The 131,719-nt window shown below is 48.7% G+C and overlaps 5 protein-coding genes across 5 annotated transcripts; 2 read left to right on the plus strand and 3 right to left on the minus strand.

Annotated features, from left to right (window-relative positions):
- Positions 1–30,356: 30,356 nt before the first annotated feature.
- Positions 30,357–32,839, plus strand: CDK5R2 (cyclin dependent kinase 5 regulatory subunit 2). The gene has a single exon (XM_036857054.1). The coding sequence runs from the start codon at positions 30,509–30,511 to the stop codon at positions 31,616–31,618; it is 1,110 nt and encodes a 369-aa protein (XP_036712949.1). The 5' UTR covers positions 30,357–30,508; the 3' UTR covers positions 31,619–32,839.
- A 3,917-nt stretch (positions 32,840–36,756) lies between these two features.
- Positions 36,757–37,654, plus strand: LOC118898315 (lecithin retinol acyltransferase-like). The gene has a single exon (XM_036858548.1). The coding sequence runs from the start codon at positions 36,757–36,759 to the stop codon at positions 37,435–37,437; it is 681 nt and encodes a 226-aa protein (XP_036714443.1). The 3' UTR covers positions 37,438–37,654.
- A 14,323-nt stretch (positions 37,655–51,977) lies between these two features.
- On the minus strand, positions 51,978–57,091 carry FEV (FEV transcription factor, ETS family member). The gene is given in 4 exon segments (XM_036857669.1): positions 51,978–52,570; positions 54,574–54,648; positions 55,390–55,627; positions 56,966–57,091. Coding segments are annotated over 4 exon segments (1,032 nt in total).
- A 3,103-nt stretch (positions 57,092–60,194) lies between these two features.
- CRYBA2 (crystallin beta A2) lies at positions 60,195–63,426 on the minus strand. The gene is made up of 5 exons (XM_036858859.1): positions 63,417–63,426; positions 63,077–63,241; positions 62,168–62,309; positions 60,886–61,028; positions 60,195–60,405 (listed from the first exon to the last, which is right to left on the minus strand). The coding sequence occupies exons 2-5, from the start codon at positions 63,235–63,237 to the stop codon at positions 60,258–60,260; spliced, it is 594 nt and encodes a 197-aa protein (XP_036714754.1). The 5' UTR covers positions 63,238–63,241; positions 63,417–63,426; the 3' UTR covers positions 60,195–60,257.
- Positions 63,427–73,161: 9,735 nt separating this feature from the next.
- Positions 73,162–112,552, minus strand: CFAP65 (cilia and flagella associated protein 65). The gene is made up of 32 exons (XM_036857670.1): positions 112,360–112,552; positions 110,267–110,451; positions 100,154–100,256; positions 99,507–99,673; positions 99,119–99,318; positions 98,677–98,822; positions 97,970–98,192; positions 97,352–97,617; positions 96,694–96,894; positions 96,105–96,464; positions 93,776–93,913; positions 92,087–92,332; positions 91,292–91,516; positions 90,257–90,415; positions 89,878–90,028; positions 89,293–89,421; positions 88,026–88,239; positions 87,586–87,714; positions 84,226–84,402; positions 83,868–83,934; positions 83,619–83,729; positions 80,586–80,777; positions 80,320–80,478; positions 78,989–79,132; positions 78,694–78,807; positions 78,394–78,501; positions 76,269–76,313; positions 75,829–76,031; positions 75,246–75,374; positions 74,231–74,713; positions 73,408–73,545; positions 73,162–73,294 (listed from the first exon to the last, which is right to left on the minus strand). Exons 1-32 carry the CDS (start codon positions 112,516–112,518, stop codon positions 73,162–73,164), a joined length of 5,604 nt encoding a protein of 1,867 aa, XP_036713565.1. The 5' UTR covers positions 112,519–112,552.
- Positions 112,553–131,719: the final 19,167 nt, after the last annotated feature.

The following is a 131,719-nucleotide window of genomic DNA, read 5'->3' on the forward strand; positions in this document are numbered from 1 at the left end:
AAATGTATATTACAAACTCTAGGGCAACCACTGAAAAAAAAGTTTTAGAAAAAGTATAGTTGATATACTAAGAAAGGAGAGAAAATGGAATCATAAAATGCTCAAAACCACAAAAGGCAGAAAAATAGTGGAAGACAAAAAGTAGAGACAAAGAATAAGGCTGACAAATAGAAAACAGTAACATATATCATAAATATTAACCCAACTATATCAATAGTAATCATTTTGGACATCAAAGCTCTAAATGCACCAATTAAAAAACAGATTGTCAGAGTGGATAAAAAAACAAGAGCCAACTATATGTTGTCTACAAGATACACACTTTAAATACAAAGACACATATAAATTAAAAGTAAATGGATGGAGAAAGATGTACCATGCTAACAATAACTGAAAGAAAGTAGGGGGACTTTCCTGGTGGCACAGTGGTTAAGAATCAGCTTGCCATTGCAGGGGACATGGGTTCGAGCCCTGGTCTGGGAAGATCCCAAATGCCACGGAGCAGCTAAGCCCGTCGTGTGCCACAACTACTGAGCCTGCGTTCTAGAGCCCGAGAGCCACAACTACTGAAGCCCCTGTGCCTAGAGCCCATGCTCCACAGCAAGAGAAGCAACCGCAATGAGAAGCCTGTGCACTGCAAGGAAGAGTAGCCCCTGCTCACCACAACTAGAGAAAGCCCGTGTGCAGCAACGAAGACCCAACACAGCCAAAAATAAATAAATAAATAAACAATAAATAAATTCATAAAAAAAAACCCAATACGAAACAGCTTGAGCACTAGTTGCTTAAAAAAAATAAACCCTAAAAAAAAAAAGAAAGAAAGAAAGTAGGAATAGCTACGTTAATTTCAGATAGAGCAGACTTCAGAGCAGAGAAGGTTATCAGGGATAAAGAGGGGTATTACATAATGATAAAGGAGTCAATTCTCTAAGAAGACATAATAATCCTTAACGTGTATGCATCTAACAACAGAGTGTCAAAATACATGAGGCAAAAACTGATAGAACTGCAAGGAAAAGAAGATGAATCCACTATTATGGTTAGAGTCTTCTACCCCTCTATTGGAAATGGATTGATCAAGCAGGCAGAAAAATCAGTAAGGATACAGTTGAACTCAACAACACCATCAAATAACTGGATATAATGGACATCTCATGGACTTCTTCATCCAACAACAGCACAAGGCACATTCTTAAGCTCACATGGAACATTCACTAAGATAGACCACATTCTGGGCCATAAAATACACCTTAACGAATTTAAAAGAATAGAAATCATACAATGGAATTAAACTAGAAATCAGTAACAGAAAGATAGTTGGAAAATCCCCAAATACTTGAAGATTAAACAACACACTTTTAAATAACACACGGGTCAAAAAAGAAATCTCAGAATAGCCAACACAATCTTGAAGAAGAGTGTGAAGTTGGAGGGCTGACACTACCCAGCTTCAAGACCTACTATAAAGCTACAGCAATCAAGACAGTGTGGTAGCAGTGATAGGACAAATAGATCAATGGAACAGAATGGACAGGGCTGATATAGACCCACATCAATGCAGTCAACTGATCTTTGACAAAAGAGCAAGAGCAATACGATGGAGAAAAGACAGTCTTTCAGCAAATGGTGCTGGAACAACTGGACAATCCATGTGCTAAAAAGAATGAGTCTAAACAAAGACCTTCCACCTTCACAAAAGTTAACTCAAAATGGGTCACAGACTATTTTTTTGTTTCTTTTTATCTTTTTCTTGCCTTCTTTTGTATTGATCAGTATTTTTTTATTATTCTGTTTCCTTCCTCTATAACTTGTTAGTTACACATTTACTATTATTATTATTATTTTGTTACCCTAGATATTACAGCATACATCCTTGACTTAACAAAGTCTCCTTTAAATTGTACTTTTACCTTTCTCTAGACAATTCAAGGACCTTACAACACTTTAATTCTGTTTAGCACCCTCCTGGCTTTCATACTATTGTTTATTGTAATATATTATAAACCTCACAATAGATGACATTTATTGTTCTGAACAGTCATTATTCAATGAAATTTACCTACAAATTTACCCTTTTTTCTGCTTTTCATTCTTTCTGCATTTCCCTTCTCTCTGGTAACTTGGTTCTCGAGGTCCTGGTTGCCTTGGTTGTTCTTTGATGTCATCAAACAGCTATGGTTTGTGTTTTATCTAGCTTTAATATTTGTTTTCAGCGAGAGGGTTATTCTGGCACTAGCTACTTCATCATAGCCTGAAACAGAGTTTCTTTCCTGGGTTCTTAATCTTTCCCTCAATTCTAGCTCTTTCTGCTTAGTGTAAAAAATGATGTATTCACAATTCCCTAAACACAACAAGCCATTTCAGATCTCTGTGCCTTTGTTTATGCTGTTTCTTCTGCCTATCCTCAACATCCTCCTTGTTTTTATGGCTAAGAGTCCCTTTAAATCTCAGCTCATATTGACAAGTTTTCTGGGACCCTACCTCCACCCTTGCATCTTGGGTGAACCTCTGTTGTATCAGTTATCACATTGTGCTATAACTGTTATCTATCCTCTATACCAGACTTACAGAGGATACTTTAGGGATTCCCACACCTAGTATAGTGCTTAGTACAGTACAAGACATTTTTTGATTGAGTGAATGACAAGCATATCCTTCAGATGATCCTTCTCAAATCTTGTGCTAGTTAGGCTCCTCTGATTGCAAGGGATGGAGACACCCTCCCCACTATAGATTTATTCTGATGATATCACTTTATTCTAATGTCATCATCTACATCATCTACATATGGCAAGAAGTTCAATAAATATTTTATAAGAAACCAAGAACAGTTAATCCTTATGTAGCCTGGGGCATAATTTGAGAACTAGAAGGTGATTTAGAACCTTAAGTAAACTTGTGACTGGGTCACAAGGGTTATCATGCCCACAACATCATAAGTGCTTCACTTCCCTGCCATCATGGGGACTCAGCTTGTTTCTTTCTTTGATTCTCCTACTCTTCCTGCTGGCGGCCAACCCCTCAACCTCTTCTCTGAATATCATTTGCTTGTTCATTGATTTTGCTTACTCATAGCTTCTGCTTCTTTGTGGCCTCAAAACCTCTGCACTTGCCCCCTCTTTTTGTGTTCACTCAGTTTCTCAACCTGTCATCAACTTCCGACTTCTGCATCTCAGTTTCAGCTCCACAAGAGAGTGATCTGATTAGTTCATTTAGACAGCGTCAATTCTCTTGGCAAAGCTCTTGTGCCAGGTCACATCATGGTCATCATTCTTTCATTTATTTGCCTATTTAACAAATAATGCACAGGCCACTGGCTCACTTCTAGATAATCTATCATAAGGTAGGTGCCCAATCCTGGGCTAACAGCTGTGGTTGGGGTAGAGTGGAGGACAAGGTCATAAAGTGGTAACAGTGTGGAGATCTATATTTAAGAAACTGTCTTAGGAAGGGGCTGTGGCCACACCATGCATTCTAAGCCTTGGCTAGTTCAGGAAACAAATTCCAGCAAGACTTTTGAAAATAATTCAAAATTGAGAACCCTGGTGCTGAGCGAGCGGTATCTTATGTTCTGGTGAGTAAGAGTGTCTTTTGTTTGAGTACTGAAGGTGACAGAGTTAGTTTGGGGGATGGGAAACAGAATTCATTTTAAGATGAAAACTAAAGAGTTGATTTGTATTCTGGCCTGGTGAGTGGTTGTCCTACCTTTGCTGCAGGAACACCTGTAAAGTCAAGATTCCCTAAGAAATTCTGTCCCCTAAAACCATGAGATACATCTTGGTCTGGAAGATGTTCTGAGGAAAGAAGCTTAGAATGTTTGATTTTGGATTAAATGCACAGTTCAAAAATTTTTAAAAACTGATCCACAGATTAATTGTTGAAATGATCCTCCTGGATGCTGAATAGTATCAGCCAAAAATGGGGATTTGATATTGACATGTTCTTTCCTATGAACAGATCCAGCTTACTTCCTCCCACCTTTCTTCCCTCCCTCCCTCCTTTCCTTCCTTCCTTCCTTCCTCTTTCAAAATGTTTTCCTTTTTTCAAAAACTCAAGAGATACATCACATACACTTAAGTGTATTACATGAATATGTGTCGTTTAAAGATTAATCATCCAATGAATATTCATGCACCCACTATTTAGGTTAAGAAACAGAACATTCTGAGGGTTCCATATGCTCCCTGTGGACCCTTCCACAGTTACATCCCCCTTCCTCCTCCACAGAGACAACCTCTGCCTGTCTTCTGTGTTAGTTCTATCTTCTAGTCTCTATAATTATCCTTGTAATTTCTAATACCTTGGTATTCCTCTACCATATATTGTTTTGTTTCATAAAACAGTAACATGCACAAAACTGGATTAGTAAGGACAGTGTATCGTTGCCTCTTTAGATGAAGGTCCTCAGGAGAAGGTGAAACGATGACCTCTGGGTCAGAGGTGACCTCATGTTCACTGAAAGTTTACAGGGCAAAGTCTCAAGTGAGTCTATGGGAAATAGGACTCATCAAAATTGGCTTACATGGCAGGGTGAAGTGTCAGACAAATACTGGACATCAGGCAGAATATGGTCAGGAAGAGTGGGTGGCTCTGTATTTTGTGATTTGACGTTCCTATGGCCTACTTGCAGCTCTCAGGAATGGGTCAGAGCAAAACATTTTTGTGAGAGTGAAATAAATATCTTCAAACAATGCAGGCAGGAGGGCATCAAGGGAAGAGCAGGGACTTCATCCACACATGGTCAAGACAAGCCTCCTGGTGATGCTCCAAACGCCAGAACCAACTAAAGGTTTATAGTCAACCAGAAGGGCTGTGGGAATGAGCCCCTCAAAAAGAAGAGATGGAAAGCCTTCAGCATCTGCGATGCTGCTGCTGCTGTTGATGGTGATGATGGTAGCTGAATGCTCACTCTGAGCCCTGCATGGTGCTAAGCAGTGTCCATTTTTGTCTCATTTAATCTTCATAACAATCCAGAGAGGTAGATATTAATATAATGCTTGTTGTCCAAATGAAGAGATTGAGCATCTGAGAGTTTCTTAATTAAGAAACTGGCCCAGCGTCACATAGCTGGTAAATTGCTTCAGATGTTTTCCAGGGATCAAGGCCACATTATCTGCTGGGAGAGAGATGAAGAGACTAGCACAGGTGGTGAACTGATGGGAGCACGCTTGAGTTAGTGGCAGTAATAATAAAAATAGAGGCATTCCCTGGTGGTCCAGTGGTTAGGACTCAGTGCTTTCACTGCCATGGGCCCAGGTTCAATCCCTGGTCGGGGAACTAAAATCCCACAAGCTGTGTGGCCAAAAAAAAAAAAAAAAGCATTTACTGGATGTGCACTAAGTACCTGACATAGTTCTAAGCACTTTTACATGCATTAATTTGAAGTGAAATAATACCCAAATACACAGAACTGGCACATGAGGCACCAAGCTTGAGGCTTTTGGAAAACTTAGAAATACCCTCTGGCCACATCAAACAGGCAAAAAAATCCTAGCTGTACTGTAGATGTTTCTTCTGCTCAGAGGTATCCATTTATTCAAAATTTATTTATGAAATGCCTCTTGTCTCCCAGGTACTGTTTTAGGCACTGAGGACATAGCAGAGAACAGAACAGGCTCAAGGAGAAGAGGAAAGTTCAGAAACATAAAAAGAAATAAAGAAATATTCAGAAGCATCTGAATTTTTGACCCTCTGATCAACACCACCAGAAAAGGAAAAAGAGAAGTACTATTACATTTGCTACTGGTACTACAAAACTGTGCCCTTACCTAATTTCATTTCAGCAAGCCTTTACTGTGAACTATTAATGTGCCAGGCACCATGTGCGGAGGCGCTGGCCCAAAGATGAAGATGAGGTTTCTCTCCTTGGGAAGCGCAGTGTGGGAGACAGACAGGTAAGCGGATAATTATATTACAGATGATTCGTGCTATGATTGAGGTGTGAACAAAATTCTGTAGGAGCAGAGAAGAGTGACTAATTCTGCCTGGAGTGTCAGATAATGTTTAATGGAGAAGAGGACATCTTAATTGGGTCTGAGGGAGGCTAGGAGATGGCCAGGTGGAGATGGAGAGAAAAGACATCTAGGGAGGAGTCATTTGTGGATAGAATGATGAAGTTACAGAGCTAAGTTCTGAAATGTGGACTGCACATGGACAGCCTGGACCCCTCAGACAATGGTGGGGAGGGGTAGTCCACAGGGTTAATGATTTATTGGAAAGGAGGATTGAGGCTTGTGTTGCTACCAGTTAAAATAACTGAGTTGATAAGCAACCCACTGACTGTTTCTCTATGCAGAAACCATTCAGGCGTCCACCATAGTTTTTCCACTCTATGTTTAAGCTAAAGTATCAAAAAGACTTAAAGCACTGCTGTACATATTTGGGGAGGGCAGTGTAAGTTGGTACAGCCCACATGAAAAGCAGATTGTCAGTATCTCTAAAATTACAAATGCTGCATATATCTTGTGACCAAGCAGTTTCACTTCTAGGAATTTATCTTCAGATGCACTCACTGGCACATGAAATAACTTATGCAGGAGTATCCATCGCATCTTGTTTGTTATAGCAAAAGACTGAATACATATTAAATGTTCATCAAGAGGGGACTGGTTAAATAAATTATGGTATCTCTTTAAAATGGGGTACTATTCAGTTTAAAAAGAAAACAAAGAATAAGGTAGCTCTTTATAGTCCTGTTTGGAATGATACATTGTCAAATGAAAAAAAGCAAGGGACAGACCATTTGTATAAAATGGGGATGGAGAGAATTCAGGTCTTCCATAGAGTGTTCCAGCAGTTGAATTAAAGAACCCTGGGCTGCCCTGCCTCCAGACTCCTTGTGATAGGTGACAAGAAATGTCAGCTGAGAAGGAGTCTTCTGTGACTTGTAGCCAAAAGCATACAGACACAAACCTGAGGTCTGCAGAGGTCTTTGTGTTTGGACCAGGAATAATGCAGAAGAGGGAGTTAAATCTTTGACTTGCAGAAATTCTCCAGTTGACTCCATTTTAACGCCAGTGGGCATCCCCAAGTGCTTCTTCCCTCTGGGTATCCTGAGCTCTGTATCTCAGAGCAGCCAGTCATTCACACGATGCAGCTGTGGGGATTTCTGTGCAGAGATGCAATCTGGCAGAATTCAACTTGCCATCTTTTAAAATACAACCTCATCAAAGTAAGAACACTAAAAGCCTGATAGAATCTATTTGTAGTCAGGGGCAAGAGGGCAATACACTGGATGCTAGAATCAAACCTAGCCATTCTCCACCCACAGGAGGACCCAGATAATCCTGACCTGCCATAGTGACTATAGAGCTGAGAAGTCTCTGGATCAAGCTTCATGTGGTCTGAGAACTTGTCCACACAGCTGAAACTGTCCTGTCAGTATCCTCCAGACAATTTTGAGGACTCACTGTCACTCACTTATCTATTCCTTCAAGAAAGTTATTTGTCCCTGGCACTCTGCTAGGTACTAGAGATACAACAGTGAGCAAAACTGAAATGGCCTTGCCTTTATTGACTTACAGTCTAGAGGAGGAGATGGCAATTAGTTGAATAATTATCAAATAGGTGTACAATTACAACTGAGCTAAGTATTGTAAAGGAAGTGTTCATGGTGGATAAGCGTGGTTAAGAAAGATACCTATATTAGAATGGGATCAGGGAAGGCCTACCTGAGGAAATGACACTTGAGCTGACATCTGAAGAATGAGTGAGAGTTAATTAGGTGATGTCAGAGAAAAGCATTCCAGCAGAAGCAATAGTTCCTGCAAAGGCTCTGGGGTTGGGGGTAGCATAGAACACTCAAGGAATTGGAAGAAGGCCAGTGCGGTTGGAGGGCAGAGAGTGAGGGGGTGTGCTGGGAGGTGAGGCTGAAGCCTGGAAAGGCAAAACCAAGAGACATGTAAAGTATTTTTGTAAGAGCGATGGAAAACCATTTGTAGTACAGAGTGTTAGTTGCTCCCCGATATCCATTTTCCCCTCTGTTCTTTTAGTATTCAAGTCCCAGAGTTTTGGCTCAGTACATTCAGATCCCAGAGTTTTGGTTACCCAGTTAAAGACTATTTTCCAGACTCCTTTGCATATAGATTTGGCCATGTGACCAAGTTCTGACCAGTGGGTTGTGAGCAGAAGGACAGGCTTCCATTTGCTCCTATTTTCTTCTCACTGGCTGGTGTACAGACATGATGGTCCGGGCTGGAGGAGTCATCCTAGACCGTGAGGTGGAAGCCATATGCTGAGGATGGCAAAGCAACAAGATAGAGGGAAACTGGCTCCACATCACCATGGAGCAGCCCTAGCAGCCCCAGACTGTTAAACTCAGACTATATGTGACAAGTTAATAAATTTCTAACCTGTGTAAACTACATATTTTGGTCTTTATCATAGAAGTTACGCCTATATTCTTAGTGACTGTTACAGACTGAATGTTTGTGTCCCCTCAAAGTTCATATGGTGAAATCCTAACCCCCAGTGGTATTAGGAGGTGGGACCTTTGGGAGGTGATTAGGTCATGAGGGTGGAGCGCTCATGAATGGGATTAGTGTCTTTATAAAAGAGGCTCCAGAGAGCTCTCTTGCCCCTTCTGCCATGTGAGGACACAGTGAGAAGACGGTCATCTGTGATCTAGGAAGGGGGCTTGCAGCAGACACCGAATCTGCCAGCACCTTGATTTTGGACTTCCCAGCCTCCAGAACTGTGAGAAATAAATGTTTGTTATTTAAGCCACCAGTCTATGGTATTTTTGTTATGGCAGCCTGAAAGGACTAAGACAGTGACACACCACTGAAGTGTTCTAGGTGACAGAATCAGATTTCTCTCTTGAAATGGTCGCTCTGGCTGCTGTGTGGAAGGTAAAAGCAGTGAGAACAGTCAGAAGCTATTGCAGCCGCCATCAAGGAGCCTGGTATCTTGGACGTGCAAAGTAGCTATGAAGATTGGACCGGACTCCATTAGAACACCTTTCGCCTGGTGTAGTGGAAAGAGCATGGACTCTGGCCTCAGGGAGAGCTAAGTTCTGCTCCTGGATCCACTACTCTGTAGCTGTGACCTTGGGCAAGTTACTTAGCATCTTTGAGTCTCATCTGTAAATTCAAATTGAGGTTCTTTTTAGGGGCTGTATGGTTAAGTTTAAGATGGCCTTCAGAATTGAACTGCAACATCAGCTCTTCTCTGGGTCTCCAGCCTGCCGACCTACCCTCAGAGACTTTGGACTTGCCAGTCTCCATAATCACTCTTTCCTTAAGATAAATGAGCCAATTCCTTAAGATAAATCCCCCCTCCCAGCTATCTATCTATCTATCTATCTATCTATCTATCTATCTATCTATCTATCTACACATCCTATTAGTTTTGTTTCTCTGGAGAACCCTAACACAGGAATAAACTTTCTATTGGTTTATAATATACATACAGCAGAGTGCACAAATATGAAGGACACAGCTCAATGAATTTATACAAAGTTAACACACTCAACCACTCTTCACAAGAAGATATAAAACACTGGAATTCTGTGAAGATAGCTGTGGCAGAGGCATAGTGTTTCACTCTAAATCCCTACATAAAAACAGACATAACAATTAGATAGCAAAACTAAAAACCCATGGATAATGTTTACAACAAAATTAGGTGGTAAGGTATCCCCACAAAGCCCAAAATACAAGTGGGTGAGGACAAGGCAGCAAGACGGAATTGGCAACTGTGCAGAAGAAAGCAGAGGGAAGTAGTGGGCTTCTTTTGAAACTGAGAACAGGAGGGACATAAAAATAACTGATAGGTGTTCATGCGTTAATTTGAGAAAGCAGAAACTGGGAGGAGTTCTACCTAATTCAATCATGGGTGAGTGCAAACAGCCTACAGGAAGGTCTGAAATAAATGGAGCTCTCTAGCCCTTCTGAACTCCTAAGACGGCCATCAGTCAGGGCTCTCTGCCAGGACAGGAGACCATGCTGAGAAGAAAGTACTTGGAGAAGAGTCAAAATTGGGCAGGATAGGTACAACAAAGATAAAGACAAGACAAGGCCCAGACAAGAGTGGGGAAGGGAGTAGAGCCAGGAAATCTGAGAAAGCATGCTGCCACATTTTTTATTACTACATGAAAATAGCAGAAAAAGGAACTCTGTGAAGTTAGAAGACTCACTCTGACCCACGTTTCCCTCTAAAGATTCAGGATAATTAATTTCATGTAAAAATAAACAACAGAAAAGTACTGAGTCCAAATCAATTACAAAGTTATAAGAAAATATGCAGAGCCTACAGGCAAAGAAAGCATGCGTGAAAAACATGCCCACAGGGCAGATAAAAACTGTGAGGTTAACTATTTAGAAAGAAGATAAAAGATGTTTAAAATAATACAAGACATAAAAGGACAAGATAAATCAAGTTAGAGATGGTCTGAAATGAGATGACAGAACTCAGAAAAGAATTAGAAATGAACGAAAAGTAATTTCAGAAGGAAAGGCTAAATTGTAAAAACACTAGAGTGAATTAACACAGCAGATAACGCCTTAAGAGAAATAGAAGGTGAAAAGGAAGAAGACATTAGAAATTGACATGAAATTTTGAAAGAGATGAAAAGGACTCAAAGAAAAAGAAAATTCCAAATATTGAAAATAGGTGAGTAAGACTTAACACACAGTAAATAGAAATCTCTGAGGAAGAAAATCTAGGCAAGGAAACAGAATGGATACCGTGGGAAGGCCAGCCCTCAGCAAGGAACCTGAGGCCTTCTGCCAACAGCCACTTGAATGAGCTTGGGTGTGGGTCTTCCAGCCCCAGTCAGTGACTGCAGTCCCCTCTTTGTAATCTTCATTATAACTTCATGAGAGACCCTGAACCAGAACGACCCAGCTAAGCCACTCCTAAATTCCTGGTCTCAGAAGCTGGGAGATAATGTGTCACTGCAAGCCACTACATTTCAGAGTGATTTTTTTTTTTTTTTTAATGCAGCAATGGATAACTAACGGAATGGGCATTAGGATAGCTTCCAGTTGGGGCTATTTCAATGTCCCGGCTAAGCACATCCTAGTATATGCCTTATGGTGAATATATATGCATTTCTGTAGGTTATAAACCTACAGTGAAAATGCTGGGTCACAGGATATACATATGTAAAGCTTTAGTAGGTACTGCAAAAGTGTTTTCTACAGTGCTCGTATCAACTTACACTCTCACCAGCAGTGTATAAGAGTCCCTGTTGCTCATATTCTTACCAACACTTGCTATTTTCTGTCTGTTTTCATTTTAGTCATTTTGATGGATTGTAGTGGAATCTCACTGTGGTTTTAATTTACATTTTTCCTAGTGTCTGATGAGGTTTAGCACCTTTTCAAAAGCTTAACGGCCATTTAGATTTTCCATTTATAAAACACCTGTTCAAGTCTTCTACCCATTTAAAAAATTGAGTTGTCTGTCTTTTCCTGATTGATTCTTTTTATAGTTCTGAGATTCATTTTATATTCTGTAACCAGTCCTTTGGCAGATGTATAATATTTCTTCTCCCACTCTCTGGGTTTCCTTTTCACTCTCTCAATGATGACTTTTTTTTTTTTTTCAATAAATTTATTTATTTATTTATTTTTGGCTGCGTTGGGTCTTTGTTGCTGCGCGCGGGCAATGTGCGGTCTTCTCATTGCGGTAGCTTCTCGTTGCGGAGCACAGGCTCTAGGCGCAGGGGCTTCAGTAGTTGCGGCACACAGGCTCAGTAGTTGTGGCACACGGGCTTAGTTGCTCCGTGGCATGTGGGATCTTCCCGGACCAGGGCTCGAACCTGTGTCCCCTGCATTGGCAGGCAGATTCTTAACCACAGCGCCACCAGGGAAGTCCCTCAATGATGACTTTTGATAAACAGAAGTTCTTTTTTTTAAAATTAATTAATTTATTTATTTATTTTTGGCTGCATTGGGTCTTCGTTGCTGCATGCAGGCTTTCTTTAGTTGCGGTGAGCGGTGGCTACTGTTTGTTGCGGTGTGCAGGCTTCTCATTGTGGTGGCTTCTCTTGTTGCAGAGCACAGGCTCTAGGCGCACGGGCTTCAGTAGTTGTGGCTTGCGGGCTCTAGAGCACAGGTCAGTAGTTGTGGCGCACGGGCTTAGTTGCTCCGTGGCATGTGGGATCTTCCCGGACCAGGACTCGAACCCATGTCCCCTGGCTCAAACCCCTGTCCCCTGCATTGGCAGGTGGATTCTTAACCACTGTGCCACCAGAGAAGCCCCTAAACAGAAGTTCTTAATTTTAGTGTAGTCCAGTTTATCAATCACTTTTCATATGGTTAGTTATTTTAAATTTTATGTCCTATTTACAAAATATTTGCCTACTCTAAGTCATGAAAACATTTTCTTAAGTTATCATCAAGAAGCTCTATTCAGTCTATGATCCATTTAGAATTGATTTTTTTGTATGGTGTGAGGTAAAGATTAAGATTTACAATTGCTCCAGCACCATTTATTGAAAAAAAAAAATCATTTCCCCAGGGTATTAGAACTTTATCACAAATCAAGTGACCGTACATTTAGGGATCTGTTCATGGAGTTTGCTCCATTTGTCTATCCTTGCCCCAATACCATGCTGTTTTAGTTATTATAGATTTATAATAAGTTTTGATATCTGGTTACCTGGTAGAAAAGCTTTCCAACTTCTTTTTCTTCAATATTGTCTTTGCTGTTTTGGCTATTTGATTTCCATATAAATTTTAGAATCAGCCTGTCAATTTCCACTGAAACATCTACTGGGATTTTGATTGGGATTGCATTCAATCTCTTGATAAATTTGGGGGAAATGGATACACTATTGAGTCTTACAATCCATTAGTATATTTTTTTCTCTGTTTATTTAGGTTTTCTTTAATTTTTCTCACTAATGTTTCCTAGTTTTGCATGTAGAATCTTGCATATTTTTCATTAGATTTATTCCTAGGTGTTTGATGCTTTTTTGATGCTGTGTTAAATGACATCATTTTAAAAATTTCAATTCTAATTGTTATTGCTTATATGTAGAAATACACTTGATTTTTAAATATTGACCCTTATATCTAGTGACCTTGATAAATTCTTTTGTTAGTTTTGTACATTCTTCTTTTTACTTTCTTCACACACAGTCTTGTAGTCTCTAAATAATAAAGTTTTCTATCCATCTTTATACGTTTTATTTCTTTTCAGCTCAAATCTCCAGTATAATGTTGAATAGAAGTAATGATAATGACATTCTTGTCTTGGTCTTAATATCAGGAGGAAATCTTACAATATTTCACTAGTAATTATAACACCTGATGTGGTGGTGGCCATGCACAGTGTCAGATCTGATCCTGTGAGAAGGGCATCTGCATAGGAGAGTGACCTGGCCTGGGACATAGGAGCCTGAATGGGGTGAGAAGGACATCCCAGCAGAAGGGTGATACAGTACAGGGGGTCAGAGCCCAGGAAGACTAAGGAGGGCATGTTAGGCAGCCTGGTGTGGTGTGTTGGTGCCCCAACAGGGGGAGGAAAACGTTCACGCACGGTAAAAGGTATCAGACCCCAGGAGGGGTAAGGAGAGCTTCTACATAAGGGATGGCCTGGCACAGGGTATCCAAACCCAAGTGGAGTTAGAAGGACATTTATGGAAGATTTGCAGAGGAGGGAAAGTGGAGGTGACAGGAGATTGGTAACATGCAAAGGGATGGATACAGTCGGGAAATATATTGAGGAAAATGGGAACCAGGTTTCTTACTGTTAGAGAAAGAGGTTATAAATATGAAGAGGTACAACTACAATGAATGCTGGAAGGTGAGATTAGAATTGGAGGTATTAGTGTGAATTTAAAGTTTTCAATGTACACAGATTGATATAGGTGTGTGTGTGTGTGTGTGTACACATGCATATATTTCTTAGCTCTGTCCATTAAGAAGATCTAGGAGTAGCCCCACCCCAATAGCAATGAGCATATCTAGCATCCAGATCTTGGTTTCTAAATGCCTTTCTTTGCTAAAAGGAACCAGAGCTCCTTGAAGAAATGGTTGATTCCAGTCCTGAGGCAGGAAAAGTACAAGATAAGCCTAGAATTTCTTGTTGTGCCAGAAAATAAAGAAGTGCTCAAATGATAATATCCATTCTGTCAAAGGAACATAGAAACTAGCTTGAAGGGGCTCCCACTGGCCAAATCTGGGACAATTTGGACATGGAAATAAATGACAGTTGTAACACACTGAATGAAATAAGAATCCATGAATCCATATGATATAAATAAATTAATTCAAAATTTCATGATGAATGGGATATTTACATAGTCTCAAAGTACCTTGCCAAGGGAAGAAGAGTAACTTCTGCCAGCAGAGATGCTGGTGGATACAATATCTTAATCAAAGGATCAAGATTAAAATAATAGTAAAGAGACATAACAATTAAAAGCAATGTGGGATCCTGGGTTAGTTTCTGAAACTGAGAAAGGACCTTAGTGGGTCAATTGGTTGAGATTTGAGTAAGATGTGTAGATTAGATTATTTGGTAGTAATCCATCCATCAGTGTTAATACTGATTTTGATGGTTGCATTGTGGCTAGGAAATGTACACTAAAATATTCATGGGTGATGAGGCATTGTATTACTCTCAAACAGGAGAAGAAAAAACATTCTTTGCACTGTATAAAGAAAAAAGGTTAACTACAGTTATTCTGGACTTGGGAGAGTGTTTATCTGGAGTCCTGATGCATGAAGTAGGGAGGGCAACACCACTTCCAGGAGGAGTAAAATCTTACCCAGAATGAGTGCTTTTATTGTAATTTGTGCAGGTTCCAACTGTGAATTCCTTGAGGGTGGGGCCTCTATCTTATTTAAAGGGGCAAGGGTAGATATTGTGGGGCCTGAAGGTTGTATAATCTCAGAGCCCTTCTTAAGAAAAAGATTATAAAATTATGAGTATAACATTAGGCAGGAAAGTGAATATTTATTTAGAATGAGAATATAAATCATAACAAATTATAAATTCTAAAAACTGACAAATACCACTGATATCACAAAATCCAGAAAAATATAATTTTTTTGTTAGTTAACTGCTTGATATATCCCGCTATAATACTTTTGTACCACATTTCTTGGCTGCATACTCTGTGATCACATCTTTATATGACAACAGTTTTATAATATCAGCGTCTAAGAGAGAATGGAAAGATAATTTAGTCTTTTCTCTAGCATGGGTGATCAAATAATTTTTGAAAATTATTCATAGCTTTAAAAAGATCATTTTGGCTTCAAAACTCATTGATAATGTCATGTCAGGTTTTTTTTTGTTTTTTAATTTAATTTTTATTTATTTATTTATTTATTTGGTTGCATTGGGTCTTCGTTCCTGCACGCAGGCTTTCTCTAGTTGCATTGAGCGGGGGCTACTCTTTGTTGCGGTGCGCAGGCTTCTCATTGCAGTGGTTTCTCTTGTTGCGAAGCTCGGGCTCTAGGCGCGTGGGTTTCAGTAGTTGTGGCACGTGGGCTCAGTAGTTGTGGCTCGTGGGCTCTAGAGCGCAGGCTCAGTAGTTGTGGTGCACGGGCTTAGTTGCTCCGCGGCATGTGGGATCTTCCTGGACCATTTAACCCATGTCCCCTGCATTGGCAGGCGGATTCTTAGCCACTGTGTCACCAGGGAAATCCCTGCATGTCAGTTTTTAAGATTGTTATCTAATTTGGAAAAACTGCTACTAAGCTTCTTTCATAGATGAGTTGTACGATTTCAGGGCATAACCAAATATATTCCTAACAAGAGAGAACTTCCATTTTTGTGTCTGTGAGGACTGAATTCTCCATGTACAATTTTCCACACCTGATAATTGGAAGAATCTTCCACAGATAAGCCTCTGGCTCCCCACATTTCAAACCTTATCTTCCTTACTCATTCACTTCTGGTGCTAGGCGCTGTAGGACATGTCCATTCTGCAATATAACCTCTGACCTCACATTGCATCATGATGCCGGGTCCACTGGCATAGTGAGTGGGCACTAGTCATAGTTCTGGAAGACACTCTTACACCAGGATGTGAGATAGTTAATAGTTAGCTATACATAGAAACGCCTGCAGATTACACAACTACAGCCCACTGTATGGGTTGAATGGCTCTCCCTTCCCCTGTCCCCCCACCCAAAGTTATATCCATATCCTAACCTGTAGAACCTGCAAATGTGACCTTATTTGGTTATAGGGCCTTGTGAATATAATTAAGTTAAGGATCTCAAGATGAAGTCATCTTGGATTTTGAGTGGGCCCTAAATCCAATGGCAGGTGTCCTTCTAAGAGAAAGGCAGAGGGAGACTTGAGAGACACAGAGGAGAAGGTGATGTGAAGATAGAAGCAGAGATTGGAGTGATGTTTCTACAAGCCAAGGAACGCCAATGATTGACACAGTCATCAGACTCTAGGAGAGAGGCATGGAATGGATTCTCCCTCAGAGCCTTTGGAGGGAACCCAACCTGCCAACACCTGGATTCTGGACTATGAGAGAGAAGTTTCTATTGTTTTAAGCCACCAAGTTTGTGGTGTTTTGTTACAGCAGCCCCAGGAAACTAATACAGCCACTAAATCCAAATTAAGTACTATCCCAATTTTAGCTTGATCCCAGAAACTTTCATAGCAATTCAACACCCTCTGCATAAGAGAACAGGTAACAGAGGGGAAGTTGGAGTGGTAACGGCAGTCTTAACCAATTTTGATTAAAATATCAGTTTTTCAAATTTTACAAAGATCATATAACTCTCTGAATACATTAATAGGGCCCCTCCCAGGACGTTGGAAGGGGTCTGGCCAAGTGAGAGTCCCTGAAGCTTAGAAATAATAAGTTTCACAGAATGGCTACCTCTGTGTAAGAGGCGGTGTAGTGTTATAAAGACAAGCACTGGAGCCAGACAGCCTGGGTTCAAATCCCCTTTTCACAACTATCTGGCTGTTGACTTCAGACATGTTACTTAAACTTTCTGTGCCCCAATTTCTTCCTTTGTAAAATATGAATGATAAAAGCAATATCTACTTCATAGGGTTATTGACCGGGTCAAGTGATACAGTGCATATAAAGTGCATGGTACATGTAACACACATAGAACAGTACCTACTCCTTGGTAAGTACTCAATACACATTAGCTATTTTAAGATTTACTAGGCAAGCCATTGTACTAGGCATTGGGGTGTAAAGACAAATGAGAAATGGTCCTTAGTTTTAAGAAGCTCACCATCTATAGGGGAAATAGATTGTAAAACGGTTATAATACGATGCTTTAAGGGCAATGAAGTGGATGCTATGTCCCCAGATGTGTGGGAGCACAGATCGGGGTCATTCCAGGAAGGTTTCCTGGAGAGGGTGACATCTGAGTTGAATCTGTCCATATGTTTGTATGACAAGATGATTTATTGAGCTATTAATTTTTATATTGTTTTTCCTGAATTCATTCATTGATTCAAATACTTGTTGAACACCTACTATTTGCCAGGCACTTTTATAGGCACTGGAAATACTGTAATGATCAAACATATCAAAAAGCCCTGAACTGGGACTTTCTTGGCAGTCCAGCAGTTAATACTCCGTGCTTCCACTGCAGGGGGCGTAGGTGTGATCACTGTTCTGGGAACTAAGATCCCACATGCTGCGCAGTGCAGCCAAAAATTAAAAAAAAAAAAAAAAAAAAAAAAGCCCTGAACTTACTTATTTTGAAATGTATTAAAAAATAAGTTGGATAGAGGAATAATATGTGATAAAGCAAATATAGTAATAGGTTAATTATAGACTCTGTGGCAAATATATGGGTTTTCACTGTACAGTTCTTTCAACTTTTCTGTATATTAGAAAAGTTTCATAATGAAATGTTGGTTAAAAAAAATGAATATCTGTACAAACACTATACATCCATTAAAAATGTTTTGGTAAAATATTTATTCCAACAGAAAGATAAATATTATTTATTATAAACTGAAAAAAAGTAGGGTTCAAAACCATAATTGTAGTTCCATCCAGTTTTCTTTATGTCTATATGAAGAATGTACACTAGGAACAGCACATACAAAGGTCCTAGGCAGAAGCTTTACTGGAGCGTTTGAGACACTGCAAAGAAGCAGCTAGGATTAGAGAGAAGGAAGGGAGCAAGGTAGTAGATAAGCTGGTAGAGATAATGGGAGGGGCAAGTTTCGTTAAGCTGTTCTGGGAATTTATTTCTGCATGAGAGATTATCTCAAATTTAGTGACTTGAAACAGCAACCATCTTTTCATAGCTCACAACTTGTAGGTCAAGAATTTAGACAGGGGGGCTTCCCTGGTGGCGCAGTGGTTGAGAGTCCGCCTGCCAATGCAGGGGACACGGGTTTGAGCCCTGGTCCGGGAGGATCCCACATGCTGCGGAGCAACTAAGCCTGTGTGCCACAACTACTGAGCCTGCGCTCTAGAGCCCTTGAGCCACAACTACTGAACCCATGTGCCACAACTACTGAAGCCCGTGCACCTGGAGCCTGTGCTCAGCAACGGGAGAGGCCACCGTAATGAGAAGCCCATGCACCGCAGGGAACAGTAGCCCCCGCTCGCCGCAACTAGAGAAAGCCCACGTGCAGCAATGAAGACCCAATGCAGCCAAAAATAAAAAAATAAAAGATAAAAATAAAAAAAGAATTTGGACAGGACACAACTGGCTGATCTTTCCACGCCATGTGGCATTAACTGAGGTCACTCGGTGGTTTTTGGCTGGCAGATGGGTTGGTCTGTAGGGTCCAGATTGGTTTCATTCTCATGTCCAGTGCCTTGGTGGGCATGACTAGACTCATCAAGGCTGGGCTCAGCTGGGACCCTTTTTCTCTCCGTATAGTCTCAGGGCTTTTCCATGTAGTCTCTCCAGCAGGGTAGCTGGATATCTTACATAGTGGCTCAAAGCTCCAAGATCAAATGTTTCAAGAGACAGGACAAAGAAGTTGCCTGTCTTTTTAGGCCTGGCTCCAGAAATGGGCACAGTGGCACTTCTGCCATATTCTATTGGTCAAAGCAGTCATGAAACCCACCCAGATTCAAGGGGTCGGGGAGCAGACACCAGTATACCTCTCAATGAGAGGAGTGTTAAAGAATTTGTGGCCATCTTTAATCTACCACATAGGCCCTTGTAGGTCAGAATAAGGATTTCGGCTTTTAGTCTGAATGAGAATGGAGCCATTGGAGTGTTTTAAACAGAGGAGTGACATGATCTGGCCTCTATTTTAACAAGACCACTCTAGCTGCCATTTAGGGAGAGGGAAGAAGTAGGAAGACCAGTTAGAGGGCTATTGCAATAAACCAAGCAAGAGATGATGGTGGCTTGGGCTAAGGTGGTGGTGAAAAGTGGTTGGATTCTGGACATACTTTGAAGGCAGAGTGATCAAGATTTGCTGCTGGATTAGATGTATGTGTGAAATAAAAAGAGGAGTCAAAGATAACTCCAAAGCTTTTGTCCTGAGCAAATGGTAGATTAGAATTGCTGTTAACAAAGATGGGGATGATAGCAAGAGTTGGTTTTTAACATGTTGAGATGCCTATACATCCAAGTGGAGATCTCAAGTAGGTCTGGTGCTTAAGGGCACAATCTAGACTGGAGATAAAAATGTGAATGTCATTAGCATATGGGTGAATTTCACCTAGAGACTGAATGGAGAGAGAGAAGAGGTCCAAGGACTGAGCCTGGGGCCTCAGACTCCCTCTTTTCCTTCCTTCAATCCCCCTTGGCATCCCTGGCCTCCAAAAAGTTGATGTTTCAGATGTTGCCTCCAGGCCACCTCTCTTCCAGTCTTTTGTGAAAGCCTAAACTCATTGAGAAGATTGTGCTGGGGAAGTGAAAACTGCAGTGGTTTTGAGGAGAGAGAGGCAGGAGCTGGGTGAGGAGAGGGGGTGATGTCTTCTGCTGGTGTCCTTATATGGCAGAGAGAGTGGGGAGAGAGAAAAGCTTTCTGTTGTCTCTTCTTATAAGGACACTAATCCCAACATGAGGGCCCCACCCTCCTGACCTCATCTAAACCTATATATCTCCCAAAGGCCCCATCTCCAAATACCATCACATTGGGGGCTAGGGCTTAACATATGAATTTGGTGTGGGAGGGACACAATTCAGTCCATAGCAGGCTAGTTAGGGTAGACCACATTAAGACGATGGTTTTTGACCAAATACTAAATAAGATGAGGAAGTCAGCCCAGCCTATAACTAGGAGAATGTTCCAAGAAGAGAAAAACAACTAGTGTAGAGCCGAAGGTGGGAGGCCAGCATGGTGGGGGCACAGTAAAGGGTGAGGTTGAAGAGATAAAGGCAAAGGGAAAATTACGTGGGGTCTCAGAAGCCACTTTCATACCTTTCCCACTGGATGAAAATTCTGTAGGACAAGGACTTTGTCTATTTTGTTCACTGCCTGACACGTAGTGCCACTTGATAAATGTGGCACTTGATAAATGTTAAATACATAAAATTCATATGTTATTACAATGAGTTATTTCACATAATCTGACAAGATCACAAGTTGGTGAGAATGTGAAGCAATAGGAACTTGCATACATTGCTCATGGGGGGTGTAAATTGGTACAGGCCCTTAGGAGAACAACTCAGCAATATCTAGCAAAGTTGAAAATGTGAATGCTCAATAATCCAGCAATTCCACTACTGAGCATATTCCTAGGGAAACGATTGCACATATGCACCAGAGACGTAAAGTAATATTTATAGCAACATTGTAATCACAAACAATTGAAAACAACCTACATATCAGTCATCAGGAGGGTAAATAAATAAAATTTACTACACTCATAAAGTAAAATATTATGCAGTAACAAAAATCAACATCAACAAGGATAAATCTTACTTTTTAATGTAAAGAAAAAAATTTTCAGATTAATATAGTATGGTTTCACTTATATAAAGCTAAAGTATCTGAATAGATAGATAGATAGAAAAATAGGTATAGTGATAGGATTCTAAGATGGCCTCCATGTTCCCCCTTCCCCAAGTTACTCCCATGATTATGTTACATTATATGACAAAGGGGATTTTTGCAGATGTACTTGAAGTTACTACTCAGTTGACCTTAAACAACCTTACAACCAACAATTGGGTAACAACCCAATTAAAACAACTTTAAAACAACCTTAAAACAACCTTACAACCAACAATCTGGGTAAGCCTAACTAACCTAATCATACGAAACCTTTAAAAGCAAGAAGTTGGGCTTCCCTGGTGGTGCAGTGGTTGAGAATCTGCCTGCCAATGCAGGGGACATGGGTTCGAGCCCTGGTCTGGGAAGATCCCACATGCCACGGGGCAACTAAGCCCTGAGCCACAACTGCTGAGTTTGCGCATCTGGAGCCTGTGCTCGGCAACGGAGAGGCTGCGACAGTGAGAGGCCCGCGCGCCGCGATGAAGAGCGGCCCCCACTCTCCGCAACTGGAGAAAGCCCTCGCACAGAAACGAAGACCCAACACAGCCAAAAATAAATAAATAAATAAATAAATTTATATTAAAAAAAGCAAGAAGTTTTCTTCAACTGGTCACAGAAATGGGAATAAGAGACATTCCAAGCGTGAGAAGGATTCCACCCATAATTACTGACTTGTGGGTGGCCTCCAAGAGCCAAGAGCTGGCCACAACTGACAGCCCGCAAGGTAACAAGGACCTCAGTTCTACAACCACAAGGAACTTCTGACAACCTAAATGAGCCTGGAAGCAGACTCTTCCCCAGAGCCCCCAGATAGGATCCCTGCCTTGATTTCAGCCTTGTGAAACTCTAAGCAGAGAACTGAGCCAAGCCCTCCTGACCTACAGAAGCGAGCTAATAATTGGATGTTGTTTCAAGCCTCCAAATGTGTAGGTTTGTGGTAGTTTTTATGTAGCAATAACACACACACACATACACATTTGCTTAATCGGGATCTGTATATGTTGTAAGAGAATAAAGAAATATTTGGAAAGATAAACACCAAATTTGGAATACTGGTTATTCTGTTGGGCAGTTGGTGATAGGAAAGAGAAGGCTATTAGGGAGAAGATAAGAAAATTAAACTGTAGACAATATTTTATTATTTAAAGCAGGTATATTGTTTTAGTTTTTATACCTTTTTGTGTTTTTCACATATTGCATAACAATTTTAAAGATTCCTGACCCTCAATCACAGCCTGGAAACAGTAGAGATGCTAGACTCTGAGGGGCCCTTTGGGCTTGGACAATGAGTTCCCCCACAGGTATGTGCTAGAGACCTTCTTCTGGTTACTGAAAATATCGTGTAACCTTTGGGAGGAGGATGGAGTCTTCATAATAACTGAGATTGAATTTCCCTCCACCCCAGTAGAATCAGGCTAGGAGTCAGATTTAATTTAACACCCCACCTCCACCCCCCACAAAAAAAAGAAAAAAGGAAAAGAAAATGTCTTGTTCACCAAATTTGTGTTGAGTGAACAAATGAATGAATGGAAAGATGAATTATGAATGGATGCCCAAGGACTCATGAAATCACTATCAAAATTGTGTATTTGGACCATAGAGTAGGATAGGAAAATATTGTCCTGTTGCAGAATAACCCATAACTACTTGAAAGAAAATGGCCTCAGAGTTAGGAGAGAGAGAGAGATCTGAGCCATGTTGTAACTGAAAACTGTGGTTTGGTTGGAGCTCCAGTCACTCTCCTGAGAGAACTCCCAAGTGCAGGCCAGGCAGAAGTCCTGCAACAGAACCCTGGGGCAGCTTAAAGCTCAAACCCACCCCCACCCCAGAGACGCTGTGCTAATGACCCTGATAACAAATGGTTCTGTGTGGCCACAGCTGCCTCTTACACTGGTTGGGGGCAAACTTGATTCAGAAGCATGATGGAGGGTGAAGCATTAAATTTCTTATTTAGCAGGAAGCTGATACCCAAGGAATGCAACCTGGCAGCTGCCCAGAAAGAAGACTTGACAATTGTGCAGCCTGTAGGAAAATGGCTTTCTTGTCCCAAGGCTTTTACTTTGAGAAAGGGTTACTGGGACTTGATGAAGAACACCAATCACCAGCTGTAGTTTGGACAGGGAGGTTTGAGAAATCCAGCAGGAAATAAGTCCTGGGGTCAGAACCCAGGCTGTGGTCAACAGTGTCTCATCCAGATTCAGTCCTTCACTGAAAACCAGATGCGAGAGACCACCCTCCTCAGTCATCAAGACCAAACATGTACTTCTCTGCAGTTACCAACAAATTTCCAGAAGGAAAATTTCCAGGCAGGACATTGTAGTCATTGGAATTTTTTTCCTTGCAAATGTTAGATTTGCTACTCAAATTACCTTAAGATTAGGAAAAATGTGGGAAAGAGGGGTGTTTATTGGGTCATAGACCTGCATCAGGCCCAGCTAGATCCAGGGGCTAAAATTACATCAGGAGTCTGTCCCTCCATCTGTTAACTGTTTCCCTGCATATTAGTTCAGATTTCAGATGACCTCCATCCGTGTGGAGGCAAGAGAGTCACCGACATCTCAATGCTTTCATCCCACTAGCTTAGCAACCTCAGAGGAAGGAAAGCATCTCATTCTCAATAGTTCTAGTAAAACTCTGAGAACTGAATCTCATTAAGATTGGCTTTGGTTACCAGCCCATCCCTGATCCATTATGACCGGGAAGGTAGACGGTCAGGTACATAACTATTAAAGAGGCTGTTGGAAGTATCAGGTGAAATCGTGTCTATGGATGTGCTTTGTAAGCTGTAAAGCACAGTACACAGTACAGGTGGTCCTGAGTCTGGCCCTTAGGTACATGGAAAAGACATGCCTATTGCCCCATGTAAACCACATGAATTGAGAGTGTGGGAGAAGTGGTTTCCCAAAAGCAAATTAGGGTATTCTTACTACAGGGGGGCTGGATGGTCCTCTAGCAGCAATAGCAGTGGTGCTCAACAGAAGAAACAGGTAGGACCCAGCCATCTCCCCGAGTTTTCCTCTTTCTCTTAATTTTTTCATACATACAGTGATGCCACCTTAAGACTACCCCAAGAAATTATGATTCCATAGGTCTGAAGTAGGTCCCAGAAATTGTATTTTTACAAAGTTCCTTCAGGTGGTTCTGCGAGGCAGAGTGGTTTAGAAGCTACCAATTAATCTAGCAGACAACCTTCTTACACTTCTCTGCTCCCTACCCAAAATCAAAAGTGAGTATATGTGGGCCTCTAGGTGATAAAATCAGGACTGCTTTTTTACTTAAAGGAGATAAAAATAAAGGATTCACCTTATATTTTGAGATCATGGAAAGGAAAGCATAAATTAATGAATCGTAACAGAAACCCCAGCCCCTAATCCTGGACAAATAGGAGGTAAACAGAAGTGGCTCCTATCCGACAAAATGTTGGGCCGTAAGCAGGCCCACCAGAGCTCTTCCCACAAGCAGTTACTCATTAACCCTCATGCCCAGAGGGCAGAATCGGTCGCTGTGAGCAGGCGGTGGCTGAGGCCTGGCTCTGCCTTGGGAAAGGTGCTTAGCATCCTCACAGCTTGGGGTCGGACAGGAAAGGCCACGGACTGGAAAGGACATAATACCAGACGGAGGAACTGGACCTCAGTTAAAAATTGATTTTAACCCCCTACCAGTGGTTGCTTAGCTGTGAGAATTCAGGATAAGCTGGAGTTAGATTAGTTGCAAAGGTAGAAGGTGGAGGGGAATGGGCAGGATCGCTCAAGTTGTCCAGTTCCATTCTCTATAACTGATCATAGGACACTGATCAACTTACTACTGTTTATTATTTCTTTTCATATGTCTCTAATTTCTGTTGTATGTTCTTTGAAGCCTGGAGACCCACCTCATCCTGTTTCCTATTCCCAGCACCTAGCCTAGTACCTTATAGGTGACGGTTTCTCAAATAGTATTTGCTAATATGGATTTTATAATTTTGCAGAATATTTTCTCAAACCTTTTGAAGAGAAAAACTGACCCTACGTGGAGCCTCTGGAGCTTTGGAGAGACAGCAGTGTGTGGGATGAGTAGCCAGAGAGCGCCCTCTGAAAGGTACGGTCAGAATATGGGGCCAGCATGGTGCCAGCACATAGCAGGTACACAGAGATTCACCAAATTAATGAGGCCTACAGTGGGCCAGAGAAGGGGACCAGTGCCTTATACACTGTCAGGTCTTTGTAACCTCAGGAATCAAATCAGACAACCCCCCAGGAACAGTCTGAGTAGCAATAGCTGCCAGCACGATTGCCCAGAAGGAAGGACAGCTCTAAATTCAGGTCTCAAAAGCCAAACAAAAAGAAATGATAGTACAACCCTGTCCCTTTAATGAAGAATATTCTAATGAGAAAAACAAAAACAAAAACATGCTAATGGTACAGGTCAAATAAACTGTTCCTGCTCTGTAAAAATAATGATGACAGTATAATTTTGTAATAACTCGCATTTTTTGAAAACCAAGTACCATGCACATGTAATATACAAGCATCGTGGAGCATTGTGAGATTAAATAAAATCTTACAGCAACCCTATGATGGTCCACCTTTATAGACCTCAGGAGAGTTTGGAAACTTGCCCAAAGTCCCTCAGCTCATAAGTGGAGGGGCTAGACTTGAACCCAGACCTGCATGACTCTAGAACCCACATAGGAACGCCCACACTGTCTTTTTTTAAGGTGACAGATATTTTCTGTGCTATTTGTGAATGAGTCAGATCTCTTCCTGGCCCCTCCCTCTGCTAACAAAGGAATCTGGGCCAGTGAGCCCCTCGTTCACTCCCAAAGGAGGACTGTACTCCAGGGCTCAGCCTCTCTCAGGCGGCAGCTCCCGAACTCCAGGGCCCCTGAGTGATTCCTGTAAGTCAAGATAAGAAAGGCTGTCATGGTCATGGCTAGAGTTTAGGGACTGAGTACCATGCAGGAGTTGTTGGGGCAGATGAAAGCGGGGCAGAGACAAAGGTTGTGGGGATCCAGGGAATATCTGACCTAGAGTTCTCGAAGGCTCTTCTCTTTCCCCAAGAATCTCCAAGACAGGGTTTTCAAACCTCCCTGGGGCCAGCCAGGGCAGAGGGCACCCCTCCCCGATCCCAGGGCACAGAGATGGGAAGGCAGGACTCACAGAGTGGAATTGAGATAGAGGAGGACAGAGACAGGGAAAGAGACAGACAAGTAGATGAAGACCCAGTCGCAGTGGCAGCTTTCCTGCAGCCACCTGCCTGGTTGAGATGGAAACGCTGATTCTAGCTCCAGCCCCCAAACAGGCTAAGAATATCCTAGAAAAGCAACAGCCACCACCCCCGCCCTCCTTGATCTGCTCCTACATCTGGAGTGCCGTGCTGGGCTCCAGCAGGGGCAGGGAAGAGACAGCGATGCTTGTGCCTTGGGGTTGGGGGTGAAAGGGAGGAGGCAAAAAAGGGGCGTGATGGGAGCAGGAGAAAAAGAACTGAGAAATAAAGCTATTGGAGAGTATACATATATTGAGAAATAAAGCTGGAAGGATTGGGCAGAGAGAACTGTTCACAGGGGGCAACAAAGCGGGGTGAAAGCAGGAGCCAGGGATCTGGGGAGAAAATATCCAGGTATGAGGATGTGGGAGGGCTGGCATCAGTAACCCAGAAGGGAGACCAAGGCTTTATTAAGGAATCAGAGCCCAGGGCAAGGAAAAGGAGCTCCAGGCTCACCCTTGTCCTCCCCTGACCCTTAATCCTGGGCCCTCCAGCCTCTCAGCATTGGTCCCTTCTCTCCCTGTCCCAGAGCACCACCCCCAACTGTGCTTATCAACCCTATTTTCTGTTCTAAAAAATCTATATTTGGGCTCCTCAATTAAGTCCTCCTAGCAAGGGGCCTGCTGGAAAGGGAAAGGTGTGAGAACATGGGGGTCTCCCTCCTGGCAGCTAGCAGCACCTCCTTTGTCAAGTTCATCTCTTCTCTATGCTCAGCCCCTTTCTCCACTCTCCACTGTTGCCTGGGGAGGGATTCTACTCCCTCCACTGCCTCCCCACCCCAGCTCCCCTGGGGTAAGGTCCTCCAGAGAGGGAGGGAGGGCTGGTGCATATCCTCTCCCTTTGCACACCTCAGGAGCTGAGACCCTGGGGTGGGAGTACTGAATCAGGGAAGGGGGACAGCAGGATCCAGGCATTCAGATGCCCAGGCTGAGTCTCTACTCTGGCTGTTTTAAGAATCTACATTATCATCACCCCCTTTGTAGGGGCCCCTTGGAGACCTGGGATGCAATGACCTTGAGTTCTAGGACCTCCGGCCTTGATGTTTACTGGGGGGACCCTGGAAATTGGCCATCTTGGCATCCTGTCCTTTGTCTCACCACCTTTCAGGGGCCCCCTAAAGCTTGAAGGGACCTAGGAAGGTTTATGTTGCTGAGAGCCTGAGCACCCCTCCCCTTCATCTCCTGGGTAGAACTGCAGAAGGGCAGGCCTCACACGGATGCTCTGCACACAAGACTGAGCCCATCAGGCAGAAACAGATTAGGGAGAACCAGACAGGGCTGGAGCTACAAAGTGAAACAGATTCATAGGGCAGATTTTATTTAGAATCAGAATCATAGAACTGGAAGAGGCTTTAGGAATCATTTTTAAGTTCAATCCCAAGATATTATCTTATTTCTTCAATATTCTTTTTTTTTTTTTTTGGTCTGATAATAAAAATATGTAGAATTCCTGCATTTTAGTATGAAGAAAGGGAGGCCCAGAGAGCTGAAATGACTTCCCCAAGTCATACAATTTATAAGCTGTGGACTAAAACTCCTGCCTCCTAGACTGTGACCTCTCAGAAAAAAAGATAAAAACAGCCAATGGGCAGAAGAGTCTGAGCAGCATTGCCTGGGGATGTTCCCTTAAAGATGGGCCTCATCTGGGGAATTCCCTGGCGGTCCACTATCCTTCCATAAAGCCCGCCTTCTCATGACGCCTTTCTGGTTTCACTGTGCTTACCCCTCTTGGCCTCCACCCTGGAGAGATATAACCTCCCTCTCTCCTCCCTTAATTCTGCCAGCATTTTTTGTAACAGAAACGCCGTCATTCTTTATGGATTTGTTTTTATTATTTTGTCTGCTTGTCCTTTAAAATTCCATCCATATTCATCTTGCACATCTTTGACTAGGAACTCAGAGCCCAGCTCTTAACTAAGTTGTTATGTAGCAGCTGCTGCTGATGGGGGAAGAGGTTAGAAAGATTGATGTTAGAAGGGGCATCAGTTCCCTCCCAATCAGCCCAAAAAAGCTTCTTGGAAGAGATGGAATTTCAAGAGCTTGACCAAGGCAGGTTGGTGGTCTGAGGGAGGGTCCTGGCACAGTGATAGGAGCTCAGAGGTTCAAGAGGGATAACCAGACTAGGAGGGTGGTGAGCATGTCAGCCAAAGACAGAGGGTCTGAGGCAGGGCAAGATGAAGAGTGAGAAGAGGCAGTAAGGTCTTTTAAGGTACCTGGTTTGGGGACCCTGAAGCAGAGGAGGGAACTCGCAATTCTAAGAGGACAACAGGAGGTCACTGCTGGGCATGGAGTGGGGATACCATGCTGGTGACATCTGTGGGTGCTGCAAAGACTCTTGTCCTAAATGACACTAGCAATAGGCCTTGTCAGTGAGGGACTCCTGGGATCAGAGCTGGGAGGACCCACGTGCCATTCAGATCCACGTGCCCGGTATTTCTACCAGTGCACCTCAGTCTCTATGGGGCCTGTCCTTAACTACTGGTGAACCAACTGTTCCTTGGGTGTCAGATAAAGGCTGACTCAGAAAGCCTTGTAGGAGGAAGTAGGGCCAATTACAGAAGCTGAAAAGAGGGAACATTTTTCTGTAACTATAGGGAGAATGAGAGGTTGGGCAGGTCAGCTTGAGCTGTGAGAGAATAAAGATCAGATCTAAGGGAGCAGGAGAGACCCCACTGAGAAAGTACAAATGGGTGCTGAGTCAGGGAGGGGTACAAGCTGGCCTGTGTATGGTGGTGTACGGTGGTAAAGAGGTGGGGAATCAATACAGCTAGACCACAGGCCCCCACAGGGGCGGGCCTGTGGGACAGCTGCGAAGAGCTGGTGCCTCTGATTCTGGAATAGCCTCTCTGGAATGAACGAGGCACACACATGCATACATACCAACCCTGACAGCAGTGGATCCTTGGAGCTGTGTTGGTGGTCTCTGAGGAACATGGAGGTGACTCCAGGGCCAATTCTGAGAATTCTGCTGAATCCATAGGCCAAGGCTTCTCTCCCCCATGAAACCCATACCTACCTCCAGGGCCCACTTAAGAAACCAGAAGACTCCTGTGTTGGGGAGCCAGGGAGCAGGCCAGACTGCCTTCTACAGTCCTACAAGGCAGATAGAACAGCCCAGAACCAGCTGGGCTCAGGAGGTGCAGGTAAGACCCAGAGAGTACCAAATCCAGGACAAAGGCCTTGTGGGTGCCGAGGAGGGAAAAGACAGACCCAGAGAGAAATGAGCAGGATCCAGCCTAATAGCGTGCAGCTGGGAACTGGGACAGCTAGGACCTGAATGGCAGGGAGCATGTAACAATGAAAACCCATCTCAGCCTGGACCCAGGCTGGGCTGGAGGTGAGACCAACGCTCCTGGGCCTCCCTTCTCACAGGAGGCCCATCTGCTCTCTGAGCCTGGGCAGACCAATTTTGACTTTCCCCAGGGACCAACCACCCAAGTGTGGAATCAGGGGATTTGTGTGGGGGAGGGTGCAAAGAGCACAAGAGCAGTGGCCCAGGGACCAGAGCTCATGGCCTCTCATCACAGACTCAGCAGCAGAGAATCAGGTTGGCAAACGGTGGCCTCAGGGACGAATCTGAGCGTCTTGCCACCCCCCAGAGTAAGGACCCCTAAGGAGGCGGTTTGTGACCTTCAGGAAGGCCAGGGCCCAGCCAGCACCCCATCACAGGCAGAACAAGAATGTGCCTGCTGCAGCCCTCCCAGGTGGCCTCCTAGGGGGAATGGAGGGGAGGAGAGCTAAGAGGGAATCAACTGACTGCTAGATTGGACGAGCCGGTGCAGTGCGACCCAGCTCGGGCCGGGGCCCCTTGATGAAGGCACTCACTGCTCACGCTGCCCCCCAACACATAATCAAAAGGGGGGAGAGGCTGTTCCCATGGCACCTCTGCTATCGCGATCCAGTGCATCAAAACAAGTTGACTCGGGGCCCTAGCACCTGGAGGGCTAGGTGGGAGCAGCCCCCGCCCACCCCACCCACCGGCTCTGACCCTGAGGAGGCCCTCGAACCAGCCACCTCCTCCTCCTTACCCCTTTCCAGTGAAGGGAAAGGACCAGAGACAGAGTTGGGGGATGGGCGGGACTTGAGATTGGCATTTGAGATTCTATTGGGCAGCGGAGCTGCCGGTTAGAAGGGCAGCTCAGGCGAGGATTGGCTGCGTGAGGCGGGGCGCGGCGCGGCGAAGACGGGGCCCAAGGGGTGGGGCTGACGCTGCAGCTGGCGCAGCTGAGACTCTGAGCAGCCGGCGCAGAGCAGCCGAGCAGCCACCTTCTACTGCCCGTTCCCGCGCCCGGGCCGGGGCTGGGCCCCCACCGCCGGGTCCCCGGGCGCTGCAGCAGCGGGCAGCGGCGCCGCCCGCGGTTCCCGCCGGGGCCCGGGCGCCGGCCCCGCTCTGCAGGATGGGCACGGTGCTGTCTCTTTCCCCCGCCTCCTCGGCCAAGGGCCGGAGGCCCGGCGGGCTGCCCGAGGAGAAGAAGAAGGCGCCGCCCTCGGGAGACGAGGCGCTGGGGGGATACGGGGCGCCGCCAGTAGGCAAGGGCGGTAAAGGCGAGAGCCGGCTCAAGCGGCCGTCCGTGCTCATCTCGGCGCTCACCTGGAAGCGTCTGGTGGCCGCGTCTGCCAAGAAGAAGAAAGGCAGCAAGAAGGTGACGCCCAAGCCGGCGTCCACCGGCGCCGACTCCCTGGTCCAGCAACGCAACCGCGAGAACCTTCTCCGCAAGGGTCGGGACCCCCCCGACGGCGGCGGCGCCGCCAAGCCCCTGGCGGTGCCTGTGCCCACCGTGCCCGCGGCCGCCGCCACCTGCGAGCCGCCGTCGGGGGGCAGCGCCGTCGCCCCACCTCCAGGCTCGGACGGAGGGAAACCGCCGCCGCCGCCGCCCCCAGCCCCGCAGGCGGCGCCGCCGGTACCTGGTGGCTCGCCGCGGCGGGTCATCGTGCAGGCGTCTACAGGAGAGCTGCTGCGCTGCCTGGGCGACTTCGTGTGCCGACGCTGCTACCGTCTCAAGGAGCTAAGCCCAGGCGAGCTGGTGGGCTGGTTCCGCGGCGTGGACCGCTCGCTGCTGCTGCAGGGCTGGCAAGACCAGGCCTTCATTACGCCCGCCAACCTGGTGTTCGTGTACCTGCTGTGCCGCGAGTCGCTGCGCGGGGATGAGCTGGCGTCGGCCGCCGAGCTGCAGGCTGCCTTCCTCACCTGCCTCTACCTCGCCTACTCCTACATGGGCAACGAGATCTCCTACCCGCTCAAGCCCTTCCTCGTGGAGCCCGACAAGGAGCGCTTCTGGCAACGCTGCCTGCGCCTCATCCAGCGGCTCAGTCCGCAGATGCTGCGGCTCAACGCCGACCCCCACTTCTTCACGCAGGTCTTCCAAGACCTCAAGAACGAGGGCGAGGCCGCTGCCGGCGCCGGGGGTCCTCCCAGCGGGGGAGCGCCCGCGGCCTCCTCCTCCTCGGCCGCCAGGGACAGCTGCGCGACTGGAGCCAAGCACTGGACTATGAACCTGGACCGCTAGGGATACCCAAGGGCCGCGCCCACCCCCCGCCCCAACCCCTGACACACACTCGGAGCCCCCGGGACCATCAAGCCGCCGCCGCTGTTACCGCCGCTCCGCGCCGTGGCCGGAGGAGGAGCCGCCCCTGTCCGGCAGGGGAAGGTGGAGGCCAGGATGCCAGAGGCCGCGGCGTCTGGATTTGCTGGGCGCAGGGTGGGGGTGGGGGATGAGCGCGGGAGGGGAACCCCCAACCTCACTCTTTCTATCTGTCTGCGCCCCCATCTCTCCAATTCTACCTGGATCTCCCCCTTCCCTTCTCTGTGTGTCTGTAAGTACATCTCCCTCGGATTTGTCCATTTCTTCATCTCCTTCCTGTATTTTCACCTTCCCTCCTTCCTTCATCTTCTGCCTTCCCAACTTCCTCCTTGCCTTTCCGTTTTCCATTCCTTGGGTGTGTATTTCCGTCTCCATCTTACCCCCTACCTCTCATTGCCCCGTTTCTCTTTCTGCACCTGTGTCCCCATCTCCCCTTCTTCTCTTTTTCCTCGCTCCTGGAATGTGTCACCATCTTCCCTCCTGTCTGCCTTCCCCCCTCCGCCTGTGTTAGCTTGCATTTCTTCCCCCAACTGAGCCCCCGTACTCTCCTCCCCAGACCAAAGGGAATATTAGTTCTTAATTTGGATCGGCTGAGGTACTGCGAGAAACTGCAGCCCCAGGAGCCCAGACAACCACCAGGATGGTCCTTCACCCCACCCCCAACCACCTCTCCCTACCTTTTCCAACGTGTTGCATGCCGGGAGATGGGGGGAGGGGGATGCCAGCTTCAGGAGACTGAGGTTTGGGGAAAAAATGAACCTAGGAGGTCACCCTGGCGGCGGCGGCGGTGCCTCAGCCGAAGGGTGGGAGGAGACAGAAAACTCTTCTTACTCTGAGGGAGGGGCACCCCTCTTCCTTATCCTTAGGTGTTTTTGTTTCCCCCTCCGCCTCCACTCCTTTTAATTTATTTGGTTGTTTCCGGAGGGAGGGGGGAGGGGCGGGTTGGGCCGGGAGCTGTCTGAGGTGCTGATCTGAGGCCGGACCAGAATTCTCCCGGGAGGGTACCAGGGACTGGGTTGGGCCTGGTGCCGTGTCCAAGGTGCCAATGATGCGGGCCGACGATGCGGGCCGCATTGTCTGTCTGTCCTTCTGTCCGGGAGAGAACTATAAAGCGCTGGAAGCGCCTGCAGATGTTTTTGCGCCAGCCTTTTTTTGGGCCCTGGGAGGGAGGGAGCGGGAGTGGAACTGTCACAGGCAGGGCAGGAGGGCCCCCATGGGTTTAGTGGGGAAGGTCGAGTCCCTGAGCACTGCTACTGTCTTCCTCCCCCCTCCCCCCAATGGCTTCCATTTTACAGAGAGTAAAGTGAGGGAGCCACAGAATGGGGCCTGGTGGTGAAGCTGAATTCCTGCGCCTCTGCCCCCACCCCCCACCCCCGCCTTCATCTTTTCTGACCTACCTACTCATTAATGCCCAGGCCATTTAGGGAATAAGTAATGAGGACGTCAGAAGTTGTTCCCCTTTTACAGAGTGGCTCATTGAGGCAGCACCAGCTAGTTATTATTGCTGCTTTTCTCTTCCTCCTCCATCTCTCCCTGCCATTCATCCTGTCAAGAGTCCAGTCTGGCCTAAGTCTGTCTTCACCACTCTCAGGTGGGGCCTGAATGCCACACTTAGCCCCATACGCTTCCGCCCACCCATAGGGCTGCTTCAAGGCTGTTTCAGTCACACTCCCACCCAGGGCAGCTTTGGGAGGTCCAACCCTGTTTGAGATTCAGCCCTGGCCCTTTATCCCCAGGGAGGCTAGTACACAGGCAGCCTGGAAGACAGGAGCCATTCTTTGGGGTTGAAAGAAGAAAAATAAGCTATTTGGCCTGAAATTCCTCTTTGGTCTGAAATTCCTCTTTGGTCCCCATTGCCTTCTTAACCACATAGCTAAGCGCCCCCATTCACTATTTCATTGGCCCAAGGAGGCCTGGCTCCATTGGAGCGCTGGCGTCTCTGACCCTGGTCTCCACGGAGACCTCCGGAGGATTCGGAGAGAGAAGCGGGCGAGACCAGCCAAGAAAAGGCCCTGGCTCGCTGTCCGTGGTACTGACGGGCGCGCTTGGGCTGGGTGAGGGCTTGCAGGGGCAGGAGGATTTGCAGACTCGGCCTCAATTAGGTTTTCCGGATAATTTGGGAGTAGGGTGTGATCCATTTCTGGTGGCAGGGTACAGGAGTCTGGGCCAAGAACCCAGGAATGCCGGCTTCTACTTGCCCTCCTAGGAGGACAGACCTCGACTTTCCCCCGGCCTCGGCCCTGCGCCCTTTCACCCGGCCTGGAGCCGGAAATCCCCAGTCCAGATTTGTGAATCGAGTTCCCGGGGGGAGCTGGGGAGAGCTGGCGGAAGGGAAGGCGGGAGCAGCCGCCCATTGGCTGGAATTTGGCGCAGTCAGCGCGGTGCCGTCATCTTTCTAGGTTTGGGAGGAGAGAGGGAGGAGCACTCGGGTCACCCCGAGGCTGTCGCCATAGTAACCAGACTGAGCGGGCGGGGCCACCTTTCCACTCTCTCACCTCTGGCGGGGCGGATGGGGAGGAGGACAATCCTGGTCCGCCTCGTTTGGAACTAGTTAGCGAGACTATTTTATTGGGATTTCTGTGTTAGAAGAGCCTAATGGGGATGGGAAAGAGACCCGAGAACCTACAGAGACCCCCAAACATCCTGCCCTTGGAGGGAGGGGCCTCTAGATTCTGCCCCTGAATGCATATACTCAACCCCCTTCTGCTGCTGCTCGCGCGCGCGCTCACGGACACACACACACACACACACACACATACGCGTGCGCGCGCCTCCAAGAACCTGTGGTCTGGCACTTGGAGAGCTAGAGTGAGAAAAAAGCCTCAGTGCGTGATGTCAAATTAAATCGCACTTTCCTTGCCATGCCCCAAGGCATGAAACACTGCCGTAATCCGATTAGGGGGTGAGGGACTGGAGAAGGATCAGCATGAATACATGGAAGAATTAGCCTCCTGGGTCAGACTTGGTCAGACTCCTGTTTTATCAGGGAGAAGGCAGTCATAAGGAGGAGGACTCAGAACAGTCTTCTGAGAAGGCAAAGTGAGAAGGGAGTAAATGCAGAAACAGAGTGAAGTGCCTTCTCTTTATTGCCCAGAAGTGAACCTCTGCGAAAGTGAGTCCAGGCCTAGGAGGGAGGTGGTGAAGAGGGCCCAGAGCTTTAGAGAGAGTCCAGCAGGGATGAGGGAGGGATGGACTGAGGAAAGAATGGAGATGGAGGATAGGAGACAGAAACCCAGCTGGAGCCATGACTCAGCATTTCCCCTCAGCAAAGGGCAGGGGTGACTCTCCCAACACAGGGACAGCAGAGAGGGGAGGGAAGCAGGAAAGCAAATGGGCAGATAAACGGCGATCTGACCATTTGCATGATACATACATTGATATACAACACATTTTAACACAGAAGCAGGTACATATGCATTTATACTGATGAAGTTTCATTCAATCATAACATATACACATCTCCACTTTCCTTCCCTCCCCCACTTCCTGGAGCAGAGGCTATTCTGTCCTGAGAGCTATGTTTGCCTGTCCCTGGAACCCTGGAATACGTTGGCACTTAATGGGAAAGGAGAAATACCAAAAATTGCAGACGTGTGTGTGTGTGTGTGTGTGTGTGTGTGTGTGTGTGTGGAGTGGTTGTCATGGTAACTGCTTTGCCTGCCAGGCATGGTGCCCAGCAACCAGAGCATCTGGCAGTATCCAAGGGGACATCCTATGGCCTTTACCCACTGGGACTCTGCCTCAGGCACCCAGATGGGCATCTCCAGAAGATTTCTACAACAGAGGCTGCCAAAGCAGCCCCTCCGACCATGCCACCATGACCAGGGACATCTGGCAGCCGGGTTTGGGGGCCTGACCTTCTTAATGTGCCCCACTTTAAGTGCTACTCCTGACCCCTTTATACATCGTAAACAACACTTACCATGAGTAGCCTCAAGAGAGCAGGAGTTAACACTTTAAAGACCTTTATTAAGACCATTACCTTTCCTCTCAGCACCTTGCCAGACATCCAACAAGAAGGTCATCTATACCCACACACGTTAGGTGTGTAATTGAGGGATAGAAAAATAGTTTTAGTTCAGTGTGATGAAAGATTGGGTATAAGATAGATAAACTGCAGGGCACAGTCTCAGGATTCAAATTCCTTTGGCCTGAGTCTAATACACTGATGAGGTTTTTAGAAGCAGTCTCTCTTTTTCACTCGCAAGCTGGCTGACTGACGTTTTACTCCAGCACTCAACCTTCCTTTTTTTTCTGGGCATTCAGGTTTAACCTCTTAGTTTCTGGCTTAAAATTCTCCCAGTCCAGTTTGGGCTTTCAGGGGGTTTCTTTTTCCCTGGATTCTATTTATTTAGCAATTAGCTGCTCCCAAGGTCTCTTTCTACTTGGCGATACTGCGCACCATAGTTACACCCCTTTTACGACTTTCCCCCCACCCCCATTACTTTATACCCCTTGATCATAGTGTCCTGTGACTGATATTTAGCTTCAAGCCCATAAAATATAAAATTAGTCTCTCTGTGTGCATTTTTATATGTGACAACCTAAAAGGATGGAAGGGTGTTGAACAATGTAAATAGGGAAAGACGTATTTCTTTATAACCTTTCTACATTTTACTCCTTTTAAAAAATAATTTACATATTATCCCAGAAAAACACAGAATATCAAGAAAAGCATAAGAAAGAAGAGTAATGATGGAAGGCTTGCCCTACCAGACATTAAAATTTATTATAGAGCTAAGGTAGCTAAAACATAAGGCACTGATACAGGAATAGACATATCAATAGAACAGAATAGATAATCCAAAACTAAACTCCAGCATACGTGGGAATTTAATATATGATAAAGGCACCATTTCAAATCCACTGGGGAAAGATAGATTAGTCAGTAAATGGTTTTGGAACAACTGGATAGTCATTTATATGAAGAAAAAATGTCAATACTTCCTGATTCTTTACCCCCAAATAAGTTCCAAATTGATTAAAAAGACTTAAAGAAAAAAAACTATAAAAGTGTTAGAGGTGCACCGCGCGCGGCCCTGCTCCCCGGCACCGCCTCCAGGATGAAGAACCCAATGCTGGAAGCAGTGTCACTAGTGCTGGAGAAGCTGCTCCTTATCTCCAACTTCAAGCTCTTCAGTTCAGGCGCCCCGGGCGAAGACAAGGCAAGGAACGCTTTCTATGAGATCAACTCTTTTCTCCGCGGCGACGTTCTGGAGGTGCCTTGGACCCACCTGACACACTGTGGCATCTACCGTGTCGCCCATATGATGCCCGACATCCTGTTGGCCCTGACTGACGACAAGGAGCTCACGCAGAAGGTGGTCTCCAACAAGCGTCTCATCCTGGGCGTCATTGGCAGGGTGGCCAGCATCCGCGTGGACACAGTGGAGGACTTCGCCTACGGAGCCGACATCCTGGTCAATCACCTGGATAGGTCCCTCAAGAAGAAGGCGCTGCTCAACGAAGAGGTGGCGCGGAGGGCGGAGAAGCTGCTGGGCATGACTCCCTACAGCCTGCTCTGGAACAACTGCGAGCACTTCGTCACCTACTGCAGGTTCGGCACCGCGATTAGCCCCCAGGCCGACAAGTTTTGTGAGAATGTGAAGATAATTATTCGTGATCAGAGAAGTGTTCTTGCTTCGGCAGTCTTGGGATTGGCATCTATAGTCTGTCTGGGTTTGGCATCATATACTGCCCTTCCTGCAATTTTTATTCCATTCTGCTTATGGATGGCTGGCTAACTTCATACCCTCGTTTCAGTGTGTGTATTCTGTGTGTAGATATGTTTATATTTATAGAGCACAAATCAGTATAAGCATCGTTGAGAAAAATGTGACCTGTAATACTGCGATCTGGATAAAAATGTGATTAAGAATCACACAAAGTGCTTACCGTGTAAGCCCAAGAACAATGGCTTTCTGAATCTTCCCAGGCAGTTCCATTTCAAAGCACTGCGAATCTTGGAGACATGACAGCTTGCGTTAGAATTCTCCATTACAAGAAAATCAGCCCCTAAGATCATGGCCGCAGGAGATTATTTGTGTTATTTTTTTTCTCTGTAATCATTGTTCTTCTCTGTTAAGCCTAAATTAGAAGATTGGAAAATTTACTGAACGAGACCACTAACTTTATTGTAAATTTATACTGTTTCATTGAAAAATTATATTAAACTAAAAATATTTCCCTTATCAAAACATGTTTGATGATTGGCCAAAAAAAAAAAATCACAATTTTTTCATGTATTATATATAATTTCCAATAGGTCAAGAATAACTTCATTACTTGAAACAATATTGGCAAAGGTAAGGTTTAATGATAAAGTAACTGACGAGAACTATAGAAATCTGTGTTTTCCTGCAGAAATAGCTACTAATGCTAGAGTTTGATTTGATTTGGCTTTACTTAGTAGGAAACCTGGCATTCATTTTTTTTTCCTTTTATTTGTCACTAGTTACTGTAAACCACTCTGAGAGGAAAATGAACATAGGATTGAAGTAATTCGGGTACTTGGAGTGTGTATGTGCCAGTTAAATACACAGATATCCACATACACTCAGACTGATGAGAGACAAATTAAGTTAGTTCTTGATTGCTTTATTATCATACCAGTGTAGTTAGTATAGAGCATTGGTGGAGGTGAACGTAAAAGCATGTTCAATCAATTTTCTTATGCCCTTGCGTCTGTGGTGTAACTTGCATGTATGTCGTCATTGGACAGTTTAATTTTAAAGCACTTACTAATGCACTGTATAATTTTTAAAAGCCCTGAGATTTGTTTCATTTGTTCCATTTCATTGCTAAGTCAGTATAGTTTACATCCTTAAAAGAATGATGCTTCAGCAATATATAAAACCCAAACAAGTAGGACCAAAGGAAATAACTGTTAGAAATCATTTTTAAGTGTCTTAGTACCACCAGGCATGTAAGTTGATTACACAGAGGCTGTTTTAATATCAGAGTTGAGATGTAGCAGTGTTAAAGCAAGCATGCAAGTACTTTTACAAAATTACCAAATTCTAAAAAGTAAGCTACAAGCTAGACTTGCATTTCAAGTATTAAAATTGCTTTATAAACTATCAAGAATCACAAAATAATGAGTCACATAATGAGTGGTATGAGGAGGGTGGGGTTAGTCACTCAAATCAAAACAAATTTAAGAGCAGATTTTAGTACATCACCACTAATTTACCTACAACAAATTCAGTTAGAGTTTAATAATAATTAAACTTTGTTTAATTATTTAAATGTCTTGAATAATTAAAGCATGAAATGACAAACACCACAGAATAAAGTGTTCTATGGGCCTATTCCAACCACTTAAAGTTATCTTAAGTGTGTATACATAAAAACAACCACTATGAGAACTCCATTGTATTAGTGGTTTTTCACTTACTGTATATTATTCATGTAGCAATTGTTTAAATAAATTCATTAAAAAAAAAAGTGTTAGAAGAGAGAACAATTTGAAAGTATCTATTAGAAATCTAAACGCACATACTTTTCTACTCTGGAATTCCAGTTTCTAGTATTGACCCTAGAGAAATACTTAAACATATAAAGAGACGTGATAAAGATTTTTTATTGTATTATTGTTTAGAGAAAGATAAATTGAAATCAACCTAAATATCCACCAATAGGTTAGAAATTTAAAAAACTTTGATACATTCAAATTACTAAATCTACAGTATTCAGTTTAAAAGAGTGGATTGGACTGTATGTATTATACTGACATGAAAGATCTCCAAAACATGTAGTATCATTAGAAGTTGCATAACAACACACACAGTACAATATCATTTATGCAAAAGCAAAACAAATCAAACTATAATTTGTGTGTGTGTGTGTATGGATAATAGAAGCTTAAGAAAGATACACATTACTCTTAAGTGACTTCTGGGAAGGAACTGGGATTGATGTTGTCTAGGGAACTTTTGCCTTATCTATGGAGTTTAATTTTTTTACAATAAAAATGTATTAGTATGTTATCTGCATAATTAGAAAATAGTAATTAGTATGTGACAGTAGTCAAATATTAAATAAAAATACTCGAAGAGTACCTGTATTATTATTATTATTAGTAGTAGTAGTAGTAGTAGTAGTATTGCATCTTGGGTTGAGTGGAGAACATCTTTTTAGAGATAGAGAGAGCTTAAAGAAAAAGATTGATTCATCTGACTCCATTTAAGCTTTTGAATATTAGAGAGATAGAGAAAAAGAACAACCATAAACAAGATTGAAAAACAAATGACAAGATGAGAGAACATATTTGCAACACAATATATTTTCCATAGAAAATTAGTTAAAACTGTGAAGAGAACTTCACACAAAAATGTAAATAATCAATAAACACATAAAAAGATACTTGACTTCACTCTTGACCAAAGAAATTCAAGTCAAAACTGTTGTGGGATATTGCATCTCTTATACCAACAAAGATTATAAAAATGGAAAATCCCAACCATGATAAAAACCTGGGGAAATGTGCATTTTCTCACACTGTTGTAGACATATATGTTAGTGGAGTCTTTTTGCAGAGCTACTTGGCTATGGATCAAACTGTGGAAGGCAGGAAGCTCTTAGTACTAACCACCACATTTCCAGAAATTTGCCCTGAGGAGATAATTGGGAAAAGACCTGACGCAAGGATACTTATCATAACATTGTTTATAATAATAAAACTTCGTATGCATCAGTAGGAGATTAAGTAAATTGAGACAAATCAATATTCATTGGGCTATTATGGACCACTAAAAATGATACACTAATCTATATTAAAAATGACCATGACAAACTGAAAATAGCAGGTTGAAAACAATATAATGTGGTCCCATTTTTGTAAGGAGAGAGGGGTCTTTAAATAGCTCTTCTCTTCCTGTCATTCAGATCTGCATTTAACAGCCACCTCTTCCTGATGAATTCATCCCAGCCTGCCCCACAGTCACTGTTCATCACATACCCCTGATGGATTTCTCCACATTTGTCCCCACCTGATAATTTTTTGTTATTTATTTTGTATCCTGTCACTAAAAGGCCTATCTTGTTCACTGCTAGATTCCCTGCACCTGGCAGTAAGCAGTCACTATAGATATATACTGAATCTGTGTGTGTGTGTATGTGTGTGTGTGTGTGTGTGTGCAGCAACACAAACTTTTAGGATGTTTAGTAAAATGTTAATGGTTCTCACTAAGTGGTGGGATTTTATTTTATTTTATTTTATTTTTTTAACGTTTTTATTGGAGTATAATTGCTTTACAATGGTTAGTTTCTGCTTTATAACAAAGTGAATCAGTTATACATATACCTATATCCCCATATCTCTTCCCTCTTGCGTCTCCCTCCCTCTCACTCTCCCTATCCCACCCTTCTATCTGGTCACAAAGCACCGAGCTGATCTCCCTGTGCTATGCGGCTGCTTCCCACTAGCTATCAATTTTACATTTGGTAGTGTATATATGTCCATGCCACTCTCTCACTTCGTCCCAGCTTACCCTTCCCCCTCCCCGTGTCCTCAAGTCCATTCTCTAGTAGGTCTGCGTCTTTATTCCTGTCTTGCCCCTAGGTTCTTCATGACCTTTTTTTTTTTTTTTTTTTTTAAGATTCCATATATATGTGATATATATGTGGTGTTAGCATACGGTATTTGTTTTTCTCTTTCTGACTTACTTCACTCTGTATGACAGACTCTAGGTCCATCCACCTCAGTGGTGGGATTTTAAATGATCAGCTTTAATTAATGATCTCTTCTTAATTCTTTTCTGAGCTTTTTAGTTAAGTACAATAAATTAAACTATTGTCATTACCTAAAAAAAAAGAAGGAATAAAAAAAAAAAAGGAAAATTGTAAAGAAAGAAAAAGAGATAAAAAGAAAGAAGGAAAAAAAAGAAAATGAAAGGAAGGGGGAATTCCCTGGTGGTCCAGTGGTTAGGACTTGGCTCTTTCATTGCCACGGGCTGGGGTTTGATTCCTGGTCGGGGAACTAAGATCCTGCAATCCTGCAAGTTGCGCGGCACAGCCAAAAAGGAAAACAGTGAGGCTAGGCAGTGAGTGTCTGGAAAAGCTGGAAAAGGAGAAACACACATCTACAGCCCTGCCCTCCTCTTTCACACATCTCCAAAGTCTCTTTATTCCCTTCCCTCTCCTCAAGCTATTTCCAAATCCCTAGGATTTAAGAATGTCCCTTGATGGACAAGGGAAGTGAGACACCTATCTATCCCAGCAGGCGTGTGTGTGTGTGTGTGTGTGTGTGTACATGCACAGCACACATATAGTACATGCACATGGGCACACACATGTATATACTCTTACAAGGACCAAGACCATTTAAAGAATACTTCTCTATCTTTTGCATAACTGCCGAAGAAGACCCATTGTCCCTTATTCAAACAATAAAGCTAGGGGAAATTTTCCTCTTCACAGTAACTTATTCATATCTTTTCTTTAAACAATGAGAATTAGCACGGTGCCTGACACTTAGTGGATCTCAATAAATGGGAAATGGATAAATGAACTAAAATAGTGACAGTTTCCATGTTTGCCTTTGGTTGTCAATAAGTATACAATTAAATATATATCTTTAGGACACAGCTGTGGTAATCAACTCCTCCCAGATGTTTGCTATTTCTCCTCTCTTTCTGAATGTTCTTGTTTTATGCTGGGTTTGGAGATTAGGATTTGTTTCATCTTTTAATTTTATTTTGGTACTTTTATAGAGTCTTTATTTCATTCTTTAATTTATTTTGGAATTTATTTTTGTATGTGGTGAGAAGTAGAGATATAACTATTTTCCCAAAATGAATAACAGGTTGCACCAACTTTTGAACAGTCTTGCTTTTCTTCCAGTGAATGCCATCTCTATCTTTTATGAAATTTCCACATATACATGGGTCTGTTTCAAGGCTCTACTGGGTTCCATTGGTCTACTTGACTATAGCTGTGACAAACCACATCTTTAATAACTGTAGCTCTGCAGTATGCTCATTGTTCTTTTGCTAAAACTGCCTTGGCTATTTTTAAACACATAGTCCAGAAGAACTTTAGAGCCAAGACTGTCAGTTTCCATAAAATTCCTTTAGGACTTGGATTGGGACTGTATCACTTTATAGATCAATTTTCACAGACCTGACATTTTGCAATATTGAGTCATTCCACCCAGGAACATGCTAAGTGTTCCATTTAGTCTGATCTTTTATGTCCCTTAGTGAAGATTTATAGTGTTTTTTTTTTCATTTAGATATTTCCCATGTTTTTCATTAGGATTACCTGGGAGTATATTTTTATTGCTCTTGTAAATCTGTCATTCCCAATTCTTTTCCTTATTCCTACACAGTTATGGAAAAACCATAATTTTTTTGTGTTAACCTTGTGTGTTAACCTTTTGTGTGTTAACATTAGAATCATTAGTTCTAATTGATTTCCTGTTGAATCTCTTGGATTTTCTAGGTAGGCAGTCATATTGTCTGCAAACTAAGACATTGTGACTTTTTCCTTTTCAATATTTGCGTAAAACAGATAACTTTTCTTGTCTTATTGTGTTGACTAGGACCTCCAGTAGAATGTTCAGTGGTAACAATGATGATAAGGTTAGAAAGGATAAAGAAGACATCCTTGCCTTGTCCCTGACTTATGGGAATGCTTCTCGTGTTTCACCAGTTGCTTTTTTATCTTTTAAAACTGAATATTCTGTTTTGTGTATACTGCTATATAGTAAGTCATCTCAAATCATTTTTTGGAACTTGATAAAACTTTAATCAAAATAATTATTCAAATTGTCTGTTCTACGTGAAACACCAGCTGAGCCATGTGGCCTACAAGGTCCTGGACATGTGCAATTTGGGGATAGAGGATAGGGTGGCTGAATGTCCCTCTGGGACTCCTTTGTCCCCCTGACATTTAAAGGCAGTGTGATGTGATGTACAGAACAAAAGACTAGGAGTCAGAGGTTTGAGTCCCTACTCTACATTTACTAGCTGTTGCTCTAAGACAGTTATTCAACCTCTCTGAATTTCAGTTTTCTCATCTTTCAGATGGAAACAAGAATCTCAGATTTGTGGTGTCTTATCAAATGGCTATAATAAGAATGACAATATTATTTTTGTTGGGGTAACTACCATTGCTGTGGTAGCCAGACTATTAATAAATTTTGACAGAGGGATTAAGGGACCAAGACAAAGTCCAGAATGGAGCCCTGAGCTGCTCTGACCAGCTCTGCTGGCCCCTGAGGCAGTAGGGAGCCCTAGGGGTCTGGGCCTCCCATGAGCAATCTGTGACCTGGGTGACATGTGTTTACTCCTTGCTGCCAGGCCTCGGCCCTAGTGGGACCCACGTGCCTCTTTCTGGGATGCCAGCCAGGGGACTTGCTTCAGCTGCTGGTGGTAGATGCTTGTGCCAGCCTGGCCCAGCACAGCAGCATTCCTGAGTCTAGGCATTTGGGCCAGGAGACCAGGCCTCTCTTGGGACTCCCCACTCCAGGGATCCCCCTGCCCCAGCAGGGAAGAACAGCTGAACCTGCCTTCTCAGCTCACCTGCTTTGTGATGAAGGGTGGAGAAAGGTGCATCTTGGGGGCACCTTAGGACACTAGGCATGAAGAATATTCAAACTGTGAGGACATGGAATAGCAGGCACGACATTATGCCAAAGCCTGTACTAACATCCATGCTACAATATGTAGTGGAAATATGCTGAGATTTGCAGCAAATCTGGGCCCTGCTCTTTCCTCACGGTGGGACCTTCAGACTTGTTTCCCTCGTCTGTCATACAGGAATTAAAGAGACTGTTGTATCTGGTGAAATCACATATATGGATGTGCTTTGTAAACTGTAAAGTACAGTATACATATAAGGTGGTCCTGAATCTGGCCCTTAGGCACATGGTTACATACATGGCCAATGGACAGATGTGTGTACAGGATGGGCCCTAGAACTTGTCTCTCTGCCTCTGTGTGTCAAAGGTAGAAAACCAAGGGGAAAGAGTTGGAGAATTGGGAAGGTGATCATAGGAAAGGAGAATGAAGCCCAGAGGTTACCATCAGAGCCTGGGACCCTTCCCTACTTTCCCCACTCATCTCCCCATCTAGTGTACCCCCAGATCTCTCCATGTTGCAGGATGATAAAGGATAGCCCTGCATGGAGCCTCCCTGATAACTTCTGCTGTGTTGCTAAGCAACTTGGCCTCCTCTTCCAGAAAAAGGAACCCAGGGTCTGGCCTTCCAGCCTCCCTCAGCTACTTCCTCCTCCCCCAATCTCACAGAATCTCAAGGAAGGAGCTTCTCCGACTCATGGAAGGAGAAGTGGGATGCAGTGTTGGGGGATTAGATTGGGGGAGGTGGTTTGAGCTCCCAGGGCAGATCTCTGTTCTGGGCTGGTCAATGCTGGGGGGATGACATTTTTGGAGTGGTCCTCCAAGCTGGAATCTTTCGGCATATGCTCTGCCCGCAGCAAACCAACAAGGTGGGTATAATCAGCATTTCCATTTTATAGATGAGGCCACTGAGGCTCAGAGAGAGTAAGTAGCCTTCTTATTCCTACAGGGAGTAGGCAGAGGTTGGGTTTGAATCCATGTCCATCTGGGCTCCCTCTACTCCATCATGCCATCTGAGATAAATGCAAGGGTCACGTTGGCCACAAGACTTCTAAAATGTATTTCTCACTCTGTTATTTGTCTGGAACCCAGGTGAGCACTGGAATAGGGAACTAGCCTGGGGTTGGGCTGAGATTTGGGGAAATAGTCCTGCCACTTCCTGGGCTTCTCAGAATCTCAGAATCTGCTCATTCCTCCATGAGAGATGATCAAGGGAATAAGGGATGGGGAAGGGAGTGAAAACTGAGCTGCTGGGGTTGAATCACCTTGCTACCATTTAGCAGCACTGTGATTCCAACCAACTTATTTAATATTTTGTGCCTCAGTTTTCCTCATCTATAGAATGGGAATAATACTAGACCCAACTCCAAAAGGTTGTGAGGATTAAATGAATGTAAAGCTCTTTAAATTGTGCCTGACACATAAGTGTTCAATAAGTATTAGCCTTTGTTATTACTTCTAGGACACTTTAATGTATAAAGCTCTTTCACATCCTTAGTGGTTAAGAGAACTCACTGCCTCTGAAATCAGACTGGGTTCAGATTCTGCTCTTCCCTTTCTCACCATGTGACTTTAGACTTAACCCCTTGGTGCCTCAGTTTTCTCATCATAAAATCAGGGAAATCATAATGTCTATATCAGAGGATTGTTGTAAGGATTAAATGTGATTTGAGTATTAGTTATGGTAATGTTTGTTGCTGTAAAAAGAAAACCTCCAAATTAAATGTAATAGTCCAATGCATGTGGATGAGTGATTTCTCTCTCTATGATGGATCCTTTCATAATGGAGCTCTGCCATCTCTAAGAAACTGGTTGTCCTCTAAATCCAGGTGGCAGAAAGGGAATAAGAGAGTATGGAGAAGGCACATCCATTTCCAAATGTTTTGGCCTGGGAGCAACACATACTATCATTTTCATTCATATTCTGTTGGCAGAAACAAGGCACATGGCTCCCACCAAGATGCAAGGAGGGCTGGAAAATTAGTCCCTGGCTGGGCAATCACTTTCCAATGACAACTCCACTACCTGAAGTGAGGAGCATGCAGCTTGGGGTGGGGAGGGGGGTTGAGCTAGCTGTGTCTGCCACATTGAGAAAAATATTAGGATATTATTAAATGTGTTATAGAGTGTGAGAATTATGTTAAGTGCTATTGCTAATATTATTTTTATTTAATCCACATACTAACCATAGGAAGTAAGCATTACAATTATCCATATTTTAAAGGAGAAAATGAATTTTCTGAGTGGTGTGGCCATATTCCCAAAGTCACACAGCTGGTAACTAGCTGAGATCCTATCATCTTAAATTCAGTACGTTCTCCAGTTACCCCATAAAGAAATGGAGGATGCACTGAGTATAGGAGGCTGGCCCATGTGATGGTTGTGGCCACATAACCAGTCAAGAGGCTGGTTCTTGGTGAAGCTCACCAGGTGGGTGACTGGCCTAGAAAAGTAGATGTAGCCACTCAAGATCCTTCCCAGGACACGTGGAGGGCATCTGATTGGAACTGGAGGGGAAGAGGCAGGTGCTTGCTTTGTTTGGGGTTGTCTTATTTGTTTGTCTAATAATAGAAAACACTGATATGTGTACAAAGGTACTTATATAATCATGTATTCTTTCAACCCTATGAGGTAGGTTCTGTTATTATCATATCCATTTTATGGATGGAGTAATTGAGGCACAAAGAAGTAAAGTAAATTGCTTGAGGTCACACAGCTAGTAAGTAACAGAGCCAGTACTTGAACCTGGGATGTCCAGCCCCAGAGCCCTTGCACTTAACCATCATGCCTTTTGTTTACAAAGAAAGGAAAGGAGGAAATAGCAAAGAAGATCCAGTAGGAGAGAATTTTCAGAAATAGAAAAAGTCACAGTCAATGGGACATTGGGCCACTTGCCTCAAGACCCACCATCCCAGGAAAGAGGAGGGTCAGGGGAAAATCTTGCTGACCAAACTGATGTAGGAATTGCCACCAAAGTCACGTTGTAGTCAGACCTTCAGCCACACCCTAGAGTACAGTGATCTACTCAAAGCTTGTAGGAACACAGTTAGGAAAGTGAAGGCTTGCAAAAGACAGTGGGGCAACAGAACAGTCTGATTTTTTTTTTTTTTTAATCAGACAGAGGCACTAGCTAACTAAAGACATTCGTAAGACAAGTCATCAATATGTCCATTGTAACCTATCATTTTCTGCTATGACTGGACAATTAGATGGAGTACATCTGCGATGGGTAGGCTGCAGGTCACATCCACATGAAGAAGCTTTCCAGGAAGGCCCAGTGGGAGGGGATCTGGTGTGATGGGTGAGGACTTGAGCTCTGGGGTCACAGGCTGAACCAGTCACTTAAATTCTCCAAGCCTCAGTTTCCTCATCTGAAAGTGGAGGTAACCATCCCCACCTGGCAAGGTGTGGCCAAGTCAAAGGAGAGACCACAGGTAAAACATTAGCATAGGGCACAGCCTGGCACAGAGTCAGGTTCAATGAATGTTAGGGCACATTTTTATTATCAGCAGGTCTACTTGATGTGAATTATAAAAAAAGGTTGAGGAACAAGCTGAAGTTAAGTGCATTTCAAAGACACATTGAAGGGAAAATGAAGGCCAGAAAAGCAGAAGGCTCTGAGAAAAGTACATCACAGTAATGCATTTTGATGTCTGTCTATGGTCACATGGGCTAATGTATGAGAAAGTGCTTTGTAAGCCTCGGTGCCCTAGGTGATGTCATTGCTCTGTGGCTGTGCAGGTCTATGGCAGTGTGTGGGCATGGATGTCCTCACACAGCATGCTACTTGGACTTCTGATTCCATCTGCAAGTGACGGCAACTGGAGCTTGGTCACAAGGAGCACACGTTACTGGAGGACACACGGGTCTGTGTAATCCCGGGAGGGCGGGGGAGTGATCCTACAAACACGGTGACCAAGGCCACTTGGGACAATGGAGAAACCACTCCGAGCACTGGGAAAAGGCCTGGTGAGGAACCAGAAGGCACAGGTCCTAGAACAAGCCCTGAGACTTTGGCCAAGTTTTTTTTAACATCTTGGGCTTTGGTTTACTCAACCTCCAAGTGGATAAAGCAATCCCTGCCCTATCTTCCTCCATGACCCTGGAGGGGATCAATAAAACAATGGATGTGAAAGTGTTTTGTAAACTCTGTAGTGCAAGCACGTGGCAGGGGGTGGGGAAGTGAGACATATTTTCACCAATGACATGAGTGAAGAGATAGAGAACAGGCTCAGACCTTCAGGGAATGAGAGAGGGGCTGGACCCTGGATTGGGAGAGAGAAGCAATGGTGAGATCAATATCTTGGAGAGCCAAGGACCAAGAGGTTAAGGGTCAATGAGGACAGGCCTGGATCATAGGAAGCTGAGTGTGGTAAGAGTGTGGCTTCATCAGGGTTTGGGTGGAGTAGAGTCAACCCAAGACCACAGTAAATGGAATCCCAGAAGAATTATCTGAAGGTTAAATAGCAAGTCAGTTGACAATCTGGGACCAGAACTCAGGTTTTCCAATGCCCAGTCCTATATATCAGCTTCCCAAATTGGCTCTTTGTGCAGGAAAGAACAGAGGGGCAAGGTGAGCTTTAAGGATGTGATATCACAGGTAAGAAGACGCCCTAATCTAACAACACCTCCCCCAGCTTCCCAACGATGTCTAAATCCCTCCTTTACCAACTCACTCACAGGACTTCAAGAGTCTCAAGGTTGAAGTCACCTAGTACACCTCCCCTCTCAACCTCCAAGGAAGGGTCTGCTGAACACTCCAGTGACAAAGCACTCCTCATCATGGTCCAGAGCAGAAGGTTCTTCATTAGATCAGGTTGACATATTTGTCTCACTGTAGTTTTCTACCATGTGTCCCAGTACACACATCCAGGTGCTCTGCCACAGGACATCTCTTTGAATAATTGAGGACAGCTCCCATGCCTCTTTCCCCACTATGACTTTCCAGACCACATCTCCCATGGTTGGTTTTCCAGCATTGTTCCTCTTCACTTCCTGGGTCCACTATTCTGTCTGTTCTCCGTTTGGTCTTCTCCTGAAAGTGTTATCTAACACTGTGTACAATATGCTGGGGGCACAATCATTATAGCAAGTGGATCATTTCCTTCATCCTAGGGTGCCATAGCTGCATCAACGTGTCCTCAGATCACAATGGTTTTTTCTGCATTTACCATACAGGCTCCCGTGTAACATTGTGTTAACTAAGACACCACTAATTTACACATAGGCTCTACAGAGCACCACCCTTGCATGTCTCACACTCTGGCCTTTAGAGATCTAAGTACAGGACCTCACACTTCTTGCCAGGAAATTTCACCTTTTTACATTCAACCCACAATTCTTAGCAGCCCAGATCTTTCTGGAACCTGGTTCTGTCTCCCCAGTGCATTCTTTCTCCCTCCCAGCTTCTGCCCCCTGCAAAGAGGCCCTTTGCCTCTCCCTCTAAGTTCCTTAGGCCCTCACCAGGCTGGATTCCTCCCCTGGCCGTCTGCTCCTTGGAATACATGATCCCACCTTCTTACCCCATGAGGTCTAGAGAGCATAACAACGGCATGGACCATGCTGATACCAGAATGTTAAGGGACTAAAGCAGGGTACCATTCAATTCCAAAGGGCACAGAGAACAAGGAGATTAAGACAAAGCATTATAAATAGTGGCCTTTGTGTAATGAGACTGTAGGTGACTTTTCCCCATGTTTCATTACATGCTTAATTCAGCTAATATTTCATGGAGCCCTTATTGTGTATTTTCCAAATTTTCTATGCTGAGTGTGTTATTTGGAAAACCAGAAAAAAATAAAGTGAAGATGAAATGAAAAGAAATAAAGACTCTTTCCCTAGGTGGACCTCGATGATTTCACTCCCTTTGGGAAAGGGCATTCAGACCCTCCCTGCACTTAGTTGTCCTGCCTTCCCCCTGCATTTTCCCTTCCGGCCCATGGGGCACAGGGAAGTCTCCTCAACTGCCTTGTGCGAACCCAGGCACTCTCCCACCAACTAGCGAGGAACCTTTGGTCCAGGAAGAGATATGGCCCCTGGGAAAGAAACACTAGGACCATGGAGAAGGGGGAGCAATGGGCTTGCCTTGGTGTGCAGCTCAAAGTTCTGGCTATCACTTCAGATACCTCCCCCGTGTTGTTTCTGCCTAAAGGAACGCGTTCAAGGCAGTTTTCCAGCCAACAGGTTTTGTAAAAGGCTCGGAGAAAGCATAAGAGCCATGGCCCCCGATGGGCACAGTATTTAAAGGGCCTCAGGTGGTGAGGAAAATGGCCCTGCCAGGAGGATGACCCACTTGACCCACTTCCCAGACTTCTCGAGGCCGGACCTGGGGTGCAGGGCTAGGGTTCCCCCCTTTCGCCCCTCCTCTCTGAAAGCCAAGTTTGGCCTGAAGTGTCGGGTTCTCAGTTTAGCTGCAAAACCTGGCTCTGGCTTACCCTCCTGAGACCAGCAGAGGGCGCGCGCCACCCGCGAGAAGGAGGTTGCAGCCGCAAGCCCGGAGGGGAGCGGCAGGCGCAGAAGGGGAGATTCCCTCCTCCTGAAAACGAGGAGGCAGATCTAGAGAAAAGATAGCGCTGGAGATAAGGGGACGGGGTGGGGGTGGGGGCGTTTGTGAGTGGGAGTGAGAGAGAAAGTCTGAGTGAAGGTAGGATGGGGAGGAGAGGAGAGGTGGGGAAGGGGATGAAGTGGAGGGACGGAGGAAAGATTGAGATGGTGTGAAGATGAGACAAGGCGGGGTGGAGGTTGGGAGGAGGTGAGGAATTTGAGTAAGGATGGGTGAGATGGGGGAAGGTGGCATGCCGCTGCGCGTTGGGAGGGAAGTTGGGATGGGGTAGGGTGAAGGGGCAAGTGGAAGGCCGGATGAGGCAGGCTGGGCTCGACTGCCAGGTAGGAGGGGCGCTGCAGCAGGAACCCACGCACTAGAGGCTCCGCGCTCCCCTCCAGCAGCACCCAAACCTGCCTGCCCTCATTCTCTCGAGCTTTTCCTTGGCAGGCCTTTCTGCTCAGGACTGAGCTGGGCGTCTCACTACCTTCACCCCCCCCCCCCACCAAGGTTCTGGTGCAGCTAAGAACAGAGAGAAGAGGCAGTGGGGAGCTTGGGAGCTTTAATAGGTCTGGAAGGGAATAGAAACACAAGGCAGTCCTGTGGGAGGTTGGGAGCGGGAGGAAGGGGGCCCGGAAGCTACCTAGAAGCGTCAAGGGAGACGCGGCCCTTACCAAGCCCGCTGAGGTGCCAGGGGAGGAGAAGGTGGACTCTGCTGGGCCTCGGCCATACTGGAATCGGGGCAGCTCCGTGGGGGACAAAAAAAAGAGAGAGAGAGAGAAATTTTGGAATAAGAGAGGGGTCATAATGGAGGGGCTTCCAGGAGCCAGAGGGAAGTACAGATGGAGGGGAGGAAAAATCAGGGGAGACCCGAGATCTGAGGTCTCCTTTCGGGGATCTGAGGTCTAGAAGAAGGTTAGAGGAAATGCGGGCACAGTCACCCTCCCTCGGGGGTTGAGGGATGAGGCGGGGGGCAAATCCGGCGTTAAAGGAAGATTGAGGCGACTTCAGGCCCCTTCCCCCGGGGCTGGGTGCAGCGGGCGGAGTAAAATCTGAGGTTGAAGGAACGGCGGCGGAGGCGCCGGCCCCTCTCCGGGATGTGGATGGGATTGAGCGAGGCTCTGGGCGTCTGGGAGAGGCCACGGGGCATCCGGCCGCCCCGTCTAGTGGTAATGGCCCCCCAGGTGCGAGGCGGCGGCCACCGCGCCGAAGGGCCCGGACGGGGGCTGCAACCCGGGGCTGGGGTAGAGCGCGGCGGTGGCGGCGGCGGCGGCGGCGGCGGGGCCCGGGCCCGGCCAGTAGGAGAAGCCGGCGGGCGCGACGCCGGCCGAGGCGGCCATGAGGTTGAGTTTGGAGAGGCCGGGGAAGGGCAGTGGGGCCAGGCTGGGGGGCAGCTTGTAGAGCGCGCCGTCCTGGGCGGCGGCGGCCGCGGCGGCGGCGGCGGCGGCGGCGGCGTGAGCGTGCGCGGGGGGCGGCTGGCAGGCCTGCGCCAGGCCCTGGAAGTCGAAGCGGTAGGCGTAGCGCTTGCCGTGCACCTTGCTCATGATGTTCTTGTCGTAGTAGTAGCGCAGCGCGCGGCTCAGCTTGTCGTAGTTCATGTTGGGCTTGCTCTTGCGCTCGCCCCAGCGCCGCGCCACCTCGTCTGGGTCCGTGAGCTTGAACTCTCCGTGGCCACCCTCCCACGCGATGCAGCCGGCGTTCGCGCGGTCAGCCAGCAGCTCCAGCAGAAACTGCCACAGCTGGATCTGGCCGCTGCCTGTGGGGGAGGGGGGCAGTCAGACACCGGCGGGATGAGGGAGTCTAGCGGCGGGGGAAGAGGTGAGGTGGGAGACGACCTCCCCCGCCCCGAGTCGGGGGTGGGGACCGATGTCAGGGAGGAAAAGGGCACGTCCAGCTGTGTAACTGGGCACAGCTCGAGCGGCTGGCCAGGGAGGGACTGATCAGCAACGCCGTCCCTAGCCAATACCGCGCTTTTGCACAATGGAAACGAGTCTCCCACTAAGGAGGACGCAACCCCGCGGGCGCACAGCTTTGTGAGAATTGGGGGGAGAAGGGGAAGCATCACCGCCTCCGTGTAGAGGTAGAGGCGCTCCAAGGCACAGGGCTCTCTCGGAGGTGAGCAAAGGCGGGATATCAGCCCTTCGGCTGAGTGCCGTTACTCGGTGCAGAGCCTGCACAACCGACCGCACAGGGTAGCCTACATAGGTGGTTAGACTGACACATCCCAGCTGGACCACGTCCAGAGATCCAGAGGGAAGAAGCAGGCCTGCAGCAGGATCACCCCAGCCACCGGACAAGGCATACAGTTGGACCCCCTGCCTGAGGTGGAGACGAGGTGGTGGCTGGCTTCCTCGAGGTACCACATCAGACAAGAATGGGCACAGTGGCTCCCTAAGCGTGAGAGGAATGGCAGCCTCTGAAGTCTCCCCACCCTTGCCAGCGTCTGGTGCTGGGGCTACTCCGGTTCGGCCTCTTTTTTCGAAACAGGCGGGATTCCCAGGGTACCAAGGTGTCGTAGTTCCCTGGGGGCGTGATGCGCTGCTCTGAGAAGAGGAGAGGAGACCCGGAAGCCTCTCTGCTTGGCTCCCTGCCTCCTCCCATCGTTGGCCAATCTCCAGACTCTTCTGCCCCGTCTGGATTTGAGGGGTTGCTTAAAACGGCCAGGAGGCTTTCCCGGGTAAGTGGGTAGTGAGAGAGAACTCCTGTTTGTCTTGGAGCCTCAATCAGACAGTTGGAGAAAAATCTTGATAGCATTACCCGCCCCCGCCCCACACACTCTTTCAGAATAAAAGGGATTTTCCTCGAAACTGTCTGATTGTTTTAAATTGAGCCTGCTGAAAGTCTCTTCTTTTTTCAACAACTCGCTCAGAACCCAGATGCTGCCCTCCACCATCACTTTGATCCCAGTCCCTCCACACCAGCCCGGTGAGGAGCTGCCTGGCCTCCAGGTCAGGAGCATTGAATTTTAGGGTCAGAAGCAAGGGAAGATTTGGGTAAAAATGTGCATCTGGTATGAGGGACGTAGAGGCTTGGAAACTCATTCCTGTTGGGTGTTGTGTTCCCTTTTGGATAAAGCAGTTGCCAACCTTGTTTTTCTGGTTACGGTAACTTGGTGAGATCTAGGGTACCGACTGGGTGGGGACCTGTGGGGAGGCTTGGCCTGGAAGGCCAGCCAGGTTCGGCCGCCAACATGGCAAAACCGAGGATAATTTAGCCACTGGCAGAGAGCAGGTGACCAACCTGGGAATCAACTGCAACGGCCCAGAGGACTTGGCTCACAGAGCCTGGCATGGGCCAGTGGGGCAGGTGGGTGCTGGCCCTGGTGCTAATGGTGACTCGGCCTGGAGTGACCAGGGAATAATTCTCCGGGTCACCTTGCTGGGTGGTGCCGATGCCTTGGGCTCCCGCTGCCAGTAGGGAAATGACACCAAGCACCTCAGCCCCAGCCCCACAGCAGGAAAAACATTCCCAGCTGAAAAGGGGGTGGGGGCAAGATCTTCGTCTGCCCTGGCCTTCGAGTTCAACCCTGGGTCTCAGAAGGTGCAGGAGCCACAGGCCAAATGAATGTTCCCCACACACCTCCCCCCCCCCCGAGCCTCCCCACAATCATGCCCCGACCCTCTGCTTCCCAAAGCCCAGCATTGCATATCGCTCCCACCCTCTGTTCAGCTGGCAGTGGTGCCTGTCTGTATGCGCTGGGTACCCCGGACCCGATCCACTGTCTTCACCTCCGCCCGTCCACCCCGCCGGCCAGCTCACCTTTTTGTACCGCGGGGCTCAGGGGCCCCCATCCCGGGCTCTTTCCTTCCTTGAAGAGACCGTCTCCGACGGGATCTGTGGCAGCAGGAGAAAACAATCAGGCGGATCCAGGCGGAGGTTGCCGACTTGACCGAAAGGGCCCCGGGCCAAGGCTCAAGGGGGAAGAGGGGGGTGCCTTGGTTCCCCGGCGCGAGGCTGGGGGCCCGATCCGTCCGGCTCCTCCTCCCGGAGCCCGGCCCGGGCGCGCGCCGCGCGGAGCCCCTCCATAACGCCCAAGTCAGGAAACGCGTCCAGGAAAAAGGAAATCCGCTTTCTGAACGGGCCGGCGGGAGCCTTATAAAGCCGAGCGGGGTTTGCGCCAGCGAGCCGGAGCGCGCAGAGCCCACCGGAGAGGAGAGGGCGCCTGGAAAGCTGGGCTGGTGGGAACGCTCGAGCACGGAGGTGAGGAGCCACGAGGGCGCACGGGAGACTCCCGGCTGACCACAACCTCCCAACACTGCACGCGCACTGAGTCCCCTGCCACACTGTAGACCTCTGCTCCCCCTGCCAGGCTCTTTCAGCCCCTGAGCTGGCGCTCTTGGCTTCCCAGGCTCCCAATCTGCTCACTTCAGGTCCTCTAAATCTCACACTAAACCCCCAAAGCGCTCCATCTGCCTTTAAGGTCTCCCAATGCCCTAGATTGCTCAGTCCTCCCAGCGATCCGATTCTCTGGACCGCGCCCCCTTCCCTTGGACCGCAGTATCCCCTTCCCAAGCCCCAGCCCAGACTTCCCGCCCCGGGTCCTGGTGCCTCCAGCCCCCGGCTGGTCCCTGGTACCTGGCAGGTACATGTTGATCAGCAGGGGCTGGGAGGCGCCGCTCTGTCTCATCGCCGCCAGGGCCTGGGCGGTGGGAGGTGGGGGTGGGGGGGGTGGGAGAGGGGGATCGCGTCAGGCTTTGCGCTCCGGGGCACCGATCCCCGCCCGAGGCGACAGCGGGTGACAGGGAGAAGGCGCTGGGTCCAGCAAGGCCTGGCGGGAGGGGGCTGCCCGGGTGTGGCGGGGGATGGAGGGGTCCTGGAGCGATGCTCCCAGCTACCAGGCTGCTCGGAACCCTCCGGGCCCCCGCGCGGGCAGGGGCCGCAATTTCCGTTTTAATTAAAGAGCTGCAGCCTCGGGCCCCCCGGACCCCGCCCCCGCCCCTCTTATCGCCCCATCGCAATAAAGTCTCCGACTTGCCGCGCGGCAGCCAAGCGCACCCGGCAGCCCCCCGCACCTCGCAACCCGGGAGACGCGCGGGGGATGGGCCTAGGCCTCGCGCTCTGACAGGGGTCAGGAGCCCATTTCTTTTCCGCCTCCCTGACTCTGAGCAAACAGGAATGGGGCGGGGTACCCGGCCCCACCTCGGACCCCCGGGGACACAACGGGGGTGGGGGCTCCCTCCTTCTCACCCATTTCCCCCCCCACCTCACCGCTCCACTCTCCTCCCCTCCCCCACCCCACCCCCACCCCCACCCGGGTTCCCGTCTCCAGGCTGCGTTATCTGCATCTTCACTTTTAAATTTCCGCTTCCCTCCCTCTCTTCTGTCGCTGCGCTCCCGGTCGGCAGCCGTTGCTCCCTTTATCTACCCCCCTTCCTCCATCCCCGCTACTCCTCCCTCCTCCTCCTCTCCCACTCTCTGCTCTTCCCTGGAGACCCGATCTCCTTCCCTGTCTCCCTCTTGTTTTCCCCGGTTTCCTGCCTTTCCGGGGCTCCCAGGCCTCTGGGCCAGCGCTGGGGCGTCTCCCGCACAACTTTTAGTGGCTTGCCCTTCCTCCCCCTTTCTAGGTCTCTCCTTCTTCTTCCATCTAGTCCCTCCTCCTCCCATCTCCCCTTCTGTCTCCTCTCTACCTCTCCATCCCATCTCTCTCCCTTCCTTTTCTCATTCGTTTGTTCTCACTAATTTGTGGCAAATGGTAGGCTCGTGACCCCCCTTCCACCCCCCCAATCATTTCTCTTCTATCTTTCCCCATCCCTTGTCATCCCAGCTTACCATCTACCCTCACAACTATTCCCATCCTGATTATCCCAGAACTAGGCTGCAGTTGGCACCTTGCTCTAGTAGGAATAGAGGAGTTAAAACAGGTGCACCGTACAAGGTCCCCAACCCAGGGGGAGTGGAAGTAAATACACTCCAAGAAAGGGGCAAAGAGGGGTATTAGCAAAGCTGATGTGGTTCCCAGGTGGCCTGGAGTCTCTGGGTACCTGTGGGGCTTCCTGGCTCTGGAGGGGCACACTAAGGAGGGATGCTGGGTGAAGATGAGTCTCTGGGACAGGAGCCCACCTGCAGTCATGCAGCACCTGCTGACTCTGGTCAGAATTGGTAATCTCAAGGCCTTTCTCTCCCACTGCTTGACTTCAGGAGGTGAGGAGACCTGGGACTTCAGGGCACTTGGATGGAAGCGGGCAGGTTTTCTGCAGGATTCCTCGTCCTGGGTTGCCTGACTGAGGGTGGCTGGGAAGTCCAGCTGGGGGAGGGGTTTCTGTGGGGCCTCTTGCATTCTTCGCTTGCTGTAACTCCTGGGGTGTTCCTCCTTGCTGGTGGAGGGTACAAAAATCAGAAGGAACCAAGGAGGAGTGTGGGAGGTGAGTCTAGGGGAAAATGGAGGGGCTCCCAGCTGAGCCACTGGGATCTCCCTCTCAGAGGAGCTCCAGTTTCTTCAGGATCCCCTTAGGATCCTAAAGGGACAGGCGTGGAGGTTTCAGGATGTGGAGGTGGAATCTGGTGGGGGAAAGATGAGAGGTTGGGATGCTCCCTGGGGACAAAACTCAGGGCTTTGAGGGAGCAGAGGGTCTTGAGGGTCCGGCCGAGGTCTCACACCCTCTCCTTCATGCTTTCTTGTCACGTCCCCAGACAGAAAATGAGGAACAGGAGGCCAGAGTTGCAAGAGTGGGGAGGCAGCAAGTTTCACCCACTAATGCTCTGAGTGGAAGGCTGAGGCAGAAGGGAGAGGCGCTTAGGGTGGGCGTCTATCCGGACATCCCAGCTCCGAGCTGATGAAGGTTCAACAGCTCAGGCTCTGCCCCCACCACCGCCTCACTGAGGACTCAGGGACTGAGGGGTAGGTGGGCTCTGGGAAGAGTTTGTGAGGGAGTGAGGGGCATACCACTACCTCACCTGGATCTTGGCTGCACCACTGGAAAGGAGATAACCTCCTCCGTCCCCTTTGGCCTTTGGCTGAGTGCAGCCAATGAGCAAGTCCAGGCAGCTTCCCTGCCATCCTCCTCCCACCTGGCTGGGTGTGAGCCCCACCATGTTCTGCAGACCATCAGCCTGCCCAGAATAGAAGGAGGGTAGGAAGGTGAAAACACTCAGGCCCAGCCTGGCCTCTGCGCACCCCCTCCTTATTTGCTGATGTGGGGAGCAGAGCTGGACCCGTGGGTCTAAGAAAACCTAGAAGATCCATGCTGGCAAAGGCTGCAACAAATATTAGCTCCCCCAACTCCTTCACTGTACAGGTGAGGACACTGATACCTAGAGACAGGGCGTGCCCTGGTCAGGATCACACTGCCAGTTCCTGAAGGCATCTTGCTGGGTGGTCCTAGTAACCATGGACCTTCCTGGAGGGAGGGCAGCTCAGCTGATGGTAGATACCAGATCTCCCTTTGCCCACTGCCTGCCCCCAGTACAGGCAGTGTGGAGATGGGCTGCTGGGCTCTGAGGCCAGTTTGTCTGGGTCTGGGTTCAACTCCAGATCCCCTATTTCCTAGTTGCGTGGCTTTTGGGGAAGCTACATAACCTCTGTACTTTAGTCTCTTCATCTGTAAAATGGGGATTATAGTACCAACCATACAGAATTATTAGGCTTATATAACACATGCTGAGTGCTCAGACAAAGCTGCATATATTTAGCTGTTGTTACTATTACCATGCCCCCAAGGGGACAGTTAGGAGCCTGTGACCACGCAGGAACCCCAGGCTCCTCTGGAGCCCACAAAGATTTGGGGCTCTGCTGAGGCCTGAGGCTTTTGGCCACAGCTCAGGTCAGCCTCCAGTTAACAGCTTGGATTTGGGGTCTGGAGCCCTGTGTTCAGGTCCTGGCTTTGTCACCAATTAAGTGGATGACCTCATCAAGGCTTCTCCCTCTCAGAGGACCTCCAGTTTCTTCATTGGTGAAATGGATGAAGAATGGAAGCTATTAGGAGGATCAAATGTGACAGGGGCGATGGACTTTAGAACCCATCTAGGTATAAAGCAGAATTCATACCCCACCTAGAACTCTGTCCTTGGTCCCCTGACCCAACCCTGAGATCCATGGGGAGAGTCAGGGAAGGGAGGTCCAATGGTAACTGCCCTAGTGCTTTTCTGAACCACAAGCATTTTCAGGGAGTTCTCCTTGAATCCTCACAACAACCCTGTGACAGAGACAAGGCAGGACTCAATAGCCCCAGTTTACAGGTGAGGGAATTGAGGCTGGGGGGTGCTATGTGAATGGGTCCCAGGTGTTCTGACTTCTGGTCCAGGACTCTTCCCAAGGGAGCAGATGCCTGACTGTGCACAGCTGGGCCCCTGGGAAGTGCCCAGGTCCAAATCTGACTTTTCTCCAACATCGCTTTGTCTCCCCTGGGCTGGGGCAATGATCTGGGCCACCCCTCCCCATGGATAGGTCCACCAGGGGCTTGAAAACTCAAGCATCCCTGAGGGACAAGATGAAGGGCCTCCCAAGGGCCTTGAAGGCCCTGCCTATGTGGGTGAGATTATCATAAACTGAGCCAGAGAGGGAGCTGGAAAGAAGCCACTTTGGTGCCACAGACCCCGATGGCTGCTGCCACACTCAACCCCACCATGGCTGTGGGCTTCCACCACCTGCCCCAGAACCCAGGCTCACTGTGGTCAGTGGCTCAGGGGTGGCCTCTCCAGCTCACTAGTCCTCTGAAGAGTGGGGAGGAAGAGGAAGAATGAAGAGGGAATTGTCTGAGACATCTGAGAGGCAAGGTATGCAAATGCTTTGTACAATAAATGCTGGAGCTCAATACCACGAGGGATTGTTATTCAAAGGGTCTAGGGCTTGGCTCAGAGAGAGGACATCTCCCCTAGGAGGCAGTGGGACCTCCCAGCAATTATCCCTCTCACACCCTTGCTCCTCTATAAGGCGGAGATTCTACAAAGCTGGGAAATGGGTGCAAGCTTCCCTTAGGCTGGATAGGGAGCCAGGGTGAAGATAAAGGCTGGAAAAGGTAGGGGTGGGGGTTAGAGAGGAACCCAGCAGGGCTCCTGCACAGAGTTAAGGAGGTCCTGCCCCAAATGATGGTGCCTGGCCCAGGGGGTGTGTGAACGTTGAAATTCAGCTATGAGCCCTGCCGTGGAGCTATGTGCGCCCAAACCAGAGGATGGCAAAGGAACTATCTGGGCTAGCGGTACCCCTGGTCCAAGCTGATAGGCCTTTACCAAGGAGAGGTGTGGGGCTGGTTGCATTTAACAGGATCCCCAGGATTCTTACCAGCATTTTCATCTCAGACCCATCAGCCACATACATCCTAAGCCAGTGTATGCTCCATAGTCAAGGGTCCTGGAGCCAGAGGGGAGGGGAGGGTTGGCAGAGAAGGACCCTCAGAAGGATAAGGATGGAGATTGCAAAGCAAGACACCAAAAAAGAGGCAAGAGGGGCAGGCAGGTTCAGGAGCCTTTATTGAGGGTCCTCAGGGGAGGCGCCGGGGCTGTGGAGCTTAGTGCTGGACTCTCCGAATGGACTGCAGCTGCCCGGTGTGGGCCTGCGTGCCGAATTCACTGTAGTTACGGAACTCCCCGCTGTGGCGGTCCTGCTCCAGTACATACTGGTAGCCCCGGTAGCCTGGGTACTGGTAGGCCACCCACCTAGGCCAGAGAAGGCACAGGGGTGGTAAGTAGGCTCTGCCCCCACCCCCACCGATGTCCTCCATGGCTGGTCCTCCTTTCTGAGCTCCCAAACCCCAGCTCCAAAACCATGGCTTTGGTTTTCCCTACATGGGTCTCTCCCTGCCCTGTCCACTGCTCCAGGTCTTCCTAACACCTTCTTCATCTTGTCTCCTATTCCCACCCTCCATTGCCCCCTCACCCATGTTTTCAATCCCTTCCTCTACCCCACGTTGCCCCCCTGACTCATTCTCCTATTACCTGCCCCATCCTTCCCAGTCTGTCTCCACCATCTCACTTCCCCTTGCCTCTCAGTCTCCCATGACCTCACTCCCCCTGTCCCCTAGCCCCCAGTGTCTCTCTTTACGGTGTCTCTTAGCACCCACATCACTTTTCCCCACCCTCCTCCCTGGTCCCCACTGCCTCCCTGCTTTTCTTCCCTGTTCCAGTCCCAGGACTCACGCTCCAGAGCTGACTTTGAGGGAACCCACATCCTTGCTGGCCCAGCCCATGGAAGGCAGGGATGGGTAGTCATCATTGAGTTCAAACTTGCAGCCCTGGAAGTTTTCCCCCTCAAACAGTGTCACACGGCTGTCGCTGTGGTTCTGAGGCACAAGAAGGTAGGGGTGGACAGGTCAGGCCCTCCAAAGAGGATACATTCTCAGCCCGACTCCCCCAACACTCTGCCCAGCATAAGCTGTAAAGACACAGGGTCCATAAACACACCCAGAGTTCACTCCATCAGCTCCATATCAGTCTGGGAAGCTGGGATGCTCAGAGGTCCCCAGCCTGGTCCCTTCTATGGCTTTGGATTGAGGTGGTGAGACTGAGGGGGTTGTTCCCAGAGACACTTCCAGGTCAGGGATAGAGAGCATCTTTTGACATGGACATGTTTTGCAGGAGGAAAATCAGAGGTCCTGAGAGAAATCTGGTCAACTAAACAAGACAGCTTCCCTAAGGAAGCATTGACTATCAATCCCCTGCCCAGCACCCTGGACATAGCTTCTCATAGGGTAGGACCCAGAGAAGGGTGGAGAGCAAAGTCAGAACGTACAGGCCGGGGCATCAGTGTTTGTTGAGTCTGGGCTCCCATTGCCCCAGGGCCTTACCCCTGCAGGGCTCCTTGGCCTCCTGGGATGGAGAAACTGGGCTGAGGCAGCTTTCTGTCTTCCACCACACAGCCCCAGGCCTCACCAGTAGGGTAGATAAATCAGCAGAAATGGGAATTGAGATCCTCCCCTCCAGTGTATTTGATTCATTTCCAACCCTTGCCCCCCAAACATACACACAGAGACTAACCCCTCCTCAGCCTTGATCCCTGATTGAGTTCTATTCTCATGTTAACCTTTGTGACCAGGGTCAAATCACTTTGCCCTCTGAGCCCCATTTCCACACTTATGTATGAGGTTAAGGGCAGTCACCCCACCTCACAGTGCTGTGTGACAACAGAAGCGCTCGCTGACACGTGCGGATGTGTGGACGACTGGGTGTGAGGAACTGGGCTCAAGACTGGCACGGTCTCGGGGCTGTCCGTGGTGCTGATTTCCGATGCCTGGCTTAGGCCCACGTTCCAAAATTTCTGAGACCTCTCTGGTTCTGGGAAGTAATGCCACTCCCACCCATCTAGGAGTTGTGTTTACACCCCCCATACAGTGAGTGGATGGTCTTTCCAGGTGCCGTGGTGGGGCCAGGGCCTGGAGCCAGGAGCTGGGATGCAGAGGAGGAGGGGGAGGGCTGTGCTCACTGCGCAGAGCACTGGCCGGAAGGACAGCAGCTGGTCGCTGTGGTGGCCGCCACTGCCGCTCCAGGCACTCCAGCGAGGATAGTCACCCTTCTCCAGAATGAACTGCTGTCCCTGGAAGTCGGGGTACTCGAAGGCCACCCAACTGGGGAAAGATAATGGAAGCTTCGAGGCATCTGCCCCAGCCTCATTCATTCCTCCCCCTCCCCCTTGCTTGCTACAAAACCGATCTTTGTCTCCACCCAAGGCCTTTCCCCTACCACACCCATCACAAGGCAACCCAGCCCCTCTAGAGGCTAAAGACCCTAAGCCGGCTGCTATCTGGGGTTTGAGGGGTCCAGGCTTCCAGCTCAGGGCCCCCAGGCTGGAAGGAATTTTCCAGTCTACGAAGATCACCCGACCAAGCACTCCTACCGCAAGGATTTTGGCCCCTGCAAAGGTAGGTGTAGGAACCCCCCTAACCTGCGGTAGCAACCTGTGATAGCAACAAACTGCAATAGCTCAGGGGCCTCAGCTTTCTTGAGGGTCCCAGTCTCTAGGAGACCAGGGTGGGGCGAGCGGAAGGGATTTGGCTTCTTTTGCTAAACGAAGCTTAGAGCCATCTAATTTTGGAAGGGACAGAATTACACTGGGAACCCCTTCAGGGTTCAGGCTGGCCCCACGGAGTCCCGCAAAGGGTCGCTTCTCGCCTTTATCCCTTTAGCTCACACGAGGATACAGTCTTTCTCATGATTTGTTTTGGGGCAGGTGGGGAGTTTTGAGGAAGCCTAGGTATGTTCCATGTTGCTGGGTCTCTCAGGCAGGGCTTACATACAGTCTGGGGAATGGAGGACTGGGAGCCAGTCTCGGAGCTTGCGCCAGGGGAGCCTGGCGCCCTGCAACCCAGCCCAACCGCGCCGGGGCATCACTCACGCGCCATTTTCCACCTTGACCGAGCGCACCCGGCGCAGGCCTACGCGCTCGCCGATGTTGGCGCAGTCACTCAGCAGCCGGCAGCGGCGGCCCTGGAAGTCCTCCTCATCCCAAAGCGTGAGGCTGGCGGGCGCTGGGCCCTGCGCGGGGGCGCTGCTCATGCCGCTGCAGACAGGGACGGGACCAAGCGCTCAGCGTCTCGAGAGCCCACTCCCCGCCCAGGCCCGCCCAACCCCGATGGGAGGTGAAGGACCGCGGGCTGGACCCTGGCTGCTAGCGGCTTTTCCCCGTCTCGCCCTCCCCCGGCCGAAGAGACCCCGCCCCAGCACCGAGTATTCACCGGGTGGGTGAGCGCGGTACTGACGGAAGCGGAGAGGCTGCGCGCGAGCTGGGCGTGCGGGGCTTTATACCACGCCTCGCCCCCTCTCCGCACCCTCTCCCGCTGGGGTGGGGGGGAGCTGAGTCAGCGGGCAAGCTGCGGTCAGCTCTGGTGTCCCCGGGGGAGCCGCGGCCTTTCCCGCAACCGCTGACCTGGCCCCAGCCCTCGGGGATTACAATAGAAAGTGCTGAGACACATGTCCGGCGCTCGCCACAGCCGAGGCTGACTCCGCTTTTTCTTTTTGGGGGGCCTGAGCCAGGCCGAGACCTTCAGGGATAGAGGTACCAGGCCACCCGGTGGCCACCCCGCTAAAACCGCGCTTTCCTGGCTCGAGATGCGGAAGTTCTTCCCAGCGTCTAAACTCCTTTTCTTTAGAGGTCGAGGCCTCTCTTCGGGGCGACGCTAGGGAGGAAGTAGACAAGGTTCCCCATAAGAGACTTTCCTCACGACCCTCAGCCCTCTTTTCCCTGGACGGTGGGCCATCGCGGCCCGTTTCTTGCCAAGATCGAGTCCCCGGACCCGGTGCTGAGCTCCCGAAGTTTTCTTGCGCAGAGGTGCTGAGAAGAGGCGATGACCAGGACTCGCCGCAAGGCGGCGCTGAGTGCAGGAAACGTAAACCTCCCAAGGGAAGGCACGGATTTGCAAAGCGTTCAGGGAGTGGCTCGCTACTGCAAGTAGGAAGAACATCTCAACTTCAGCGCGGCCGGAACCGTGGCGCTCCCAGCCACCAGACAAAGCTCCCAGTTTTGGGGCCTCCCGCCACGACGTCAGCCTGAGATCTAGCAGCTGATTATTGAGCGCCTAGTTGGGCCAGACCCTCTACTCAGAGCTTTTACGTGCGTGATCTCAGCTAATTGTAGCACCGACCAGTTGAGGCAGGCGGTGTTATTGCCTTGCATTTCACAGATGATCCTGCGGCCCAGAAGGGTACCGGAACGCAGTCGGGGAGGTGTCACAGCTGAGAAGCGGCCCAGCTGAGGTGTGAACCTGGGTTTCTGTTCTGACTGTAGGTCTTAGGCTCTTACCCCCAATCCCACTGCCTTGTACGGTGGGGGGAGGGGGGAAGGTAGGGTGTGGGGAGGGAGAAATTTAGGGGGAAAGGCTTGGGGGCCCAGGGAAGTTCTAGGGAGGAAATTTCCTCACAACGTGCAGCAGAATTTCCTAACCATCATGGCTGTCAAGGAGACACAAAGGCTTCTGGCAAAATTGTGAGTGTTCCTTAATGGAGGGGGTATTCCAGCAGAAGCGGAGGGGTGAGTAAGAAGGAAACTAATATTTTGTTGTTCCCATGAGCCAAGTGCTTCTCTTATAAACTCAACAGTCCAAAGTGGTAGGTTTTGGTGAACAGATGTGGAAATTGAGGCTTGGGAGGTACAGGGCCTTTTCCAAATCCACATGGCTAGCTAGTGTCAGAGCAAGATTAGAATTTAGACCTTTTGACTCCAAAGCCAGTGCTCTTGCCACCCAACCTCCTGTGACTAAAAGGGCTCACAGGCCAGATGCAGCTGCCCCAAATCCGGAAGTCTAGTTATGCTGGCTTCTATGCTTTCTCCCAACTGCCAAGCTCACTCCAGCCTCAGAGCCTTTGCATTTGTTGCTCCTGTTACCTGGAGCGTCTTAGTCACAAGATCTTGGCATGCTGGCTCCTCTTTTACCACCTGGGTGATGCTGTTCCTGGCATTTACTGTCCATCACATCATCCTATTTTCTTTATAGCATTTATTACTCTGTAAAGTTGTCTTTTTCATCTTTTGTGTATGGCTGTACTGAGTGTTTCCTTTTGTACTAGACTGTAAGCTCCATTTAAAGGGGCAGGGGCTGTGTCAGTCTCATTTTCAGTTGTTATCCTCCAACCTAGCACAGTACTGGACACATAGTAGGTGCTCAATAAAACTTCTGGAATGAATGAATGAACAGGGTGGTCAGGTTGGGCCAGATGTCCATGGGGGAAGGGATGTAGAGGAAATTCTCCAGTGAGAGTGGGGGGTGACGGTTTGCACATCCCACCGACCTCCCCACCCCTGAACAGGCACTGGGGGAATTTGGAGTCTCCCTTGAGTCTCTCTTTTTACTGGTGAGTAATTGCTGTCAAGGATCACAACGTGTGTGAAGGCGAATGCCAAAAGTACAAGGCCCTATAACATAGAGAGTAAAGCCCAGTTTGGAGGTTTTAAGTCAGAGCAGGGACAGCCACAACCAGGTTTGACTGCTGATGTGGTCAGAACCATGCGCAGTCCCGACTCCCTATGCTAGAGGCGGTTTGGACAAATAGGGTATAATTTTCCCCAAACCCAAAAAGGGGAAATTCAAGCTATCGAGGGAGGCAAGAAACAGTCCTGGGCTGTTCGTGACCCGGCAGTTTGTCTCGGTTTCACAAGTTAGGGCTATCGCAGCGGTGAGAAGGGAGGAACCGAATCTCTTCCCTTCCTTCTCTCTTCCTCCCCCATCTCTATCCAGCAATTCTGTATACGGCCACCAGGGGGGGCGCGCGGGCCGCTCTGGGTAGAACGCCGGAGAGGTGGGGATGGGGGGCGGGGAAAGGAAGGGGGAGTTGATCTGAGGCTGAGGTCGGGAGGGGCGCCGGTGGCGAATGCGTCAGGCTGTGCGTCTGCGCTGGTCAGTGACGCGGGCGCCGAGTCTAGTCCCGAGGGTGTGGGGGTGGCTGTCAGAGGGTGGATGCTGTATTTTCGGGAGCTGGGGCTGGGAGGGCAGTTTCCGTGTTGGTGGGACCACCGTATTCCACAGGAATGTGTGTGTGTGTGTGTGTGTGTGTGTGTGTGTGTGTGTGTGTGTGTGTGTGTGTGTGAATTAGAACAGCCATCGCTCCTCTCCTAGTCCTATATTCTGATCTTGGCTCTGCACTAAGTAGCTGTGTGGCACTAACTAGCTTCTCCCCTCCTCTGACTCAGTTCCCTCATCGGGAAAATGGTGTGTAGGTCCCACTGCCAGCACAGGATAGTCCATGGCTTTCAGTCCTACCTGTCTTCTCCAGCTCTCTCAGAAATGGGCACACCCACCGACACTGCCAATAGCCAGTTGCCCAGATCTCTAGACTCTCTCAGGCTCCCCACATCCTTCCAGACCCCTCCCTGGCTCTGGGCCTCATAATCATCAAGAAAGGGAAGAATGAGCCACTGAGGGGAAGGGGCTGTCAGGCAGCCCTTACTGGTGTGCTAGAATGGGGCTCTGGGATCCCTGCCCCTTTTCTGTACTATGGACCCCCTTCTGGCCTCCTTTCTCTACCAGGCTGGTCCACCTCCAGCCCCCCTTCCATTCCCCAGCAGCTGGTCCTGTTTGTTTTCCCAGATCAGTTGTGCTCAGAGCTTCCTGAAGGATGGATGCACAGGTGGCTTTGTTTGCCCTCTCAGCACCCTCACCCCTACCTCCTCCACATCCACAGCCTCAGCCTCTGGGCATGGGGAAGGGGGAGGAGTTAGACAAAAAAACAAGTGTCCCCAGGTCTACACATCCAAGAGACCTCACTCAAGATCTTGTAGGGTATCTCATTACCCGAAGAGAACTCCCCACCCCCACCCTGTCCAGTCCTTCATCTCATATAGGGACCTTTGGTCCCACTTAAGAATCCTCAGGACCCACCCCCCATGATTCTGCCAAAGCACCCATCCCATAAGGCACACTAAGATCCCACAGAGAAGCCCTCAGACTCAGTCCTGTGTTCTCAGTGAGGCCCTGTATCCCGCTCAGATCTCCATCCCACATGGGGAAATGTAGATCTGACAAAGAAACCCTTAAACCCAATCCTGGACTCTCATCCAGGTCTCCATCCCAGGTAGAATCCTCAGAGAAGTGACGTCTCCCTCATATAGGACCCCATCCCTCGAACAGCCCGACTTCACAGTACTGATGGACAGCTTAGAGGGTCCCAGTGGCCAAAGTCCTCTCCTCAAGTCGGCCTGCTCCCACCCCTTTCCCTCATTTCACTGGGAAATCAGCCAGGGCTTTGGTGACTGAAGATGCAAATTCTGTGAATGTGGTGCCTTCCCCCACCCTGTACCATCACCAGCCCCTCCTTTGCAGCCCTGCTCCTCCACTCCCCACCCCCACCCCAGCTCGGGAGCCAGGAACAGCAGTGAGCACCTTCCCTGGGGCTGTGAGGTCTGGTCTCCTGGGAGACAGAGATAACGCGGGTGAGAGACTAGCTCAGCTCAGGCTGGGTCCGACAGCTGGGCCTGAAAGAGGTGGGTCCTGACGGGGTGAGAGCCCCACCCACACAGACTCATTGTCCTGTCCCTCTATCAACAGAGCCCCTCTTCTCTGCCCCTCAGTGGGGATGGAGAACTGGCCCCCATCCAGGGAGATGGGAGGCAGCTTTCACCACCACCCACTCACCCAGGCACAAAGCCACAGGGCTTGCACAGGGCGGCAGGGAGAGGGCACACACGTGCACACGTTCACATGGACGGAACCCACATGCATCACATGTGAACAGTCTTCTTCTAGGATTCAGTAGACACCTCAATGGTCAAACTCATTTATGGGCAGACGTTTGTTCACTCACTTATTCCTTAAATATTTAATAAAATGTACTATGTGCCAGGCACTGTGGTGGGTGCCTTGTGTACTTTCATATGCACACAGCCCACTCCACGGTTGCCTAGAGAAGATCATCTCAGTCACCCACTCAAGATCATACAGACACTGAAGGGTTAAGAGTGTGGGCTCTGGAGTCACACTGCTGCCTGGGTTAAAATCCAAGCTCCACTGCTTATAAGTTGGATGAACTCGTACTCTACTACTCAGATTTTCCCCCTGAAAAATGGGAATGATAGTCTCTAAAGCTGTTGTAAAGATTTAAATGCATGTAAACCCCAGAACTAGCCTGCAGTTGGCATCAAATAAATGTTCGCTGTTACTGTCGTGGTTGTAACTGGCTTTGCTGCCTTGTTCTTCCTGTCCCCCCGGGGCTGGGCTGGGTTGTAGGGAGGAGTCGGGTAGCAGGCATAGCGGCATCCCCTGTCCCGAGAAGCCAGCCTAGCATTCAGGATGGGGAGCCTTCCTGCTTCACTCCATTAGCGCCGCTCTACTGATGAGCTCAGTTGGGGAGGGTCGGGGGGTATCCCAATTTCCTTTGTTTTTGTTCAAATCTCTGCTGTCTGGGTGGAACCAGAGACCTGACTTCTGGTCCCGGTGCTTTTCCTGGGTCCATATGTGGCCTTGGGCAGGTCATTCCCCATCTTGGGGCCACAGTTTTGTACCTGAAAACTAAGCTAACTGCTGATCCTGGAAGGGCCTCCCAGCCCTGACTCCTGTGATCCTGTGATGCCTCAGGAAGGCTCCCTTCCCTCCCCACCGAGCCTCTGCTTGCACCCCCACTCCCCACTTCCCACTTTTCTCACACACACCTGGCCTAGCCCGAATGAGGGGGTGAGTTGCCACTGTCGTCATGGGGACTAATCTCCGAGAAGGTCAGTGAGGCTCTGCTTCTGCCTTGGCTGGATTGGGGATTAGCGCCTGTGTGCAAACCCTCCCGCCCCCCGGTGCCTCCATTCCCAGGTCTCCACACTCTTACATAGACCCTGGGCAGCCTCCACACCCAGAAGTTCCACGGCTGGGCCAGAATCAGCAGGTGGGTAGTGGGGCCAGGGCAGCTGCCACAGCTGTCTGTCCAGCTGTGGCCAAGAGAGAAAGCGGGAGAGATGGAGTCAGATCCATGTCCCTCACTACTCACGTGGCCTGAGCTTTGTCCCTCTTCACCTTCTGCCCTTTAATGGGGAGAGATGGGTCTCCCAAGTTAGGGGTATCACCTCTACTTCCAGCCCTGGCTCACGTTTGCAGGTCACATAGAAGCCACCTCTTTCTCCTTTGTTGTGGGTAATTTCCCCATCCCGACGTGGGGTGGGATGGAGGCTGTTTTCACATAGCCTCCCCCTTCCCCTGCCCACACTGTCTCTTCCATCCCTGGTTACCCTGACCTCTGACCCAACGTCTTCAAATCCCATCTCTCCGGAGTGTACATCCCTTGTTATCTCACATTGCCTCTGTGTATCTCTGGTCTCTCTCTAGCTCTCACTTTCACAATCTGGGGTTGGGGGGGGCGGTGTCTGCAGCCTGTCTGGACCCTGAAATCTTCCACACCCTCTGGGCTGCACCCTCTGTCTGTCCCTCTGTGCTTCTGCTTGGATTCTCCACCCTCTTGCTCATCCTTCTCCCCTCTCCATTTCTCATGGGCAGTTTGCTGGTCCGCCTATGGCCAGCCACACTCCAACCGCTCTTTCCCTTTTTCCGCTTCCTCCATTACCTGTCCCCTCCCCCGCTCAGGGTGCTGACAGGGATGAGAGGAAGCAGGCTCCGCCTTGAGCAGGAAGGGGGAGGGGGTGGGGGCCGCCTCGAACACCAGCTGCTGAACACCCCCCTCCCCAAGCCCTGCACCTGCAGGGCTGCCTGGCGCCTGGAGACTCCGCCCCTGGCCAGGCAGGGGAGGATGGACCTGGAGGAGAGGCCAGATCCCCAGCCAGGTCCAGGAAACGCGGGTCTAAGGGATGGGGGAGGTGGAGGTCTGGGGAAATTGCCGCCCCCGCCAGCGGGGGAAGAGGCAGTGGCTCTCTGTCACAAGGGCAGACCCCAGCCCACTGGTGGCCTCATTCTTCTCACCCCCGCCCCCAGGACTGCTCTGTGTGTGTGTGTGTGTGTGTTTGTGTGTGTATGTGCGCGTGCGTGTGTGTTGGGGGGTGGTCATTCCAAGGGGAGACCTCTTTGTTGTGCAGCCCCAGAATCTGGAATCCTAGCCAGAAGGGGAGTGCTCTAGCCACCTTCCATGACTGGGGGAGGGGAGAGGAAGCCCTCAAAGACACAGGGAAGATGTGCCAGCACCAGGGCCAGGCAAATCAATCAGTGCCAGGCTGGGCCCAGGACAGAAGCCTGGTCAGGGAGGCCAGGATAGGGGCTGCACACACCCAGCCTGGGGCCCATGGACTTCCCCTCACCCTCATGCCCCAGGCTGCTGCACGTAGATCCAGCCTGCAGTCCGCCCTCTCCCCAGACCTGCCTGGGATCTGTCAGAGCCATCTCATCCCCTCCCCCTCCCTTTCTCTGTGCCAAGGACTCAGCAGATCCTGTGGAGCCTGCGGGTAGTTGGGTGAGGGGTGGCAGTGAAGTGGGGGGAAAGTGGAGGGGGAAAGCCAGCACCCCCAGGAACATCCAAATTGGAGTCAGAAGGGAACAGTGACTCCTGACCCTCATTCCCATCTCCCTGGGGACTGCCTCGGCCTGGGTGTGTGGGGTACAGTCCCTCCCCATAATGCTTCCTCACCCTTAGGGGAAACTGGGCTCCTTACTGCTGTCCAAGGAGCCCTCCTTCCACCCCTGACCTACAACTGGCCCTTCCCTCTGGGGCTGGCTCAGCATCACCATCAGTTTTGGGAGGTGGAATGGAGTACACCTGGAATCACAGGGCAGAGACTCAACTGGGAGCTCAGACTGACCCCAGGCCTCAGTTCTAGGCTCTCCAAGCAGGAGGCCAGGGGTCTAGGCAATATTCATCCTCCTCCCCCATGTCAGATCTTAACACTTTGAGTCACTGAAAAGGGGGGTGGTCTGTCCTAGGTTTGGGTTGTGGCTAATGACCCATGGACTCCCACCTAATCTGAGGGCCACTCAGACCTACCCCACCTCCAGCTGACTGAAACAAGAGGCCTTGGGATTATGAAGTTTGGGAAAGGCAGTGAGCTGCAGTGCCTGGGAACCCCATCAGGCAAGGGCTACCGGACCCCATGTTTGTCCTTTTCTATCAGTCTGTCTGTCTTGAACATGGGAAGACTGAAGGATGGGTCAAGGAGATGGCAGGGAGTGAACCCTCAGGATGTCAGCCAAAGATATGTGGAGGAGCTGGACTTGATCCATTGTGATTCTAGCTCCCCCCACCCAGATTTTCCACACCTCATAGCTGTTGTTCCAACCCCTTGAGAGCCTCAAACTTCCCAAGTCAGGGGCCTCAAAAGTATTGCTAAAGCCCAGAAACTAGGATATGGGGACTGATGGGCCCCATGTGGGAGGCCAGACCAACCCCCCTCATTGCGCAAATGGGGGATGGGGGTTGGAGGAAAGCCCGAGGAGAGGCCATGAAATGACTTGCCCAAGGCCACAGAAGTCGCTGGGACAGAGCCGGACTAGAAGCAGGGTTTTCACCTCCGGAAGGGCTCCTGACCAGGCCCACAGCCCCCCATGCCACCCGGTGGAGCCTGCTCGGCCGGCCCGTATTATCCGGAATCGAGCCGGGCAGCCCAGGAGTTGCGGGCAGGACCAGGCAGGGCGGGCGGGGCCGGATGGGAGCCGGATCTCCCCGGGGAGCGGCGCACAGCCTCTCCGACCCTTATGGCGGCGGCGGCGGCGACAGGTGCTTGCGTGGCGATCGGGCCGGGCCCCCGGGCGGGTGCTGAGAGGCCGCCCCTGCCTCACGCGAGCCGAACGAACAAAACGCTCAGGTCCGGTTTGTGCGAGGGGCTCGTCGCGGGGCGGGAGCGGAGGGCCCGGGGCCAGGCTGTGGCCCTCGGTGGTCTCCTGGTCCTGGTCTTCGGCGAGCGCAGTGCGGCACAGCACTCCGCTAGCTGCCGCCCTCACCGGCGCGCGTCTGCGGCTGACACGTCGGCGGCCGCAGTGGCCACTACAGGTGCGCACCTGGCCCGCCCCTCCCTTCCTGGCAACCCTCTACCCGGCCGGGCCCTGCCTGGCTTGGTCCCCAGCGCACGCCCCGGAGCTTGTGCCGGAGCCCCGGCTCAGCGCGCTTTATACGGCCTACTCAGTCCCCGCCCCTAGACACACACACACACACACACACACACACGCACACACACACTCACACCTGTCCGGGCGCCCGTTTGCTCGGGGCAAATATTGACTCAGAGGAGGCGGAGCGCCCCTCTCCCCGCCCCCGCCTAGGCTTTGGGGCCGGAGCTCCTCCGAGGCCTTGGCGGTGGCGGTGGAGGGGGGGTGTCGGGGACCTGGGCGCCTCTGGAACAACACCAGATGTCACTTTTCCACCCACCTGCCTCGGGGAGAGGGGGGGAGGAGCCGAGGACAGAGGCTGCCAGGCGGAGGTTAGGGGGAACCGGAGGTGGGTGTCCTAGGGAAAGTGGGACATCCCCTGGTCTGGGGATTCAGATTCACGATGGGAGTCGTTTAGTAGGGACTGTGGCCCGCTGTCTAGCGATGATCTCCACCCGCACCCCAGCGTCTAGTTCTTGGCCCTCCGCGAAGTGCCTCGATTTCCCTTTCTTCCCAACCTCAGCAGAGTCCCGGGAGCCCGGCAGATGCTGAGAAAAAGCTAGAGGTGGAAGGGCCGAGCCTCAGAGCAAGCGCGGCGGGGAAAGGGTAGGGGTGGCGACCTTGCTCCGCGGCCACCTGCTGCGCAGACCAGGCCTGGCGCTCGGCTCCTGTCCACCCGTCTCTGCTGGGGCAAAGGCCAGCCAGGCCCCGCCCGAAGCGCCCTCCACTGGCCAGACCAGGTCCAGCGCCTGGCAGCGAGCAGCAAGAACTCTTGCCCAGCTGCCGAGTGGAGTGGAGAGGCGCAACCTCCCAGCCCCTAAGTCTCCAATGAGTCTAGGCGGTCCACCTTGGCCGCTTCCACCATCTGTCCCTCTCAGACCGCGCGCGCGAGTTCTTGTCGCGTCGGGGAAATAAAGTCAAGGCAGATATAGAAAAAAAGCTAGATGCTTTACTGTGGGGTGATGGAGAGGGGGGCGGGAGGAACCTAGAGCTGCAAGTCGGAGAGGGTGGGCGCTGGCGTCTGCAAACAGTTGGTGGGGGGCGGCTCAATCGAGCCGGGCATCTCCGCTTGCTGCGGCCCCGGGGACGCCGCCGGCAGCGAGTCAGGAGTCAGAATCCTGGATGACAGAAAGCCCCAGGTAGTGGGGTCGGGGAGAGGCTTCCCGCCGAGCCTGCCCGCCCCTGCAGCCCCTCGCACCCCTCCAGCGGCCGCTGGCCCGGGCCCCCCAACCTGGGAACGCTGAGCGGCGGCAGGGCGATGACGCGTGGCCGCGAAGTGAGCACCACCTCCCCGCGGCTCGCCTCCACCAGGATGTTCTGGATCACGTTCTCCAGCAGCGCCTCCTGCAGGCTAACGAAAGCCGGCAGCCTACGGGGCGGGAGGCGGGGGCGCCGGGGTCAGCGCCGCCACTGACCGCGCTCTCTGTTCTCCGCTGGCCTCCTCTGTGGTGTATCGTTTGCCGCGTGCTCTACGTGGATTCTCACTTTAACTCCCCGCCCTCCCAACACTATGAGGCATCCTTGTTCCAACTTTACAGACGTTCAAACTACGGCTTAAACAGACCAAGTTGCCAAACGTCACGCTGCTGGTACACGTGGTGGGATTCGAACCCAGGGAATCGGAGTCCCCATCCCAGGGCCAGGGTTGGGGAAAGGCATCGAGCGATGGGACGGTGCAGAAGGGACTCCTGGGGAATCCCACCACGGACAGAAAGCCACAGAGCAGCCCCAGGGAAAGGCGGTGCAAGAAGAGGTGGTACTTTTCTCCTGGCTCTAAAAACTCATTTAAGAGACTTCGACGACTATAATCACCCTCCTGGAAGTGGTGTGATGGTAAATGTTAATAGTCTGCTCTTGGAGAAGAAAATTAAAGCTTGGATCACCATTTCGTAAATATTCCCACTGAGGTCTTAAGCGTCCAACAGTGATGTCAATGAACACTGAGTTGGAAAGAGAAGCTCACACAGGTAGAGCCCCAGCACACCATTGCCTCCTAGGATCCTTCTGCACTTGACCCCCCCACCCCAAACCCTCACCTCGCTCTGGTTGCTTACCGGCTGATGGCCTCCTTCTCATCCTGCTCTTGCTTCTCCTTCAGTAAGACCTTCAGCTGTTGCTGCCACTGCCATTTCAGGGACTCCTGGGACGTGGGCTGCAGCGTGGGCTTAATCTCCGTCCAGGGCAACTTCTCTTCCTTCTCCTGCAGCTCCTCCTCTTCCATCTCCTTCTCCTCTTCCATCTCCTCCTCCACCTGTTCCTCCTCTTCCTCCTCCAGCTCCTCCTCTTCCCCTTTGTCCTTCTTCTCCTCTTCCCCCTCTTCCTTCTTCCTCAGCCTCCGTTCGTCTTCCTCCTCCTCTTTGTCTTTGCTGACCTCAGAGCTGTTGGAGGACGGAGACATGGCTGGCACTAAGTGCAGGCTGCTGTTCTGGGCCATGAACCTTGCCGACTGCTCATTCCAGAACTGGCAGAAGTAAGGCATTTGCTCCACCAGGTTTCGGTCCACAGCCTCATGGAAGATCTTGTCCTCTAGCAGACCCCTGGGTGGCAGGGAGGAGGAGAAGGTCCTCACTGAGAGGCCTTGCAGCCCCCTGTGGGGGGCTCTGGCTTCAGGGTTCCCCAAGGGGTGGTTCTTGACTACTGTGTCCACAAACATGTGCTAAGTGCGGGGAGGGGAGCCCCTGATCAGTTGCTCCCTCCCATTCCTTCTTTAGAAAAAGGCATCTCTGGGCCCCGTGGATTCTTAAAGGTGAATATTATATGGTAGAGGAAGAGCCAGGATGTCAGAGCTACACAGATGAGAGCCCTGGAGAGACAGTGAACTGGCTCCAGACCACATCTACCAGCCATGACAAGGCAGAACTCGGGACCCAGCCCTGAGGATCCCTCCAGCCATCTCCATTAGAGCTGTACCATCCTGGAGGGCCTGGGACCACCAGTGGAAGGATCTTGTGAGGAAGTTCTATCTTTCAGGAAAGGAAGGGCTGGGATTTCAGGGGCTTTGGGTGGACCCAGAATTGACGAATGAACTAGGGAGATGGAGGGGTGAGCATTTAGGGGGTGGGTGGTCACCTGATTATGGTGGTGAGACAGTCAGTCAGGAGCTGCTTCTCCTGCTTGGAGACAGGGGCCCACTTGTCCAGGGATTCTTCCTCACCAGCCTCCGACTCCTCCCCGGGGTACTTCCTCTTTGGCAGCTCCCTGGGGCAGGCCATGGCATTCTGAGTGGCCTGGGCAAGCCACCACGCTGGGGTTGGGGGCATGAGCAGTGACAGTGGCTGCCCAGTCATGAGGACATAGGTGAGTCTGGGGCAGCCCCCAGCCTTAACCCAACATAGTGCTACTGCATTTGGGGAACCAAGCCCAACTCTCAGAGTCGGCAAAGGACCTGGAGAGGCTCCAAGTTGGAAAGGGAAGGAAGGAGGGGAGGCAGGGAGGCCTAAGTGGGTTCCCCAGGGGCTCTGGCTCTTTGCCCCCTCCTCATAAGGGCCTAACAGTAATGGGGACATTCTGGGCCCCGCAGTGCCCCAGAAGTCCCAGTGATGCCGCACGTGCTCCAAGCCCTCAGCAAGGGTTAGGTCTGGGCAGTCCTGTTCTAGAGCGGGAGGGTGGCAGAGAGCAGAGAAAGCAGACCCCTCCCTCCCTGAGAGTTCACCGGTGCAAGAAGTGGCGGGGAAAGTCAGAGAAGAAGTTGGCCAGGAAGTAGTCGGTGGCATGGGCGCGGGCAGTGAGGCCTAAGCTGAGCATCCCTGGTGAGGGCGGCTGGGGGCATGGCCAGTGTGTCTCCTCCTTCGCGATCTTAAGGTTCCAGCTGGTTGGCCAGTTGAGACACCACTGGTTCTTGATGGGGGGCAGTGTCTTTGGGAAAGGGGAGGCACGGATGACAGGGGCTTAGGGACTGCATTCCCATCACTGATGGGTCCCTAGCCCCCCAACCAGGTTTTTTGTGACACCCCTGGCATTTCATCCCCATCCATTGGCACTTTCATCCCTCCCTTCCAGGAGACTAGACCAGAGGTTGGAGGTATCTCTGGAGAGGAAGCAAGGATCCTCTTAAGTTATCCCAAGGAGATAGGCCTGGGCTTACGTCCTCACCCTGTACTTCCTCACAGGTTCACAAGCTGTACAATATGCCCTTCTCTGTGGAAGCAAAGAGACCCCTGCTTAGGATGTAAGAGGCTTAGAGGGACTCCCCTCTTCCTCCCCTTCCTGCTGACCCATGGAGGGCCTGAAATCAATGTCAGCACCTGCTGCCCTCTTGGTTCTGCCCAACTCCCAGCCACACCCTCTTCCAGAACCTTCTCTAGGGAAGTGCTGCCTGCAGACATGGAAAATCTGGTTACCTAACTAAAGGAAAGACATGGAGATGCCACCAAACAATGCAGGCTGCCCCAAGGGTACTTGTCTGGTTTGGCTTTGTGGTTTGGCTTGCTAAGGAAACAGCCTCCCTTATTAAGCCTTAATTCAGAATTCCCTTCTCCCATAGCCCTCAAGACATGATTTGCCTTCACAGTTGGGCCAGAGGTTCAGAGGGGAGTAGTGTCTCCCTGGGGGTTCAGTGTGGAGTACACAGGGGTGATCGAGGTGCAAGAATGAAACAGTGGGGACTTCCCTGGTGGCGCAGTGGTTAAGAATACGCCTGCGAATGCAGGGGTCACGGGTTTGAGCCCTGGTCGGGGAAGATGCCACGTGCCGGAGAGCAACTAAACCCGTGCGCCACAACTACTGAGCTTGTGCGCCGCAACTACTGAGGCCCGTGTGCCTAGAGCCCGTGCTCCGCAACAAGAGAAGCCACTGCAATAAGAAGCAACACAACGAAGAGTAGCCCCTGCTCACTGCAACTAGAGAAAGCCAGTGTGTAGCAACGAAGACCCAACGCAGACAAAAAAAAAAAAAAAAAGAATGCAACCGTGGGGAGGAGGATCCAAGGTGGATATTTTGAATAATTTATTATCAGTCTGCCCTGCATAAATAGTAATAGCCCATGTTTAGTGAGTGCTTACTGGGTGTCAGGCACTGTTGTAGGCACTTTACATGCATTAACTCATTTAATCCTCGCAGCAGTGCCACAAAGCAGATAACAATTTATTCACAGTTTAAAATATTTTGGGGCTTCCCTGGTGGTGCAGTGGTTAAGAATCCGCCTGCCAATGAAGGGGACACGGGTTTGAGCCCTGGTCTGGGAAGATCCTACATGCCACATAGCAACTAAGCCCATGCGCCACAGCTACTGAGCCTGCGCTCTAGAGCCTGTGAACCACAACTACTGAGCCCGCGTGCCACAACTACTGAAGCCCTCACGCCTACAGCCCATGCTCCGCAACAAGAGAAGCCACCACAATGGGAAGCCCGCGCACCGCAACGAAGAGTAGCCCCCACTCGCCGCAACTAGAGAAAGCCCGCACGCAGCAACGAAAACCCAATGCAGCCAAAAATAAATAAATAAAGTAAATTTTAAAAAAATAAAATAAAATATTTTAACAACTTTTCTTTTTAACCTTTTAATTTTTGGCCATGCTGCACAGCTTGTGGGATCTCAGTTCTCTGACCGGGGATTGAACCCGGGCCGTGGCAGTGGAAGCCCGGAATCCTAACCACTAGGCCACCAGGGAACTCCCTTTTTAACCTTCTTAATATGGAAAATTTCAAAAGTATACAAAAGTGGAGAGAGGGCTACAAAGAATCTTCCATTACCCCCCACTCAGCTTCAACAATTAGCAGTTCATGGCCAATTTTGTCTCATCTATACCCCATCTCTGGATTATCTTGAAGCCAGTCTCAGATGTCATATTACCCCCCATTATACAGCTGAGGGAACTAAGAGGTTAAATAACTTGACTAAGATCACAGAGCAAGAAATCATCAAAGTCAGGAAACAAACCCGGGCAATTTGTTTCCAGAGCCTGTACCTGAAACCACTACGCCACACTCTCTTCCATCAGAAGGTGAGCTCTGCCTGGTTTCCCCTGGGTCCCCAGTGCCCAGCACCAGGTAGGTATTCATTAAATACAGGCTACATGAAGCAGGGAATGGTCAGCCAGCTTTCAGAATCCAGAGAGTCTCTTGGGGATGTGCTATGCTTAGCCTAATGAAAGAAATCTAATCTCTTAAGTCAGGCTGACCAGTTTTTTAGGACCACCTCTGACCACCACCTCTGTCCCCTCTGGCAAGGCCAATCAGAAAGCTCTGTGGTGTTCAAAGCCCACCCTGCCCTCCTCACCTTTGCTTTCCTATCTGTGATGGTGAACTCCACTTCCTGCCGCAATTTCTCGTCCTTCCACTCCTGCAGTTCCTTATGGTACTGCTTCAGGAGTTTCTGCCGGTACACCTGTGGCTCAGGACAAGGAGAGAGAAGACCAAGGTCTGGAGGGCCTTGGCCTGGGCCTGTGCTGTGGGCCCTCCACTCTTCCAGAGGTTGGCCTTTGCCTCTCTCTGGGGGTCTGGGGATCTCACAGACCACCCCACACCTCAAGACTAGGAGCTGTGCACCATCCCAGCTTCTCTCTAAGGCTGATCCTACCTTGCATACCAGGTCCATGCTATAGAAGCTGGCATGCACTGAGGCCTTCAGGGTCACCACAAACGGGATCGTCTCTTCGGGAGCCACCTTTCCTCTCATAGGACTCACAGACACCTATTTATTTTGGGAAGGAGTCTCTGGAGCTTCACAGAGATTGGATGGGACAAGATGGGATAGGGGATGGGACGGGGTGGGATGGGATGGGATGGGATAGAGTGGAATGGGGTGGGATGGGATGGGGTGAGTCTAGAGCCCCTCTGGAGGTTCTGATTCTGCAAACACAGGGAACTCTCACCTCCCCAAAGTCCAGAGCCTTCTGCTGCCAGACAAAGACAATTGTCTCATTCTTGGAGATGTTGTTGAGGAACAGCAGGCGGCTGCACTTGCTCTGCACAGGAATGTTTCCCAGGGAGATATGAGATTGGGACAGGAAGACGTTCTGTTGGTGGAGACAACACAACAGCAGCTTTGGGAGGTGAAGAAATACTAAGCATAGCAACCACTACCAGTCACTGCGTGCTTTCAACAGGCCAGGTACCACTGTAGGCAACTGACATGCATTTGATCCTCACAGTGGCCCAATATATAGGCCACTACTATATATAGGTACTACTATCATCTTCACTTTATAGATGTGCTGCTAAGGTTCAGAGAGCATAAATAATTTTCCAAAGGTCTCTCACAGGCACAGCTGGGATAAACCCTGGAAGTCTCACTCTAAAGCCTATGATTTGACCATTAAAATAGGTTTGGAAGGGCTGAGAAATCAGAATTCGCTTAGAGAAGGCAGAACTAAAGCCAACAAAATTTGAGTCTCTGAAGGATAGTTGTAAATTAGTAGGTGATCAGCTGTTGGCATCTTCACTGGGCACACAGCAGGAGCTGTGTTGTAGGGGTATCTGGAAAGATTGAGGCCATGTAAGGGGCACTTTCTCTCTGTCTAGACCCTGAGTGCCTCCAGAGCTGAGACTTTGTCTGGCTCTTCTCTGTGACCCCACAGTACTCATCCTTCAGTAAGAGTCCAAAGAGGGTAGGAGTGGAAGAGTGGACAGGCAGATGTATTGGTGGATAGTAACTGGATGAGTGCGTGGATGGATGGATGGAGAAGTGGGTGAATGGATGGATGGAGAGATACATGGATGAATAAACAGGCATGTGGATCAGTGGGGAAATGGATGGATGTGTCAGACCTCCCAACAGTGAAGAGTGTGTGAACTAAAGGTAGTGTTACTGACCCTAGATATTTCAGCAAAATCCATCTAGGTCCAGGGGAGAGACTGTTCTATGTGAAGATAATATCTCAGAGCCCTAGAATGGCAGAGCTTCTTTCTACTCCTTTCAATAGCCCCATCCCAATGCCCAGAGGCAAGGGCGGGTGGAGGGCCCTGCAGCAGGGGGAGTGGCCGGAGCAGGAACACCTGTGGGCACTAGGTGGCAGGGTAAGCCTCTCATGGAGCTGGTGCTGCCTCCTAAATCTGGAGGAGGGCTGCTTCCAGGTTCACCTCTGTATCCCTCCCTTCTCAACTCCGTCTCTTCTTTCGCAGCCTCCCCATCCCTGTGCAGTGGACACCCTGGGCCCTCAGTCTCCTCCTAGGCCTCAGGCCTTCCCAGCTCCCTTCCCCCTACCTGTCCAGGAACCATCAGCCTCGAGTGGATGGAGCTATTGTCCCATGAGGAGATGTTGTGGAATGGGGCTGTGTCGCCCATGATGTGAGGGTCATAGCCCACTCCCTGGAAGCGGATGATGGCTGAGTTCCATCCCAGGATGTGTATGGGCACATCCACCTGGGAAGTTAGGAAGGTGGGGGAAGGCACTGGTCAGAGCAAGGCCTGCTGGGGAGGCCACCTCCAACCCCCTCCCCAAGCCCGTGTTAGCCCAGGCTGCTGCTCACCATGTAGGTCTTGGCCTCGATAGGTGAGAAGATCCAGAAGACAAGAGCAGTTGTACCTGGCTGGATCTCCCCTTTGGGGTTGAGGCAGCAGAAGATGGGGTGATCAAAATTTTTTTCCTGAACCTGCGACAGGATGCTGGTCTGGATCTCATATGTCACGGGCACCGAGCCACCGTTATACAGCTCATAAATCTGCCGGGGGAAGGAATAGGGAAATCTCCACACCAGCTCAGGGCTGCAATTCAGAGAGCCTGGGATTCTGTGTCCACTGTGGGAGGGCAGGTTGAGCCCCGTGACGTCACCCTTACAGTCCCAGAGCTCCCTTAAATACCTCTGATTTCCCTTATGGCTTGATCACCCAAGAAGTATATAACTGTATTTTCAGCCTGTGACATTTTAGTATAATCTGTAATTCTTATTTTATTTGCTCTCAACTTACCTTAGTCAAGGTATAAGGGGACACTAATGCTTGTGTCCCTAGTGTTGGAATTTAGGGAAATGTCCATGCATGCACCATCCAGACCCTTCATCGTTTTCTAAGCTCTCATTCTAACTACCTGTGAGACTGCCACTTTCCATGTCTGCCATTAGAGGTAGTTGTGCTTAAAGGCAGATAAGGGAGCACAAGGAAGATATGAGGTCTCCCCAAGACTAACTCCAACGTTGGGGAATCACAGAACGGCCTGCCTGAAACCAGAGATCTTCTGGTCCAAGCCTCCGTGTTAGAGATGAGAAAAAGGAAGACAGTGAGAATAAAGTTTGTCTGGCTTTAGGTCCAGCCCCCTCATCTTTCTCAGCACCCACTCCTGAATGTGCTGATGTTCTTTCTCTAGCTTGGACCACCCTCTGAGCTTCAGACCTGGTATCCAACTACTACTAAACAACTCCTCCTGGTTGTCTCATAGGCCTCTTAAATTCAGCCAAAACCAAACTCTTCACTCTAAAACCTATTCCTCCCCCAGTGTATCTTGTTTCAGCAAATGGCACTACGTATTTCCAGTGGCTCAAACTAGGAATCTAATACATTTTTCATCCATTCCTTTCTCTTACTTCCCAGATCCAATCCCCAGCAAGTCCCAGTGATTTTGTCTTCAAAGTGTAAATTAAATCTGTTCATTTCTCTCTGTTTCCTCTGCTCTCTTGCAGGTCCAGGCCACCATCTGTCATCATCTTATGAATGAAAAAGGAAGCTTGGCTGCAGTTGTGGAGTTTGGCTGTAGGTACAACTGGGTCTTCTCCAGATCTGGGGGCCTTTTCCATTGTCTATGTTCAGGGCCATGGGGGAGTGGTCTGGTCTCTCTGGCATGTGAGTCTTTGCCTTCTCTTTTGAGGGTCTGGGATTCTAGGTGGGGCTTCTGGGAAGCCAGTGGCGTAAAGGGTGGTGTAAGGCAGTGAGCAGAGCTCGGGGCTATGAGACCCCCTCTCAGGTCTAGGAAGCCCATTCCTCTGCCTCTAGGCTGAGTGGCTAAAGGCCCCTTCCCAGAAACAGAAGGGCTTCTCAATTGTTAGAAATTTCAGAGTGGTGAGATGTTTGTGAAAATACTATATCCTCTCTTGGAGATTTCCAATGTACATTTTCAGAACAAAGGAACCTGATTCCCTCCAATTAATAAAGAAAATTCTATAGCTTTGAGGATTTACATTCTAGCTTTTCACGCTCCAGAAAGATGCCCTTTTTGGGGCAGTGATTTTCAAACTGTGACAGAGACCCATTAGTAAGCAGGTCATGAAACCAATTTATCAGGTCATGTCCAGCATTTAAAAAATGGAACAGGGCTTCCCTGGTGGTGCAGTGGTTAAGAACATGCCTGCCTGCTTTTGATGCAGTTGGGGACCAACATTTTCAGTGTGGGAGAAAGGCTATCAGATGTAGGATAAAGAGGTTAAATAAAAATCTTATAGTACTGAATTTTTTTTATATGACAAATCTTGTTTTCTTACCTCCCAACCTTATTAAAGTTTTTATTTAATTAAGCCTAAAAGACTAATAAAAAAATTTTAAGGCACTGTTCTAGACAACCATTTATCCACCAAAGCTTAAACTTCGAAATACATTTTTTGGACATATTAAACATTTATTACAGGTTTGAAGGTGCCTCCTTTTTTTTCAAGGAATATAAAATATACAGGTAATTGAGTTTGTGTATAAAATTATACTTGGCATATTAATTTAAATAGGATTTAAAATCCTAACAGAATTTTGTTTATTTTTTCTTTTTCTTTTATTTACTTATTTACTTGTAAATGCTATATTTTGCATCTCTAATACACAAAGTAAAAAAAAAAAAAAAGAACATGCCTGCCAATGCAGGGGACACGGGTTCGAGCCCTGGTCTGGGAAGATCCCACATGCCACGGAGCAACTAAGCCAGTGTGCCACAACTACTGAGCCTGCGCTCTAGAGCCCGTGAGCCACAACTAATGAGCCCACACGTCACAACTACTGAAGCCCGTGCGCCTAGAGCCCGTGCTCCGCAACAAGAGAAGCCACCGCAATGAGAAGCCTGCGCACCACAACGAAGAGCAGCCCCCGCTCGCCGCAACTAGAAGAAAGCCCGCGCCCAGCAACGAAGACCCAACACAGCCAAAAATAAAAATAAGTAAAATAAAATAAATAAAACATTTTAAAAAATGGAACAGAATAAAATAAAAAAGAAAACATCAGAGTACTTAGCATGTAGTGGTGCACGTATTAATTTGTTTTGTTTCAGTTGTATGTGTATGTATGTATTGGGTTTTCCAAAATATATTAGTGTGGCTCATGGTCAAAGAAGTTTGAAGAACCCTGTGTTAGAGGAAGGAACTCCCTGCTTTTGCATGGGAATGAGGCCTGGCAAAAGGTTTAGCACCAGTGCCAAGAAGCTGAAGCCTCTCGCCTTGGGTCTCTCCCAGTTGCCCAGTCTTGGGGTTCAACCTGCCACCCCACCTCTTAGAGTGAGGGCAGGGTCCTTGTCATCCTGTCAAGGGCTGATACAGATACACAGAGATCAATACTTAAGCCTCCTGGTGACCAGGACAATGTAGACCACTGACCTGCCTCGGGGGCAGTGTGTCGCCGATGGGGACAGGGATGAACTGATGGCTGGTGGAGGTGAAGTGCACGTACTTCTGCTCTAGCTTCACTGTCACACCTATGAAATTTAGCTGGAAATAGAAAGCCTGTGAGTAGCATCCTTCCCTGGGAGGAACTGAAGTACCCAGCAGAGAGATCAGGACCCCCATCTCTCTAGGGAGCACGGCTCTCTCTCGGTTTTCCAGGACAGGACCAGGGCTGGGCCTCACCAGGATCTCCCGGCCATGGGACACCTTGAAGAGCACCGGGAGGCGATCAGTGCCAATGAACAGGTGGCTGGAAGGGAGGAGAGAGTCTGGGATGAGTTACTGAACCCTGGTACGAGTGGGAGAACAAGAGGTCATGGCACACCTATGGCTTTGGGGGCAGCTACGTGGAAACCCCTGAGCTGGGATGGGGCAAGAGGAAAATTAAACCTCCCCTGCAGGTGGGAAGGCGGGGCCTTCTCAGGGTGGTGGCCACTCAGGGTACCCTGGAGTCACACAGTACAAGGCCAGCTTCCTCCAGGAGTCGGGGGGAAGGGGGTCTCCAGGACTGGAAGTGCAGGGCAGGCGGTGGGGGCAGCACCTGTATTTGAACTCCACCATCTGCTCTTGCCCAGGACTCAGGCTCCCAGCCTTGGGGCTGATGGAGAATATGCAATTGTCCTGCACGCGCATTTGGTGCAGCTCGGTGCAGTCAAACTCCACCTGCTCTGCCCACAGCTCCAGGTCGATCTGCTGGTCACTTGGGAAGAGGAAGGCCCTGGGAAAGGGGTGCAAAGCAGAAGGGGTGGAGCCTCTCAGTCAGAACAGAGGCAGGAGCTCTGAGCCCCAGGCAGGATGGATGGAGGCCTTCTCTTCATCTCCCAGTAGGCAAGCTGTCCCATGCATGGCTGGGCAAACGCGGCAGTTGTGGATTCTCATTACATAATGGCCCCCAAACCCAGGAACAGAAGCAGGGTCCTGGTGACTAAATGGAAAGTGGAGATTGGGGCTCCCATTGTGGGTGCCAGGGGTCAGGGTGCTGCTTATATATGTGGGCCACTATGAGCTGGGCACGGACCCTGGAGGGGTTTGTGTGACAAGCTGTTAGGAAGGGTCATTTGAGCCACCTAGGAATGCCAGCAGCACCAACCAAGCGTCCCCAAGAGGGCTAGTAGTCTTGAATCCAAAGCAAGGCTGGGCATAGAATTAGTGCCCCTGTAATGCCTGGTGCTGTACTAAAGCAGATACTGCACTCTAAATGGTGACCAAATAAGTGACAAAGGGGTCCCAAGGTCACAATCTGAGAAGAAGGATCCCTGAACTCTCAGAGGGATGGCACAGAACTGTCCTCAAAACTGGCAGAGGTTATGATGAGGGAACAGCCAGAAGGGGGAAAGAAAACAGCCAACACATCTGAAAAGGCTCAAGGGGAGTTGGGAAATGCAAATCAAAACTCCCTTGAATCAATCTTAAATATTTTCACATCTGAATCATGACAGTTACATCCAATGCTGGTAAGTTTAGAAAGAACGGACATCTTCGCACACAGGTAGGGAGAGAAGAAATTGCTACCACCTTTTGTTGTAGGAATTTTGACAGCATCTTTTAGAATGCTGCGGACTGCGGAAGCCTGCCAACCTGTCCCCCTGCCTCAAGCCATGAATCCTTCTCAGAAGGAGAAGGAGTCCAAGGCCCTGCCCGCCCCCCTATCAACGTTGCAGCCACACTGTGCCCTCTTCTCTTACCCATGTCCGCGCTAGGCCCTCCGTCTGGGAGGCTCTTCGCAGCCTCTCTGCCTCTGCTCCCTGGGCTGCAGGTCTAGCTTGGCTGTAGCTTTCTCCAGGAAGCCTTTCTCATGTGCCCTCCCCCACCTACCACTTCCAAAACAGAGGCAAGTGGCTGCACAAGCCTCTTTCACAGCACTTGTCACCCTGCACCAAAAGGTTGGTCCGCCCCACCTGGAGGTCAGGGCCTGGGCTCATCTGCATTGCTATTCTGAGCTCTGGGCCTGGAGCCTGCACCTAGGAAGCCCCAGTCAACATTTAGCCAATGACTTAATGAATGAATGAGGGAACAGATGATGTTAACCCGTGTGTCTGATGCCTGTGAGGGATCACCCCTTAAATGCACGGCAGGTTTTCTGTCCTGCCTGCTGCTGCCTGCAGGCCAAGTCCACACTCCCCACTTCTTACTGGTCTTGGCAGGAATAAAACCTTCAGTCTGTTCCTTATGAGTTTAGCCGAGACCCGGCTAGAATTTTCAAAAATAGCCTTCTAAGAAATTGAAAGGAAACACAACAACACAGAAAGACTAGGAAAGTCAAGCCTTCCAAGGAAGGTTCCCTGCGTTTGGAATCCGGGAACAAGCACGGACTGCCTTCCTGAACCTCCAATGATCTCCCAATGGACGGCCCAGCTCGGTGGGCACTCTGCCCGGCTTTCCTCCACCCCAGTTTCCAGCGACCTGGACCCTCTCCATAGAGAGTGTGAGCTGGCTTGCTCCTAAACAAATACACACGCATGCACAATCCACCAAAGTACCCTGCTCCACACCAGGACACGGGCCAGCGCCGCTTTTCCTGCCCCCACTCCTGAGCGCTGCAGGGCCTGGCTCCCAGCCACTCAGACAACCCAGGGAATGGCAGATCCCGAGCTCCAGGCGGGCCCTGGGCCTTCCCCACCAGCCTGCCAAGCTTCCCAGTCACTCAGGGCCAGGAGCCCTGAGTTACTCCCAGTCCCAGCCCTTCTCACACAGAAGCCGCTTAATGAATCAGCTCCCCCGGCATCCTCCACCACAGGGAGGCGCAGGACAACCCAGAGAGTACAGGGTGACCACTGCACCCCGGAGGATGCAGCCCCCCACCAGCCTCACCCACACGCACCCCATGGCTCGGCTCAGGCAGGAAGGTTCCTGAGATCACAGAGGCCCCCCCACCCCCGCATATGTTCACTCTTATCCACTCACTACCATGCCCAGGCTGGGCCCCTGGCTCTCTCCCCTAAGCCTGACCCAGATGGGGACACTTCTTTCTCACCTCCATCTAGCCAAGCAAAGTTGGAAGTCATCAAAAGGAAGTTTACTAGGAAATCAAGGCGCGTGGCAGAGGAAGGGAGGGGAAAAATGAAATGGCACTGGCATGGAAACAGGATGCTTACTGGGCACCAGTTTGGGGCCCCAGTGGGAGGAAAGCCAAGCACAGGAAGGGCCCAGCTTGGCGGGCTCAGGTCTTCAGGCCTGGGCCCCATGTGACTGGGGAAGTGCAGCCTGCCCCGTGGCCAGCCTCGACCCTTCCTGCAGCTCACCTGGCTCTGCTTAGCCCTGTCATCTCCCTGACAACGGCGCTGTGGCAGCAGAGCACCGTCCTTCCCTGCCAGAGACCCTCAACTCACCCCCCGTGCAGGCCCGGCCCCCATTGGCCTGGGGCTCTGTCGGGGCTGCCCCAGCGCCTAGCACAATGCCCGGGATGCAGGAGCACCTCGCAGCTTCTTGCTGACTAACCAGTGTAGGCAGGGATTCTGGAGTTGGACAAATCTGGGCTTGAACTTGGCTCTGCCTCTAATGGCTGAATGCTCTTGGTTGAGTCCTTAGCCTCCCATCTGTGAAAGAGTCAGCAGAGGGGGATTTTTTTCACAGGGTTGGTGTGAGTCTCGGAGAAGAGGCTCATAAAGCCCAGTGGTTAGCGTGCAGCAGATGCGAGACGCTTACTTCTCATTTCTTAAGCTCTGAAGATGACCCTGCCAGTCTCCATAGGGTGATTCTACCATTTCTGAGCCTGTGGACCCGACTCAGCCAGTGACAGGTCTGGTGTCCTGCTGGGCGGTCCTAGTCTCACCCTGGCCTCTACATCCATCAGTGGGGGCGGGGGGCACACTTCACAGACACCAGGCGACCAGAGCTACCACCAGCAAGAGAAGGCCTCCAAGCCCCTGTCCCCTGGGTCCCCCGGGCATCCCCTCTGTACCAGTCCAGGGGCACCACTCCACTGTTCTTCAGGGCCAGGAGCACCACAGAGGGTGGGGCGTCTATTGGTGCTGCCCCAAAATTGAAGTTGAGCTTCAGAGGGGTGAAGACAGAGGGGATCTGGCTGGTGCTGTGTGGAGCAGAGAAATGGTCTCAGAAACAGGGCTGGGGACAGGATGGGGCCCTTCCAGGGGTGGCTGGCTTGGCACCCATCTCCCCACAGGTGGGAAATTGGAGAATCTGGGAGTCAGGGGCAGGGGTGGGTCAGCACTTTAGACCTCAAGCCCATCCCTGCCTTCTCCGTGCTCCTCCGGGGATGGGCAGGAATTGGGGAGGAGATAGGGAGCCCCTTCTGGGACAGGGCCTGGGGCTGAGGGCATGGACGGAAAGCTCCAAGAACATCCCCAGACAGGCCCTGCCTCTCCCCCAGGCCCACCTCACCTGTGCCGGGTGGGCACTCTGTAGGTGAGTTCCCAGGGGGTGGGGTCGTGCTCCAAGTAACTGTTGAGCAGGTCTAGGGAGAAGAGGCGCCACAGGTGCTTCCGGGTGATGCCCTCGGCACTGCCCATGGAGCAGATATCCAGGATGGAGAGTAGGGGGTACACGGCCATCAGGGACACGCGACACAGCTCCTGCTTCTCCCCAACCTTGTTATCTGGGGGAAAGCGGTGTGGGAGAGAGGGGTGGGCTCACCTCCCAGCTCCCCTGGGGCGGGACGTACAGGCTGAGGATGCAGGGGTCCCGGGAAACCTGTCCCAGGACCCTTGTCAGGGGCAGACTCTGGGTTACTTCCAACAACAGCCAAACTTTATCTGATACTTTCTATGGGCCAGGCACTGTCCTAAGTGCTTTGTAAACACCACTGTGCACTGTTTTCAAACTATTGATAATACTTACTAATGGCTTTATTGAGATATAATCTATATGCCATAAAATTAACCCTTTTAACACATACAATTCAGTGATATTTTTTGTATATTCAGAGTTGTGCAACCATCACCACAAATTTTAGAACATTTTCAGGCTTTCCCAAAGAAACCCAGTACCAAGTAGCTGTCACTCTCCGTTCACCCCTGGCAACCACTAATCTACTTTCTGTCTCTGTAGATTTGCCTATTCTGGGTGTTTCACATAAATGGAATCATACAATGTGTGGCTTTTTGTGACTGGCTCCTTTCACTTGGCATAATGTTTTCAAGGTTTGCCTGTGCACGATTATTATCCCCATTTTACAGATGTGGAAACTGAGGCATAGGGAGGTTAAGCAAGTCGCTAAGATTACATGGCTAATAAGTGCTGAGGCCAGGATCCAATTCCAGGGAGTCCACACTCTTAGCCACTCTCCTGTGCTGGGCTCCTAGCAGGCAGCCCCGGGGCAGGATGGTAACAACCTCATTTTATGAAGGAGGAAACTGAGGCCCAGGGCAGCTGAGGATTTGCTTAAGATCCCACAGTAAATCAGCACAGCGCCCAGCTCTTCACGTTGAGTCCTCCACAGCTCAGGCACACACAAACGGACACCCACACATACAGATGTGGTTGGTATGAGGCATATTCACCAGACACCCAAAGGCACACCCTGGCACACTCACACCCACTCTGCTAGCTCTGTCTGAACCCTTGGCATCCTCCCACCCCAAGTCCTGGTCACACAGTCCTCCCCCTTTCCTCTCTGGTCCTGACTCTCCGTGCCAGATGGCCCAGGTACCTCTGTGGGAGAGGAGAGAGTAGCTGATGGTCCAGGAGTACTGGGAGCGGTGTTTGGGACAGGCGGTCAGGCAGATGGTGTCCTGGGACCGGGGCGGCATGTTCCCCTCTGTGCGGCCCAGCTGCAGAGCTGCTCAGGAATGACCGGGTGGGGTCAAGGGCAGAGGAGGCCCTCAGTGCAGCCCAGAGAGGTCCAGCCTTTCCTCTTGCTCCCCCCCAGATACTCTCCCCTGGACCAGCATTGCTCTGGTTAGAGAGCAGGCCCTGAGCCAGGAAATGGGGAGCAGAGTGCTTCCTCCAGATCAAGACAGTGTGAGGACGTGTCTTGGTGTCACTGGCATCTGCTAAGCACTTTGCGCCACCTAGCTGCTCAGTGAGGCAGGCGCCACCAGTAGCCCCATTTTACAGATGAAGGAGCTGAGGCTCAGAGAGGACAATCACCCGGCAACACCACACATCTAGGAAGTGGAAGCACCAAGTTTTAAGCCCTGCTCTGCCTGCCCCCAAACCATGGTCTGGTTAACCAGTCTTAACCAGCGCCCCTCATTGCCTGCCTCCCAGCCCAGTCCCGCCCAGGCCTGAGTACCGAGGGGGCCATTGCCGACAGCCTCAGGGCTGCACTGCTCCAGGAACAGGCGGTAATAGAGGGTGCAGTTGCCATCGTTCAGGAGCACCAGCATCCTGGTCTGCTTGCTGTTCACCAGCACGTTCCCAAAGTCCAGCTCCTTTTCCTTTGCCTGAGGGCCAGAGTCAGCCAGGCCAGGGTGGGGGGCTCCCCCAGGACCATGGCCCCGTCTTTCCCAACCCTGGCCTCAGAGAATCCCCAAGGAAGGGCAGGTCCAGGGGTGAGAGCCGGGGGGCCAGAAGACTCCCACCCCCTGCGTTCAGACACCCTGGGGCCTTCCCTCCCGCATACGCCCTGGTTGCCTGCCCCCTCCCCTACCCGCCGGGGTCCTCCCACTCACGGAGAGGCTGCTGGTGATGCCCAAGCCCACCAGCCGGAGCATGTAGTGGGTGGTGGCGGAGGGCTTAGTGTTTGGGGGCAGGCCAGCTTCCCAGACCCACATCCCCACTCGGAACAGGTACTTGGTCTCCTCCAGAGGGCTGAAGGTCCACGTCAGCGTCTGGGGTCACAGAGATTAGCCCTGCATGGGGGTCTCTGGGAACCCCTGCCCAGGCTCTTGGACGTCTAAGGTCCCGCTGCAGAATATCAGGCTATGGTAACCCATTCTGAGTGTCTCCCCGTGCCAGGCACTTACACACATCATGTGCTATGTTATCTCCCTTAGCCCCACGAGGTAAGTGATATTATTTTAGTGCCTCATTGTCTGATGAGAAACTGGAGACTCAGAGAAGTGGGGTAACTTGCCCAAGGTCACATAGCTGATGAGGGCGCTTGGTAGGAGCTGGGGTGTGAACTCTTGAGGTTGACTCCAAAGTCTGTGTGGTCTCTCGCCTTGCAGATTACTACCCCCGGCTTCTAACAGACACCGTGTGTTGGTGGTTCTTGGCTCAAGTTTGGTTTCCCCAACTAGGAGGCCCTAGACCAGGGATGGGAGTCTGCTAGTTTGGATCTCATCCGTGCCCCCTCCAGGGACCTGCCACTTTGACGTCCATGAGCCCTCTTCCTCACTCCTTAATGATAGCCACCCATTTGGCTCCACACCATCTCCCAGTGATCTCACCACTGTGGGGACCAGGGATGGAGACTGGACTCGTTTCTGGGCACTGACATCAGAAACCCTGCTTCAAGTCCCAGCTTTGCACTTCCTAATTCACAGTCTCCGTAAATGGCTATTTTCCCCCTCTAAGTCTCAATTCTTCTTTGTAAAATGGGGGTGTGGTAACAATCATACCGACCCATAAGGCTGGAAGAAATGACTGTGGATTGAATGGGAAAGTAAGCCTGCCCCCTGATAGGCATGCGTAAGAGACGATGGTGAAGGTGAGGGTGACGGGCCCCTTCCCTCTGGCCCTTGGCAGTGTGGCAGGGCACTCACAAGGCTCTCATTGGGCTGGATAATCCCCCTGGTGGGCTGGACGGCCAGCATCTTCCGGTGCTGCTGGGAGACCCTCCACTCAAACTCCAGAGGTAGACGCGAGGGGTTTTGGAAGGTGAAGAGGCTGGTGGAGGAGCAACCCACCCAGGTGGGCTTGAAGAAGACGCTTTTACAGGTGTCCAGCTTCAGCTGCAGCGGCTCCTCCCGGCTCTGCATGCTTACCTCCTGGGGCCAGTGAAGGGAGGACGGTGCCCTGACGTCACCCTGCAGCCCTGGCTCCCCCAAAAGTCACGGGCGGGCAGCTTTTCTCCCTCGGAGAGGGCAGCAAAAGGCCCTCCACCAGCCTGCGCATGGGCAGCTTCTGCCAAAGGCAGAGTATGTAGTGACTGACCCAGGAGATAAGGAAAAGAACTCAGGGACTGAAAGAGGATGTACAGACCATTTCATGGGCCAGACATGGGTCCAACACCCCGGGCCCTTTCCCTGCCCTGGCCCCAAACACCCTTCTACCACCTGCAGATATGAGTCTTGGGTTGCCCCCAGTCCTTCCTTGGGGACCTCTGCACCTCTTTTCTTGTCCCGACCCCATAAGGTGGACAGGCAGCGCCCTGAGGATAGCTGTTCCCAGATGTGGCCGAGGGGTCTTCTCCCTGCCGTGCCACTTCCTGGAGGAGGAATAGACCCTGAGCTACTTTAGGGGAGCTTTAGAGGCCAGTCCCGGAATGTGGCTTTGAAAAGGAAAGCCCCAGACTATGGCCCCCTCCCGAGGACCCAGTCCCTACCCCTGCCTCCTACCTTGAGATACTGGGGGCAGAAATTGAACTGCAAGTAGAAAACATGCTGCTTCCAGGAGGTGCCCTTGGGGTAGGTAGAGATGAGGAAGATCTGGTGGGCCCCAGGGGGCACGAGGCCCGAGCTGGGCCGTAGGGAGATGTCCGAGCTGCTTCTGGGGGCCAGGTTGAAGGTCAGCAGCATGGAGCCTTTGTTGATCAGGAGCAGGCTGCGGTAGGAGGGTTCGCTGGGGGACACTGCAGGAAATAGCTGGGTGCGAGAGAAGAGGGACGCATGCTCAGATATACACGCCCTGCCCATCCCCCCCCCCCCCACCACACACACACTCAGGGAAGTCTGTGTGGGCTTGGGTGGAGCCATCTCTCAGGAGATCCAAGATGTCTCTGCACAACCCAGTCAGTGCCCTGGGGGCAGGGAATGGAGGGACACAGCGTGGCACCAAAAAATGCTTCTGTCCTCCAGAGACCTCCAGGCAGAGAGATGGGGTGGCCACAGGAACAGGCTCCAGGAAACTCAGGCCCCTGAGACCCCCCACCCCAAGTTTCTTCCATCTTAGGGCACCCTCAAATCATCCTTTGGAGAACCCAGTTTCCGAGATCTTGGTCCAGAAGCTCTGGGGGTAAGCAGCCCCTTCTAGATGATTCTCATGCTGGTAGCTGAGGGGAACCCCACTCTGGGAAAGGGAAAGCCCCAGCAATCCCAGCTTCCAAACATTCCTTAAGCATTTAGGGTGTAGCCAGCACCAGGCAAAGAGCTGGGCCGGGTACCAAACACAAGGCTGAAATCGCTGCCCTGGGTGCCCCATCCAGCTGGGGCGATGAGCACCGTGTATGAGGCGGGGGCGGGGTGGGGGTAGGGGGCAACATGGGCCCAGAATCTGCTGGATTTTAGTAAAGGCTACAAACTGCTGCGAGGAACTGGCCAAGGGAAAGTGGTGGGGGTCAGGGTCAGCGAGGGGGCCCCTGTGCAGTCAGGAGGGCTTTGGGAAGGGGTGCCCTTGAGCAGAAGTATAACTAGTGGGGGGGGCAAGATCACCCCAAGCACATTGTCCAAAAGTGGCACCTTTCTAGCAACATGAGGCGTGGGGAAAGTGCAGACGGATGAAAAGACTGACGATGGCAACGGAACTAGGAAGAGGCAGCGCAGGAGAAACCAGGATTAGAACTTGGCCACCTGGCTCTAGAATCTATGTTTCTCAGGCTTGCGTCATCCTGAGGCTCAGGTCAAACGGGGCCTCCAAGGGCCCTTCTGAGAGACCTGGGAATCATGACTCCCTGAGGATGGGGTCCAACCAAGGGGCGGGTTCTGCGACCCCTCCAGGGCTGGATGATCCCCACGGGCAGGGGCTCATGACGTGGGTGGTCATATCCCTAGCAGGCACTCAGTAAACATAGCGAACGGAGGAGCTGGAGACTTTTAAATCTGAGTGAGAGGACCGGGGAGTATTTCAGGTGGGGCAGGCCGGAACCATAGGTCTAAGCCCCAGCCCCTTCCCAGTCCCAGTGCTGCGGTCCAGGAGAGAGTCCTTGATGGGCGCAGAGCCCTAGGGGCTGGCAGTGGGGAGGTTGGGACAGCCAGGGAGGGTGCTCGACATGTTTCTGAGGCCATCAGAGACAGGAGAGGGATCTGCAGGCCACGGCAGAAGCCAGGCTCCCCTGTTCCACCTCCCGCCGCTGCTGGGGCCACGCTCACCTTGGGCGCATCCAGGGTATACTGAGGGATGTGGTGCTCCAAGCCAGCACAATAGCTGTGGCCTCGTGCCCGGAGCCTCAGGCACCAGGACGGGCACACAGTGCAGTCTTCTTCGATATTGTTGTAGCTCCGCAGGACCTGCAGGAGGGCCGGACCCATGGATAGGCTGAGTCCTGTGTCTGACCCTGTGGGGCACCCCAGCTTGCCTGCCCTGTACTGCAGGAGCCCTACATGGGGCCCAGAGGGAGGGGCCCTATGGAAAGACAGCGCGGAGAACAGCAGTCATAGCAGCCCCTCCCGCTGTGCGCCAGGCCCTGCCCTGAGCACTCAGCACTGAGCACTCAGCAAACGTGCTCTCTGACCCTCCCAGCCAGAGGAGGGTGGGGCTGGGATGTGAAAGCAGCACTCATCCTTCAGGAATGTGCTCAGAGAGCACTGGCCAATAGAAATATAATGCAAGCCACAAGTGTGAGCCGCAAACGTCATTTTAAATGTTCTAGTCCCAGCAATCCCACTACTGGGCATATACCCTGAGAAAACCATAATTCAAAAAGACTCATGTACCACAATGTTCATTGTGGTTCTATTTACAATAGCCAGGGCATGGAAGCAACCTAAGTGTCCATTGACAGATGAATGGATAAAGAAGATGTGGCACATATATACAATGGAATATTACTCAGCCATAAAAAGAAACGAAATTGAGTTATCTGTAGTGAGGTGGATGGACCTAGAGTCTGTCATACAGAGTGAAGTAAGTCAGAAAGAGAAAAACAAATACCATATGCTAACACATATATATGGAATCCAAAAAAAAAAAAGAACCTAGGGACAGGACAGGAATAAAGACGCAGATGTAGAGAATGGACTTGAGGACACGGGGAGGGGGAAGGGTAAGCTGGGACGAAGTGAGAGAGTGGCATGGACATATATACACTACCAAATGTAAAATAGATAGCTAGTGGGAAGCAGCCGCATAGCACAGGGAGATCAGCTCGGTGCTTTGTGACCACCTAGAGGGGTGGGATAGGGAGGATGGGAGGGCGACGCAAGAGGGAGGAGATATGGGGATATATGTATACGTATAGCTGACTCACTTTGTTATACAGGAGAAACTAACACACCATTGTAAAGCAATTATACTCCAATAAAGATGTTAAAAAATAAATAAATAAAAAATAAATGTTCTAGTAGCCACATCAACAAGGTGAAACGCATAAAATTTATTTCAACAATACATTTTATTTAACCCAGTTGATCCAAAATCTTTTCATTTCAACATATAATCGATATATAAGTGATGCAGGAGGCATTTTGCATTCTTTTGTGCTAAGTCTTAGAAATCAGTGTGTCTCCTCCCCTTACAGCATATCTGTTTGGACTAGACACAGTACAAGTGCTCAGCAGCCACATGTGGCTGGTGATTGGCATATCGGACAGCACAGGGTTATAGCCTGTAGCCTAAAAGTCTGACAGGCTCAGCAAAGCCAGGTGTCCACAGCCTTATTCCTACAAACTTCCGAGTTCCCCCACTGCCAAGATATTAGAACAGAGGCAACTAAAGACTCAGCTTTGGGAAAACTTCTCAAAAGTTTGGGTATGCTCCCAAGTTTATAGATGAAAAGACCAGGGCTCAGAGACATTAAGGGACGTGCCCAAGGTCACAGAGCTGGTAAGGGACTCTGACCTTGACTGCACAGCTCTCCTCTTCCCTGGGCCTCAGCACCGAGCCACTGGGAGAGAACAGCAGGGTGGGTAGAGCAGAGAAAGGAGGGAAAGGGCAGGATAGACTGGAAATGAGGAGGGAGTGACACGTCTGGGGCTAAGAGGCTGGGCTGGGACAGCCTGCTCAAGGGAAGTTGGAATAGAAGCCCCTCCCTACACGCACCTAATCACCGGGTGCCCCTGACTCTGCCCCCCAGGCCCTAGTTCCTGCCCACAGCTCTTTTAGCGGGACCACTTCCTACTTCAAGGACTAGAGAGAGGCCAGGAGCCACCCCGCCACACCAACCAGGAGCCCCAGGAAACTATGCGCACCAAAATTTTCCAAAGGGCTTGAGCCCCACTGAGTTCTCCCTCTGGAGGGGGTGGGAGGCACATGTGAGTGAGACATAATCAGTTGGGCCAAGAAGCCCCTCGGCCAAGGCAGGCCATGAGCCTGGGAAAAGACAGACCACTAAGGCTGCAGTCCAGCCAAGGAGACAAGAAGAGGGAGCAGATCCTGGCACGGAGAGGATGGATCCTACTTCACCCCATCACCCCCTCCGACCCCACACCCTGCTGTTCAGGCTCCAGGGCAGAGAACCCACCCTCTCATCTGCCCACACACCTTATAGACAGCAAAGGCTTCAAGCTCCACGGCATAAAGGCAGTTGGGGTGAGGCGGCTGGAAGTGCAAGCGCATGGCCGTGGACTTGAGAGGGGGCACATCACAGGGGTTTGGAGTCACCCAGAAGGGGCAATCAGCCCTGCGTGTCCAGGCCACAGTGATCTTGCCTTTGGTGTAGTTCATCAGGCACAGGGGGACAGGGTTGGGGTCCTTGGGCCTGGGGCAGGCACCAAAATCCACCTCGACAGGCTCAATGCTGACGGGCGGGGGAAAGATGGCCATGTCGTTGGTGCCGTCGAAGAAGTACTCGGTCATGGGGGGGATGAGGGGATACTGCGGGGCTGGTTTGTCCTCCAGGTCCTGTGTGGGGAGAGCCGGTTGGCGGGGGCCCAGCTGCCATTCCTCCTGCCGCTGCCCCTCATCCGCATGCTCCTTTCTGGAAAAGGCTACAAGAGCTCCACACACGTCACCCCCGACTACTAAGGGTACCCACAGGGCTATGGAGCACAGGACTGCCCAAGAATTGAGAAGGGGGCATGAACCTGGGAAGGGTAGATGGCCCCCGGGGCCCCAGAGGGGTCCATCAAACCTCAGTGGGAATCATCAGGGCACCGTTCTTATCCTGCTCCAGCTTCTTCTCCCTCAGCATGATGCCCAGGATGTCAGGCGGGTAGAGAGTCAGGCCCCGCACCAGGTGTGTGCGGTACCAAGCGAGGTGCTGAGGCCTGAGGATGGCCGGCTTGGTGCTGTCTGAGTGGCACGTCCCAATCAGGTCGAGGAACAGTGGGTCCTGCGACATTTTTCTGTGTGAGGCTAGATTTGAGCCTCCACTCGCCACCTTGGCCAGAGACCAGCTGGTCAGGGCACAATTTGTACCAACTTGTCCAGGGGCCTGTGTTGGGGTCGTCACTTCAAGGCCCTCTGCTCTGCACATGCTGCATGGGGCGAGGTCCAGTCCCCCCTACACCAGCCCATTAGCAGCATCAGCAGCAAAGTCCTCGGCCTGGCAGCAGTCACAGTAAGACTGGCCTACCCACCCGGCTCGGAGCGAGCATTCACATGTCCCTGGCCAAATTCTGGCTCCAAAAGCCAGGCTGGGGCCCTGGAGGTGATGATCCAGGCAGACAGCCCTGGAAGTTCCAGAATACAGGGGACTGAGCACCAAGCACTGTCTTCATTACTGGGCCTTGGATTGGCCCCTCCAGCTCCCCAGGGAGACCCTCCTCACCCCCTCCCCCATAGCTCACCTGGTGGTGGATGAAACAGGCCACCCTCCGAAAGTAGATGATGGGGTGAGTGGGCTGGAAGGCACAGTGCAGGGTCATGCGGGCCTTGCCCACCAGGGTCCCAAAGGCAGGTCTGATGCTGAAGACGCTCTCCTGACAGTCGATGTCAAACTGGAAGTGGGCCGTGCAGTCCGACTTGTTCTCAATCCACAGGGACTGCTCCGAGCGCTTCCCAAGGTTGACCCAGTTGAAGTCGACACAGTAGTACTGCAGGGACACGTCAGGACCTGGGCGGAAGAGATGGGGGCTCTGTGAGTGGGCCCTGCCACCTGAGTGGGGCTGGGGTATCAGCCTCCCCGAGGATATGTCAAAGGGTACCACTGATGGGAGATGGTGCTGCCTGGAGACAGAAGATTGGGTTGGAAAGGCCTGAGCGGACCACCAGGTCACCAGGGGTGAGCGTGGGAACAATATCTCCAGGTGTCTTCCACTGGTTCCTCACTGAGTCCACCAGGGGGCAGCAGACACCCAGGCTGAGGGCAAGGAGGCCCTGGGTGACTAGGAGCAGGCACTTGCCAATCATAAGCATGGGCTGCTCCTGTCTCCAGAGGGAGTGCAGTAACCTGGGATTGCCAGTACCTCTACAGAAACCAACGACTTTGAGCAGGGTTTGGGAGGCACAGCCAGAGGGCATGATGGACAAGTAGTCCATAGTCCTGACGTCCAAGGTCTCGGGGTGGAAGAACACTGACACGCATTTCTTCTCTCCTGGGGGCACGATGCCATGGGCCGTGGGGCATGAGAAGGCCTCGTCTTTGGCCAGCATGTCTGGGGCCACTTCGATCCTGAAGGGGGCGCTCACCTACGGGGCCAGGTGGGGACAGGAGGTGGTCAGGTCACAGGGTGGCTTGTCTGTTATTACCAAGGTGCCCAGCTGAGGGGGTGAGGGCAGCTGAAGCCCCACCTGTGCCTCAATCATCAGCTTTGATCGTGGAACAAGGCTGCCTCTGCCGGGAGGAAGGACGGGGCCGAGCCGTGTGCCCTGCACTGGGACCACCCAGAGGGGGCACCTTTTCCTTTTCCCAAAGGTACCACAAAGGCTAGCTGTGGTCCTGGCATCAGGACACCTTAGGGCTGATCTTGGGGTTGCTCTGGGGGGGGGTCAAGGGATACCCCAGCCCAGCCCCCAGCTGAGAGGAGAGTGGGACCCCTTTTGACATGAGTGTATCAACAGACATGGGTACGTGAGGTTGCAACATTCTGTACAGGGGTTGAGTATTAGGAGCACCTGGCCCTGTGGTCCCTGAGTCCTGCCCCCACTCCCCCTATGTGCACAGGACGCATACCACCGATGGGTTATACAGCTTGATCTGCCTCTCAGCGGTGCAGCCCACGGCAACAGAACCAAAGTGCAACACTTTCTGGACGCCCTCAGCATCCTGGTCCTCCGGGCGCTTCTGCTTTATGCTCACCAGCAGCTGGGCGCATTTGGCTGGGCAGAGAGGGGGAAGTCTTGGGGAGAAACCCACCAGGGCCTCTGTGGCCCCAGCTGAACAGCCCTTCAAAGAAGACGGGGGTCCCCAGGGAAACACTGGTCTGCGACACCAAGGAAGACAAAGAAAAGGCAAAGCCTGCAGGGCTCAGGGGAGGGCAGGAGGCTGGAGGAGGTCCCGTGGAGGGCAGGCCAGGGCGGGGGTGGGAGGGGGGTGGGAGGGGGCACACTGAGGCTTCAATCCCCAGAGAGGTGCAGCAGGGGGCTCTGGGGACAGGTGAGAGGTCGGGCCTCACCCACAGCCTGCAGCTGGATGCTGCTCTTCTGCTTGCTTCCCTCCCCGTACCAGCACGTGGCCTGAACATTATAGATGATAGCCATAAGGGGCTGAAAGGTCACCTTGATCCGGCAGGCCTGGCCTGGCTCCAGCAGCCCCGTGGTCGGCAACATCTGGAACGGGCTGGGGGACTCCCAGGTGAAGAAGGTGGGCAGGTCCCTGGAGGGGGTGGGCAGGTTAGAGCCACTGGGCTCACTGACCACTGCCCCTGCTTTAGAAAGGCGGAGATGCCCCCTTTACTCCCCCTATCCCCTTCCACCATCACACAGGCCAGTCTCTCCTGCTCCCAGGAACCCTCCTCACAGTTCTCACTCTTCCCACCTCTGAGCCTCAGCCACGGCCCTCACCCCGAATTGTCCAGGCAGAACCAGGCCTCGGCCATGTCCCCCATGGCGCACATGGGCAACTGCAGGGATGGTGGGCAGATCAGATTGTGGCAGGGCAGGGCGGCTCTCAGGTCCACACAGAACATCCCCTCTGCTTTCTCAAACCACAGCTGGTCCACGCACTCCTTCTGCGGTGTGGGGGCAGGGAGGCAGACACCCTGGCTGATCAGTGGTACCCGGGGGGTACTCAAGGACCACTCACCCGCCCCCAGCCCTTGGCTATCCCCTCAACACAACTGCTGAGGGCTGGGCTGCGCCATGGCCCTCCATCTCAGTCTCTGAAGAAAGGGTCAGTTACTTGTGTTCCAGCACCATCTTGGTCTCAGAGACGTAGGGTTTCTTTTGTGAGGAACAAAGTATTTGGGGGAACATTTTGAGAGCAGGAAGAGCCCAAGGAATATAGGGCTTTCTGATGGCCAACACAGTAGCACAACATTTCCCCCCAACAACATCCAACTGGGAAGCCCCCTCTATCTAATGAGTTTTGGCTCCAGCTGGTGGGATGTGGGTGTGGTGGGAGAGCTCCTTGCTGCTCTGCCCTGCATCCTGCTCTGAGGTCACTGTGCCTGTGTCCCTCCCTGCCCTCCACTCACCATGGCAGACCTTACCTCCTCCAGGGGCCGGAAGATGATTGGGAGTGAGAAGGTTATGCCTGGGCTCAGGAAGATGGGCTGGGGGATGACTGTGAAGAAGAATTTGGTCTTGGGGGGCCTGTGGGAAGGAGCCAGGGGATAAGCACTTCAGGATCAGAAAACTAGGAGAGGCAAAAAGATTAGGGAGGATTCTAGAAAGCCAAGCACACTTGAGTCTGTGGGACCGAGGAATGAGAAACACAGGTGTTCTGTCATAGGAGGAACTGTCTCCCTCATTCTACCACTTCTCTTGCAGACCTTCACTCTAGGATGTCAGAGCACTGAATGAAAAGATACAGGGCCAAGGGAGCAGCACTTGTACCTCAGATGCACATGGTGGTCAGTGGGCCTGGGATGGGGAAGGCTGCCCTGATTTAACCAAATCCCTGAGCACTTAGCTGGGGGAAACCAAAGCTGAGAACAGAGGCACCAGGGATGCATTTCCAAGCAGAAACCTCGGCACAGCTGTAGAGTTCCAGAGTGGGTCAAAACTAAAGATTCTGAAGACTTCAAAAATACTAATAGGGGACTTCCCTGGTGGCGCAGTGGTTAAGAATCTGCCTGCCAATGCAGGGGACACGGGTTCGAGGCTGGTCCGGGAAGATCCCACATGCCGTGGAGCAACTAAGCCCGTGTGCCACAACTACGCGCCTGTGCTCTAGAGCCCGTGAGTCACAACTACTGAGCGCGTATGCCACAACTACTGAAGCCCACGCGCCTACAGCCTGTGCTCTGCAACAAGAGAAGTCATGAGAAACACGTGCACCACAACCAAGAGTAGCCCCTGCTCGCCCCAACTAGAGAAAGCCCACGTGCAGCAACGAAGACCCAATGCAGCCAAAAATAAATAAATAAATAAATAAATTTATTTTAAAAAATATATTAATGAGGCCAATATTATCAAAAAATCTATAGCAATAAGTTCAGATAAAATAAACATATTCCTAGGAGTGTATAATTGACCAAAACTGACTCAAGAATTATACATTTTATGGCCACCCTTTAAAAAGTATCCAAAAAATTGAATAGTCAAAAATCTTCCCACAAAGAAAACACCAGGCCAGATGGCTTCCCAGCAAGTAGTACCAAGCATCTGATAATCCTTGTCTTGTCTTCCCAACAGCAGAAAACAAGGAAACCCTCCCCACCATATTCTATGAATCCATCATAACATTGTTATCAAAACCTGACAGTTATGAGAAGAAAGGAAAATTACAGGCCAATACCACCCATAAACAAAATATTGGCAAAAAGAATTTAGCAATCTGTATAAAAAGAATACTCAATCATGACCAAGTTGGGCTTATTCTAGGAATACACAGTTGGTGTAACATTTAAAAAAATCAGTTAATGTAATTCACCGTATTAACAAATTAAGAGAGAAAAAAATCAAATGATCATCTCAATAAAGAAAAATATTAAATTTCAACATACGTTTATGACAAAAACTCTCAGCAACCTAGAAATAGAAGGGAACTTCCTTAACCTGGTAAAGTCTGAAAAAAAAAAAAAAAGAAAAACTACAGGAACCATCCAAATTAATGGTGAAACACTGGAATCTTTCATGCTGAGATCATGAACAAAACAATGATGCCTTCTATAACAGCTTCTGTTCAGCACTTTCCTTTTCAACAGTGCAGTAAGGAAACACAAAGAAAGAAAGGAGATAGGGTTGGAAACGAAGGAAAAATGCCATTTTCATATAAGATATGAATGTGTACGTGGAAAAAAGAATTAACAAATACATTATCAGAATTAATGAGAGAACTTACCAAGGTTTCTGGGCACAAGATTATGGACAAAACATCCATATTTAAAAAAAAAAAAAAACTTTCTATAAAGCCAGCAACAAGCAGAAAATGAAACAACTTCAAAAGATATCATACTCAGCATCATCAAAAATATAAAACACTTAGGGATAAATCTAACTAAAGATGTGTAAGACATCTACAGAGAAAAATTTACATTTTATTGAGAGACATGAAAGAAGACCTAAAGAAATATAAAGATAAACCATGAGTCATGAAAGATAAAAATTGTCATGAAAGACTCAGTTTGTAATGACATCAAGTCTCCACAAATTAATCTATAGTTTCAACTAAATCCCAATCAAAATCTCAAAAAGTAGTTTACGTGTATGTGTGATAAGCTGATTTGAAGATATATATGAAAGTTCAATGGCCCAAGGATAGCCAAGACAATCCTGAATAAGAATGAAGTTGGAAGACTTACACTACAAGATAATCAAGATTTATTATAAGCTCTAATAATTAATTCAGGATGATATTTATTGGCCCAGGGAGAGACAAATAGAGCAAGGGAACAAAACAGAGTTCAGAAATGGATCCATACATATATGGACACTTGATATACATCAGTGGTGGGGGAGATCATCAGGGAAGGTATGAACTTTTCAAAAATGGTGTTGGGACAATTGGACATTTGGTTGAGGGAAAGAAATGTCATTGGATCCCTACTTCAAACCATTCACAAAAATCAATTCCATATAGATAAAAGACAAATATTGGGCTTCCCTGGTGGCGCAGTGGTTGAGAATCTGCCTGCCAATGCAGGGGACACGGGTTCGAGCCCTGGTCTGGGAGGATCCCACGTGCCGCGGAGCAGCTGGGCCCGTGAGCCACAACTACTGAGCCTGCGCGTCTGGAGCCTGTGCCCCGCAACGGGAGGGGCCGCGATAGTGAAAGGCCCACGCACCGCGATGAAGAGTGGTCCCCGCACCGCGATGAAGAGTGGCCCCCACTTGCCGCAACTAGAGAAAGCCCTCGCACGAACCGAAGACCCAGCACAGCCAAAAATAAATAAATAAATAAATAAAATAAAAATAAAAATAAAAATATAGTACATACTTAAAAAAAAAAAAAGACAAATATTAAAGGCAAAATTATAAAGTCTTTAGAAGATACTATAGGAGAATATCTTCATGACCTAGGTAAGGGTGGAGAAGAACTTCTTAAACAAGATACAAAAAAGCATCAACCATAAAAGGAAAATATTGGTACATTTGATTCCTTTGAAATTAAGAACTTCTTTTCTTCAAAAGACATGATAGAGTAAAAGACAAGTCACAAAGTGGGAGAAGATATTCACAACACATAACTGACAAAGGATTAGTATCCTTAATAAGAATTTCTATTAAAAAAAGACATTCTAAGGGCAGACAGCAGAAGCAAGAAGAACTACAATCCTGCAGCCTGTGGAACAAAAAACATATTCACAGAAAGATAGACAAGATGAAAAGGCAGAGGGCTATGTACCAGATGAAGGAATAAAACCCCAGAAAAACAACTAAATGAAGTGGAGATAGGCAACCTTCCAGAAAAAGAATTCAGAATAATGATAGTGAAGATGATCCAGGACCTCGGAAAAAGAATGGAGGCAAAGATCGAGAAGATGCAAGAAATGTTTAACATAGACCTAGAAGAATTAAAGAACAAACAAACAGAGATGAACAATACAATAACAGAAATGAAAACTACACTAGAAGGAATCAATAGCAGAATAACGGAGGCAGAAGAACGGATAAGTGACTTGACAGACAGAATGGTGGAATTCACTGCTGCGGAACAGACTAAAGAAAAAAGAATGAAAAGAAATGAAGACAGCCTAAGAGACCTCTGGGACAACATTAAATGCAACAACATTCTCATTATAGGGGTCCCAGAAGGAGAAGAGAGAGAGAAAGGACCTGAGAAAATATTTGAAGAGATTATAGTCGAAAACTTCCCTAACATGGGAAAGGAAATAGCCACCCAAGTCCAGGAAGCACAGCGAGTCCCATATGGGATAAACCCAAGGAGAAACACTCCGAGACACATAGTAATCAAACTGGCAAAAATTAAAGACAAAGAAAAAGTATTGAAAGCAGCGAGGGAAAAACTACAAATAACATACAAGGGAACTCCCATAAGGTTAACAGCTGATTTCTCAGCAGAAACTCTGCAAGCCAGAAGGGAGTGGCACGATATACTTAAAGTGATGAAAGGCAAGAACCTACAATCAAGATTACTCTACCCGGCAAGGATCTCATTCAGATTCGATGGAGAAATCAAAAGTTTTACAGACAAGCAAGAGCTAAGAGAATTCAGCACCACCAAACCAGCTCTACAACAAATGCTAAAGGAACTTCTGTAAGTGGGAAACACAAGAGAAGAAAAGAACCTACAAAAACAAACCCAAAACAATTAAGAAAATGGTCATAGGAACATACATATCAATAATTACCTTAAAGGTGAATGGATTAAATGCTCCAACCAAAAGACACAGGCTTGCTGAATGGATACGAAAACAAGAGCCATATATATGCTGTCTACAAGAGACCCACTTTAGACCTAGGGACACATACAGACTGAAAGTGAGGGGATGGAAAAAGATATTCCATGCAAATGGAAATCAAAAGAAAGCTGGAGTAGCTATACTCATATCAGATAAAATAGACTTTAAAATAAAGAATAGTACAAGAGACAAAGAAGGACACTACATAATGATCAAGGGATCAATCCAAGAAGAAGATATAACAATTATAAATATATATGCACCCAACATAGGAGTACCTCAATACATAAGGCAACTGCTAACAGCTATAAAAGAGGAAATTGACAGTAACACAATAATAGTGGGGGACTTTAACACCTCACTTACACCAATGGACAGATCAGCCAAAATGAAAATAAATAAGGAAACAGAAGCTTTAAATGACACAATAGACCAGATAGATTTAATTGATATTTATAGGACATTCCAACCGAAAACAGCAGATTACACTTTCTTCTCAAGTACGCATGGAACATTCTCCAGGATAGATCACATCTTGGGTCACACATCAAGCCTCAGTAAATTTAAGAAAATTGAAATCACATCAAGCATCTTTTCTGACCACAACGCTATGAGATTAGAAATCAATTACAGGGAAAAAAACATAAACACAAACACATGAAGGCTAAACAATGCGTTACTAAATAACCAAGAGATCACTGAAGAAATCAAAGAGGAAATCAAAAAATACCTAGAGACAAATGACAATGAAAACACGACAATCCAAAACCTATGGGATGCAGCAAAAGCAGTTCTAAGAGGGAAGTTTATAGCTATACAAGCCTACCTAAAGAAACAAGAAAAATCTCAAATAAACAATCTAACCTTACACCTAAAGGAACTAGAGAAAGAAGAACAAACAAAACCAAAAGTTAGCAGAAGGAAAGAAATCATAAAGATGAGAGCAGAAATAAATGAAATAGAAACAAAGAAAACAATAGCCAAGATCAATAAAACTAAAAGCTGGTTCTTTGAGAAGATAAACAAAGTTGATAAACCATTAGCCAGACTCATCAAGAAAAAGAGGGAGAGGACTCAAATCAATAAAATTAGAAATGAAAAAGGAGAAATTACAACAGACACTGCAGAAATACAAAGCATCCTAAGAGACCACAACAAGCAACTCTATGCCAATAAAATGGACAACCTGGAAGAAATGGACAAATTCTTAGAAAAGCACAACCTTCCAAGACTGAACCAGGAAGAAATAGAAAATATAAACAGACCAATCACAAGCACTGAAATTGAGACTGTGATTAAAAATCTTCCAACAAACAAAAGTCCAGGACCGGATGGCTTCACAGGTGAATTGTATCAAACGTTTAGAGAAGAGCTAACACCAATCCTTCTCAAACTCTTCCAAAAAATTGCAGAGGAAGGAACACTCCCAAACACATTCTATGAGGCCACCATCACTCTGATACCAAAACCAGACAAAGATACTACCAAAAAAGAAAATTACAGACCAATATCACTGATGAATATAGATGCAAAAATCCTCAACAAAATACTAGCAAACAGAATCCAACAACACTTTAAAAGGATCATACACCATAATCAAGTGGGATTTATCCCAGGGATGCAAGGATTCCTCAATATATGCAAATCAATCAATGTGATACACCATATCAACAAATTGAAGAAGAAAAACCATATGATCATCTCAATAGATGCAGAAAAAAGCTTTTGACAAAATTCAACACCCATTTATGATAAAAACTCTCCAGAAAGTGGGCATAGAGGGAACCTACCTCAACATAATAAAGGCCATATACGACAAACCCACAGCAAACATCATTCTCAATGGTGAAAAACTGAAAGCATTTCCTCTAAGATCAGGAACACGACAAGGATGTCCACTCTCACCACTATTACTCAACATAGTTTTGGAAGTCCTAGCCACGGCAATCAGAGAAGAAAAAGAAATAAAAGGAATACAAATTGGAAAAGAAGAAGTAAAACTGTCACTGTTTGCAGATGACATGATACTATACATAGAGAATCCTAAAGATGCCACCAGAAAACTACTAGAGCTAATCAATGAATTTGGTAAAGTTGCAGGATACAAAATTAATGCACAGAAATCTCTGGCATTCCTATACACTAATGATGAAAAATCTGAAAGAGAAATTAAGGAAACACTCCCATTTACCACTGCAACAAAAACAATAAAATACCTAGGAATAAACCTACCTAAGAAGACAAAAGACCTGTATGCAGAAAACTATAAGACACTGACGAAAGAAATTAAAGATGATACCAACAGATGGAGAGATATACCATATTCTTGGATTGGAAGAATCAACATTGTGAAAATGACTATACTACCCAAAGCAATCTACAGAGTCAATGCAATCCCTATCAAACTACCAATGGCATTTTTCACAGAACTAGAACAAAAAATTTCACAATTTGTATGGAAACACAAAAGGCCCCGAATAGCCAAAGCAATCTTGAGAAAGAAAAATGGAGCTGGATGAATCAGGCTCCCTGACTTCAGACTATATTACAAAGCTACAGTAATCACGACAATATGGTACTGGCACAAAAACAGAAACATAGATCAATGGAACAAGATAGAAAGCCCAGAGATAAACCTATGCACCTATGGTCAACTAATCTATGACAAAGGAGGTAAGGATATACAATGGAGAAAAGACAGTCTCTTCAATAAGTGGTGCTGGGAAAACTGGAGAGCTACATGTAAAAGAATGAAATTAGAACACTCCCTAACACCATACACAAAAATAAGCTCAAAATGGATTAGAGACCTAAATGTAAGACTGGACACTATAAAACTCTTAGAGGAAAACACAGGAAGAACACTCTTTGACATAAATCACAGCAACATCTTTTTTGATCCACCTCCTAGAGTAATGGAAATAAAAACAAAAGTAAACAAATGGGACCTAATGAAACTTAAAAGATTTTGCACAGCAAAGGAAACCATGAACAAGACGAAAAGACAACCCTCAGAATGGGAGAAAATATTTGCAAACGAATCAACAGACAAAGGATTAATCTTCAAAATATATAAACAGCTCATGCAGCTCAATATTAAAAAAACAAACAACCCAATCCAAAAATGGGCAGAAGACCTAAATAGACATTTCTCCAAAGAAGACATACAGATGGCCAAGAAGCACATGAAAAGCTGCTCAACATCACTAATTATTAGAGAAATGCAAAGCAAAACTACAATGAGGTATCACCTCACACCAGTTAGAATGGGCATCATCAGAAAGTCTAGAAACAGCAAATGCTTGGGGCTTCCCTGGTGGCGCAGTGGTTGAGAATCTGCCTGCCAAGGCAGGGGACATGGGTTCGAGTCCTGGTCTGGGAGGATCCCACATGCTGCGGAGCAACTAGGCCCGTGAGCCACAACTACTGAGCCTGCGCGTCTGGAGCCTGTGCTCCGCAACAAGAGAGGCCGCGATAGTGAGAGGCCCGTGCACCGCGATGAAGAGTGGCCCCCACTCGCCGCAACTAGAGAAAGCCCTCACACAGAAACGAAGACACAACACAGCCAAAAATAAATAAATAAAATAATAAATAAATTTATTAAAAAAAATTTTTTTTAAAAACAAAACAAAAACAAATGCTGGAGAGGGTGTGGAGAAAAGGGAACCTTCTTGCACTGTTGGTGGGAATGTAAATTGATACAGCCACTATGGAGAACAGTATGGAGGTTCCTTAAAAAACTAAAAATAGAATTACCATATGATCCAGCAATCCCACTACTGCGCATATACCCAGAGAAAACCATAATTCAAAAAGACACATGCACCCCAATGTTCATTGCAGCACTATTTACAATAGCCAGTACATGGAAGCAACCTAAATGTCCATTGACAGAGAAATGGATAAAGAAGATGTGGTACACATATATACAATGGAATATTACTCAGCCATAAAAAAGAACGAAATAACACCATTTGCAGCAACATGAATGGACCTAGAGATTGTCATATGAGTGAAGTAAGTCAGACAGAAAAAGACAAATATCATATGATATCGCTTGTATGTGGAATGTAAAAATATGGTACAAATGAACTTACTTACAAAATAGAAATAGAGTCATAGGTGCAAAAAACAAACATGGAGGGAAGGGGTAGGGATAAACTGGGAGATTGGGATTGACATATACACAATACTATATATAAAATAGTTACCTAAGCAGGACCTACTGTATAACACAGGGAACTCTACTCAATTCTCTGTAATGACCTATATGGGAAAAGAATCTAAAAAAGAGCAGATATATGTGTATGTACAACTGATTCACTTTGCTGTACAGCAGAAACTAACACAACATTGTAAATCAACTATACTCCAATAAAAATTAAAAGAAAAAAAGACAATCTACAAAGAAGACATACAGATAGCTAACAGGCACATGAAAAGATGCTCATCATCACTAATTATTAGAGAAATGCAAATCAAAACGACAATGAGATAACACCTCACACCTGTCAGAATGGCTATCATCGAAAGTCTACAAATAACAAATGTTGGTGAGGATGTGGAGAAAAGGGAACACTTGTACACTGTTGGTGGGAATGTAAATTGGTCAGTCGTCATGGAAAACAGTGTGGAGTTTCCTCAAAAAACTTTAAAAAACCACCATATGATTCAGCAATTCCACTCCTGCATATATGTCCAGAAAAAAACAAAAACACTAATTGGAAAAGATACACGCATCCCAATGTTCATAGCAATAGCCAACCCAAGCATCCATCAGCAGACAAATGAGTATATATCAATATATACCACAATGGGATATTACTCAGCCAGAAAAAAAGAATGAAATTCTGCCATTTGCAGCAACATGGATGGACCTAGAGAATATTATGCTTAGCGAAATAAGTCAGACAGAGAAAGACAAATACGGTATGATATCACTTATATGTGCAATCTAAAAAATAAAACAAATGAATGTATATAGCAAACAGAAACAAACTCACAGATATAGAAAACAAACCAGTGGTTACCAGTGGAGAGAGGGAAGCGGGGAGGGGCAAGATAGGGGCATGGGATTAAGAAAAACAAACTACTAAGTTTAAGGTAGATAAGCAACAAAGATATATTGCAGAGTACAGGGAATTATAGCCATTATCTTGTAATAACTTTGTTTTAAATTTTTTATTGAAGTATAGCTGACTTACAATGTTGTGTTAGTTTCTGCTCTACAGCAAAGTGAACAGGTTATACATATACATATATCCACTCTTTTTTTAGATTCTTTTCCCATTTGGTCATTACAGGGTATTGAGTAGAGTTCCCTGTGCTATACAGTAGGTCCTGCTTAGGTATCTATTTTATATATAGTATTGTGTATATGTCAATACCAATCTCCCAATTTATCCCTTCCCCCCTTATCCCCTGGCAACCATATATCTTACAATAGCTTTTAATGGAGTATAATCTATAAAAATACTGAATCACCATGCTACACATCTGAAACTAATATAATATTGTAAATCAGCTATATTGGGTAGGGAAGGTGTTCCAATGGGGGGGACACAAAATGGGAGAAGGTGAGCTTCAGACACAGTTATTATTCCATTATTTAATCTGGTCACAATTATTCAACGATTATTCAAATTGTACTCTCAACAATTATTCAAGCTGTACATGTTTTATATTCTCTTCTGGTTTTATATGACATTTGACATTTTAAAAGTGTGTTTTTTAAGAGTGGCTGCTTTGGGGGCTTGAAGGCTCAGGGGCTTAGTCTCTGATCCCTCATACTCGTACCTGTACTTTATCTTCTGGATTTTCAAGGATAGATTTTTCAGAACCAGGTTCTTGGTAATCTCCTTCCCCAACTCCCAGCCTTTCCACTGAAGCTCCTCAGCCACCTCAATGCCCCAGATGACCCTCTTCTTCACTTTGTCCTGCTTCTTTGGGAAGCACTTCTGAGTATCCATGGAACTGGCAGGCTGTGTGGTCGGCAGGGAGAAAGGGGAGAAGCAAGTGGGATAGGATTCAAAGACCCAGAGAATGGGCAAAGATCTCCCCACCTCCAGAAAGTAATGAATCACACCACTCTTCACCCCTGGGGGATGGTCTGGAGAGAGAAGGTGAGGGGCGGGTAGGCGAGTCAGATATTACCTCTTCTGAGGTCACTGGAATGGTTTTCCAACTAGGTTCCCAGAGACCCTGCCCCTGAAGCCTTCCCTGGCCACCGCATCGGCCATTCCACCTGGCACACTCAGCGGCCTTAGCTCGCCTGTTGTGCTCCTCAGTGTGCCCTCAGATCCGGGTCTGTTCGGATGCTGCCTCCTCCTCCTCTTCCTGCCGTCCTACCCCTTCTCTACAGAAGCCTCTCCTAGTTGGAGCGGTCTGTCCCTGGCACTTTTCCAGAGCACAGGGATACACCACCATTCCCTCTTCCATCCCTCACCTAGCTGGTAGAGCAGAAGAAAGAGCCAATTTGCCTGTGACCAACCCGCACCCCGTGCCTTGACTTCGAGACCACTCCAAGCACTTCTCCTAATGATGCTAGAGGTTTGCTATGCCAACGCTTCTTGTCTGTAACGGAAAATCCTTTCATGGGTGAATCCCTAGCCCCTATCTATCTGAGGAGGGAGGGGGATGGAAAAATCCCTGGGGTGGCAAGATGGCAGGAGGATGAAACGGGTGCCTCTTCCTACCAGTCATTGCTCTGAACGTAAATTCACTGCCATTTAACTTTATCTTTGACCAAGTATTGTTTTTATGTCATTACATAACATAAGGATATATTTATCTATTCGACAGATATTTGTTGACTACCTATGATGCACTGGACATTGTACTAGGTGCCAGGACTATAATAGTGAACAGGACTGGCAAATCCCTTCTTTCTTGGAGCTATATCTCAGTTTCAATATTTATAGAGAGTGTCGGATGGCATGATCTGCCCGTGGAGGAAAGGTGACTTGGGTGAGCAAGGATCATTTATTATAAATATCAACTGGTGCATCAGTTAGGGTCCAACCAGGAAAACAGAAGCCACTCTGAGTGTTTAAAATAAGGAATTTAATGCACAACCATATCCCATTTGGGGATAGTGAAGTAACCCCAAAGTTAACAACATCAAGAAGCTGCCACCACACATAGGTTAGGGGAAGTGGTGGGGTTCTCAGAGCCCAGAGGCCCGTCTGGTGGGGACTGGAGTCACAGGGAGATGCAGCTGCTGATGGAGACGCTGTCAAAAGCAGAGAGGGAAGAAGAGAAATAGCCTGGCTTCTCCCTTCTTCCCAGCTTCCAATCTCCTGCCAGCTCAGAGCAGAGCGGGGAAGGGCAGTGAGTGAATATGTGAGCAAACTGGGCCAGAATGGCACAGATGGAGGGGTGAGATGACCCCTGGTCCACAGAGAGGCAAATGCAACCACCATCACATCTAAGGAGACACGAGAATTCACAAACGACACAGACACATGCTGCACAAATGCAGTCAGACCCCATAGTTACATCCCTAGACAAGCACCCCCTACCCTGGTCCTGCGCTATCACAGAGAGAGACCCCTGAGAGCTGCGAGAAGTAAACAACATCCATCCACTGGACAAACACAAAGCCCTAGGGGTCAAGACCAGAAGAGCTTTTTGAAGGAAGAGAGAACTACTGGCTACTCTATCAGCCCCCAACTCGCATCTCCCCAGCCTTCTCCCCCCTCCACCATCACGCTCACAGCTGCTACCATTCCAGTTAGCATAGGGCTCAGTGTATGTAGGGTCTAGTACTGGAGTTTAGACAGGAGAGCGGGGTCATCTCAGATTCCTACCCCCGCTGCCCTGCTGCCCATCTACCCTGCTTGGCCCTGCTCCACCCACTCCACCCGCCCCGCACGCATCCTCACACAGGCACTAGCATTGCTGCTGCTGTAGGCACTCATGGCCACACTGCTGCCAGTGATGGTGGGAAAGGCCATTGTGCTGGCACTCAGGCATGATCCGGAGTTCATGGTGTAGTCCCCGCTGTCCCTAGTCCTCAGGAGGAGGCTTAGGGCTGCCCTGATGAGCATCCGGTGCCTGGAACACAAGTCCAAGGGAAGCTCTCTGGCTAAGACAGGAGTTCCTGCCAGCTGGGAGCTGGAAAGAGACCAGAGGGGAGGCAGGAGGGGCATGAAAAAGAGAGGTCAATGAAGAAGACTCACCACGGCCATCATTTTCACGGAGGAGTGTCTGCTTCCTAGCTCTGGCAACAGGTGTGAAGTAGCAACGTGAGGAACAAGCCTGAATGCAAGATCCAGGGCTTTGCCTGGGAGCCTAGAGACTCACCATTCAGGAAAGGCCATTTGGAAAAGGGAACTGGGAATGAGGCCCAGGCAGCCCTGCTCTCCATGGCCACACTTGACATTTCTCAGCAAGCCCCCAGTGAGTGTTACTGAAGCATATGCATTACCTTTACTTGACTTTTACTCTCTACTTGTTTCCTCTGAACGTGGCTTGCCTCCTGTGGGAAAAGGAATAAGAGTCAAAGAAGAAGCAAATGAGACTGGAGGATTCTTGGGCTTCTGGGTTTCCTCTACCAGTACACAACATGTAGTCCAGGTTTAAAGGAAGCATTCACTAAAATAATGACTCAGTCCAAAGATAAATGAATCAACCTCTAAAACAGAGGGATCCACTGATAGACTGCGGCTGGAAGTTATATGCAAATACATGCAAACATTATAGACAAATTATATGCAAAATGTCATCGGTTTGGGCATGTGCTCTTTTCCAGGGAGAGTGTCCACAGCTTTCACCAAATGCTCAAAAGGGTGCTTGGCCTTGCTCTAGGGGACACAGAAGTGTCCCAAACTGGCTCTTGCTCTCTCTCAAATCCCCCTTCCTTTAGCAGGCTTCCTTCAGCACATACACCCAGGTATGGTTACTATATTGGACAGCATCAATGTAATCCTTTTCTGAACATGTATACATTTTTAAGACTACTCAGTATCCTAGCCCACCTCTTTGAATAGCAATCTCAAAAATAATAACAACTTCTAGGAACATTTACTAAGAACTTATCATGTGCCAAGCAGTGTTGTAAGTCCTTCACATGTATTTTAATTCTTACAACAATTTATGATTAGATGGAATTGTCTTTTATTTGGCCTAAAATTCTCTCTTTTCAAGTCCGGGGTTCAGCCCCCTTTTACAACATATTATGCTTTAGTAAACAATTTCGTGGTCGCCCTTTTGAAAGTTCCACGTTTCCATCAGACACTCTCCCGACCCCTCCCCACCACCCATTCAGAACAAAAGATTCTGTTGATGCACTTTTTCCTAATTGGCAATATGTCCAAACCCTCTGGAGGGGACTATCTTACATTCACGCATTCATTCATTCACAAGGCATTTACTGAGTGCCTGCTATGTACCAGTGCTAGGCATGGGACAGGACAGGCAAGGCTCCTACCTTCAGTTGTGAAGTGAATGTTCAGATGGAATCAAAGAAATGCAAGCTGGGGAGATAGGGAGGAAGGTCCCATTACTTCTCTGCTATTGGATGGCTTTGTAGTACTTTCCCGGCTCATTAATGCCTGTTACCTTAGGGGATTCTACAGACAGCCCCTGCCTCAAGGCTCTGAAAGAATTTCCAATCAACACTTGTAGGAAAAATAAGAGACAATGGGATAGAAAGCTGGTCCAGACCAGGTCTTAGGGCTTAGAATTGAGCACTGGTCCTGGAGCAAGAAAAGCTGGGTTCCAGCATCTGCTCAGATTCGTTTAAGATGGGCAAGTTTCTCCATCTCCTCAAGCCTCAGCCTCCTTACCTGTAAAATGAGGGTTATCGTATTTCACAAAATTGATGTGAAGCTTGAAAGAAATAGGGATTTGAAAAAGCCCTAGACAAGCCTGTTACTATAATGAACAATTACAACTTCCACACTAGCACGTGCTACTCTTCCAAAAGATTCACACATCTGCAGTCATTGTGAGGACACTGGGCAAGGGAGGTGTTGTTTCAAATCTCTTTTTCTAATCTTGAGGATCTTAAAAAATATATCATCAGCTTCCTTTATTTGCCTAATTTCCAACCTAAAAATTCCTAAGATGACCAGTGTAAAAAGTGGCGGGTCACCGAGTAGAGGGAGGAAGAAAGAGGTAAAAAGAAGGAATAAAATATACTTAGAGCTGTTCCACCATCGTCTGAGATCCCCAGGCTGATCTCGCCCAAGTCTCAGTTCCTCCGGGCTCTCTGAAGGACACTGAGGGGACCCCTGGTCACGACTTCCCAAAGGAGACAGTCTCCCAAGACAGATACCTTCCCTGGCCACTCGCGCAGCTCCCCCTGGTCGCTTGGACCAACGCTCAGAACTCACACCGCCGCCATGTTGTCGTCTCTATAGATACAGGACGCACAGGACACGGCGTCTCCTGGTATCCCAGGGCAACGACGGCTACCCGAAGGAGTCAAGGATCAGAGAAGGCGAAAGCTCCGCCCAGCTTTAACGCTCACCACCATTTTTTATTCTCCGACTTTCCCTGCTAGCAGTAACTGTCTTCTACCAGTCGCAACATAGTTGTCGTGACGTCCCCATAATCCTAGATTTAGTTGAAGCCCAAATTCAGAGGAGGCTACTACAAGGACTTGTCACACCAGTGGGAGTTGTTTCTGTTCTTTTCCGATACCTCTCGGTGACATAGGGTCAGAATCTCAACTGGAACTTTATTCTGTGATTGCAGTTGTTAACTTAAAAGCAGCCGGTAGTTATTTCTTATTTGCATAGTACTTTGCAAATTAATTCCTTTTGCAGGTGGAAGAGAATGTGGTCTAGGCATTTTCTCCTAGCATTTCCTCCTGCCCAGCACAAAGCTAACTCTTTTGAAGGGATCTGAAGGTGAATGTATGAAGAAGGCATTATTACACATAATATGGATTTTTGGAAGCCCATTGGTTCATTTGTTTGTATGTCCTTTGGGAGGAAGAGTCTCATTTGGTGAAGACTCCTTAGGTGGGTGAAGCTGAAAATCTCAGAGTTCATTCATGGGCAATTAAAGATGTTTCACTACCCAGGACAGTGATGGAGGTGGGTGTTGGAGGAGAGAACTTAGAGACTCTAGGGGTAAACCCAGAAAACAAACTCTCATTTTAGGAAAGTTGGAGTATATCTGTGAAAGGTGAAAGACTCAGATGACAGTGTTGCCTGAGTTGGCCTGGGAGATCACACGGCCAGAGGCTGGCTGGATTGGAGGGAAGGGTCAGACCAGGGGGCCCATTAAGTTATGCCAGCACAGTTAGGTCTGGAGTTTTCTTGGGATCAAGGAATGTGGAACTCAGTAAGCTTTTCACTGGTTTTAACGTTATTCTCAGAATAGGAAACCTGTACTTTGGACGTTACCACTTTTATGTTGTTTGTGGTTTCTATAATGATTTCTTTTTTGTTTTCCTCTAAGCTCTTTTTGAAATGGTCAGCCTGACTCAGCTGGACCTTAGGAACAGGGAAAGGGACCTGTTTGTCCATTCTTAGGCCAAATAGGGAGCAGTGACTCTGGGGGCAAGGCTTGGTGGTGGCCTGAGGAATCCCAGCGAGAAAACCCTAAGGGGGTTAGGGTTAGAAAAGCTTATTCTAGGGACTTCCCTGGTGGTCCAGTAGTTAAGACTCCATGCTCCCAATGCAGGGGGCCCAGGTTCAATCCCCGGTCAAGGAACTAGATCCCACATGCTGTAACTAAGAGCCTGCATGCCGCAACTAAAGATTCTGCACGCCACAATGAAGATCCTGAGTGGCACAAATAAGACCTGGTGCAGCCAAATAAATAAATAAATAAAGATTTTAAAGAAAAAAAGCTTATTCTAGGAGCCACACATCCTTGTGCCTCTTCACTGAAGGAGTGTCCCTCCAGAGCTGGCCTGCTTAAACCTTGGTGGATTCTGGGCTTGGGACGGTGAGAAGGGATTCGTAGTTGGTCCTCTGTGGGCTCTACTTCTGCAAGTTTCTAGCTGCCTCCTGGGAGTTCTGCTGGTGAGTGACCTTGACTGGCATGGTGGACTCCCAGGGAGAGGCCCAAGCTGGACTTTGCCGCAGGAAGCAAACAGCATGGAAAGGGGTGTGGCAAGGGGTTGAACCTGAGGAGGGGAGAGGAAGTTGGGTTTGCCACAGAAGTCCCTCATTTCAGGATCCCAGACGTATGGGAAATAATGGGTGCTGGGTCCTGGTGACCGTCTCCTCCATGGACCCAAGAAAGACAACAGGGTGGTGCTATTTTGTTCAAGGCTATGAACAAGTGTGGGTGATGATTCAGTATACTGATGAAGACCAGGATGTGGAAGAAAGGGAGGAAAGAGGATGAGTAGGAGGACTCTGATCCTCCTGGCTGGAAGCAGAGGAGTTGGGGTAATAAAGATAAAGCACACTCCGTGATCTGGGCTTCAGCACACACAAAAATATCTTTTCTAAGCCTTTTTCCCATAGCCATCCCCCCCCCGCCGCCATTAAATAGACAAGACTCTGGGCTGGGAAATCAGGCAGACCTGAGATTGATCCTGACTGCCACTTACTGGCTGTGTGACCTTGGATAAGTCCCATGACCTCTCTGAGCCTCATCTTTTACCTGGGGATAATTATCAGAAGGCCTATGTAGGGACTGAGTGATCAGTTATGTAAGGTATTTGACACATTGCAGACAATCAACAAAGTTACACACACACACACACACACACACACACACACACACACACACACATACACAGAGGAGGGTCACTCACTATGTGGGAGGCCCTAGAATTTTGCCTCTCGGCTCTCTGTTCACCCTCGCCTCCTACCACCTCCCAGGCTCTCTGCTGCACACTGGAGAAGTGGAAAGTTTTTCTCCTCTCCACAACCTCCTCTTTTGTTTCTCCAAGAAGGAGGCTGCCTTGCTGCTCCAGCGTGGAGAAAGACAAAAAGAGATGCCAGGGTGATCTGCTGTCCAGTTAGCAAATCACCCAGCTCCAGTACTTGCAAAGCCCTCTCCCACTTTCCTTTCCCTGCAACTCTGACTCAGTTTCCAGTGTTGCTTCTGAAATCAGGTCAGCATCAAAGATGTACTTAAGTTAGGGGAGGGAAATGAGGAGGTGGGTACTCCCACAGAAGCTCCTGACCTCTGAAATTAGTAGGGTAAATCTTCTAAGCCCAGCCTGATGGATGAAGAGAAGACTATAGCTAAGAGGGCCACTGGGGTGGTTCAAGGCTGGATCTAGGAGCAGGCATGGAGCACTCTCTGCATTAGACTGCCATGGTCCCCTGGGTTGCTTGGTGTGGAGAGGGTGTGTCGGGAGATTGATGGCACCTCCAGCCTGAAAGGGCTGCCAGGGCACAAATTTGTCAGGGGCTGGGGGAAGACTGCCATATGGCAAGGCAATTCAAAAGAAAGAGTTCCATTCTGCCTGAGACCCCTATAGGTTTTTCTAACTCTCTTGTGTCAACCCAAAGCCCCTCTTCAAATTGCTTCCTCTACTAATTGCCCCCATCAAATGGTGAATAGGCACACAGACCAACAGTAGGGGGGTGGACGGAAAATGACATGAGGCTCAGTCCCAGAAGACCGAGTTCAAGTCCTGATTCTACCATTTAAGAGCTGAGCTGGGACTTCCCTGGTGGTCCAGTGGTTAAGACTCTGTGCTTCCACTGCAGGGGGCATGGGTTCTATCCCTGGTCAGGGAACTAAGATCCTGCATGCTGCGTGGTGCAGCCAAAAAAAAAAAAAGCTTAAAAAAGAAAAAGAGCTGAGCAATTTGAGGCAAATCATTAAACATTCCAGAGCCTCACTTTCCCCACCTGTAAAATGGGGGCAAACAGGGGTAGCATTCAAAATACTTAAAAATTGGTAAGTTATGGGTACTGACCTATGAGAATGGACACCAGGGGGCCTTAGAGCCAGAGCTGGGTCCTGGGAGGCCACATTGTGCCAGGCCTTAACCTTTTAGTTGCTGGGCTGTGGGGAAGCCTGCAGGTGTGGAGAGAGCACTGGGAGAGCAGCCCCAGCAGTGGAGAACCCAGCCAGTGACTATTCACCAACTAGTACCAAAGTATTTCCAGATTTTAACAACGAGTACAGCTACACTGGATAGTGATGGCATATTGGTTGCCAGTGAGACCTGAGGAAAAATCCTACCTCACCAGCTACTGTATACATGGTTATTTATTTTACGCCCAAACTTGAAGTGTCTCTCCTTCTAATTCCTCCTGATTGGTAGAGGACCTGCCACCACGTCTAACTGCTCTGTCCCTCTAGCCTGTGCAGGCTTCTTCTCTGTGTTAGCTCTCCCAGCTGTCTTCCCCTACGCTATCTCATATAGGCTCTCCAGCTCCATGCCCCTCTGACCAGCACCATGGACAGCTCCAGCTGACCAGCCCATCCTAGGCCATCCCCTTCCTCCTGCCTTCTCTCTCCTCTTACCCCACCCATGCCAGCACAGAAACCCTGAGGTATGAACTGAATGTAGGTCACCCCTGAGAAAACAGTACAGTGGAGTGGTTCAGAACAAGCTCTGGAGTAAAGCAGACTGGATTTGAATCCCAGCCCACCAGCTCTCAGCTGTTTGATCTTATTCCTCCATTTCTATAAGACCCAGCCTGCTCTTTTGTCAACAGTGAAAACTTTAACAGCTACCTCAAAGGTCATAAGGTTTAAGTGGGATAAAATGTTTAAAGAACTTAGCACAGTACCTGGCTCATTATATGTTCTGAATAAATGAAGAACACCATTATTCTGTGACTTTCTATCCTATTTAATTCCTCAAACCCTTTTCCAATCCATCTGATGAGGGACCTCTCTCAGGTAAAGGTATTATAACATGACCACCAGCTTAATATAGCTGGCCTCCTTTGGTGTGAAAGTTGGCTTGGATTTCAAAGATGGTAATGAAGCCAAACTTTGGTCCATGAGATTCTCTCTTTATTAGATTTTTTTTTGCATTTAACAAATTTTGAGTTAATTTTAGACGTACACCAAAATAGTACAGGTGGTTCTCATAAACCCTTCATCCAATTTCCCCTTAGGTTAACGTCTTACTATGACCATAGGACACTTATCAAAAAGAAGAAATTAATGTTGGTACAATGATACTATTAACAAAATTATAGAATTTATTTAGGTTTCACAAGTTTGTCCACAAATGTCCTTTTCCTGTTTCAGTATCCAATCCCGGATCCCCCCTGGGGCATTTCCTGAGACTTTCCTTGTTTTTCATGACCTTGATTCTTTTGAAGAGTACTGTCAATTGTTTTGTAGAATATTCCTCAATCTGGGTTTGTTTCTCGTGATTAGAGTAAAATGTGCATTATTGGGAAGCATAACACAGAGTTATAGGCCCTTCTCAGTGCATGATATCAGAGGGTACATCGTGTCAATATGTATTATTGGTGATGTTAACTTTGGTCACTTGGCTAGAGTGGTGTCCGCCAGGATTCTCCACTGCAAACTTGCTCTTTCCCCCTCTTTAGTAGATTTTGAACATGCCCAACTTTTACTTCTCTAGAATTAAGTGTTCAGAACCAAGAAACCTGTCCTCGCTGTAACCCATCCATCTGTACACTCCCAACCACTCCTGAGCCATACCCATTCCCTATGACCTGCCTGGTCACTTTCCTGTGAGTTTTCTTTTTTCCTTTATATACATACACACACACACACACACACACACACACACACACACACATTCCTTTCCTTTCTTTCTTTCTTTTTTTTTTAACATCTTTATTGGAGTATAATTGCTTTACAATGGTGTGTTAGTTTCTGCTTTATAACAAAGTGAATCAGCTATACATATACATATATCCCCATATCTCCTCCCTCTTGCATCTCCCTCCCACCCTCCCTATCCCACCCCTCTAGGTGGTCACAAAGCACTGAGCTGATCTCCCTGTGTTATACGGCTACTTCCCACTAGCTAGCTATTTTACATTTGGCAGTATATATAAGTCAGTGCTAGTCTCTCACTTCGTCCCAGCTTACCCTTCCCCCTCCCCGTGTCCTCAAGTCCATTCTCTACGTCTGCGTCTTTATTCCTGTCCTGCCCTTAGGTTCTTCATAACCTTTTTTTTTTTTTTTATATTCCATATATATGTGTTAGCATACAGTATTTGTTTTTCTCTTTCTGACTTACTTCACTCTGTATGACAGACTCTAGGTCCATCCACCTCACTACAAATAACTCAATTTCGTTTCTTTTTATGGCTGAGTAATATTCCGTTGTATATATGTGTCACGTCTTCTTTATCCATTCATCTGTCGATGGACACTTAGGTTGCTTCCATGTCCTGGCTATTGTAAATGGAGCTGCAATGAACATTATGGTACATGACTCTTTTTGAATTATGGTTTTCTCAGGGTATATGCCCAGTAGTGGGATTGCTGGGTCGTATGGTAGTTCTATTTTCAGTTTTTTAAGGAACCTCCATACTGTTCTCCATAGTGGCTGTATCAATTTACATTCCCACCAACAGTGTAAGAGGGTTCCCTTTTCTCCACACCCTCTCCAACATTTACTGTTTGTAGATATTTTGATGATGGCCATTCTGACTGGTGCAAGGTGATACCTCATTGTAGTTTTGATTTGCATTTCTCTAATGATTAGTGATGTTGAGCATTCTTTCATGTGTTTGTTGGCAATCTGTATATCTTCTTGGGGGAAATGTTTATTTAGGTCTTCTGCCCATTTTTGGATTGGGTTGTTTGTTTTTTGATATTGAGCTGTATGAGCTGCTTGTAAATTTAGATTAATCCTTTGTCAGTTGTTTCATTGACAAATATTTTCTCCCATTCTGAGGGTTGTCTTTTCGTCTTGTTTATGGTTTCCTTTGCTGTGCAAAAGCTTTTAAGTTTCATTAGGTCCAATTTGTTTACTTTTGCTTCTATATCCTTTTCTCTAGGAGGTGGGTCAAAAAGGATCTTGCTGTGATTTATGTCATAGAGTGTTCTGCCTATGTTTTCCTCTAAGAGTTTTATAGTGTCTGGCCTTACATTTAGGTCTTTAATCCATTTTGAGTTTATTTTTCTGTATGGTGTTTGGGAGTGTTCTAATTTCATTCTTTTACATGTAGCTCTCCAGTTTTCCCAGTACCATTTATTGAAGAGGCTGTCTTTTCTCCATTGTATATTCTTGCCTCATTTATCAAAAATAAGGTGACCATAAGTGCATGGGTTTATCTCTGGGCTTTCCATCCTGTTCCATTGATCTATATTTCTGTTTTTGTGCCAGTACCATACTGTCTTGATTACTGTAGCTTTGTAATGTAGTCTGAAGTCAGGGAGCCTGATTCATCCAGCTCCGTTTTTCTTTCTCAAGATTGCTTTGGCTATTCGGGGTCTTTTGTGTTTCCATACAAATTGTGAAATTTTTTGTTCTAGTTCTGTGAAAAATGCCACTGGTAGTTTGATAGGGATTGCATTGACTCTGTAGATTGCTTTGGGTAGTATAGTCATTTTCACAGTGTTGATTCTTCCAATCCAAGAACATGGTATATCTCTCCATCTGTTGGTATCATCTTTAATTTCTTTCATTAGTGTCTTATAGTTTTCTGCATACAGGTCTTTTGTCTTCTTAGGTAGGTTTATTCCTAGGTATTTTATTGTTTTTGTTGCAATGGTAAATGGGAGTGTTTCCTTAATTTCTCTTTCAGATTTTTCATCATTAGTATATAGGAATGCAAGAGATTTCTGTGCATTAATTTTGTATCCTGCTACTTTACCAAATTCATTGTTTAGCTCTAGTAGTTTTCTGGTGGCATCTTTAGGATTCTCTATGTATAGTATCATGTCATCTGCAAACAGTGACAGCTTTACTTCTTTTCTGATTTAGATTCCTTTTATTTCTTTTTCTTCTCTGATTGCTGTGGCTAAAACTTCCAAAACTATGTTGAATAATAGTGGTGAGAGTGGGCAACCTTCTCTTATTCCTGATCTTAGTGGAAATGGTTTCAGTTTTTAACCACTGAGAACAATGTTGGCTGTGGGTTTGTCATATATGGCCTTTATTATGTTGAGGTAAGTTCCCTCTATGCCTATTTTCTGGAGGGTTTTTATCATAAATGGGTGTTGAATTTTGTCAAAAGCTTTTTCTGCATCAATTGAGATGATCATATGGTTTTTATCCTTCAATTGGTTAATATGGTGTGTCACATTGATTGATTTGTGTATACTGAAGAATCCTTGCATTTCTGGGATATATCCCACTTGATCATGGTGTATGATCCTTCTAATGTGCTGTTGGATTCTGTTTGCTAGTATTTTGTTGAGGATTTTTGCACCTATGTTCATCAGTGATATTGGCCTATAGTTTTCTTTCTTTGTGACATCTTTGTCTGGTTTTGGTATCAGGGTGATGGTGGTCTCATAGAATGAGTCTGGGAGTGTTCCTCCCTCTGCTATATTTTGGAAGAGTTTGAGAAGGATAGGTGTTAACTCTTCTCTAAATATTTGATAGAATTCGCCTGTGAAGCCATCTGGTCCTGGGCTTTTGTTTGTTGGAAGATTTTTAATCACAGTCTCAATTTCAGTGCTTGTGATTGGTCTGTTTATATTTTCTATTTCTTCCTGGTTCAGTCTTGGAAGGTTGTGCTTTTCTAAGAATTTGTCCGTTTCTTCCAGGTTGTCCATTTTATTGCCATATAGTTGCTTGTAGTAATCTCTCATGATCCTTTGTATTTCTGCAGTGTCAGTTGTTACTTCTTCTTTTTCATTTCTAATTCTATTGATTTGAGTCTTCTCCCTTTTTTTCTTGATGAGTCTGGCTAATGGTTTTTCAATTTTTTTTATCTTCTTAAAGAACCAGCTTTTAGTTTTATTGATCTTTGCTATTGTTTCCTTCATTTCTTTTTCATTTATTTGTGATCTGATCTTTATGATTTCTTTCCTTCTGTTAACTTCGGGGTTTTTTTGTTCTTCTTTCTCTAATTGCTTTAGGTGTAAGGTTAGGTTGTTTATTTGAGTTGTTTCTTGTTTCCTGAGGTAGGATTGTATAGCTATAAACTTCCCTCTTAGAACTGCTTTTGCTGCATCCCATAAGTTTTGGGTCGTTTTGTCTCCATTGTCATTTGTTTGTAGGTATTTTTTGATTTCCTCTTTGATTTCTTCGGTGATCTCTTGGTTATTAAGTAGTGTATTGTTTAGCCTCCATGTGTTTGTAATTTTTGCAGATTTTTTCCTGTAATTGATATCTAGTCTCATAGCATTGTGGTCGGAAAAGATACTTGATACGATTTCATTTTTCTTAAATTTACCAAGGCTTGATTTGTGACCCAAGATATGATCTATCCTGGAGAATGTTCCATGAGCACTTGAGAAGAAAGTGTAATCTGTTGTTTTTGGATGGAATGTCCTATAAATATCAATTAAGTCCATCTTGTTTAATGTATCATTTAAAGCTTGTGTTTCCTTATTTATTTTCATTTTGGATGATCTGTCCATTGGTGAAAATGGGGTGTTAAAGTCCCCTACTATGATTGTGTTACTGTCATTTTCCTCTTTTATGGCTGTTAGCATTTGCCTTATGTATTGTGGTGCTCCTATGTTGGGTGCATAAATGTTTACAATTGTTATATCTTCTTCTTGGATTGATCCCTTGATCATTATGTAGTGTCCTTCTTTGTCTCTTGTAATAGTCTTTATTTTAAAGACTGTTTTGTCTGATATGAGAATTGCTACTCCAGCTTTCTTTTGATTTCCATTTGCATGGAATATCTTTTTCTATCCCCTCACTTTCAGTCTGTATGTGTCCCTAGGTCTGAAGTGGGTCTCTTGTAGACAACATATATATGGGTCTTGTTTTTGTATCCATTCAGCCAGTCTATGTCTTTTGGTTGGAGCATTTAATCCATTTACATTTAAGGTAATTATCGATATATAAGTTCCTATTACCATTTTCTTTATTGTTTTGGGTTTGTTATTGTAGTTCTTTTCCTTCTCTTGTGTTTCTTGCCTAGAGAAGTTCCTTTAGCATTTGTTGTAAAGCTGGTTTGGTGGTGCTGAATTCTCTTAGCTTTTGCTTACCTGTAAAGGTTTTAATTTCTCCATCAAATCTGAATGAGATCCTTGCTGGGTAGAGTAATCTTGGTTGTAGGTTTTTCCCTTTCATCACTTTTTAAAATTTTATTTATTTTAGGCTGCGTTGGGTCTTCGTTGCTGTGCTGGGCTTTCTCTAGTTGCGGTGAGCGGGGGCTACTCTTTGTTGTGGTGCGCGGGTTTCTCATTGCAGTGGCTCCTCTTGTTGCGGAGCATGGGCTCTAGGTGCGTGGGCTTCAGTAGTTGTGGCTCACGGGCTCTAAAGCACAGGCTTAGTAGTTGTGGCACACGGACTTAGTTGCTCTGCCGCATGTGGGATCTTCCCAGACGAGGGCTCGAACCCGTGTCCCCTGCCATTGGCAGGCGGATTCTTAACCACTGTGCCACCAGGGAAGCCCTCCCTTTCACTTTAAATATGTTCTGCCACTCCCGTCTGGCTTGCAGAATTTCTGCTGAAAGATCAGCTGTTAACCTTATGGGGATTCCCTTGTATGTTATTTGTTGTTTTTCCCTTGTTACTTTTAATTTTTTTTCTTTGTATTTAATTTTTGATAGTTTGATTAATATGTGTCTTGGCGTGTTTCTCCTTTGATTTATCCTGTATGGGACTCTCTGCACTTCCTGGACTTGATTAACTATTTCCTTTCCCATATTAGGGACATTTTCAGCTATAATCTCCTCAAATATTTTCTCAGTCCCTTTCTTTTTCTCTTCTTCTTCTGGGACCCCTATAATTCGAATGTTGGTGCATTTAATGTTGTCCCAGAGGTCTCTGAGACAGTCCTCAATTCTTTTCATTCTTTTTTCTTTATTCTGCTCTGCAGTAGTTATTTCCACTATTTTATCTTCCAGGTCACTTATCCGTTCTTCTGCCTCAGTTATTCTGCTATTGATTCCTTCTAGAGAATTTTAAATTTCATTTATTATGTTTTTCATCCTTGTTTGTTTGCTCTTTAGTTCTTCTAGGTCCTTGTTAAATGTTTCTGTATTTTCTCCATTCTATTTCCAAGATTTTGGGTCACCTTTACTATCATTACTCTGAATTCTTTTTCAGGTAGACTGCCTATTTCCTCTTCATTTGTTTGGTCTGGTGGGTTTTTACCTTGCTCCTTCATCTGCTGTGTGTTTCTCTGTCTTCTCATTTTGCTTAACTTACTGTGTTTGGGATCTCCTTTTCACAGGCTGCAGGTTCATAGTTCCTGTTGTTTTTGGTGTCTGCCCCCAGTGGGTAAGGTTGGTTCAGTGGGTTGTGTAGGCTTCCTGGTGGAGGGGACTGGTGCCTGTGTTCTGGTGGATGAGGCTGTATCTTGTCTTTCTGGTGGGGAAGACCACATCCGATGGTGTGTTTTGGGGTGTCTGTGACCTTATTATGATTTTAAGCAGCCTCTCTGCTAATGGGTGGGGTTGTGTTCCTGTCTTGCTAGTTGTTTGGCATAGAGTGTCCAGCACTGTAGCTTGCTGGTCGTTGAGTGGAACTTGGTCTTAGCGTTGAGATGGAGATCTCTGGGAGAGCTTACGCCATTTGATATTACGTGGAGCCGGGAGGTCTCTGGTGGAGCAATGTCCTGAATTTGGCTCTCCCACCTCAGAGGCACAGGCCTGACACCCAGCCGGAGCGCCAAGACACTTTTGGGAAGTCTGAGGTCTTCTGCCAGCGTTCAGTAGGTGTTCTGTAGGAGTTGTTCCACACATAGATGTATTTCTGATGTATTGGTGAGGAGGAAGGTGATCTCCACGTCTTACTCTTCCGCCATCTTGAAGGTCTCCTCTTTCTTTCTTTCTTTCTTTCTTTCTTTTTCTTTCTTTCTTTTTGGCCGCACCATGTGGCTTGTGAGATCTTAGTTCCCTGGCCAGGGATCAAACCTGGGTCCTCAGCAGTGAAAGCGCAGAGTTCTAACCACTGGACTGCCAGGGAATTCCCCTGAGTTTTCTTAAGTTGGGCATCCAGAGGTGTGTTCAGAAGCCAGATGCAGACACACCTGGAGTTTATGAGGGTAACATGGTACTTCTCAGTTCATTTTCATGGACCTTTTGTCAAGGCCCGGCAAGTTTCTGCTTGCAGGGGCACTCTGAGAAAACGTGGCCAGCAACTGTCTATGGGAATGTCCAGCCCCTTTCTCAGGTCTGGCCCCAAACTTTGAGCACTTCCTTCAACATATAACATTTGGGTTTTTTAAATCTCTAGTAGCATTCCTTTCTTGGAAAGGTATAACTCCTTGCTACCCACTAGCCCAGATCCAGGAACTTCCTTCCTTCCAGAAGGCTCTTCACTACGCCAAGAGTTTGCTATCACCAGATATCCTGCTACCAGAGTAGATACATAGCATTCTTTCAATCGAGTGTGGAGAGATGTGCTTTTCCAACCCTCCCCTTTGTCTCTCTCTGCCCCAAATCTATTCCAAGTCAGTGTGTCTTCTCACACTGCCCCTTTAGAAGATGAAGAAGCACCACACCTCCTCCAGCCTCATGCAGACTCCATTTTAAAAAAGCTTTTGTGTAAAAGTATATTAAAGACTTCTGGAGAGCCTCAGGAGATGCCTTCATCAAATCCCATTCCCTCTTTGCCCTTTGTTCTGGTTACCATGGCTGTGTAAGAAATAACATCGAGATTTCAAACAACCGTTTTATTTTACTTATGATTTTGTGGGTCAGGAATCAAGAAGGGCTTGACCAGGCAGTTCTTACTTGGACTCTCTCACACAGTTACAGTCAGATGTTGGCCAGGGCTGCAGCCTCCTGAAGGCTCCACTGGACTGGACCTCCAAGATGGTGCACTCACACAGCTGATGGTTGATGCTGGCTGTCGGCTGGAAGCTCAGCTAGGCTATGGCTGGGAACACCTATCCATAACCTTTCCAGCTTGGCAAGCTCAGGGTAGAACCAGGCAGAAGCTACATGGCCTTTTCTGACTTAGTCTCAGGCCAGATTCAAGGGGAGAGCAGTGTCAAATAATTTATGGACATATTTTAACCATTGCCACTCCCATCAAAATGAGATCCTCTCACAGCATCTAGAACTTTGTTTTTCCAGGACCACCTTCCTGGAAGGTTCTTAGCTACCCCAGCCCTAGCAGATCTTTAGGTGGAGGCTGGGAGCGCATTCGTCCCATTCCTCATCAGTTCCCACCTCCCTCAGTTTGCTGCTGCAGGGGACCTGAGTTCTGGTCTGGACTCTGCTACTGTGTGATCTTGGGAAAGTGACTTCACCTCTCTGGGCCTCAGTTTCTTCTCTGCAAAGTAGGAATTGAAAATAACCTCACTTCACAGGATGTTAGGATTTTAAAAGGATTTTATGTAAATAGCAGACCCAGCAACTGATGCTCCTGATTGTGGAAGAAATATCTGTGGACAAGTCATTTTCCCTCTTGGAGACTTAGTTTATATATCTCTGCAATGGGGGGTAATTGCCTTATCCTGCTTCCCCATGCACATGAGAGGGGTCTTACACGGACTGCAGGGAGTGCCAGCCCAGAGATTGAGGCTCCCCAACCCCTACCTGGGTGGGAAGCCCCCTACGTCTATTCCCTGTGCGTGCAAAGCAGCCTGGGTGTGGCTTGAGGCAGCGCAGGCTTGCAAGGTGGGGCCGCTATCTGCCCTACCTGGCCTTATCAGATCCGGGCTGGCCACAGCTTGGCCAGTGGAACAAAGAGGCTTTGAAAACAAGGCTGGGGTGTGGGATGTGGGCCCGAGCTCCCGGAGGTGCGCTCCACCCAGGGGACAGAGGGCATGGGTTGGGGAGAGCGGCCACCACCAACACCTGCCAGAAGTTTTCCTGCAGCAGGGGCACCGTCTGAGGTGGGGAGCAGGGCCTGTGCTCCCCACTGAGGGCCTCCATTCCTTCTTTGGGGTGTTGCCTGCTCCAGCACTTCCCACCAGGCCCTCACCTCTGCCCCTTTTATGGGGTGAAGCGTTTCTCCCCTCTTACTTCCATTTCCCCTCCTGGCACCTTTGAGCCCCAATCTCACTGGCTCCCAGTCCTTGGCATGCCCTACAGTTCTCCTCCGTGCATCTGCTCCCAATGACCCATCCACCTACTCTTGCCCAAGTCACACATACCCAGCCCAAAACCACTTCCAGGAAGTCCCCAGACATTGTACATCCCATCCCCACCCCTGGTCATCTCTCCCCACTTCATCCCGTGCGACACTGTAGGGAACTTCTCTCTAAATTTTCACCACCTGCAGAATCTGGCTGAGCCTGGTAGAGGCCCAGGCCCATCGAGGCCAGAGTTTAAGGTTGTACGAGTTATACACTGCACAAGGGCTCTAGGCTGGGCAGACAAGGCGGGGGGGGGGCCTGAAATCCAGACGTTTTGCATGCCCCGCATGACCTCAGTGTGAAGCCTTCTCCTAAACAGACTTCCTGACGCCAGGCCAGGAGAGTTGTCTTTTCTAGTTGCATCTCCTGAAGGGGCGTTTTGCTAAGATTTTTAATGGAGGGTCACCTGTTTCCGGTTCCCATCCTGGGGCTGCAGGTGCTAACAGCGGGCCTGGCTGCCTAAAGGATTGTTGCATTGGTTCAGCCCTTCCCAACACGGTGCTGCTCACTGTCAGAAGCCACTCCATAGGCAGCCCCTTTGGGCGGGAGCTGGGGGAGAGGGCTGAGTGTGAGCCACAGGGCTTTGGAAGAGCCGTGCCCAGCGGTGACGGGGTCTTTCCAAACGACAGAGGAGGCTGCAAGGACAGCTTGGGGATGGGTACCTGAGGAGAGGCCTCGCACAGACTAGTTGGGAAGGCAGGTGCAGTGGTCCCCGTGTTGTGGGCAGTCTGCCCAGGCAGCTTTAGAGGCCTCACAGCCAGGAGCTCCCCTACTTTGTCTCCTGGACTCCCACAAGCCAGGTCTCCCCGAGCACCTGAGACTTCAGCATGGTCTTCTATTTTTTTTTTTTTTTTTTTTTTAGTATTTCTTTCTTTCTTTCTTTGACTGCGCTGGGTCTTAGTTGCGGCATGCGGGATCTTTTAGTTGTGGTATGAGTGATCTTTAGTTGCGGCATGCGAACTCTTAGTTGTGGCATGCGGGATCTATTTCCCTGACCAGGGATCGAACCCAGGCCCCCTGCATTGGGAGCATGGAGTCTTAGCCATTGGGCCACCAGGGAAGTCCCTCAGCATGGTCTTGCACCTTGCCTGGACTGGGATATCAGGGGCTACTCTCAATCTCCTCCCCATGCACTTCCGGGATGGGGGTAGGGGTGCAGGCAGAGAGAGCAAGAGCCTGGAGGGTCCCTTGAACCCAGGTAGACCAGCCTTGGACGATGAAAAGAGAGGATACCTATATGGGCAAGAAATCCCTGGACATCTCCCTTGAAGGTGCAGACACTAAGGCCAGAGAAGGACCAAGGTCAAGGGCTTGGGGGAGCTGGATCTCATGTTTAAAAACCCAAAGTTGATGTGCGCCCCTTCCTTGCCCTCATTGCTCACCTGAACTGGCTTCAAGTCCTGGTCATTCTGCTGCCTAAATGTCACCTTCTTTCTGACCCCATGGCCACCTCTTCAGTCCAGGTCACCAACTTCTCTGCCCAGCAAATGAACTCCCTGCTTCCACAGCTGCCTCTCTGGTCTGTGCTCCACAGTGCAGCTGGGTGGGCTTTCTGAAACAATCTAGTCTTTTCCAGACTTCAAACCTCCTGGGTGCTCCCCAAGCCCCCGAGATAAAGTCCAAATTTGGGGAACACAAGGATCTGTGTTGTCTAACTCCGGCCAGCTCTCTACATCAGCTTCGCCATGCCCACCTGCGCCAGATGGCTTTGAGATGCTGACCTGATGCTGGTTCCTCCAAGCCTTTGCATTTACCATGTCTTCAGCCTGGATCTCTTCCTTTACTTAGCTGCCATGCAAACTTCTCCTTGCTCTACCTGCAGCATCCTCGCCTCCAGGAAGTCTTCCTAGTTCCCAGCATCTCCATGGCACTCTCATAGCCCCTGTGAGGACGTCAGCCATAACACTCAACATATGGTGTGGACCTTTGTCTCCCCGTGCTGCTCCCTGCCACCTGGGAGTTCACTGAGTACAGGGACTGCCTCTTTCCCTCATTCTGACACAGTGCCTGGCACAGGGTGTCCAGCAAACGATGACCAAACAATGACCATTGTGGATGCAGCTGCCTTGGCGGCTGAGCTTAGGCCCGAGAGGAAAGGCAGGCATGGGGCCAGTAGCTACCCGGGCCTGGGCAGTATGGTTGACCTTCCTCTGGGCCTCGGCATCGTGCAAAGGATAAGCAAGCTGGGTTCTGGTGGGAGGGATTGAGGCCATCGCACTGCAGAGGCGGAGGATGACTTTCCAGGCTGTCTCTGCTTGTCCAGCTGGCACTGTCACTGCAGTTCTGGGCCACTATTTCCAGAAAAACTGCAGGGCCTCACCTCTACCCCAAGGTTGGTCTTTCGAGGGTCTGAATTCAAAGGGTTTTTCTGAATCTTTGCAGCCATCTCTGTCTGAAGAATAAATGTGTTTCCTGAGGAGATTCTTACAGAACAGAAAGGTCTAGGGACACCAGATGGCTCTGTGTCTGCAGGACAAAGTATGCCCAGGCCCCGTAGGAGAGGCAGGTAGGCCCCCCATATGGGAGAGTCTCGATCTCTCTCCCCCGAACCACCCTCTCCCCCACCATGCAAACTTTCTATAAAAGAACGAATGTGCAAATGAATGGACAAGAGCCTCCTGACCTTGACCTTTTTTTTCTCACTGCAAATGAGTTCATAGATGTTCTGGTCCCTACGAACCTGGTCCATGAGAGTCTGCCACAAGGTGATGAGTAGTACACTCTAGGTGGTCTGACAAAACAGATTTCCGGTCCTGAAATGCTGAGTGTGCCTTCTGGAAAGGACCCAAGTTCACCAAGGGAAAAGCCTTGTGGTAAGAACAGTGGACCTGCGAGCAAGATGCATGGGTTCAAATCCTGCTTCTGTCACTTGCTGCATAATCTTGGGCAAGTTACTTAACCTCCCCATACTTCTGTGTTCTCATCTGGAAAATGGTAAGATTACAGTATATACCACATAGGGTTGTTATGAAAATGAAGTGGGTGCTACATGTAAAGCACTTAGAACAATGCCTGGCAATGGTTAGTCTTCATTAAATGATAGCAGTTGTCATTCTAGTCTGTGGGGGCCTATTCCTCCCAGATGACACAGTCTCCAGGGCAATGAAGTTTTCTCTGGAGTTTTCCTTCATGGAAGGGGGGATGGTAAGGTAAGAGTCTGGGCAGTCATGCCCCCGCTCCCCCCGCCTTCCCACACAGAAATCTCTGTCAG

The sequence above is a fragment of the Balaenoptera musculus genome, chromosome 7 (assembly GCF_009873245.2).
Source record: "Balaenoptera musculus isolate JJ_BM4_2016_0621 chromosome 7, mBalMus1.pri.v3, whole genome shotgun sequence".
In the NCBI taxonomy this organism is placed as follows: Eukaryota; Metazoa; Chordata; class Mammalia; order Artiodactyla; family Balaenopteridae; genus Balaenoptera; species Balaenoptera musculus.

What these genes read in the sequence shown, in the direction of transcription:
- CDK5R2 (XM_036857054.1), top strand. Translation starts at nt 30,509, where the DNA reads ATGGGCACGGTGCTGTCTCTTTCCCCCGCCTCCTCGGCCAAGGGCCGG.
- LOC118898315 (XM_036858548.1), top strand. Translation starts at nt 36,757, where the DNA reads ATGAAGAACCCAATGCTGGAAGCAGTGTCACTAGTGCTGGAGAAGCTG.
- CRYBA2 (XM_036858859.1), bottom strand. Translation starts at nt 63,237, where the DNA reads ATGAGCAGCGCCCCCGCGCAGGGCCCAGCGCCCGCCAGCCTCACGCTT. An exon ending in GTCAAGGTGGAAAATGGCGC is followed by an intron (nt 62,310 to 63,076) that starts GTGAGTGATGCC and finishes ATCTTTCCCCAG; the next exon opens with TTGGGTGGCCTTCGAGTACC. An exon ending in CTCAAAGTCAGCTCTGGAGC is followed by an intron (nt 60,406 to 60,885) that starts GTGAGTCCTGGG and finishes TCTCTGGCCTAG; the next exon opens with GTGGGTGGCCTACCAGTACC.
- CFAP65 (XM_036857670.1), bottom strand. Translation starts at nt 112,518, where the DNA reads ATGCTCATCAGGGCAGCCCTAAGCCTCCTCCTGAGGACTAGGGACAGC. An exon ending in AAGCCTTTGCTGTCTATAAG is followed by an intron (nt 93,914 to 96,104) that starts GTGTGTGGGCAG and finishes GCCCTCCTGCAG; the next exon opens with GTCCTGCGGAGCTACAACAA. An exon ending in TCCAGCCCAATGAGAGCCTT is followed by an intron (nt 90,416 to 91,291) that starts GTGAGTGCCCTG and finishes CTGTGACCCCAG; the next exon opens with ACGCTGACGTGGACCTTCAG.